At 44.1% G+C, this 144,179-nt stretch overlaps 2 protein-coding genes across 7 annotated transcripts; one reads left to right on the top strand and one right to left on the bottom strand.

Moving 5' to 3' along the window:
* Positions 1-35,942: 35,942 nt before the first annotated feature.
* On the top strand, positions 35,943-48,374 carry ODC1 (ornithine decarboxylase 1). 5 transcript variants are annotated; one of them, XM_053973804.1, is made up of 13 exons: positions 36,044-36,132; positions 38,212-38,306; positions 39,043-39,188; positions 39,355-39,528; positions 39,697-39,869; positions 40,149-40,283; positions 40,438-40,519; positions 40,850-40,933; positions 42,211-42,373; positions 42,462-42,574; positions 42,849-43,063; positions 45,322-45,463; positions 48,270-48,374. In XM_053973804.1, exons 3-12 carry the CDS (start codon positions 39,087-39,089, stop codon positions 45,461-45,463), a joined length of 1,383 nt encoding a protein of 460 aa, XP_053829779.1. In that variant the 5' UTR covers positions 36,044-36,132; positions 38,212-38,306; positions 39,043-39,086; the 3' UTR covers positions 48,270-48,374. The 5 variants fall into 5 exon arrangements, with proteins under 5 accessions (XP_053829781.1, XP_053829779.1, XP_053829780.1 ...); XM_053973805.1 differs by lacking the exon at positions 48,270-48,374 and adding an exon at positions 45,571-45,799; XM_053973803.1 differs by lacking the exon at positions 48,270-48,374 and having other exon boundaries at positions 39,040-39,188; positions 45,322-45,799.
* Positions 48,375-63,717: 15,343 nt separating this feature from the next.
* Positions 63,718-128,519, bottom strand: HPCAL1 (hippocalcin like 1). Of its 2 annotated transcripts, XM_053974253.1 has the most exons (5): positions 128,234-128,518; positions 112,429-112,475; positions 69,109-69,511; positions 67,859-67,964; positions 63,718-64,918 (listed from the first exon to the last, which is right to left on the bottom strand). In XM_053974253.1, the coding sequence occupies exons 3-5, from the start codon at positions 69,484-69,486 to the stop codon at positions 64,821-64,823; spliced, it is 582 nt and encodes a 193-aa protein (XP_053830228.1). In that variant the 5' UTR covers positions 69,487-69,511; positions 112,429-112,475; positions 128,234-128,518; the 3' UTR covers positions 63,718-64,820. The 2 variants fall into 2 exon arrangements, with proteins under 2 accessions (XP_053830228.1, XP_053830229.1); XM_053974254.1 differs by lacking the exon at positions 112,429-112,475 and having other exon boundaries at positions 128,234-128,519.
* Between the last annotated feature and the right edge of the window lie 15,660 nt (positions 128,520-144,179).

Raw genomic sequence — 144,179 nt, 5'->3', positions numbered from 1 at the left:
CTCAGAACAACCTGTGCTTCCCGAATAAGTTAAGAGGAGAGTCTGTGCTACTTCTGATTCTCTCCTCTGAGAGAATCAATTGAATTTGGCCCAAAATTATGGTAGTCTGCAATTTGTGGAAGAGGCAGATCTTCAGATTTCTTTTTCTAAAGAAATCTATGGGACTGTCATTCAGATAGCAAAACCATCCACAGGCAAGGGGGCGTCTGTACAAAAGGCTGTGTCTTAACCTTATGCAGAAAACCAAGGGAGTCCTGAACAAGAGGAGGCAGCCATTTCACTGTCTTCACTGAAATCCTTCCAGAAGAGAGACAAACTTTGTCCGTGTCCTGGAGGAAGACCTTACTTTTGTTCTTTCTTGTTGTGTTTCTTCATATAAACATATCCAAGACTGAAAGTATTTGGCTGTTCTTCCTGTCTGGAAACATAAGGGGAGTCATGATGATTAGATAAGTTAGCTGTGGGGTGATGCATCTCACTGCCTTAACCACCTGGAAATTAGGTGTCTTGGCTCCATGAATTCTTCTGGCTCTATGAGCCAAGGAGGAAAAAACTGCACCTTTGCTGAGCAGTTCAGCAACTGCCTTAAGCACCTGTCTTGGGACAGGATGACTTAACCTCCTGAGGTGTTTGCCTCTCTGCCTTACCTACAGAGGGAATGTATACAACCAGTTCAGACTGAATGTATGATTTTTAGAAGGGTGGAGTTAGCTGTCCCTGTATGTCTGATTTCATAGTCTGTGTTCCCACAGTCCTGTTGCTGTGAATGTGCTGCTATCACAACTGAATTCAGCTGCCACTGTTATCATCTCTGTGTCCAGAAAACTGCTGAAATGAAATGTTCCATCTAACAAGGATACACTTTGCAGGCAGATTTTCCATCCCTCTTATTTTGCACAGACTAGTACATCTCATTTTTCGGCATGAGTACTTTATGCAAGGAGACTAAAAACCTGTCAAACAGGGCTAAGGATTCACTGAGTTGTATCCTAGCTGCTCTGTGTCAAAACATCCCCATATATAGTTTTATCAGCTGTTTTAGTGCTGTTGGTTTATATCTAACATTGTTATGCTTTGGGACAAAAATACAGTGGCGCCTCCTGGACAAGTATTTTTATGCTATTAAAAACATAACTACTTCTTCCTTCCCTAAAAAACAGCTCCAGTAGAAGTCACTTTAAAAAGTAGATAATATGCTGTCTACTTGTGGTTAATGCTTGATTTACATTGTTGTTACTGGGCCTCGTAAAAAAGGGCTGCTCCTATCACAACATTTCTAGATACAAAAGCAGTCAAAACCAGCCATTTGAAAGTCCTCTGCTCTGTAACCCAATATTATTTAGCTATGGCTTTGATCTTGCGCCTGGAAAAAATCTTTTCCTTGAAACACTGAAAGTTTTCACGATTCTAATAATGCATCAAAGGTGATACAGTATGTATTTCAGCCCATCTCCATGTTAATTCACTTCATGAACCCAAATAAATATATTTTTCCCCTTATTACAGCTTTCATTTTGTGTTTTCTTTGCAGTGATTCTGGGGAGTAGAGTGTTGCTGATGCTTGGGGAAGTGGGAGGGTAAGAGCGCTGGGTAACTCCAGGCACAGCACAGCCAGATGCTTCCTCCCACAGGACTGCCAATGCCCTGAGCACCTCTAGACGTCTCGTGAGCACAGACTGCTGCTCCTGCCAAATTGCATGATGGTTTTGGGGATGGAGGCAAATATCCATTGAGTATTTACTTGATGCTATCAAACTCATTTGTCTCCTAACCAAAGTCAGAGTCCCTAGAGGTGAAATTCAGTGCATCAATCCACTGCTCCATCTTTTGAAAGGAACATCATTAACATGCCTTACACATGAACAAATGTGGCTTTGTTCCATGTTACTTCATTAATGCATTATTTAGGGTGATAGATTTGAAAGCCAGAAGGCACCTTCATGATGACCTAGTCTGATCTCATGAGTACCACAAACTAGTAATCTAGGCAGTAACCTGTGGTTGATCTGTATCATGTATTTTAGAAAAATGGCCAGTTTCCCATGGCAGTTTGGACTGATCTCCCTAGATGTGCTGATTTCCAGCAAGTGGTTTGCCAAAGGGAGAGCAGAAAACACAATAGCAAAGCTGATGTTTGCTGTGCAAATCTGGAACAGGAGTTTCACCCTAGGAAGCCAGACAAGCCCAAATACAAACAAAGATGGAAACAGCACCATTCTGTAGATCTGAATTTAGATCTAACCTTTGGCTGAGGGCCTATTTCCCCTCTTAAATCGAAGTGGAAAGCAGTCTGCTCAAGAAAAAGCATTCACTTGTTGAATACCATGGGTGAATTCTGAAAAAATTCAGCATTTTGGACTCCTGTGGAGAGAAGGATTTGTTATTCTGGAGGAAAATAAATATCCTGAGAAATGTTTGTAATTTTATATTTTCCTTTTCAATTGAGAAATCTGTTCTTGGGTTTGAGTGTGCAGTCAAAAAAGGCTGAACTATGGAAATTCATTGTTTCTGTGAGCTGAAGTCCATGAACCTGTCTATACTTTCTTTGCTAGCTTGCAAAGATCTGGCTGGAAATACAAGAATTTTTTGAAGTAGACTAGAAGGAGCCATTGTCCATCCCTAGAACCATCTTCCAGGAGGTGGCTGCTCCTGCAAGGCTCTGTTCTCCCCACAGGATGTAACAGAAGATCCGATAACTGGCATGTCACCCGTGGAGCTGGACAGAAGAGCACCCAGTCCATCTGGTCCCAGGCCTGACTTTGCAAGCCTGCCTGGGGGAAGACTGCAACACAAGTGGGTTTTGTCAAGTTAAATGGCTGGGTTAGGGACTGGGTAGAAGCACCCCATGAAGGGATACTCTGTTTGGTCTATTTGAAAGCAATGTCATAATCATATAATTCAACAAAATTCCAGGCAAGCTGTTGCTGAAGTGCTGCAGAAAAGTAAGTGCTGGAACAAGAGGCAGGGGAAGTCAGGGGAGCCTGTGGTGAAGTTCTGGGAAGATTATTGATTTATTGAATGGACGTCAAAACTACTCAGCAAAAAGGCAGGAAATCTTAGCACAAATATGCTCAATGCGGAAAAAAGGAACTTAAACATTGAACAGGAAAAAACAGTGCACACAAGTGTAAATGAACCATTTAGAATAGTTAAATAAGGAAGGTCAAGGCTTTCCATGACACACATTAATTGGTACAGTGCAGCAATAAGCAAACACCTCTCAACAGGCGTGACTGGCACTGTTGGCCCTTGCATGATGGAGGAGAGGCAAAAATGGAGTGACGCGTGATGAATTAGCTCAAGTGCCAAAGGAGTCCAGAGTTCCTGGGCTAAATCTACTCAAAGAACAACTTATTTGGGCAAGCTCTGACCTCTACCCCTGGATCTGGCTGGCAAGACCATACCACAGGCTCCCTGCTAAGTTCTCTTATCTTCCTAACCACAGTGGCCACATCCACTTGTGAGGAATGATCTCTTCCCCACGCAAACTCCCAGCCTGTGCCTAAGAAACTCTTGGGCAAGCAGTAGCTGACCTGGATCAAAATCCTGCCAGGGATCATGTTAATGATTCTGTCTAGTTATTAGTGTGGGCATAAGGGACAAAGAAATCCAGTATAAGCCCTCTGCCTGCAGCATGCTCATTTGAGGTGTCGACAAAGTTGCTTCCCTTCTGTGTGATTCATGGTGTTTTCTGATTGCCCAGTGACTGTGTCACCTGGAAATCAGGGTGAATCCATGCATCCACTCAAAATCCAGCCAGGAGAACACCAGTACGTTCCCCCAGTGCTTCAAAATGGCAGAGGTTTCCCTCAGTGCTTCAAAATGGCAAAATCCTCTCATAGTGTCTTTTCTGCCACTTCATGGCTCTCAGTTTTTCAAGCTGTGACTTTCCCAAAGTGAAGGTGTGGGACAAGCTGGCTCAAGATGGTGTGGAGGGCAGCACCATCAGGCTGGGGTTATGCTGGAGCAAACAGACTGTTGCAGTGTTTTGGCACGTGACTCCTCACTCACATCTTCCCTGTTCTCCTAAACAGAGACAGTATTAAAACCTCTGTGGCTGCCCCCCACAGCAGTTCTTGAGACAGGAGCTCAAGGCTCCTGCAGTGTGCAGGTTCTGCTCCACCCTACCCTAACTTCCTCTCAGCTGTCTGGTTATGAGTGCAGCTTTTCTGGCCACAGACCTGTCTGTGTATATGCAGTCATTCATTTGTTTATGTGCTTTCATGAAAAGACAACACAGAAATCAGCACTGGTACATGTGGCTCGTGCTGGCTTTGGAGAAAAGTTGTCTGCATTTGTTTGCTTGTGCTTTTCATTATGTAGCCAAATTTGTACTGGCAAGGCTGAGATGAGCATGTAGCAGTTTGCCTGAAGATTCTTGGTGCAAGACAAGAAGGAGCAAAGCTCTAGAGAAAAATGTCTTTGCAGTGCTTTTTACTAGAGTTAGTAAAGCATTTGTTAAAGTGCTGCTTTGTTGATCACAAAGTGACTCACAGGAGTGTAAGAACCACCTTTGGCCATCAAAGCTGAGAGCTGCCTAATCACAAGTGAATGCTCAGGTGAAGAGTTTACATGGATACATACATGAAACATGTCATTACAAGCACCCAGTGCTTTCCAAAACTCTCTCTTGTGGAGCTTTAGACAACTGACCCATTGGGATGGGTGTATCCATCCCCCATGAAGTTGTCTCTCAGTTACTTAGAAACTACCGATTTTAAAACCTTGCATTGGGTTTTAAACCCTGCATCTACTACAAATTTTAAAACCTTGCATTGGGTTTTAAACCCTGCATCTGAGCTCTACAGAAGCATGTAATAATGAATTCCACAATGCAATTAGTCAATGGCTAATAACATGGTTTTGTTTGGTCCAGACCTGTTGCACAATGATTTCTCCAGCTGGCCCTTAGTTCTCACCTTATGACAATACTTGCTTCATATTTTCTCTTAATCCATTCACAGGATCATCCTTTTAGAAATTTCACTCCATTTTCCAGTACCATTACCCTTTCCTTACGGCAAAGCTGTTCCATAGTTGTGTTCATGCTAGTAATCTTCCTGGAAAAGTTTCACGGACCTGCACAAACTCTTTACCCCTGGTGACAATAATTGTGCGCATATCACACACCAAGGTCATATTTCAGAGAGCCATGACTCCAAGTTATGTTTTCTCCATGGTAAAGCAAAGCCTCTTGCTGCTTGCATATACTTAGAGCTGATCTTCCTATGTGTGCCACTTTCCATGAGTTGACACTGAATGTTGCTGGCCTGCATCTTGACACTGCAGAGTTCTTTGGTTTTTCATCAGGAGCTTTAGGTTGACTGGCCTCAGTTCTTCTCTCTCAAAATGTTATCACTGCACTGTCCAAAATACTGCATTCAAATTATCGTGTGTTTGATGACTTTTCATAAATCTCAGCCTAGTGCCTGAGGAGAAACTGCCTGGGACCTCTTAGTGTTGGTCCAAGGCTTGGGCAGGAGGGAACGCCAGGGTCCCTGGTGGCAGTGGGAGCCTGTTCACTAGTAAAAGATGCTGCAGCATCCCCAGAGAAGCTGTTCTTATTGGTGCCAGTCCAGACCTAATGAGTTCCACATGGTGGAGGTGGTGGTCCTCGTGAAGCTCTTTGGAGAATGAGGTGAGGCACCCCCTTCATTTATAGTTCTGAGCATCAGCCTCTGGTCTTCCTGCAGCAGCCACACACCTGACATGGCTGTGCAGCAGGACACAGACAAAGCCAGTGACATGCATCTCATGGGTGAGGGCACAAAGAGAAAGGTACCATGACTGTGCTCTGCCAAAGAGTGAAATACGAGTCTGGGTAAGCAGGGGATGGGGCCAGGACTCAAGTGTGGGATTGTCACCCTCAGCATGGTGATCATTCTGTTTGCTCCTCGAGCTCTGAGTAGTTGTCCATAGCTGGGCATGCCTTCTAATTTGTAAGGTTTTTCTAATGTTCCTATGTGGATAGCAGTGCTGGAAAAGTATAGAAAAGACCACAGGGCTGATCAAAGGTAAGGAATGACTCCTGTCCAGGTGGTGGAATAGACTGGGAAGAGACATGGCTGGAGGATGATGAGATACAAACCCACAAAGTCATGGCTGCTAGGAAGAAAGCACCTAGGGGATCACTGTATCTTCCAGTAACAGAATCGGGGGATGCCAAATGAAACTCCCAGATGGCAAGGTCAGTGCAAAGGAAAGGAGGCAGTTGTGCTCCCAGGGAGGAGGTGAAGGTGTGGGACCCAGTGCTGCCAGAGGTGGTAGGTGCTCAATGTTTACACAAGCTCAAATTAATGGAAGAATTATCCATTGATAGTTATTAAATATGAAACCGCAACCTCTGCTCCAGGATATCCATAAAGGGTGGAAGAACATCCTAGAGCAGCAGTTTTATAAGCCTGTCCTTTTATACTCTTCCCTGGCATCTCTTTTTTGCCAGGAAGGGAAAAGATCCTGAGATAGATGGATCCTTGATCTGGCACACATGGGCATTCTTAGGAATGCAGGTGTTTTCTTCACATGAAGACAAAAGAGGGTTTTTCCGGCATTTGGACAATTTTGATCCCACTAATGGTATGAACTCAATGAAACAAGGTTATGGTTAAGACAGCTCCATAGGACACCAGTGCCCAAATCCTTTTGCTCTTCTTGGCCCAAAATGGCTGCTGACTTGCCCATGTATAAGTCAGATCCAGAAAAGAGGAGCAACATTTTGATGAAGGAAAGACAGTGCAGACAGAAAAGCTAATTGAGTTTGTCTAATGTAGCCAGATGTGTTGGGTGGCCTCGGTGTTGGTGTCCCCTGTGCAAGGTTCAGGATGATCCAGCTTTATTAAGTCATTCATCTTGGCAAATCATGGAGTGCTGAGCTGGGTCTGTAGTCAAATTATAGCCTTGTACTCCAAAAATGTGTGTATGTGAGGTACAGCAATAGAGCTGGGTGCTCAGTGATGTCAGGTGAAGCAGCACTTTTTTCATAGTGGAGTTTTGTTTGGAAAGAAGTGCTGGATGAGATGACATAGTTTTTGGGACTGCTGAGGTACTTAATGTGTTTGAAACCAAGTGGATGCAGCATATGAAAGAATCAAGGTCACCCTTGAGATGTGGGCCACCCAGCCTGAAAGCTTGGCTCAGCCACACAAGAATCATTTCCTCAGCCTGCCAAAGCATGAACCAGGGGTTAGCCTGTGCTCGTGTATGTCATGGTGTTCATCTGATAACACTGCCTGATGATTAATCTTTGCAATTAATTGCACATTAATATAGTTCACTGCAGCATATTGAAACGGCAACAGAGATTCTCTCCTCAGCAAAACAAAGGAGTTTTATGGCTTGTAATAGAACAGGTAGAAAAAAGAACCTTATTTCAAACTTGTGTGATGCAGAGTTGTTGTCTTTAATCCATGTGTCGCTTGTGTTGTGATATCCTGCCATCCCTCTCTCCCTCTCTTTTGACACTCCACATGCAACATTGGTTGTTACTACCCTGGCAACCATGGACATGGAGAGATTGTGGTTATCTTGGGTGGTCTCCTGCTGAAAGAAGGAGACTGAATATCTGAACCAAGCCTCCTCTGGAACCCTGGACTGTGTTTCTGTTGGGAGAGCAGTATCTTGGAGCTGCCGTGGGGTAGGATGCTGTCCTGGTTGCAGGCAGATAAGGGAGCGCGCTGAGCTCTCCAATGGCTGTGAGGCTGCTCTGAGGGTGCATGCTTCACCCCTCCCATGACTGTCAAAGAGCTTCTCCAGGAATCTAAAGCCGCTATTCAGTCATTTCTTCCTCTTGAGCTCTCACAGCAGCAGGCAATTCTTCACTTTGGGTGTGAAGATAGGATGGCCTCTGGTCTAGGGGGAAGGAAAAATCTTCCTAGGCTTCATCCATTTCACCTACAAATGACACAGTGAAACAATGAAACAATGAAAGTGCAGTTCCTTCCTACAGGTGACCAACTTGTGTCGTGGGTGCATCATGACAGCACTCTCGCACCAACATATCATTCATAAAAAGCAATGGACCCAGAATGGACTAGGTCTGTGAAGAAACCAGCCATGGCACTGTGGTCTTCAAATGGAGAATCACAGCAGGGTAACACAAAAAGACAAGAGCATGCAAATGTCAACAAAAAGGAATCACCTCAGACCATGTGCAGAAATGCATAGGTTAAGCTGACCAATTAACAAGTCTTGCACAACTTCTTTGTTGTAAGTTCTGTAAAAGCCCATAAACTGTCCAAAATAGCAGCTTTGCAAGTTATCACCTAGAACCCTTTTCTGCTCAGTATGGCATCAAAGGTTTAGATGGCATCTCAGCTTCATGTGCTCATGGGTCTGGCTCTCTGGGCAAGGACCTAAACACCAACTGAGGGACAACAGTGCAGTGTCTGGATGGCAATCATTCCAGCTGAGGGAAAAAAATACAACAAGGCAAAGTTAAAGTTTGTAGGGACAGCCCAGTGGAACTGAGCAGATTCTGCTCTGCTTCTTAGCCTTCTGAACCCATTTGGCACAAAATATTGTAAATTCTGCACACTCCTTGGCTCTGAGTTATTTGTGGAAGGAAAAGAGGAAACCAGATGGAAAAATAGGAAATCTAAAGCACATGTCTAGAAGCAGAGAGAAGTTAACCCATACTTGTTTGCATATAGTTAAGCAATGGGTGCCAGGAGGGAAGCAGGGAAAACCCACTCACTTTTCTGTCAGTAAATATGTCTGCAGCGCTGCACTGTGGCTGTCATTCTATCGGGTGGGGAATGCTCTCAGGGGTTCTCATCTGACTAATCTAACCTAATCTCAGAGCACTAATCTGAGAGATGCTGAGTGCCACATGAAAATAGAACTCATGAGTGATAGGGTGCTAAACTGAGCAAGAAGAGGACACCTGAGAATTTGCAGTTGACCTGAGGCCATAACTTTTAATCTGGCTGGCCACCACCACACTGTCCTTGTCCCCATGGAGTTGCCTGGTGTGTGGGGCTTAGGTTGACACAGTTACTTGCTTCCAGCTGGGGGTGAGATGGGTCCTGGCTACCAAGTCCTGCCCTGACAGATCTCCATAGGGAGTCCCCACAGTCCCAGCACAAGGTAGCCACCAGCCCACATGCTGCTCTGACACTGGAATGGGCAGAGGAATTGAATCTCCCTAAAACTAATGTGACAGGAGTGAGATGGACAATGTCTCCTTCTGGGACTCCCCACATTTTCCTCTAATGAAATAACTGAATTTTACTGAGCAGAAGTCACCACAACATCCAGATGAGAATGTGGACTGCCTTCTGGAAGGTGAGACCCCAAATGCTGCAAAGCAATGCAATTCATGCTGGTAACGCAGCAGATCTACTATGAATTTAAGGAGAGGTTCTCAAGGCTAGGTGACATTTTATTGACTGCACTGAGATGGATATTTCTTAAGTTGTTTTGAAAGACTTATAAAAAACATGTGTGAAAGTCATATGAGAAGAGGAAAGGCCTCAGGTGGTTTATCCTAACCCTAAAAGAAGGGCAAATGGAAGTGTTGAGAGAAGCTCCCATTGTTAAAAGCATAGGTCTGTTGAATGACAGGGCTCATGTTAGAAGATGGAGTCTCTGTAAGAAGGTGTTATTAGAAACTTTTGTCCTTCAATTAACGTCATGCACTTAGTCAGGGGATCCTGCATATCAAATCTATTTTTGCTGTGGTATCTGCTGTTCAAGCATATTGCTGTCAAGTATGGGCTTTGGCATGAAACTATCCAATACAATTATCCTCAGTCCAACAAACTGGTAAAAAACCTACCAAACTCAAAGGAAACAGCTGTGGCAAGACAAAGAGAAGTGATCAGAAGGCAGACAAATGGAGAATAAATATGGGAATGCACAGGAGTTAAGAAGTGGAAGGAAGGAAACACAAGTATGTCATATATTAGCTAAACTATCTGTAATAGCCTTCATCACATGGTAAAAGAGCTGAAGAACTTACAGGAATATAGAAATTCAGTTGTGTAGAAATAGGGGATATGTTTTAGAGAGATGTATATTGGGGAGTCCTATGTAGGTCTGGGAATTCCAGTCAGGGATAGCTTCATTCAGAGGAACAAGTGTAGGAAGCTGCTCTCCGAACACTTATCTCTCATTTGTGAGCACTTGCTATTAGTATTGAGTGGTTTACCTTCATGGTAAAAAAAACCAAACTGTTCCTACCAGTGAAGGACCTTCTTGTTCTTACCTACTGATGCTTTGCACAACTAAAGCTGGGAGCAGCAGTGCGTGGCCTGTCAGAAACCAAGAGTAAGGTCACTGCACAGGGAGCCAAGACAAAAGACACCCCAGGAGAGCTGGGATCCATGGGACTGCCACTTCTATATGGGGAGGAAGCTGCCTTTTCAGATGGTACAAAACAATTGCCACAAGCAGCTGTGGGGAGCCTTGGCTGAGTGAGGTTATCTCAGAGTACACATGGGAAATAGGCAGCATCTCCTCCAGAGCCAGACCAGAGAGCACTGAGCTGGCTCCTCTGCCCAAAAAAGCCTCAGATGAGCCCCAGCCACAGTGGGCTGAGACAGCTGAGCCTCAGGGCATGGCACACCCAGAGCAAGGGGCCTTCTGGTGCTTTGTAACAGTGTGCTGATGTCTGGCTGGAGACACCCTCCATTAGAGCCCAGCATATGAACAAATTACACATGCACACACTCTCTGCTCTCTCTTGCTGGAGGAGATCTGCGTGTTACATCAACCTCTAACAGAGCACACCCCTTATATAAACTGCTGGGAAATAAACTCAAGAAAAATTGCTTCAAAAGATCATATTCTTCATAGAAGACACTGGAGTAGGTGGGGATTTCTTTCAGAATTCAGTTGCCAAAAGAAAGGAAGAAGTGCTCAGCTCTTCTGGTTTAGATGCTGAGTTTCTCTAGAGTATGGCATAATTAATTTAACTGTTCTACCCCTTCTTCCCTACTGTGAAAAACAGACAGTGAAATCTCAATGCCATGTGACTTTATTTAGAGTGTAGATTATTTATACAGATCATAAATGCAATGTCAGTACAAACCATGACTGTGAAATGGCCTTTCTCACAGTGGGAGCACCAGATCTAAATAATTAATGCTTCTGAGACTTCTCTAAGCCTCCAAATTCACATGGGACCAGGGAAACAGGAATGCTAATTGTAGAATCATCGGCAGCTTTGCTGGACAAAGCACTGAACTCTTCTTCAGCTCCTCCATCTCTAAAATTCGATGTCTGTCGGTTTTACAGTCACGTAGTGAAGACTGATTTATTGTTTAATTTGTGTAAAGAATTAAATAAGTGCTAAGTATTATTATTATCAAGCCAGAAGGGTGAGTCAATGACCTGTTTCCTATCTGAGCTTGCCTTCAAGGTTTGATGTTTCTGGCAGATTACAGGAATTGAATATCTGCCATAGGTTGTATCCATATAGGGATGCAAATAAAGCACTTTTTGTGGGCATTGTGTTGCTTCATGCCTTGTGATTACAGAATAAAGGTGCATAGATTAAAATTACTTTGTGATGCACAGCATCTCCACGGGCTTTGCCATTCTGGGAATCACAGCAGTAAGTTCCTACAAGCACATGAAGAGACGGGTGCATGGGGCAGACACATAGAGAGGAGAGGATGTTTGGTTCTGCTCTGCTGCAGATTTCCTGTATGTCTTTTGCAGGTCAGCTGGGAAAATCCTCACAGACCACTTTGGAAAAGCTCAAATGTCACCCATCTGCTATGGCTGTTCAGATAAATCCATGTGTCATTTGGGCTATGCAGAGCCAGTGACATTCCTTGACCATGACATCAAGCAGGGAGCTCACCTATCTTTGCCATGCAGTCACCAAGTACAGTGTCAAGACCGTTTATATTAATTATTCACTGAGAAGCATCATCATTCTGATATCTATCATTAATTTTGCTGAAACTTAGGGGATGTATGCCAACCCCCATGCTCTCCTGAATTGATCCCAGAGAGTAAAGTCAAAATTTGTAGTAATTACTCAACATTCCTTGGCCTTTCCCTGTTTTCCCTTGTCCCCTGCAGCCATGTTCATTCCAGTGAAAGTGCTTACAATGGCCCAATCTTGTCCCCATTAAAAACAATGGGATCTCTGCTGCTGCCTTAGAAATGAATATCTGAAAAGTCATGCTGAAGAGGGAGTTTATATGGATTAAGGTAGATTGTGACATTCAAAGCAAAATAGCATCTTTCCAGAAGGAAAATGCCCTGTCTGAGCCCTTTTATCCAGAGACAACTGGGAAAGAATGTTTAGTTTAGTTTTACTGTTTTGGAGTATGACCTCACAAAAGGTTCTCAGATACTGTTGGGATATTATTTCACAACCCAAAAAAACTCATTTGTTGGTGAAATAAATCTTAAGGAATTTTGTTGGTATTTCTTTTTTCAGTTGTGAGTGTCTAAAATGAAGTCCTGAAGCCATTTCCTAGTTATTTATGTAACTCAAAAAATAGATTGCTGAATACTGACCTTTTGTAGCATTCTACTGAGGTTGGGCTGCTGGTTTTGAAACTATGATTAATTATCCACTGCACCTTTTGGCACTAAAGTGCAAATCTGGTCAACAATTCCCAAGGACAAGAGGTAAGTGGAAAGACCACCTGCAGCTTCTGTAAGACCTCTTCATGTGTCCTCGCTGCTGTGAGCTCTTCACTACATCAACATAACCACATTCTGTTTGGAAAAGTATGAAATCAGGTGTTTCAAAACGAAACTTTTATTCAATTTCATTTCAAGTTTGAATGTAAGGAGTCAGTCAAGCACTAAATTCTGAGTCAACTATCAGTCTTTGTCAAGGGGATCAGCACTGGCACACGATCTTGCCTGATCCTGTTTCCACACACTCACCTGTTCCTTGTGTTTGCTTTAACCGCTCCCTTGGCTTTGTGTCTCACTGCTGACTTGGCACCATGCTTCATATCTCCTTTTTCCCTAGAACAGCCTTCCACTCATGCTTTTCAAGTGCCCACCATCCCCCATCAAAAATACCTTTATCCCAAAGGAAGCTCCTTTTCAATCTTCCCTCAGTGTCTCAGAATAAGATGGTATCTGCCTCAATAAACTGGTGTGTGTCTGTGCATTGAAGTCAGCAGAAGGTCAGCAGGGCTGATTCCTGCTAACTTTTGTTGTAAGTGGGTCTGTAATGGTTCTGCAGTCCCATAAGCCTGGTGCTGACGGCCTAATTAAAAGCAACAATTTGCCATAGTGTTCTGGAATTGCCACAGATGTCACTGCTCCATTATTCGTGTTTGAAAATCTGCTGAATTCTGGTGTTGTCTCTTTCCTTCTAGGAATCACCCTAAGCCAGGATCTGTCCACCATTATGTAGAAGACTCATTTATGTCCCACTAATGCTTTTGGCATAGTATATGGAGCTTTACATACATTTTTCTTGTATTGAATATGTTATCATAACCATTGGGATGAGTAATGCAAAAAATAAGGGGGACAACCATCTCATTTGGTAAAAATTGATGGTAACTATTGAGGTAGTCTCAGAAAGGACCCTAGAAAGACACAAAACAATGAAGTTGGCTAGATATGGAACCTGCTATCTGCATGTTACGCTTAGACAAGCAAAACTGTCTAGCTACTGCTTGATAAAGCCAGTGGAGGAGAAGACCTTTCGGATACGTGGACACTTGCAGACAAGGACAGAAGTGGGACAAGAATCTGAAGATGAGATTTTCATCTTTATCACCTTGCTTCCTATCATCTTTATTTTCATCTTTATCACCTTGCTTCCTTGGTCCATTTCTAAATCTACCTCAATAGCTGTCTTTCATCCTAAGAAATCTTTTACACAAGATAGATTTTTCCATATGTGGTAGTGTTGCATATATCCTCCTTGTCCAGGTCCATCTCTTTGGCAGGAGCATGCAGATAAAAAAGGCAGGGAAGATAATGACACCAAGCAGTAAAAGAAGAAAAAGAGATGAAAAAAATGTAGCTAACACCAGCATAACAGAGAAAGAAATTATGGAGACAGAGAGTGACCTGTAGATTGAAGGAAGAAAAAACAGGTATCAAAAACCTAGGACTTATGTGGGCAGGCAAAAGGAAGGTCTATACAAATAGGCACTACTGACCATGAAGAATTTCTGTTGTGGTTGTCCTCATGCAGGGAACAGCAAACTATCCTGGCTTGCCACATCAATTGTTCTGGGAGTCAATTTGACAACAAGTTTTAACAGGTGGCCAGAGTAAATCACAGACCTGTCAAGCGTAATGCCAGACTAGATGAGATACATGGTGTTAGGAGTTAGCAGTAAGCCTGCAAAGCGTGGAAGAAAGCATGGATCAGCAAGGAAAATGGTGTCTGGACAACTGCCAAAACCCAACCAATTTCAGCCTTGTAAAATGGATTGTAACAAATGGCAGACTTCTTTGCTCTATAAATAAAAGGAGAACAAGGAAGAGGAAGTGGTTCTGCTCTGCAGTGAAAAGCAGCAGAGATGAAAGATAATATAGGTTTGGCTCCAAAACTAAATGAGTACTTCACTTAAGTTTGTCATTGGGACACCAGGGTAAAACTTGTATACAAAGACACCTTGTCTAATGAGAGAGTATGTAAATGACAACTACATAGAGCAGTGGTGGAAGCAAAAGCCAAGGGTTCACTGTGTACATGCTAAAGGGAGCCAATTGTATTTTTCTGGCAATATTAAAAAGCTTCTAGGTGAAATTGCAGTTACAGTGAAGAGTCAGGGTACCAAATCCAGTTTGGTACATTCTGGCTGTAAAGTTGCAGTCATGGTGTTTTGAAAGGTGGATGAAAAGCCATCTGGGAACCTTGAGCCATTAGTCTCACACAGAAGTAAATATATTTTTTAAAAGTGTGACTGAAAAGCTAATTGAAGTCATGTAGGTAAATGGAAATGGAAAAATGCTTCATCTAAAGGTGAAGACTGTAGAATTAATGCTTTTCTAAACAAATGATACCTTAAGAAACTGCAACAGATCTAGTCTACTTGGACTTCAATAAAGTCTTTGCAATTGCACCAAATGAGATAACTACAATAGATTGAAAAAAAATTGGTTAAAAAGAGGATGGCAGACAGATGTGTACAGTGGGAAGCTGATGGGCCTGAAGGAGAAGCTGCTCTACAAAGGATAAGAATTCAGATGGGAAATGCTTTATATCCTTATCAGTGACTGCAGCAGGAATGGCAAAAACCCAGAGTGTATTAGTAAAGCACGATGATGGCCATCATAGGTGCGGCAAAGGACACTCACAAGACCAAGTTTAATTTGCAGATGCAAAAAAAGAAGCACTTTTCCCTTTAGCCATTTTGCAAGCTGGTTAGATAACTCTCCTATTTCTGAATGGTCTCTCATTGTTTCCAGTGACAAAGAAATAAGTGATTCTGCAGGAGGTAAATCCACTTACTCTGTCTTGGCTATGTTGGCTTTGCCACATTACTCAGAAAAAAAGTGATGTAAATATTTATTTTGGCCTGAGTATGGCACTAGTGGAGCAGATCTGATGAACAAGATGATGTCAGTTTTCATTTTCTGATCTCAGCTTGGGTGTAAAGATAAGACAGATAAACAGCTCTTGGGCAGAACTGTCACTCTTTGCAGTGAGATGATAAAAACCAAGAAAAGTGGAAAGAAACAGGGAAGAAAATTGCAGACCAAACACCCCTGAGATGACTCGACCATGGGAATGGTCACTGTGGGGTGGGTGGAAGAGGAGTTTAAGACAAAGTTGCCCTAAGGCTAGCCTGGGAAGTAGCAGCAGAGGGGGAGTAGATTTCAGAGAAGTTGCATACATATGGCTGTGGTCCTCCTTGGCTTGCATCAAGGTACTCAGAAACTGAGCCAGCAGGAAGGGACAGGTGAGCCCCGTGGCTCTCTTTGGTTGGGACAATCACTGTGCCTTCCTGTGCCATGGCCAGAGCAGCCAAACCCTGACACTTCATCCACAGGGACACAGTTCAATTTTGCCTTGACTGATGGGAAATCTCAGATTAGCTCCAGTCCAGAGAAGTCTGTACTGAATGTATCATTATTATGATTAATGTTCCAATCAGGACCATCTGTAATCTCAGACCTATTTAACACCACTGCCAATGCCAAGCAGACTTCTTTAAGGACAGGTCAAAGGAGCACAGTACAGAATCACACTGTATCAATGACAGGCACAACCTGAAGCATGGCAGTGCCTGGGCAGAGCTCAGCCAGAAACTGAGGAAGGTGGCAAAACACAGTTGGTGCAAAGTGCTCAGAGTTCAGAGGTGGACAAGACGACCTTGCAGAGAGGGAGGCAGAGCCTCTTGGGCCACAGACCTTGGAGGATTCAGCACTCACCATCTTCCTCTCTGCTGTGCTCAAGGAGAGGACGGTTTATGAACATTTTAGGAATCCATTAGAACTGCACCAAGTACTATTCAAGTCCTTGTCCCACTGTGCTCTCTACTTATATCATCACAAGAGCAATTTGCTCTGTTTCTTGAAGTGATCCTGAAGCAATCAGGCGTTGCATTTTTCAACCTCTGCTGGCACTGTGCAGCAGGTAGACTGAGCAGCACCAGGGAGGCTGGCAAGCTGTGCACTTAGCAGCTCTATAAAGGCATGTCAAAGAATGAGTCATTGTCGAGCCTGCAAGAGACAAAAAGATTGATTACAGAAGAGCTGAGAAATAGATTTGATGATGACTCACAATATTCCACCCTTTTTGCATTCACAGACCTGCCAGCTGATTCATAACTGCATTCTGCCTTGCTTCTCCTCCTTGTCAAGATGATCCATCAAATAGTATCCATCAATTAAAATTTCCACCCAAAAGAGGAAGGTGTGTGAGGGAGCACCCATCCCTTTCTTCACTCATACCTGGTAAGCCCCGTGTTCTGCCCTTTAGCCTGCTGCAAAGCCCATAATTTTTGGGAAAGGAGGTAGTGTAGAGCCCTCACATAAGATACCATGAACACTCAGTGATGGAGGTAGGGACAATTCCTTACTGAATGTTTAGTTTTATGAAGGGAGAATTCCTGTGTTCCCTAACTTCATCACTATTCTGAGGTCTGGAGAATTTTGGAGGAGTTTATCTATGGTGGGTCACTGTCTGTTTGCTTCTAAAATCAGGTGAGACATAAGGAATCACAAGCAGAAGGCAAAAAAACTCAAGCAGATGTCATCAGTTGCAACTTGACAACCAGTTCATAACACTTCTGAGAACCCCACTCTCTGTTTTTAGTATTTTCCAAGGCACCTAGAACTCAGGATAGAAATCTTTTAAGAAAAAAGAAAAAAGAAAAAAAAGAAAGAAAAAAAAAGTAAGTCAGATTATTTTATTTTGCAAGGCGTAGCCATTTTGGTCTTTTGCCTACTTGCCTGAAGAGTGTCAAAAAAAAAACAAGTGAAATAGAATTATCTTAGGGAAGGGTAAATACATGTCTATAGCAAGAACCAGTCAAACACATACAGCTCTTATCTAGGGTACAGCTCTAAAAAGCTGGAGGGTTGCAGGAGTGTTCACTCAAGAGGTCTCAATGACTTCACCAGTTTGCTTGTTTACAAGTGGCGTCATCTGCTAACACCTTTCCAGCACACCTGACTTAGCTTCCCATAGCTCAGCTGGGTTTTCACTGCCAAATACATCATCACCAGTAACATGACTGGGGGTGTCTGTCTATGTGAGTCTGCTTTTCTTGGACACTACAACTGTACAATCACCTTTCCTGCACTCTGATCCCCTGAAGAGGCACCATGGACTGCACCCTGGCAGAAAATGGTGCTCTGGCCAATTATTCACCAGAGACCTGCTCATGTTGTTGCAAACAGAATTTTTAGCAGAGTTGGTGCTGTGTCAAAACTCAGTGACAAGAGAATGGTCATTGCTGTCCAAGGGACACTTGGAGTATGAAGTCCTCCAACCAGGTAAAAAACTCCTCCTGGTGTATTTGCCAATGTATTTTGTGTGGAGCAAAAGGGCTCTCACTGACCCTGCACACAGGAAAAATTTCATCCTGTATTCCAACCTTTATTACTTAATACCTCAATTGTAATTAATGATGTGTTTTATTTTATAAGCCATTTTAGTTTATGACTGTTCTCTTGGGTGGATTAATCTCTTATTAGTGCATCATGTTTGAAAGGCTTGTTTTCCCCCGTTAAACAATTTAATGGGCTCAGCAAGACACTGCTGGGTGTGTGCTGTGCAGTCTGCCTGCGCACGGCGCACCCTGGGTGCCCCAGGGGACAGCTGGGGCTCATTTCCTGCTAGCAAATGGACCCCGTGCCACTGCATAACCTGCACTGTGTAGGACCCAGTAGCAAGGCTACAGACCTGTAGGAGAGGTTGCAGGAGCTGGAGTCATTTAGTTTGGAGGAAAGAAGGCTCAGGGGGTCCTTATCACTCTCTAGAATTACCCAAAAATAGGTTGTAGCCAGGTGAGGGTCAGTCTTCTTTCACAGGTAGCAAGTGTAAGGTAAGAGGAAGTGGTCTAAAGTTGCACAAGGGGAGGTTAAATTGGATATTAAGAAACATTTTGTCATGGAAAGGGTGCCCAGCTTTAGAACTGGCTACCCAGGTAAGAGGTAGAATCACCATCCCTTCAGGTATTATTCAGGAGTTGCACAGATGTGGTTCTTGGGGATGTGGTTTATTGGTGGACCTGGCAGTGTGAGATTAATGGTTGGACTTGATGATCTTAGAGGTCTTTTCCAACCATAATGATTCTATCATTATGTGCACTTGTTCCTACTACTTTTTGTCACTGCCAGAGTGTCCTGCCCCTGTGAATCCTGTCCATTCACAGGCAGGGGTGCCCTAGGGTGGGGTAGCATGTTCTGCAAGTAGGGAAAAAGCTTAGTTCTCCCATAGCCCTGAGAGGAGTTGGGCACAAAGGGGGAGCATGCTCAGGTAGCATAAAGTCAGCTACAGCCAAAGTGGGAGGCAAATCCAGGCTCCAGAAGTGATCCCACCTTATACATACAAATAAATATATAAATAAATATTAAAAATGTATTTATAGCCTGTGGTAAGTAAAACAAATGAATTATCCTTGCTCAAGTCATACACAGAAGCAGAATTAAGAAATGGTAGATTTCAACTTAATGATTGTGTTTGCCTTTACCTACAGGCATCTGTGTACAAAGACAGATCATATTTGTGGGTTTTTTTACATGGAATATGAAAAATAAGTATTAAGAGATGTCTAATTTACACAATTAGGAGTCAATATAATAGAAACACTGTGATTACTTAACCTACCATGAGGTCAGCTTTGTCCTTGGTCTTTTCAGACAATTATAAGGCTGGAGGAACCCCAGAAGATCACTAATCCCTTTTCATTGATCCTGCCCAGCAGAATGATTTGTTGGCATTGACAACATGCATACATAGAAACCTCTTTTCTTATCCACCTAAATAAGAAGACTATGAATGAAAAGCTTACAGTGAATATGATTTTATATTCACTTTAAGCACATGTGTGAATAGAAGAGGGTGAAACCAGCCATCTGCCAAGGGATAATTCATATATCTGCAAGCATGAGAGTCCACAAAAGTGCTGACAAGCACAGAACACAGTGGAGCAGCATGAGCTCATATCAAGACAGGCATTTCCCTTTGGTGAGTGCATAGCTCACAACGGTAGGTGCAATTTGAGTTGGGCACAGCCCTCTAAGCAATACCACACAGAACCAGATCCTAATCTCCTCTGTACTTTAAGGGCCCTGATCCTGCAGATGTTTGGGTGGGGAACAGAACTCCCCAATGACAAGGTCCCTGCACCATGGGGAGTGCAATGTATAGTCCAAATTTGGTACCTGGCTTTATGCATGTGTATAGTCATGCTCTAGGGAGATCCTCTGGCAGTGTGAAGGGACTTGCACAGATGCAGGACCTTCCCAGCAGTTCTGGCCACCAGACCAAGGGGGATTTAGATCTCCTGTCGGATTGCAGGCAGGAGGAGGTGGAAAAAAGGTACCACTGATGTCCATCCAGAGATACAGCTTGAACTGCCCCACATGCTGGTGCATGCTTACTCTGGCTCCTCTGAAGAATCTGCTTTGATTAATTTGACTCTGTCAGCAGACTGGGCAGCAAGGAAGGTTTCAAAGATTGATGAAGCCATCTTGATAACATTCTCCAGTGTCTTTTAGGCTCAGATCTCAGGCCCCAGTTCAAACCAGCAGTCACAAATGTGCTAAGGAACAATAGCTTGCAGGACTTGAACTCAAGGTTAAATTTGAACATGTGAGGAAGTCCTTTTCTGCACCAAGACTATGGCTTTATGGCTGGTGTCCATATATCAGGGCAGGATGCATCTCAGTGAAAGCCTTCAGGTCCAAAGAAGGGCAATGAAGCTGGTGAAGGGTCTAGAAAACAAGTCCTATGGGGAGCAGCTGAGAGAACTGGGGTTGTTTATTCTGGAGGAGACTTGGGGTGGAACTTACTGCTCTCTACAGCTGCCTGAAAGGAGGTTGGTGAGGTGGGAGTTGGTCTCTTCTGCCACATCTCAACTAAAAGAATGAGAGGAAATGGCCATAAATCATGCCTGGAGAGGTTCAGATTAGATATTAGGATTTTTTTTTTTTTCATTGAAATAGGGATCAGGCATTGGAATAAGTTGCCCAGGGCAGTGGCGGAGTCACCATCTCTGGAAGTGTTCAAGTAGTGTCTGGATTTGCCACCTGGGGATATGATTTAAGAGAGCTTATGGTGGTGCTGGGTTTGCAGTACTAGATGATCTAGAAAGTTTCCTCCAACTGTGGTGATTCTGTGATTCTGAGGTGAAAATCATGGGCAGGTGTCAGAATGCTACTACTTCTATAGTCACTGACTCCAGTAGTGCTCACATTAGCTGCACTGAAATGAGTTACCAGCTACTGATAACATACCAAAAGCTCTTGGGGACATAATAAGACTTAAAGATGAAATTATATATTAGATAATTTCTAGAAATGGAGGATTAATTTGTTCACAGCAGATATTGCACTGTGATCTTCAAACAGGTAGAAGAAATGAAAGATTGCTTCAACCAGCTACCTCGTTTTTTCCAAAGAAAGGTTGCTTTTTTATTCTTTTTTCTTTCAATCCCTGTGGATCACCTTTGAGACATTTATGGTGGCTCATCTAAAAAGGCAGAAAGCAACAGTGCTGGTGCACAATGGAGCCATGACTTTAACTAGGACAGCATTTCCCAGAGTGGCTTTGCAGCCAGAAATGCTGTAACATGTAGCAGCACCTGCAGACCCAAACCTCCCTCTAGGAGCCTCATGGTGGCTCACACTCGTGCCCAGGCTTCCTGCAGCTCTGGAGATGAGCGACTGCAAAGGCATTTTTATCAGCTGAGTGGCTAGCCCAGCAGGAAGAAGACTTTAGGAAGAAGCAAAACTGCCAGTATCCTTTTGTTTCTCCTTTCCCGCAAACCCTCTCACAAGCATCTGAGCACTTGAGAGGTGAGCTATGGGAGGGTCAAATGTTTTATCTGAGTCACACCTAAGATTTGCAGTTGCCTTCTTGTAGCCCCATTGTAGCTCATCTAGATAGCAGGCTATCCCTTGAGGCAGAAATATTCCCAAAAGGTGGGAAAGTTGCCACAATTAACTCAGAAAGGGAACAGGAGCAGGGCATAGGTCTGTCTTTGGCCTATTATTGCCCATGCAGTTGGCACAGTCCCTGGAGTGGTTTCGGTAGAGACTCCAGTAATGTCCCAAACAGTGGCCAGGGCCAGCCCAGGGGATAGTATGGATCAAGGGCCACCAAAAGCAGATCTCTCACTGTCAACCTGACTCTGTCTTTCAGAGACTTGAGTTGTTTTGCCTTCTGTTGGCCTCAGGACCAAAAAACCCACAGCCCAATTTGTTTGCTAGTGCAGGTGCTGCTGATGCTTCTGCAGAGGAAAGGTTCATTCCTTTGTGCTCCCCTACCCTCATTCTTGACTGTCTGGTTCCATGAGTGGAGAAGTTTTAGTATGGTTTTCAGAATGGCTGGTGGTGAAGTGATTGTTTGCCAAACCTTTGGAATGTTTCTTTCCAAACAGCAGTGGACTGTCTCTTTCCAAGTCTTGCTGTGGCTGGAGGTGGGCCAGATATATAAATCCAAACATAGATTAGGTTAAGGCTAGGACTCAGTGTTTAAGCCAGGGGATAAATCAAAGTTTTTTTCTTAGATTTGAGGACAATGATTTTCATGAGAGCTTTTCTTGCAAAATTTAACCTCAATTTTTTTTTCTGATATGTTCTGACAGTGAAATACCAAAGATCAGTATTACTGAGATTGTTATATGAATATTAAAGTTCATATTTAGTTCATCCAGTGGTGTCCCTGTGTCTTCTATTTCCTGGAAACTTTTGCCAAATAGTCTTGGGGAAAGAAAATTTTTATTCCATTTTATTACTAAATGGGGATGTGTCAAATCCACATTTTGTAGTGCCTTCTTTCCAGCCACAGAATCAGTGGCCATGTGCAACATTCAGCCTCATTAATGGAGTCAGTTGCAACGGATCTCAGGATCTGGTTACATCATTGTTCACTTTACCACTTAAATCAACCTGGCTAAGCTTGCTCTGAAAAATGAGGCAGTGAAGATAGCCAATAAAAACTCTTACAAAAGGAATGAAAAGTGAAACCATATCATTACTAGCCATGAACCAATAATGGAATCATAGAATCGTTTGGGTTGGAAGAGACCTTTAAAGGTCATCTAATCCAATCCCTTTGCAATGAGTGGGGAGATTAACTAGATCAAATTGCTCAGAAACCCATCCAACCTGACCTTGAATGATTCCAGGGATGGGACACCTACCACCTCATTGGGAAACCTGTGCCAGGGTTTTACCATGTTTAATCCACAGACTCACTTCTTGTGCCATCATAGAGAGCTATAGGGGTACTGGCCACAGGGTCCAAAAGGGCTTTGATGAACTCATGGTGAGAGATCCATAGATGGATACTAAAATGGCTGGATGGCATTGCAGGCCTGAATGTGGCAGTTGACCAGGAAGATGACCATGCTCATATGCTCTCCTTAAATAGCATCTCCTGCTGCTGTCCTCAGACCCTGGCTACTGTCTGTGTGGACACTGGTCTGACTCTTCAGGTCCTTTCTGATGTCAGTGTCAGCTTGGTGTGCACACGGGAAGGAGACTCCAGGCAAAGCAGAGCCCAGGCTAACTGTGCCTGAGAGACCTCTGCAGTGCCCAACCCACTCAAAGGCAGATGGCAAAATGTCACACCTGGAGTTAAGAATGAGGATCATGCAGCTGAGCACAGTACTCATGCCCAGCTCCTGCAGGAGGGTCAGCTTCAGGAAGGTCAGCATTCTTACCAGTGTAATAACAGTGCCATCCGCAGAGATCAACAATTCCATTTTCAAATACATGTTTCTAAAATAGCTTACGTATTTTCTCTAAAGCCTGAAAAAGTTCTGTATGCATTCAATTCAGCAGAGTTTTGATTTTAGCAGGATTTGCAAGAGGTGTCCGCTAACATTTTTTCTTCTTTTACTTCTGCATAAAATACATAGGAAAAGAAATAAAGCCAAATTATCACTGCCAAATACCACAACTAAGCATACTTTGTCCATCATACATGTCATTATCTTTATTATGGCAGCATTTCATGTGGATTATAAAATGTCATAGAAACGTCATTGCTTCCTCTGTTCAAAGATATGTAACAACAATAATAGTCCCTTACAAGTTTTATTTTTTTATCTGTGGATGTCAGAAGCTCTTTAAAAAGGTCATCATCATTATCCTCTCTTTATGGCAGGGAAAAAAAGACAAAGGCCAAGCTGTTCCTTCTAGCTTTAGGCGTCTAGGATCCTTCTGCCGTCAGTGAAGGACGACAGCAAAATAGACATATGCAATGAGAGCTGAGTCTCTTTTTGGAAGGGATAAGTCCACTCTGTGACTCCCTACTACCCATAAGTCCCCTGGTGCCTTGCTGTCAGAAATCTAGAGTCTGGGGGAAGAACTAGAGCCTGATCATTTGTGCCTGGTTTCTACTCGTTCAACAACAGAGAACGAAACAGAGCCCAGCTCCTGATTCCCACCCTTGTTCTGTGTGCCCTCTGTTTCTTTCTGAAATAATGAAGTGTGCCTCCAGCATTACCCTGGCTGCCAGGCTAGCACGATGTGCTGCTTTTGGCTGGGGTTGAGTTAATTTTCTTTGCAGTGGCTGGTATGGGGCTATGTTTTGGATTTGTGCTGAACACAGGGTTGATAACATAGAGATGTTTTTGTTTTTGCTGAGCAAGGCTTACACAGAGGTAAGGGGTTTTCTGCTTTTCATACTGCCACGCTGGCAAGAGGAGCAGAGTGCATGAGAAGTTAGTCAGAAAGACAGCCAGAACAAGTGACCCAAAACTGACCAAAGGGATATTCCATACCATAGGACATCAGGCTCAGTATAATAAAGCAGGGGGAAGAAGGATGAAAGAGGAGATCTTCGAAGTGATGGTGTTTTTCTTCCCAAGCCACTGTTATGTGTGATGGGGCCCTGCCCTGGAGATGGCTGAACACCTGCCTGACCTTGGAAAGTGGTGATTTAATTCCTTGTTGCTTTGCTTTCGTATATAGCTTTTGCTTTCCCTACTTAATTGCCTTTATCTCAACCCAGGAGTTTTCCAGATTTTACCTTTCTGATTCCCTCCCCAGTCCTGCTGACTGGGGAGGGAATAAGAAGCTGTGTGAGGCTTGGCTGCTTTTGTGGGTCAAACCTTGACACACAGGTCCTTGTGTAGACAAAATTTAATTCCAGGTTTGTGGTAGATCAATTTTTGTCTGCCCATGCCTGATGGTTACAGATATAGATACAGTTATAGATAAATTACTGAAAGAAACATGCAGTCAACGTACTCTGAAGCCATGCTTTTCTAAACATCCTGTGTGAAGTATTTTATCTGAGAAACCTGATCTCCCCACTGCTGTGTTACCTCTGGCAATGGCTCTGTGGGGGAAGTAAGGTGGAAGCAGAGCTGACCAGCATGCTCCTGTTGCAGGTCCACAGCAGCCAGAGTCATGACAAGAAATTCACCCAGCCTGCTGGTCATGAATCATCACAAAGTGTTACTGTCTTTGGCTGTGGAAATGTCCTTAAATTAATGTCTTCCATTGTGAAAGTAATCCTAACATCATCACAGTTTCCCTAATTGCCTTTTTTCTTTCACAGTGGAGGGTATCACCATTATTACCATTGATTTCACCCACAGCACAGGCTGGTCTGGTGGTTTTCCCTGTGTGTTTCTGATATAGTTTTCCTTCCTGGACCTTCATTATACTGTAATTCTCCTGATAAAATCTATCAGAAGGATCTTTTAAATACTGCAACTTCCACACAGGAAATGTTTAAGAAACATGATACTTGTAATAGAAAAAATAGTGGAGTTATTAATATAATTCTGCACACACATACTAGCATTACTGTCAATGTATTAATACAAATGTTAATGTAGGCAAATGTAAAATGCACAAAGGATTCTTACACCCACCTGCAGAGGGGTGCTGTGCATTGAAGTTCCTGTGCATTTATGCATACTGAAAGACATCCAACCTAATAAGATGCCCCCAAAGTTGGGACCTGGGTTGTGCAACCCACGTGCCTTGTAGCCAGCAGTCCTGTCTGCCTGGTTTCTGGACTGGGTAACCCTACATGCAGGTAAATCCACTGGGCATATTCATGCTTGGTCTGACAGCTGTCTGGATGTCCATATCCAGTTTGGAGATCTTTCACTTTTCAATAGTGCTGAGTCCATCTGTGCAGGGGACTTGAAGCCAAGATGAGTTAATTTTGGAGACTTCTCAGAAGTCAGATGGGTAGTGACAGCACAGCGTTCTCCCCCTGCACACCAGCCAAGTGGAGCAGAAGCTGTGAAGGAGAACTTTGATACTGTCCCATGAGAGATCTCTGCCATTGCTATCTCACCTGGGAACACCCAGGTGCTGAATGAGGCTGAGTCACTGTGCAACCAAACGTGAGAGCAGGGAAAGCAGGAAGGAGAAAGCCTGACTGGCCTTGTGATCAGGCCATTCATCTGATGGTTTGGGGACAGGGAAAACTAAACCTCTAATAAAATACTCTAACACCATAGGACAGCCTACTTGGAGCAGGAGGTTTGATTGGGAAGAAAACTCTCAAAATGCTCTCAGGTTAAAGAAAAACTTGATGGTAAATCCAAGGCTTTACTATATCACAGTAATCAGTTTAATTTGTTGTCACCCATGGAAAGACTCAAGAAAATAACAGCAACTAGATAACTGCAGTATGATTTACCTGTGCAGAACAAGTTGCTTATACAAATCAATTCTCTCATACTTCTTGCTTCAGTATGTTAGTATTCATGGATTAAAATTCAAAGCATTTCTCCTCCTGTGCCACTCTGTGTCTGAGGCTGTATTCACAGCACTTGTTAACAACAACATGCAGTGAAGGCCACTGCCCCAGGCCAGATGTGTACAGCTTCACAGGGGACTGCAATACTGACGAGAAGGATTACTAGAGAATAACCCACATATTTCATTTTTATTCTGGTTTTTATTCTCCATGCCTTTTTGTATGAGATAGCACATGCATATGAAAAATTAAGCAACCATTGAAGGATATTTCAAAGTCATTAGAGTGAATATTTAGATTATCTTCTCATCCTGTTGAAACCCAAAAGGTTGTCTGAAGAGCAAGCTACAATTTGACATGGGTAAGAGCAGAGTACTCAAGGTCTGCATTCCTCAGAATACAAAATACTTTGATCTCATAGTGAAGTGCAGTTCTGCTCTCTCTTGGTAACAGCATTGTAATAAGGTTGATAACAACAGGCCACGTGCTGTATCTGTTGCACAGCTACAAATGCAATGAAAACAAAGGCCAAATGTTACCTGCCTTCGCAAGGGCAAGGTCATTTGATCACAGTAGAAGAAAACATGCCCAGAATTTGGCTAAATGTGTGGCCTGATAACAGCCAAGTCCTGGCATTGGACTGTGAACTGCTGTGAAACAAACACCATTGGTCTATTTTGTTTAGTCATAAATAATTCTTATCTCTGCACCTCTGGAGCTCTTTTCAATATCAATGAGTTGATCTGTGTAATCTTCCAGTGGTGAAAGGGAGGCAGTGCTGATCTAGGGCACCCCAGGCTGACCCTGGCCAGGGGCCTGGGCTCTGCTCTGGCAGCAGGCACTGCTGCTGGCTTTGCTGAGGGCTGCTTGCATGGCCCCTGCAGTGTTCCAGGTCTGCTTGGGCCACTGGACCCACCTGCCTGCAAAAGGCAAACTGTACTTTCTTTTCTAGCTCTATTCTCCCTTCTTTGATGGATTTTGCAAAGAGGATTCTTCCTCTTGTCTATATCCAAAGGACTGTACTAGGAGCAGAGTCTGTCTCACTCCCCATTTTGAGTAAAATCCCATTTTTTTAGTAAAAAAATGACCACTGGATCTCCCTGATGTCTCTATATCAAAAGTTTTGAACATTACAGGTACTACCTGCTGTACATTCCAACCACATACTCTTGGAAAATGCTCCAACAACCAGCTCATCACAGATTCTACACAACCTTTCTGAGTTATTTTCAGACTTTGCTTTATTTTTCCCAAGCGCAACTTAAGAAGAGTCACCAAAACACAGCACCTGCTGAGCCAGGCAGTTGCGCACCGCGGGCCAAGGCGCGGGATGGCAGCCGAGGGCTGCACGCGTGGGTACAAATGAGCGACACGGGCACGGAGCGTCTGAGTCACCCTGCACGCCCCAGGGGAGGGCAAAGGTGTAGCTGGGAAGCAGCACAAGGCACAGTGCTGCACCGATTGCCTCCGTGGGGATGAGGTGCTCATTGGGGCTTCAGAACAAGCCTAGGGCACCCGGCTGAGGAAGCATCCCTGAAGGCTGTACCACCCTACAAACACCTGAGTCATAATCCCCTGTCCTCCTCCTTCCTCCTGGGAGTGGCAGCAATTTGCTATCCATGTAAGCCTGCCAGAGCAAACCTCAATCAGAGGCCAAGGGACAAGCCTCCACCTTACTGTCCACCTACACCTCACACTCCTGTTTTGGAAGGAAGGGAATAGGAAAGACTTTGTCTCTCTCCTCCACACCTGGGCCCCAGGTCTGAGCAGCTCTGAGTTGTCAGAGGTGGCTTTTCCCAGGATGATTTTCTTCCTTCTGTTTAGGTTGCTTGGGATTTTTTTTTTTTTTTTTTTTTTGCATGCAGAGGAAGAATTTGTTCTTGCTCTCCATCCATGTGTGGGCGTGCTGCCAGACACTGGCTCTCAAGCTGGATTTGGCATCTTCTCCCTAATGGTAATATTCCATCTACAACACCAGACCATGGCTGGGTCTGCTCATCCAGACTTTTCCCAAAGGTTTTACAGAATAACTCTCCAAAGGAGGTAATATGTGGCTCCCGGTGATTTCCTCTTCACAGCTGGGGATGAGTGAAGGTCCTGGTAAAGGATTCTTCCATTTAAAAAAGCAGGTCACCTCCTGAACTCATCTAGTTGACCAGTTTTGTAAATAATAGAGTGGATAAAGAATATTCATTTATCACCTTGGAATCTCTATTCCAGCATGTTATGGAAAAGCATGTGTCTGTCCCAAATTCTGCATTTCCCTCCCCTCTGGACTAATGGACTATGTGCATTAGTTCATTCAGAGATGTCTTTCTGGTTTCCCCATTTAACCTACTTATATTAAACTATCTTATCCTATTTGCTCCACAATTTCTAAAAAGATCCTACCCCAGGACAAGATCATTCTTGTGAAATTTTTGTGTGTATTGGTTTAGTTTTGGCAAAGTTAGGAGGTAGTTAAAATGAGACTTATAATGGAAAGCTAGCTGCTAGCGACTCTCCATAATACATGTCTACCTTGCAGGAGAGTTGTGAGGATTAATTAATTTGTGTTTGTTAAGCACTTTGAGATCCTAAGATTAAAGGTTCTATAGAAATGCAAATTGTTATTATAATGATAAATTCTTTATGTGAGCTCATATATTTTGCCTTAGAGGCACAGTCTCACCCTGAGTTGCGTAGTTATACACGTAAATCTTCAAACATTATGATGAAAATGTACCTCTGAAGGCCTGATCCTTTCTACTGCTCTACCACTTCATGCATAGAGCTGCCCTTGATTTCAGGCAGGTCCCATCAATGGCACAATTGTAGGATTCACTTTGTTTAGGAAAACAAAAGTCCGTTGTATGCCTCCAGGCTTCACATTGAGACACACAACTTTCTGTCTCACTCCATAAAACCACTACTTGCTGTCAGTAGTTATTCCATCTTATTAATGAAATGACTGAACAGATGACAAAATCTGGATCTGAATTCTGACCCTTCCAAAACTCAGTTTTTCAGAGGTTTATCTAACCTGTTAGAGAACAAGGGAGGTAAAAGCCCCCTAATGGATATAGGATTGAATGTCATTCCTGACACATTAGATGTGACTCTTTGGCCTTTCCCCCTGTGTGATTTGGCAAGCAAAAGTTTTCAGGCACAAGTTGCCAAAGGACTACCCCTTGCAGGGAGCAAGGCCACAGCTGCACAAGCTTGGCAGACCCATGACCCTTTCCCAAAGAAAGCTCTCTGCTTTTCCTTCCCCCTTGCACAGGCTTGGAGCACCACACTGCCCATCCCCTGCCTGCAAAGGTATTTGACCATCCTGGTCAATATCCTTGTCTGAAGCACTGGTCCAACACAGGGGCTGTGCAACAGACAGGAAGCAGGGTCCTGGGAGAAGTGGTCACCATCTTCCATCCCAACATGCCTCTGTGCCTTCCTTGCCACATCTCTGGCACGCAGACGCCTCAACTCACACCATTAGAGAACCGAGTCAAAAAAATATCATGAGGTTTTTTTGCATCACCCATGGGCTTATCTGAGTGCAGAATACAGTGCCAGAAATACCAGCTGTAAAAGAAGTCTCCTGCCCAACCTCACACCCAAAGTAGGACTATCAGCAGGCACCAGAGCAGGTCAGCCATGGCTTTTTCTTGCTTAAACTTAAAAACCTCCAAGAATGGCCACCCCACCTCTGTCTCAAGGTTCCACTACTCTCCTGGAGAAAAAGTTTCTCCAATATCCAACCAGAACTGCCAGTGGCACAACTTATGGCCATTGCTCTTCCCTATAATGTCCGACAATGCTGAGAGTTTTGCACCATCTTTGTAGCTACCATTGAGATAATCATCTCTTAAACTACTCTTCACTAGATTAAACTAATCCCAAATTAAACTCCAGTCATAATCCAAAATGTGAAGTTTTCAATATGAGGTGTTGCTTCTCGGATGTTTGCAGTTGGTAGTGTGCAGGTAAGATTACAACTCATTAATTCCCTGAATATGAGCTAAAAGTAAGGAACCTACTACCACTTCAAAGTCTTGCACTATTTGTTGTGTAGTGTCAAAAGACTTATGTCGAAAGTTTTTCCAGGAGTAGAATGTATGATACAGAAATGTATTATTCCCTTCCCCTGACATGAAAACCTTCAGAAGTTCTCAGTCTGAGAAGCTGTCTGCTACATGATATATACCTAGAATTATCATGGAAGGAAATGAATACTTGCTATGTTTAACATATCCAGAACTTATAACCTCCTAAATTTTACACTTTTTTTTTTTCCTCCCCAGATATCCTGAGCCATGTCACAAGTTTGATTCACTATTCAATATATTCACTTCTACCATTCACATCATCAATTCCTGCTATCAAAGGTGATAACAGAAGACTAATATTATCACAAACCCCAGGAAACCATGCTGACTTCTGATGGGCTTCTTAAATTTTCCACTGTCCTAAGAGAAAAAGATGTCCTACATGTTATTAATGCTCATCTATCTGAAGACAGCAAAAGTTGAAGGAAGGCTGTGGGGAAAACCAAGACACTGAACTTTCCAGCTATCCTTACTTTTACTGCAAATCTTAAGTGTGTACTCAGAGCTCTCCACTGGGACACACATTTTGCAGACGACAAACCTTTGTGAGGAAATGTCAGTATGAGCAACTTGCACACATGAAATCCAGCAGGGCTGGGCTGTGCTCGATATATGCCATGGGCCACCATTGCTCCCTGTCTATTCACACCATGCAGTGAATTCCCCACCAGCAACTGTGAATTTGCTGGAGCAGTCTGTAATCTCACTGTGTTTGCACAATACCTTAAGATCTGATCCACACGGGAGTCTTAGGATTTAAATCTGCAAGATGTTAATTTCTGCAAACTGTGGCATACTCAGATGCTGCTGCTGCTCTCATCAGAGAGCATTCTCCTTTCTGAGTAGCCACTGCAGTATGTGCAGGAGAAGACACATCGAGGGGTCAGATCCAGCATTGACACAACCAGTGGTCGTCATTTGATTGTGATACTCAATGAGCATACAAGCACTGAGTGCTTCCTCACTCAAAACTGCTCAAACTTTCAGGCTGTTTCTGGACTATATCAAGGTCTTTACCAGGGTGGGCTCAGAAGCTGGCTGTGAATTATGTGTGACAGCAATGCCCTGTGGCCCCAGCAATGGCTTCACCATGGCAGATGACAGTCTTTTACATGAGAGAGAGATGCAGTGTATGGGCTGAGCACCACAGTGCTGTGCCAACAGGACTCACCATTGCCTCCCTGCTTGTTGGCTGCACACACAGGATCTATCTGTCACTTCCATGGCTCCCTTTCCATTAATTCCACAGAACAGGCTTACCTCTGCTTTTCAAGCTAATGTTCAACAGCTTGCAAGAGCAGTTTTCTTTCTTTCCGACTCTCAGAGAATTTTGGCATTGTCTTTGTTGAGAGCAAGATGAGGAGTCTATTAAAATACAAAGTGTTTAAACTCTGCTATACCATCGTATATTGCCTACAGAATCTGTGAATTAACTATAACAATGCTAGAGTCAAATCTCATTTTTTGGCTCACTTCTGGTTGGTGCTGAGCTCTTACTGAGGATGATGGTACTCAAACATCTTGATATATCAAGTATATTTAACAACATGCATATGAGAACACTGAGTTTTAAAATTTATTTTTCATATATATCTGTCTCAATTCTGTAACTGTGAAGGATTAGACAAGGCTCAGGCACAAAAATGGTGCTGTAATGTCAGAGTTATGTGCTTCACCTCATGGCATGTGAGGTTTTGAACTAATTTTTAACTGGGCTACTAAGCCCAAAAAAGGCAAATCAGAAAACAGATCCATAAGCATTTCTGGGGCTGAGCTGCAAAGCAAAGCTTTCCAGTCACCTCACAGGAATTTTGGTTACTCTGTCTCCTTTAATTTAGCCACTTCAAGGAGTTATTTTAGTTTGTTGCTCTGACTCGAAAGGATGCAACATCACATTTGTAGCACTGAGTTGCAAGAAACTGTATTCAAATGCCTAGAAAATGTGTAATAAAAGACATGAAAAACGTATCCTGGAAACATTGTTTTCTCTAACAGTCTTTGTTGCCCGACAGGGACAATTTGTAGGTTTTCTTTTCTCTGTGTCAATGAACTGAAAGGTAATGAAGAGCAGCTGCCCCAAGAGAACTGGAGGTAGCCCCATGAGATTCCCCCATGCACATATCCTGCATCCCACAGCCCACATAATACCTCCACATCACATGGGCCCACATCTCAGCACACCCCTATAAGGAATTTACTCTCTGCAATCCTTGGTAAGTCACTGAATCTTTCTCTGAGTCACTTTTTCATCCACAAAGTGGAGGTACTATTTACCAGACTCCATGAGCTGTCAGAGGGCTTAATTTCTTGGGAAGCACAAAGACCCTGGATAGACTCAGAGGGAAGGAGAGCAGTTGAGAAATGCCAGGCATTACCTTGAGGTTTTCTCCAGCTGCTGTGGTGGTGCTGGCCACTTCGTCTCTCTCTCACTGGGCAGCTCTCCCCACCTGGCCAAAGCTCAAGGAACCTGGGGCTTGGCTCCAGCTCCTCCCAAATATAGGGGTCTGTAAGATCTAGGACGCCCATCAATCAGCAGGGTGAGGGCCCACCAGGCTGCTGCTGCTGTACTGCAAGATGTAGGAGACATTGACAGCTATAGGGAAGTCAGTCCCTATCCTCTGTCTCTCCAGAGCAGCAAGGACCCTGCGTGGAGAGAAAGTGAGGAGGAGAAACATAGGAAGATATGGCCACAGTCTCCTACCAACAAATGCTTTTCCAGTGCCCTCTTCTGGAAAACGTTTTTGGCCCAAGCAACTGCTTCATATAAGGTAGTCTGAGACTGGTGGTGACTTGCCAAGAGCTGCAGGAGCATCCCCCAGTTCTTCACACCCAGGATCTGTTCTGCCCCTGTGACTGGTGGAGTTGGGCAGCTGCTCATACCCTTCAGAGCAGCTTGGCCAGACCCTCAGGGCACTAGCCAGGAAACAGGAAGCAAAGGACATGCCTCCTTTTTTATATCTGAATATGCCTGAAAGCTGCCCTTGACTGTCCTCTGGCACAGGGAGCCAGGGATCCTGAACTGGAGCCCCTCCTGCAAACATGCTCCTCAAAGCCAGCCCTTGTCACCACCAGCTCTCAGGGATCCTCCAGAGACAAGAACTAGGAGGAGGATGTAATATTTGGCAATCCCATCCTGTTGAGGAGCCGATAAAACCTTTCTATTAACTATCTGCAAAATGCATCAGTTCCTCGGGTAATTGTATCCTGCGGTTGTTTTTGTCACCTCTTTCCCTTGGAGCAGTCCAGCCTTTGCTCTCCAGCCTCGGGTACAGCTCCATTTCGTCTCACACCAGGGCAGTGCTACCTGGCCCCTGACCCCCTGCCCCAGCCAAGGTCAGTCAACCAGGACACAGCCGGGGACAGCCACAGGCTCTTCTCAGCCCCGGCCAGAGGGAAGAAGGTGGAGAGTACCAGAGCTGTGTTGGAGTGCTGGGGCTAAGTGATGGCCATTGTCATTATCCGGACCACAGCGCCTGCTTTTGAGCCAGCTCAGTGAGCAGCTGGCTCCTGTGGTGGTGGCACAGCCCTTCCCTTCCCTCTCTGTCTGCATTTCCAATGCTTAATTCCAACTCAGACTACTCTGTGATTCTGCAATCCCCGTTTATTCACAGTCAGCAGAAGAAAAATGAAATTAAATTATATGTGTTGCCCACAAAGCCAAATCTAGAGGCATATGAGCCCCATTATTTGCCCTGTTAACTGGCAGGGGAGGTGGTGTGAAATTCGTCAGAGATTTTGATGAGTTATGTCAGCAAAGACAATGCTTGTGCAGTGGCCCCGCTGCACCAGAATTGTTGTTGAGGGCAGGTAGTATCCTTAGGACCAGCTGATGTAGGTGCTACACACTGAGATGGTTTTCCCCACTTCTTGCTCTTATTTAGAAAACCTTCAGTAATTCATGCCTGGATGTGTGATGACATGCACACACATTAAGTATATATACATATATATATATGTGTGTGTGTGTGTGTGTGTGTGTGTGTGTGTTTAAAATACTTGAGGATATTTTGTTCCTTCTTTCATTAAATTATTTTAACCAAAGCCAGCAACTCTGTCCCCTGACATTTCTTTTGGCTGTGTCCCAGTCCACCTTTTGTTCATTATCTGCTGATCTTCCTTTATTTCAGTCCTTTAAGGGATTGTTTTGCAGCCCCAGCCTGGTGCCCTCCACCCTCAACCCAGCTCCAGAAGGCAGAATATGGGGTGGACAAGGACATCCCATTGATCTGCTTCTGTCTGAAATACAGAGGGTTTTCCAGCTGAGCTTCGTGGGAGTGGTGGAGGAGGGAACCTCTGAGGCCAGTGAGCACAATCTTTTGCTTTGGATACCTCCACGAGAGCATCCCACACCCCACAGCAGCCAGCATTTCCCACCACTTTTCCCCATGTAGGATGGGGGGGTTTTCTCCACCTTGCAGTGCTCACTCACCAGCTCTGCAGGCGGGTAGGGGCTGCCCAGATACCTACTTTCAGAAAGCCATTAACATATCCTTCAGTGACTTGGAGATGGAGAGCAGGAGTACCCTGAACTCTGTCCTGCAGCATGTGCTGCAGAAAGGTTTCTTGCCTCTCTTGTAAATGCTCCAGAGGTGGCTGGGTGTAAAAAACACTTTTTCAGCATGGCAAGGGCAGCTCCATCCTCCCACAAACATTGACAGGGCAGGAACTCAGTCCATAGGGCAAGGACTTAGTCCATCTACCATGGGGTGAGGCTTGAACTTTTCAAGGAGAGGGGGAGAGGGGCAGAAATTGTCTGTCCTGACAAGGGCAGAAAGCACAGTCGTTCAGGGCTAAACCAAAAAATGGATTGAAAGGATCAATTGATACTTTACACCTTCCATGGACGCCCATTCCTAAAACAAACTAGTAATACAAAATAACCTTACAGTGGAAACAGCTACCAGTGTCAGAACAAGAGCAAATGGAAAAACTGGTCAGTGTTACGGGAAGTGTTTTGTAGAACACGCTCGGTGGTCAGAGATGCAGGCAGGGGCAGCATCGCTGCGGACAGCAGTCACTGCCGAGCACAGGGGCTGCGAGAGCCGCACAAACTGGATGGCTCTGCCGCCCCACCGACACGCCGAGTGTGACACACTCCGAGTCCCCTGGCTCAGCAGTGCTTTCCTCCACCATCTGCCAAAGGCATCGCTTGAAGCCGCAACCCTCCGGCCTCCTGCAGCCGCTTTTTCACGTTAAGGCTGCGGTACCGACCCGGGAGTACCGAACCGGCGGCGGGGATGGCGCGGGCCATGCACCTGCTGGCAGCCGGCAGGGCTGGGGTCGCGCACATCACCCCGCAGGTGGATCCCGTCCCGGGTGGCCCCACGGGGGAAGGGGCCCCGGGAGGGACATAGCCCGCGCAGAGGCTCGGCACGCCCGGCGCACGGCAGGGGCCGAGCAGGGGCCGGGCGGGGCGGGCGGGGGGCGCACGGCGCCGTGCGCATGTTCGGCCGTACGTCACAATAGCGGCGGTGGGAGCGCGCCCGGTCCCAGCCGATCGCGGCTGGTTTGAGCTGGTGCGTTGCCACAGCGACGCCGCGGCGCTATAAATAGGAGCGCGGCGGCCGTGGCGAAGCTTTGTCAGCCGCGGCGCCCCGCTCGCCCCGCCAGCCCCGCTCCTTCCTCCTCAGCCGGTCCGGCGCTCCCGCCCGGCTCCGCGCACAGCGCCCGGCTCGCAGGAGGAGGGGGAGGCGGCTCGGAGCGAGGGGATCGGCTGCCGCGGAGGCTTGACAGCAGCTCCGCCACCGCTGCGAGGTGAGGCGGGCGGCGGGATGTGCCGGGAGCGGAGCGGGCGGGCGGCGGAAGCGGCCGGCGCGGAGCCACGTGTCTGCGGGGCCGCTGGCAAGCGGCGCGGCCCGGGCTGGGCGCCGGTGCTGCCGCCGGGCACGAGGAATCCCCGGTCCCGGCGGGGAGGCGGGAGGCTCCGGGCGGCTGTAAGCGGGCCAGATCGGCTCCCCGGCTCGCCTGGGGAGCATTGGCGGCGCTTTCCGGCAGCGGGGGAAGGGACGGCCCCGCCGTGGCCGCCGGGCTGTTTCCGGGGTGGGGAAAGGCAGGTGCGTGGCAGGAACGGGGCTTGAGGCGGCCGGGCTCGCCCTTGGGCCGAGGGGCGCCGGGGCGCTGCCCCCCTGCACACCCGGCGGGCACTGGCCTGGGCCGGGAGCGGATCGGAGAATCACAGAGTAGTTTGGGTTGGAAGGGACCTTAATGACCATCTAGTTCTAACTCTGCCTACAGCAGGGACAACTTCCACTAGACCCGGCTGCTCAGAGCCCCATCCGACCGGGCCTTGACTACCCCGAGGGAAGGGGACGGAGCCCTTCTCCCGCGGAGCGCTGCTCCCCCGGCCGTCTCGGGGTGGGGGCCCAGCCGCAGGGTGATGTGAGCTGTAATGAAGGTGCGCCCCGGGGCTGACAGGCGCCTCCTCGGAAAGCCGCAGCGTCAGGCTGGGCGGGCAGTGCCCCCGCTGCCGAGCCGGGCAGCGCAGCCCCAGCTCGGCCGCGTCAGGCTGTGCTGCGGGACCGGGTGGCTTTGCAGGGAGAAGGGTGTCGGTGAGCGCGGGGCAGCCGGCCCCGTCCGTGCACACCGCAGCCTCTGCAGGCTCCGGAGTCAGGGGCGCCTCGGGCACCTTTTCTAGACGCAGCTTGGCTGTTTGAGTACGGAGCCTGCAGGCATGACTCAGCTCGAAGTACAGCTGCTAAATAGGGTTATATTCTGGAGAACAAATTCTAAATGAGCATAAATTGCCTTTCTTCTGGGGAGCTGCAGACACTTTGCACACAGTCCAAATAGAAACATCCTTCGGGAGGCTACAGTTTGCACCTACATGCTGTGTAATTACACTGTAGTTGAAATTGTGCAATGAGGTGGAGATGGAAAGCTTGCAAGAACTTTTTAACAAAATCTGTTGTGGCCAGTAATAGTAATTTCCCTTTTACATGTTAAAAGGAAAAGTGCTGTTCATGCACTTCTCTGCAGAGGTGAGGTTAAACTAAATTCTTCCTGATAGTGTTCACATCTCTTAACTGCAGCTGAAGTCCCTGAACTGCTTTCTGCAAAGCTGCAAGCAACTTCTCCTTAGTAACAAGCACCTTCCTGAGACGTTTTTAATTTGCTATTTCTCATGGTCCTTTCAAAGAGGCTTTAAAGAGAAGACTTTAATCCAGCTTGTGGCAGAATTATCACTGCACGTGAATGCGAGCAGAAGGAGAATGAGGTTCAATGGATTGTTGGATTTATTAGAATCAAATCTTAATCTAGTACGAATCTCAAATTTGATTTGTGTCTGATAAGTGAGAAATGATCAAAAGATACGAAGTAGTTCTTGTTGCCATATGTTTCTGAAGGTTGAAATGAAGTATAATTACTGATATTTCAAAGTTACTCAATAAAATTCAATGAATGTTGTTATACACATGTGTGGAATTAACAATTCTGTTGGTTTTAGAAACTTGTTAATCTGTAGCAGCTATAAAACATCCTTTTTCAATTGGTTTATAGCCTGACTTTTTGAAAATAAAGGAAACACTAACATTAATATTAGTGAATAAGTCAGAGTTTGCATAATTTTCATCCTAGTCTGCATGACTAGTTTGAGTGTAAAAATTGCTGAGAGAAGGAAGAGGGCTGGACCCTGTTACATGAAACCGTATCTTCCCTATGAGTGACTTGCAATGCTGAGGTCTTTGAAAGGTAGCATGCACTCTGCTTAACAGCTTGATGAAGAATGCTGTTGTTATGTATTTGGACTATCCAGTGAAAGGGCCGGTCATGGATGGCAGAGGAGTATGCTTTTGCTCTTTAGTTCTAGTTCTCAAGGGACTTTCTACTTGGCAGGTAGATTTCTGTTAGCAATGAAGATTTGTGATGGACTGCTGTAAAACCTTGTTCTAAAGTACTAATTGGGATCCCTGTTAAGACTTTGTCTGCAGGTGAGAGTTATGAACCAGTCTCAAAATGTGTGTCTGCCACTCATGACAGCTGAGGTTCTCTTGTAGCTTGGAGGTCATGAGTAGAACAGAGAAACTCTAACTACCAGCAGAACAACTTCAAGGAAAGCCCTGTTCTCACGTCTGCTTTATGCATAGTATGAACTGTATTGAGAATCCAGATATTTGCCTGGCTTGGATATAATGAGAGTTGGCACTACTCAGAAGTCATTGAAGTCTTGGATTCTCTTGGCAATAACAAGTAAACCCTTTCTTCTGAAACTGGTGGGCTAAAATAGTGCTTAGGAGTTGTTAAAAAAAAAAAAAATCGTAAGTAGATACTAGCCATAATATTAATAGCTCTGATGTGGAGGTGAAGGAAAAGAGAGCAGAAACTTCCAGGGAGCCAGACTGATAATAACTGACAGTACTTATTTGATTGTTTTTTTTTAATTTGAGCAGATTCAGAACATCATAGAATTGTTGAACAGAGGAGAATTTGCCTTCCAGCTAGAAAGATTATTTTGGTCCGCCTCCTTGGTTCTGATTACATCTGTTCTGTCATTATGCAAGTGTCTAATCTATGCAGCTATTAGTGATCACTGTAGGAGCTGTATAATTGTAGAATATATGAGCACAAAGTAGTGGTCATATAATGACTATATGAATCTAAGTGAAGTACTGAATGTAAACTATGTGAATTCAAATTAAGTAATTAACTTTTTTTTTTCCCCAGCAGTTCATAACCAAGTCCTTTCACATAAACCTGAAATCTTAGAAGTCATGAGTAACTTCAGCAAAGAAGAATTTGAGTTGACCTTCCTTGATGAAGGCTTTACTGCCAAGGATATCCTTGACCAAAAAATAAATGAAGTGTCATCTTCTGTAAGTATGAGGGGAAAACCACTACATTTCATGATGCTACAAACTTATAAACTAATAGAACAAGTTGTCCTTGCAAATGATCCACAAGACAGCCCCCTCAAATGCTGACCTCTAGGCTTATCCTGTTATCTGTTGTTTGAAATGTTAAGATGTGTGTTTGCTTTAGGACGATAAAGATGCCTTCTATGTTGCTGACCTCGGGGACATTGTGAAGAAGCACATGCGGTGGCATAAGGCCCTTCCTCGGGTGACCCCCTTCTATGCTGTAAAATGCAACGACAGCAAAGCCGTTGTGAAGACACTTGCTGTTCTTGGGGCAGGATTTGATTGTGCCAGTAAGGTGAGATCTCGACTATCTTCTGATCTGTGATGTTGGTATCTGTTCAGCCTTATAAGACATGTTTGTATAAAATTAAGCATAACTGAGTGGTGTTGCTTTTATTGTTCTGATGACATTAATCATCCACCTAGAAATATCTTCTGCAAGTGTAATCTGTTCTTTCTTCAGACTGAAATACAGCTGGTACAGAGCATTGGTGTGCCTCCCGAGCGAATAATATATGCAAATCCCTGCAAACAAGTATCTCAAATCAAACATGCTGCCAGCAGTGGTGTGCAGATGATGACATTTGATAGTGAAGTAGAACTAATGAAAGTTGCAAGGGCCCATCCAAAAGCCAAGTAAGTAATGCTAATTGTTCTGTAATTCTTCCGTGGGTTCCCAAGATACAGAAATACCTGCTTTATCTGAAACTTGTTGTTCATTAGTTTAAGGTAGTCTGCAAAACTGTGAAATAATAAACATACTTTTAACCAATGAAATCTAATCTTGTAGAGTTTCCTGGCACTTTAGGAAGAGATACACAGAGCTTTAAGCTCAGTCTCATTCTGAGATCATACCTACCTGGTGATGATGTCTGTTATACTGAAACTTAACTCCTCATTTTTTCCTGTTTCTAGGTTAGTCTTGCGCATTACCACCGATGACTCCAAAGCAGTCTGTCGTCTGAGTGTTAAATTTGGAGCTACACTTAAGACTAGCAGGCTTCTTCTGGAGCGTGCAAAAGAGCTTGACCTTGCCATTGTTGGAGTTAGGTGAGCTGACAGTATCAAAATGTAGTACTAAATAAGTTTCCTTTAAATGGTCTACCTGACAATAGAGATGCCTTTGCATGTGATGACAGGAGTTTATGCAAAACTTCTTGACTAATGTGCCAAATAGCAACTGATATTTTGTATCTTTTTGTAGTTTCCATGTTGGAAGTGGATGTACAGACCCAGAGACCTTTGTTCAAGCCATTTCTGATGCCCGTTGTGTGTTTGATATGGGAGTAAGTCTAGTTCTACTTTCTCTGGGACTACGGCTCAACTGTTGTGGCAAAACTGAATGAAGTGTACAACTGTTAACAGGGTTAAAAGCTAGCCAAGTCACTGACTTGATGTTGTAGGAATTTTTTACGTCCGGGTAGCTTACTTATACCAGCTTGGCAAAACTAAAATTGGCAGCTCAAACTCAAATTACTGTTACTTGAACATGTGTTTGCTCTGTTTCAAGTGTTAATGAAATGACTTCACATTGCTTTTTAAGTTAATAAGATAAATTATAAACTGACATAAATGATAAACTTTTCTTGACAGTGTTGCTGTTCGTCTCATTTTAGGCTGAACTTGGCTTCAATATGTATCTGCTTGATATTGGTGGTGGCTTCCCTGGCTCTGAAGATGTCAAGCTTAAATTTGAAGAGGTATAGCTTTGCTGAGTTCTCAGGTTCTGGAGTCTGCTTTGAGTGTTGATCTGGATTAAATAAAATCTTGCTTTTTCTGTTTGTATGCAGACACATTTGCAAAAATGCGTGTGCTTGGTCAGAAATGTAATTAAGAGGGAGAGAGGAATTAATCTGAAAACTAGAAATTAGGTGAGCTCATTAGATACATAGCTAAATGACTGCACAAACATGCAGAAGTCTCAAAAAAGAAAAACTGGTTTTAACTACAGGCTTGATTCTTACTGGCAGACTTCTTCCAGTTGGTGCTGTACTTTAGACTGAATAGATGGGTACTGCTCCCAAACAGGGTGAAAGGGTAGTCCTGAACCCATACTGTCCTTAGGGGTGGCAGCATATGAGGTCAGCATTGCATCTGATTTAGGACTAGCTTTTGGATAATTTTTAAGTTGTTCAGTGTTTTCCAGTCTGCTTTACCTCAGCAATATCTCTGCTTTCGGAAGAGACAAGGGGGCTGCATATTGATGGAACTTCCACTTAAAGCAGTGTTATCAGACCGCCTTGCCTTCTAACCCAAGGAGGTGTTAAATGTTACATATTTACACAAGGATACAGTGGGTTACATAAAAAGTCTCTTATAATAGTGTGAGCTAACATTGTAGCCCTTTTGGTACCTCCTGATGAAGTCTGGCTTCTCATAGTATAGTATGGGCATATGTGAGGCATCAAAAGCAAATTATGTCATTGGGCTCCACAGCATGATAGTCATGTTATGGTTGGAGGCATCTTCAGAACCTGGAAATAACTGATCATGAAGGCAACTGAATTTCAACTATGATTGTAAAGCCCTCAGTATGCTTATGATCCCATGAGATGACACCTTAGGATTTAGTAAGCTGTAGAATAGTGCATAAGTAGCAACACTACAGGTGGACTACAAATCAAATTTGGAGTGTGGGGACTTGCAGGGCATTAATGGTGGTTTAATGAGCCTAGGAGGGGTGATTTCCTTCAGCCTCAAACATGACCTGTTTTGTTACTTAAGCTTTAAGTTGCAAGTGGTGTCTGCTTTTGTTGCTTTGTATTTAGTATATAGTAAATTTAATTGCAAACAAGGTCTTGAATGAGAAAAAGCAAAGGCAGTCAATAGAAGTTACAATAGATGTTAATAGATGTTACATGTTTCACTAGTATATAATTTTGAATTTGAGGGTCTTACTTCATCTCAGACTTCTAAGGTAGCACCTGAGTAGCTGCTGAAATATTCATACTGGCATCTGATTTTTTTTTTTCCCTAGATCACAAGTGTAATCAACCCAGCACTGGATAAATACTTCCCTTCAGATTCTGGAATAAATATTATTGCAGAGCCCGGAAGATACTATGTTGCATCAGCATTCACACTGGCAGTCAACATCATTGCAAAGAAAATTGTGTTAAAGGAGCAAGCAGGTTCTGATGGTATGTAAATCAAGACCTAGACTTAGATCTAGCCAATTGTGTGTGTCTTTTCAAGACTTTTTCTCACTGGTGTCTCAACTTCTTCCAGATGAAGATGATGCAAATGACAAAACTCTTATGTACTATGTGAATGATGGGGTCTATGGATCATTCAACTGCATCTTGTATGATCATGCGCATGTTAAGCCAGTCCTGCAAAAGGTATGCCCGTTCAAAAAAATCACATAATAGTCACATATCATGGGTGTAGGAGAATCCTTGTCACAGCAGTCACTTCTCAGTTCACCGCTCCCTTCATGTTGCCAGACTCTGGCGTTTAACTTAAGAAGCACGCAGTGGAATTAACTCAAAGCCATAGGTGAAGTACCTGCAAGCAGCTCTTCCTTTTCTTCAGAGGGGGAATGTTACACTATGATACTACTTCTGGAAGCTCTGTTTTGATAGTCAAATAATTAAACTCCACTCTCTTCTTTAGCGGCCGAAGCCAGATGACAGCTGCTACTCCTGCAGCATTTGGGGACCAACCTGCGATGGCTTAGATCGGATTGTTGAGCGGTTTAATATGCCAGAGCTGCAAGTTGGTGACTGGATCCTATTTGAAAACATGGGTGCCTATACTGTTGCAGCAGCTTCTACTTTCAATGGATTCCAGAGGCCAACAATACACTACGTGATGTCAAGACCAGCATGGTTAGTAACTAAGTATCTTGAGCCATCAGTACTTCTGAGATCACTGTAATAAATAGGTCATATCAGTTGGCTACCCCATATAGGCAAGGGTAGTTTTGGTGCCACAGCTCTTGTAAAACCTCCTGGTGTGGAAGAAGGCAATGCCTCTGAAGGTTTTTGTTGTGTGGTTAGAAAAATGCTGATGCTACTAATTACTTTTCTCTGTTGTACACATGTATAGCAGAGATGCTTTTTAAGGAGTAATGTTAGACTTCATTAATCTGGATTCTAGCTAGTGTTTTCACTATTGTACAACATACAGAATCATTATGAATCCCTTACATTTAGCTTCTGTGACTTGTAATCAGAGACCAGTCAATTACAGTTATAATATGTTGTCTTCTAAATTAGTAGCTTACTAAATCCTGACTGCAGGGATATTCAACAGTGTTGCTTCACAGTATGATCTCTATGGTTGTTTGAGAGCTATTCCTTGGTTTAGGTTGAGCTCTGGCTCAGTGCTCAGTGCAGAGTGCTAGATCTCCAATGGAAGTTATTAAGCAGGTAAGTAAAGAAAGCAGGACTACCTTTTAAGTGCAAGGATACTATGAAAGTGTAACTTAAACAGCAGTTTAAAGTAACCTGTGTGCTCTGCAGTGTAACACAGGTTAATGGATTTCTCCTTCTGTAAAAGTGGGGTTCCCTATAAGAGGAAGCCCTTACCTCTCTACTGGTATCTGCCTGCTGAGCCTGCAGAGGATTTTTGGGCAGAAGTGTTAGCCTAAAGCATGATTTGCTCTGCAATCAGGTTCTTTTTGAACATATTGAAAATCTTTAAGTTCAAGGGAATTCCTGATGTAAAAGTAAGAGGAAGCTTCTTCTATTCTTCTACTAACTCTGCTGGTATAAGCAGGGTTTGTATTTCTTCTTTCTCTTAGTGAAACCTTCAGTTGATTGAAGCATTTTTCAAAACACATGAAGCTTTTAGACTTCCCTTAACACTCCAAAACTGTTTAATTGAACTAAAAATGGCTCTGTGGGAGAATAATTTGCTTTTTCACTGTGTCACTAGGTTGCTGTTAAAATTTAATACTTGGTCTGAGGCATGCTGAGCTTAATTATGCAAACATAACTGTAATCCAAGGCCACAGCACAGCCCTCTTTCAAGACTATGTGTGTTTTCTGTTTTGGCAAGAGAATTCTGTGATAAAGGCTGGCCCTTAACTGAGAGGCATGCACCAATGAGATTATGCAGATCTTTCTAGGACAGGCAAAAGTCTTTTGGAATGTCATCTACAAATTCTGAAGGTGAACAACTAAATTTGTGACTAGGAACTGTGAAAGATAAAGGACAAGATGATTACATGTGTGTAAACTGTAAAACCAGTAATACATGAGGAGCCATGCAGTGGCACAACTTTTAGCCTTGCATACCTAAGACAACTAGAACTATAAGATGACATCAAGCTGAGTGTTGCTGTTGACACACCTGAGGGATGGGATGCCACCTGAGGGACCAGGACAGGCTTGAGAAGTGGGACCATGGGAATCTCATGAGATTTAACAAGACCAAGTGCAAAGTGCTGCACCTGGATGGGGGCAACCCCTGGTATGAATCCAGGCTGGGGGATGAGCAGATCCAGAGGAACCCTGCTGAGAAGGACTTGGGGGTTGCTGTGGGTGAGAGGCTAGGCTTGACCCAGCCATGTGCCCTTGCAGCCCAGAAAGCCAAACATGTCCTGGGCTGCATCCAAACCTTTCTATGAATCTGTGAACTAAGTCCAAAAACTCAGTCAACTGAAGTTCTTATAAGGTTGTGTTTTAGTACAACTCTTGGCTGAGTATGGAAGGAATTGCTTGGTTCTTACTGGTCAGCTCCTTTATATTCCCTAATCTGTTATCCATATTTTTCCTCGATTCAAATTACCCAGTAATGTGAGGGTGTGGGATAAGTGGCAGTCAAGTTGTCAGGAATTTTCACATCTGAAACTCTAAACTATTGAGCACTAAGTTATATAGCATGAGCTATACAGATGTAGCTGTATTAGGTGCATCTTTGCAAATCTTAATCCTATATAGAAATGGTAAAATTGGCTTGGTATTGGCACTTACCCTAAAACCTAGCCAGCCACAAGTGACCTGCATGGATTCTGCTTTTATTGCATAAAGAATTAATTTCATATTCACTGGCATTTAAAAAGAAAAATGTACCATACATTTTTAGGTAGATTGCAGTGAAACAGTTTTTGACTCACTTTTTTTTTTTTTTTTTTTTCTAGGCAACTAATGCAGCAGATCAAGGAGCAAGGGTTCCTAGCTGAGGTGGAGGAGCAGGATGTTGCTAGTCTGCCAGTCTCTTGTGCCTGGGAAAGTGGAATTGAATATCCAGCAGCTTGTGCTTCAGCTAGTATTAATGTATAGGTAATATTTAGTAACTAAGTGCAAGATTAGGCATTGAATTTAGGGCATTTGGGGGACTGTTAACTTAATTGTTGGTAGACTTTTTAAGTGTTTTTTTTTAAATTTAGGTTTGGCATAAATGCAAGAAAAATGACTAGGAGATGGGTCACAATTATCTGTGTTCCTATGGAAACTATTTGAATATTGTTTTATATGGATTTTTATTCACTTTTCATGTATGCTACTAAAGACTGACCCTCAACTGTCAAACAAGTATTTGTAGCTTGTGTATGGCAGAACGGGCTAAGCTTAGTGCTTTGTGACCTACCTGTTTTAAAATAAAGTATATTGAAATAACTGGTCCTGTGTTTCATTCATCTGTAGAAAATTAATGTGTCATGGATGGCTCTTACAGCATATATGAGGGCAGACCAGATGCTGCAAGCCCAGAACTTACTAATAAATGGATCTCCCCTACCCTTGCCCTCCCAGCTGAAGTGAAGGAAACCCCCTCAATGGATAGGGAAACTGAATTGTCTTTTTTCATATGTGGTTAGAAGAAGGTTGACTGTCAAAAAAGTGAATACTGCGTGAATTCACATTTGTTTTTCACTACTGAACATGTGGGTACCAAGTTGTATATTGCAGGTTCAGCGCAATGCTGGCTTTCTGTGAGTTAGTCTGCAAGTGCTGTGGCCAGCACTGCTGGCTGTTTATAAACATACTAGTCATTAATGAGAGAATACAGCACAGGCTCCATAAGTGGCACACTGCTTGTTATGTGTGTGAGAACTAAAATATATTACAGGAAAACCCAGGAAGCTGAAACTGGCTGACAGGCTCTCTGGCCTGTGTTGCCTAGGGATTTAGTATAATAGAGATAAGAAACGGGACTTGACATCTTTTGTATGTGCAATACAATTAAATGCTCTTATTTAATCTTACGAAAAGATGTGCTACCCTTCTGCCTTTGGATTAAATGTGATAGCTCCTAGTATTTACTACTTAGTGTCATCTAATACAGGGGCTGTTGGTGATAAAATAGTCTGCTTATTGAAGCAGAGCATTCTGACTTATGTTTAACCTATGCTAGTTTTCTGCCACTTTTTGCACTAAAGTTAGAAGATGTTTCTGATAAACTACTTGGTCCTAGAGCTGGATTTGATGTATTTGCAAGAAGGCCCTGGACTGCAGGCATACCATAGCAAATGCCTGATGTGTAAAGAGAAAGATCTTAATGTATCAAGTAAATACTTGAAGCTTAAACTAGCTTGGAATAAGTGTTAAAATTTGAAAGGTTGTCCAAAGGTTGGCATTGCTGATAGAGTGACTAGCAAGAAGAGAAATAAAGCTGGTTTTCAGCTGCATACAAGCAGCTCTGAAAGGCAATGTTTAACCTCCATTCTGTGCTTTTGCAGAAACTCTCCATTAGCTGAATTAGTAGGGTAAACAAGAGTGGTACCTCATTCCTGAGTCTCTTGAAGCATCCCAAGTGACTTTCTTTATTTGCTTTATTCCCAGCTTCAAACTTGTAATTAAAATAGCACTTGCCTTTATTCTTATGCATATGGCAAACTTCAGTACATACACATAGTGGAGCCATAGCCTTAATCTTACAGAAACTCACTGCATCCAAACCAGGGTTTCCTTTAGCTTCTCCAAATTCAACTGGAAATGTAATGATTCTTACGTGTAAACAGAGGTAGTAACTGGTAATCAAATGTTAATACTGTAACAATTCCACATCTTGCTCTGCAAGAGCTAAGTGCATTTGAACAGGTATACAGACAATACACTCTGAGGAGCTGCAGTTGTCTAAAGGAGATGCAGCTACTTTTTCAAAGTGCCTATTTGAAGGCTGGGGCTGTTTTGAGTCAGAAAGGAGTTGAGTTGTAGTGGGACCTTATGTGATATGTGCAGTAGCACCTACTGTCTTGCTGGGCAAGTGGCACAGTCTGCCTCCCTCTACTTACAGCCCATGGAGACCATCTCCAGCAGGTAGTTTGAAGGCAATCACTTATGGAAACTAATTAGTGAGTTCTTCTCAGCTTCACTGAGAAGTTGGCAGGCTGCCAATTAATTTCTTCATCTGTATTTAACTTGATTGGTTATTTTAGCCATTTTACTGGGTTTTGTCTCAAAAATCCAAAATGTACATCTCTGCTGGAGGCCAGGACTGTAGAAACATGCTAACCAGCATTTTGATCAATCTGATGCTCCCCAAAGGAGATGTAGCTGACTGTAGTTCTTTACCTTTCTCTCCTATGGCAGATATGTCGTAGACCTGGCTGATGCTCTCTAAGCCATGTCTAACAAGTGTGTCAAGTATTTAAAAATGGCTAATCTGAAGCATCTTCTGTATTAAAAAACCCCAATGGATTTTGCCAAGGGACTTTTAGTACTTTTTGGAAGTAGTAAGTATTTACAGTAATGCAGGTGTGTCTTTAAGCAAGACTTAACTTTCTCAGGTTATGCTGAACATATGTTCTGGGCTTTGGGATACTTCATCTCACGGCTGCCTGGCTCCTGGCTTCCATGGAATCTTAGTTGCCCATTTGTTAATTGACTTTAAAATACCCCAAGTGATAGTAGTTGGTGACCATGGGCATTCCCTACAATCCACTGCAGGTAAATTTGTTTATTGCTGGAGCGAGGACCATGTAGGACAGCAAAGACATAACAAAGTAAGAAGTGAGCTCATATGGTTTAGTTTGACCTCCTCTTGATGGCCTTTTGGGACATTAAAGCCTTTGCTCTCTTTTGCTGTGTTTATTAATCAAATCCAGTTGTTCTAACTGCACATCTTAATTCTTCCTCCCTGGGGCAGGCTTGTCTGATACAGGAAGAAGGGAGGAGCTGCATGCCAGAAAAATTGAGATCAGCTTGCATCTGTCCGATGTAATTACCTCAACAAATATTAAAGCTGGAGCAAAGAATAGATTATGCCTTTCAGCTTGCTCCTTGCTAGCCTTGCTCTGTATGGAGCTCTGTGTCTCACTGTGGGCTTTGCTGGCACATTAGCAGGGGCTGTGGCCTTCCTGCTCTAATTGTCCCTGGTGCTCACTCCACTCACTGGCACCAGTGATGGTGATGTCAATTCTCTTGGGATCACGTGTAAAACAAAAGTAATATCTGAGGAAAATACCAAGACATCTGCCTGGGATGGCTTCTCATCATCCCATTTCTCTTTTCTGTATAGTGAAGATACTTGAGATCTTACTTGAGGTCTAGCTGAGACCTCATATTTAGTTCCCATGTAGCCATACATGTCCTCCATACATGGAGTTCAGCTGACATTCTTGGATGCAGAGGTAGTTTCATATACCAAAAAAAGCTGAGAAACACTCATCCTCTGGAATTACATCAGATAGAAAATCAAAGGTGGAGATGTTTTAGGAGAGATTGGAGAATACTGACACAGAGTGAGAGGAGGTAAGGGACAAGGGGAATTTGCTGATGGCAGCGTACCATGTGGCAGATATCCCTTGTCTTACTGCATGACCATTTAACTCATGTTTTACTTTTTAAGCTGCTGTCTTCTAGGCTACCACATAGGCCTTGCAGACAAAGTGTCAGTGCACGACTTGCCATGGCAGAGTCAATTCTGCTGCCTCACTTTCACCAGCAGAGAAACCCAGAGCTGGGAGCAGCACTGAGCAGGGACCTTATGACTCCACCTGCAGGAGCAGAAACAGAGCTGGTGGTGGAGGGAGTTCTGCCACAGACCTCATCCCCAGAAACTGCTATCCTTTAAATAGGTGTTTTATAGCTAAACACATCAATTTGCAGCAAGATTTCCAGATCAAAACCAACCCTCTCCTACAAAAAAAAAAAAAAAAAAAAAAAAAAAAAAAGTAAGAAGATCATTATCCACAAGTATTGCAAGAAGAGCTTGCAATAATTATTATTTTTCATTTTCTCTTGAAAGAAGCACTGATCAGTACCAAAAGAAGTGAGAAAGACTTGCTTTGGAGAGTGTCCCTGGTTTTGATTGCATCACCTGATTTTATTTACAATTTGAAGGCACTTGATACCTCCATGGCCATGGTCTGGTTTCAGTATCCATGTCACAAATGCCTGCAATTCAAATTTGTCTTAAGCTCATTAAAGCACTGTATTTGACCACCCTAAAAATACATTGAGAGTAGAGAGCATACATTGGGGCTGGGATTTAGATTTTGGCAAGCTTTGCTCTTGCTCTTCAGTTGGTTTTGTAGTTCTCAGTACAGGAGGTGTTTAGAGTAACTCAACCATGGTGGTGCCACTTTTTGAAAGCTGATGATGAGCACCCAGAGGATCACAGCCACCAAGATGATGTTGCACTTTGCAGGATCAGTCTGAGGGTGAAGGTGAGCACTTTGGGCATGAACAACACTGGCTCCTTGAGTCCCCTCCATTTCAGCATGGAGAAGCCACAAGCGTTGCAGGGAAATCACTGGCAAACGAAGGGAACTCCGTCAAGGGAGCACACTGCAGTCTTGTGTCCATGTAGTCTAGCAAGTATTGCTACAGTCCAGTAAATATTAGACCCTTATTTGAATGTGTTTCTTGATGCTTATACTGCAGCAACAGTTTTTTCTCTATGTGCTAGTCTTTGCCTGAAGACAAAAGCATTAGCATGCTGAATCCAACCCTTCTTTTTCTCACTCATTTTAGGAAGTTGATCCCTGTCTTACCCACAGTATTCCCACAAAAAAAGAAGTACCTTCCAGTCATAGTCTCTTCAGTTCATGCTCTCTAAGTGCTTTGCAAAGGACTAATTGGTTCACCCTGCTTTTGTGGTATGGAACCAACTGCCATGTTCCAGTCCAGAGAGCAGCCAGCAGACAGCAAGGCTGTGCAGCAGTCCAGGAAGGGAGAGAAAGGCAGAGGCACTTTCAGAACAGTGATGCAGAGACCAGTGCTCCCAGCTGGGTTGCTACCAACACCTTATCATTGCTAGGGATGAGGAGGCTCAGAGTACCTTGAGAACTCAGCAAGCACTGAGTTTCTCAGCAAGGAGTTAATAAAGGGCAACTGTAGCAACTCAGTACAAAGAATTGCCAAAATATTTTACAGGTATTATTTAAGCTACCTTGAGACAGCAGTTCCCTACCATGTGAGAACAGGATTTGGACATTCAGTTGGCTTAAGCATCATCCTTTATATTTGGCTACTAAGCTCACTAGCTGGAAAAAAAGAAGATACTGGCAATCTTGCAAAGCACAGGATTGCAATGCTTGGAACAATGTAATATGGATGCAGTTTTCAGTAGGAAGTACTGCTGCCCGTACTGTGAGAATAAGAAGAAAATAATCTATTGCATTGTTAGATTTTTTTAAAAGCCTGCTTAAGAACTCCATTTACTTGCTGTTAACTATAGTTCATCAGTAGCAACAGCATTTCACAATAACAGCTCAATAAATATTTCTCAGCAATGGTTGTCCCACTTTTCTGCAGTCAAAGCATGCATTAAACAATTAAAACATCTGACTGAAGTGAAAAGCAAAAGAAAATCCAACTTACCAGAGACTGCTCACCTTCTTCTGCCATCTGGGTTTCATTCCCCTGTGGGTTATTTGGGCAGTCTGGTCTAGTGGACAGGTGTCCCTTCCAGGGGCAGGGTGTTGGAACTAGTTGCTCTTAAAGAGCCCCTTCCAACCCAAGCCATTCTCTAACTCTGTGGTTGAGTCTATGATTATACCTGGCCACAAGCAAAGCAAAAAGTTGTTCCTCTGTGGCTGGAGCCAAGGGAGATCCTCCCAGAGATATGGACGTGGTGACATTAGCCACACAAAAGCCCACAAGATGGAGCTCAGCTCAAAAAAAAATTCATCCAAGAAACTTTGTCGATCAGAGCCAGGGAAGGTGGAGGAAAGGACTGAAACAGAAAGCTTTCAAATGAATCCCACACTCCCGATGTTACAGCACAGCATGAGTGAGATGTTACTAGAGAGAACAAATGGAAATAAGAAAGTACATGAAAAAAAATATGTACAAAGTAATAATTAAGATATTGCATGTCTCAAAAAACAAAACAAAACAAAAAACCAAAAAAAACCACCAAAGCTCTCATTCCATCTATTCACAGAGATGGGAAAATGGATGTGAGGGTTTTAATACATAGAAAACTTCAAAAAGAGATGGGGTCTCTTTATTTATTAAGGCTGTTACCTCCAATGTTCTGTCAGCTTCCAGTTTCCTGCTTGGAGCCCAGTCTGAGGCTTGGTTCTTTCAGCAGCTATTTCTGTGATGATTTTTATTCTTCTCTCTTGCTGGAGTCAATTTAGGTTTGCTGTTGTCAGAGTTTTGGTGTTTTTTTTGGGTTTTTTTTTTTTTTTTTTTCCGAGTAAGTGTATGGAACTGATTTATGCCACCTTCTGTAGAGCGGCTTTGCAGGATTGCAGGTGTCAAGTGCCAGTGGACACAAGCTGGAAACCTGGAAGTCTGGCTGGATGCAAGGAGAAACTTGCTTCATGGGGACAGACAGGACTAATGGGGTTGGCCAGGCTCCAACTCTGGAGGCTTTTGAGACCTGACAGATCAAGGTCTTGAGCAGCCCTGAGCTGATCTTGCAATTGATCCTGCTTGGAGCAGGAGCCTGGGCTAGAGACCTCCTGAAGTCCCTTCCAACCCTAGTGTGCTTGTCATTACCCTGCTCCCCAGTGGGTCTGGCAGTGCCACGGGGCTGAGCCCTGCAGCACAGTTCCCTCAATTCAGCAATGGGGTTTGCCAGCACTACCAGCCTTGCCTGCCCACCCCTCTATGGGGCTCTGCTTGCTGAGGGTTTGTGCTCCAGTGCTAAAATGGATCTAAACTGGGCAGCAGCTTCTGAAGAGCTGCTGAAGGGAGGGGACCCACTCCTGCCTCAAAAAAAAAAAAAAAAAAAAAAAAAAAAGTAGTGAGGAAAAACTGTTAACGGATGCTAAACCAAAGAGACAATGTTGCTGTTGGAACAAAGGGAATAGTCTCATCCTGGCTCCATGGTGTGAAGAAGATTCCTCACCCAGGAGCCCTGACCCTTATAAGGTGGCCTCTCACCTTCCTAAAGAAGTGTTCCTGTGTCCCCAGCCGAATGTGCTGATCACTGTTTGCTTCTCCTCCTGGGAGAGCTGCAGACATTGGAGGGAGCAAAAGGCTTCAAAAGCTGAGGAGCCTTCCCAGCCTCAGGTGTAGGACACTGGTGGTGTCCTTAGGACAGGGACCTGGGAGAGCCGCTGGATCAATAACCATGCCAATAACCAGCAGGGCACGGCGGGTGTCCTCCCCCAGGAGAGGTGACTCTCAGGGAGGAAGGATGCGATGCACAGAGCCTGTGGGGAGCAGGGCAGAGCGACCCGCACGGCTGTGGCCGCTGAGCTGCCGCACGGCCCGGCCCTGCAGCCGCTACGGCTGCACACCTGGAAAGGGTGGGCTAAACGAAGAGACCTTAAAAGATACTTCTCTTGGTGGCTCAGAAGAGGAAAGCAGCAAAGCAATAACGTGGGCAGAACGCGGCCGAAGAAGGCGGCGTGGGTGAGGGCTGAGCGGCGCCATGGCTAGATGGCAGCAGCAGCCCGCGCTAGGGCCTCGCTCCTCCCGCACCCTGCTGCATCCATCCCCAAACTGCGAGTCGGGCTGCTGCCACCTGCTCCTCAGCAGCACAAGGCCGTCAGCTCCGGGACCTTCCCAAGGCTGTGCTTAATGCCCCCCCCCACCACATTTTTGGGAGAAGAGAGGAAATTTCTTTATTACCAGCAAATAAGTTGACTGGCACTGAGGCAAGCAGAGCAGGAAACAGAGCTTGCAGGGAAAACATAACTCCTTAAACCTTTGGCTTTTGAGCTCAAGGAAAGATGGGGAGGGAGGAGGTCAGAGCAGAGAGGCCCAGTACACCCTGCCCAGGGTGTATCCCTCCAGGTGGCTTGCCAGCAGCTCCCAGCGTTCTTCTGCCCAGTGCCACCAAGTCCAGGGGTTTGTGGGACACAATGGAGACTCCCTGAAGTGTCTGCAGCTGATGAGAGGTAAGGGCAGGTTGGAAAAGTGAGGGTTCCCTAAAAACCTCTGCAGCAGATGAGTCCAGCCGTGTCCAGCTCCCTGCACTCCCGACCAAACAAGTATCCCATGGCTCAAGGAAGGTTGGAGACAGATATCTTTCAGTGCCTATTGCATGTGGGAGGTGGAGGTCACCCCTTACCCAGGGCTGGACAGCTTAATCTGGGTGTGCCCTTGGATGCACCCCAAGACATACCCTGGGAGAGGCCCTGAGTTTCTCCCACTGCTGTTGTCTCCTGCAGAAAACCACCCTGCTTGGGCAGAGGATACCAGTGGGACTGCAGCAAGGCAGAGCACATCTCTGCTGCCCTGGCCTATTGATACTGTCCCCAGTAATTCATAGGGACCCTCTGCAACCACCCTCTGCCATCCCGCCAGCTCCTCTATTCTTCCTGAGAGTCTGTGCACTGGCAGAAAGGAAGATAGGAAAGAAAAAGTGAAAAGGGGGATAAAAAACATAGCGTGGTCATTATTTATTACTATGAGTGTAAAGTGCTGAATTGCAGGTATCAAATGAGTTTTTTCTGTCCTGAGCAATACCACGCAATAAAGTACAATTTGTCTTTGGGAGAGACGGATGCAGCTGAGCTGATACCAGACTTAGGACAAAAGAGTATTGACGTCACCCTCAGGAGTCCAGCAGCAGATGTTTGACATTGTCTCCAGCCTCAGGCCAAAGGTACAACCTGGTACACAAATTACCAAGGCAGATTCTCTGGCCTGCATTAGCTATGGGGGTCAAGAGGGGTCGATCAAAATGTTCCCTGCCTTCATTAGGCAGCTGGGAAACCTCCTGCCACTGCTCTGCATAGGTATGGCTGATGCTGTATGTGATTTAGCCAGGTACCAGCTGCCATGTAGAGAGTTTAAACTGTCAAGCAAACAGCTAAAGGCACAGAAACATGGACATGCAGGCTGCACAGGGGGACATGCTCGAGCAGGGGTGGCAGGTCCTAGAGGCCAGCATAACCCCATATGATGAGTGTGATGCCCAGAGAACCATTTTACCCAGGTCAATAACATCCTAAACTGTAAGGCTCTCCAAAAGCTTCTTTGTCTTGTAAGGTGAGCACTGAGTTGATATTTTCAGACCTCTACCCAAAGTGATCCAAATACCATTTAAATTTTGACCTCAAAGTGTATGAATGGTTAGAACTACTGTTTTTTAGAGTTTTTTTTTTTTTCATTTTTGTTAATATTAAGTAACTTAACTAAGCTTTAGTTAATGGGTAGTAGCTTTGCTGCCTCAAAATCAATATGTACAAAAACTTCTGCAATGTTTTGCCTAACCTCTAATGATCCTAAACAATCTTGTATCACCAGTAAACTTCTTTATTTTTATCTATCTATCCATCCATCCTTCTCTTTTCAGACCATTTAAGAATGTGTTACCTCTTCATTCCTGCCGAGGTCACAGATTTATCAGGCACAACTTCCATTTGTAAGAGATCATTTTATCTCTTCCCTTTATACATCACATTTATCTAGCATCTGCAATGTCTGTAATTTGCTATAGTTTCTACTGATTTTTTCTGGTCCAGATATGAGGCTTACTGATTTGGAGCTCCTTAGTGATTCCCTGGAGTGATTAAAAGAAACCCCAGCTAATAATTTGGTATCATGTTTGCTGGAGGCTGATTTTAGAAAGAGGTTGCACTCTCATCCTTCTGTTCTTTGGGTGCACTCAGGTGGCTACCACCTGATCCAAGCAATTTCTTTCTGTTCATTTAAGCAGGCTGTTGGAAAGCCTTTCCTGTGGCATTTTAGGTGGCAGCAACTCCTCAGCTTGGGTCACTGTCACCCATAGCAGTGGTTGCAACTTTGGTTAAGGAAAAGAAATTAAATAGCTTAGCTTCTCACCACCATGCTGGTGGCATGAAGAGTAACATATCACTAGTCTGCAATGAAAAAAAAGAAGCTTGCTACTTTAAGATACATGGATAAAGTTAAAAGCCTTGCCTGGGTCAAATACTTTCACTTCAACTCTTCTCATCTGTATGAAACCCCAGCTTATTCAAGTACTCACTGTGCAACTCCATCCTCTCTTCCAGGATACAACAGAACATGTCTATGGGCTCCAACTCCTTGTAAATCACTAATTAGTCATCCAAGGTGGCCAGTCTTGGTAAGGCTGTGGTCAATTCTCTGAAGTACCAATAATCCTCTCAATCCCATGGGCAGAGCAAGTGAACTTTGAGCTTTGTTTCCAGACGCAACCCCACCATGTCAACTCGAGCAGCTGGGTCTTAACACTTCCCCAGCATAACTCTTTTTCATATTGAAAATAATTTCCCCCTATTTTTAAGGAAAAGACATGACATGGAGACAAGCTGGAGAGTAAATCTCATTGCTATTCAGTGATGCAAGTGGCTTCATACCATCAGTGGGACAGATTCCTGCACCTTTCAGGGCTTGATTAAGCACTGAAATCTGTGACTTTCAGACTGTGCTGAACTGCTCAGAAAAATCTATCCACTGTGGCAATGAGCTTCTGGTGCAGGTGGAGAGAGGATGCAGGCAGGGATGACTACAGTGCTCCAGTAGCACCCCCCTACAGCACTCAGAAACCCTTTCCTTCTGCATCATTTTCATGCACAACATGAGAATGTGCCATTTTTCCTGTTTATGCCCTTTTCCTTCATACACCACAGCAGAGAAACCAACTGATCCAAGCTTGGCAGCCACTTCTCAAAAACCCACTCTAAATTGAACCCATTTCCTAGAAGCAGGTTTCTCTTATTTAAGCTGCTAATTTGTCCTTATTGCCACAAGGTGAGGAAATGACTAGTGATTGAAGGGTGATTTAAATCACATTACTGAGGAAGGAATCAACTTCAGCAGTCTATCTTCAGAAAAAGCCTTTAAGACAGAGCTATGCTGCTGATGGAGGTGAAAATTATGAAGTGACTCGGACTTCAGGACAGAGGTGGGAATTGGTCATTCTAGGGAAGAACAAGGCAACCCCAGGGGCAGGTCATTTAGCCTTATCCTTAAGAAAGTGCTTGTGATTATAAAGCAGTGCAGTAAGGAAACCACGCTGTCAGTGCCATCAGCTTCGTGCACTGCTGGTGGCATCAGCTGATGAACATTTTCAACAAAGTCCCCTTGCCACCAGTGCCTGCTGCCTGCCCACAAGTTCAGCTGCGAGGCAGCTTGCTGGGATTTGTGGGACACCCAAAGCAAGCAAGCATGGGCTGCTGGGGGAGTTACCATCAATTTGTGCTGGCTCAAGCATGAAAAGGAAGTTTAAAAACACATGCCACATAAGAGCACTGACACTTGTAGCTGGGTGGAAGAAGCCTAACAAAGGCAGCTGGCACCAAAGAAAATAAAATTAGAAAAATTATGGCATAAATGCAAGGAACAGCACAAACCTTGCTGGTTGATGGTAGAATCACAGAATATCCTGCATTGGAATGGACCCACAAGGATCCTTGAGTCCAGCTCCCAACCTTGCACAGGACCATTCCCAAGACTCACACCATGTGTTCGACAGCATTGTCCAAACACTTCTTGAACTCTCTCAGGCTTGGTGCTGTGAGCTTTGTTTTCAGAATCAGCTACCAGAATATGGGAATTCATCATAATTGTCCTTCACAGTCCTCTTTGTCCCTTTCCTTGTATTCTAGGTGATGCCAAAGTCCACAAAAAAATGCAGGGGAGTGCAAAGCACAAGTGCCTTGAGAGGAACTTTGCCAGACAATTGATAGAACAGGGAAGAGAAAGAGAAGACATGGGGCCCTTCCACTGCCTTGGTTGCCAGACCATCTCATATTCTCATGCTGCTGGGCAGGGATGTTTTAGTCCTTTCAAGCATCCTGCCCAGTGTGGATGCTGTGAACTGTGCAGAGAAGGTGAACATGGGGAGTTGCAAAGTCACCCAAAATAGAAAGTGGGCTTTCAAGAAAGTTGCTTTGCTTTGAAATAAACTTCTGTCTCCTTTTTTGTGTTGCCATAGCAACTGAGGTGTCCCTGACCTCTGCTGTGTAGAGAGCATCTGGATACCATGTAGTGGGCACAGGAGGGGCCACATGGAGGTGCAGCCAGGGTAGCCAGCATCTCCCTCACAGGCACCCCAGGAAAGCATTACACTCAAAGGAAAAAAGGGAAAAGACCTTTTTTCTCAGGTTTTTTTTTTTTTTTTTGGTTTGTGTTTTTTTCACAGTTTCTAGCAGCAATGCTGGCAGTTATTAAAGGTCTAAGCAGGCTTGGAGTTGTTGAGTTTCATCAAGAGAGCAATCCTGAAGGTTTCACCAATGTGGCCCATGATGCCTTGGTCTCAAAAGACATTGGGATCCTCATGGGACAGCTGGAGTCCCACAGGGGGCTGCTTGAGGAGCCCTGCTATATGCTGCAGCTGTCAGCAGGTCCCACAGGGGACTTGTGGTGACATGCCTGAAGCACCAGCAGCTCAATGAAAAGTGGGTGTGGAATTCCCTGCCAAGTAATTCAGAAGGGTTCAACCCCTGCTTTTAAAGCTGACTTAAGCCACTCCTGCTTAAAAGTGAAGTCCTTCTTTTACACACGGTTATCTTTAGCCCCCAGGGCTACCCAGGTGGGGCACAGCAAGGCTATGAAAGCCAGTTTCCCCAAAGATCACATTTCTCCAAAGTGGTCAGGGTGTCTGCCAGCAGCAGCTCCCTCAGGCCTCACTGCACACAATGCTGGTGAGATGGAGGATGGCGCAGTGTGGGGTAAACCCTGGCACCAGAAATCCATCTCTAGCACCAGCACTGTCCGCAGTGTGCAGGCAGCCCTGCTCTTCGGTGTCACCACACATGCAATGGCACTGCCTGTGTCCTTCAGCGGGCATCAAACCTGCTTGCCGTGAGCTTCACATGTATTAATATTTCGTAAGGAAAGCAGCAAAGGAATAACCATGGTTGTGCAATTAGCTGAGTTTATTGTATTTTCTCCAAGGAAAGTGTCTGTAATGTTTGTGTTTTGTTCCTGATCATTAATGGCATATTAAGGCACAGTTGGTGCAACCACCTTGTCCCTGAGGAACCAGCTACCAGCACTGTGCCTGCTGCCCATGCATCCACTCAGCAGTGGAATTTGCCCTGAAAAGGGTCCAGGAAAATATTAAAGAAAAATATTAAAGAAAAGAATAAAGAGGAAAAGCACATGTGTTCAGTCATTGCTACAGCCCCAGGAACTGTGTTTGTTCACACCAGCTGGGTCTGCTGGGACGAGGGGACTCTTCTCCCACCCCCGTTTTGTGACTGAACCTTTGCACTAGAGCGGGGAGGCCGAAGCTCCCACACAGCAACCCAGAGACAGCTGGAGATGGGAAACCTGCTGCTCTTACAAGCTGCAGCAAATGAGGGTTCAGTGTCCCCAAGAGGATGATGCTCCCAGCTCCATGCTGTGATGCTCAGCACATGGCATTTCCCCAGATTGCTCCCAAAACACTTTAAAAACCATTCACAAAGACATTTTGCTCCCGAACAACCCAAATGAAAGACAAATTCCAGCTTCAGGCAGAGGATTATCTGTACCAGCTCTATTTTTCCCTAACTCAGTTCTGTTCCTCCATAAGAGGAGATGGGCCAATATCCTAGTGAGTTAGCTGGCACTCTCCTCTGAGCCTGGGCATCTCAGTGTTTCTTCAAACAAGCCTGATTTCTCTTACTGCTCATTATTCATGTTTTTTTTTAAGACCTGGCAAGGAACACTTTAGCCCTGCTCCACAGATCTCCAGCACAGAGTTTCATGGCTATGTGTAGAAGGTGTGGGATGGGCTGTCCCTGCAGCCACTGCTATGGCGAAGATGCAGTAAGAAAATTCAAAGATGCAGTAGAGCAGTTCTTAGAAGCAGGAACAAGGGTCCTATAGAGGTGAAAAGGACAGGCTGCCTGCCAGATACCTCCTTTGGAGTTTACAACTGCTGGTGCAGGCTCAGCACAGTACTGACATGGGTTGGGTTACAACCCAAACCCCACATGGGAGGAACAAGGTATTTCTTCTTGCATGTACCCACAATGGAGGCACCAGGGGTCAATAGCAGTTTGCATCTTCTTGTGCAAACAAGTCGAGGAAGGATTAGAGGTGTTTTAATACATAGAACAAATACATGGCTGCTCTTGTGAGTGAGGAAGGACTGGAGCAGAACCACCTACAGTCACAGCACAGAATTATGCAATCGTTTAGGTTGGAAAAGACCTGTAAAGTCATAGAGTCCACCACTAAACCACAGCCACATCGACACATCTTTTGCATACCTCCAGGGATGATGACTCAATCTCTTCCCTAGGCAGCCTGTTCCAATGCTTGATTACCTTTTTAGTGAAGAAATTTTTTCTTATATTCCTAAGCCTCCCCTGGTGCAACTTGAGGCAATTTCCTCTCATCCTGTTACTTGTTAGTCATCCCCACCTGGCTACAACCTCCTCTCAGGTAGTTGTAGAAAGCAATAAGGTCTCCTCTCAGGCTACTTTTCTCCACATGTTGCTGATGAAAATCTAGATTCAATCCTGTTTCTATGTATATATACCCACATTAGGCTTTAAGGATAGTACTTGGAAACTAAAAAGCAAAATGTAAATAGTGACTGGAAAGTTGTCTGTGTCCTGACCTGGGAAAATCAATGAAAGTTTATGTTGTAGGTGACTTTGACATAATGGGACCCTTAGGCAGGACTTGTCCCTGCTCCTGTTCTCTGCTGCAGAGAACCCATCCTCAGTGCTGAGAAAGAGAAGGCACAACCAAGTGCCAGGGAAAAATGGGCTCCCTTGCTTACACCTCATTTCCTGCAGAATGGCCTGGGTGACACTGGAGAGGCAGCTGATCATGACCCACACAGACCCCAGCAACACCAAACACCAAGGTGTGGGAATGTGTGTAGAGAGGAGCAAGGAGGGGATCCTGCTTCTCACCTTCATGTGAGAGATAATTCCCTCCAGTGACAGCCCAATCAATACAGATTTTGTTTGTGATAAATTGTTCCTCCATCTGGGAAGAGCCAGCCAGCTCTTAAAATAACCCACCCAACTGATGGTCATGACCTTGCCTGTCTGTCCCCAAAGGCACCAGGCTGCTGCCATGACAGTTCCTTGTTTCCTTCTGGCAGTGGTTTCTGACTCGTGTGACATGGCTGAAAGCCTGGGATTAACCTGACCCTCTGGTGATGCACTGGTTGCCCTTTAGCCACAGTGAACATGAAAGTGTTCAGAAGTGTGCCTGCATCCAAACCACCACACTGCATACGTGTAGGCAACAGGTAAGGTCTGCTTGCAGGCACACTGCTCCCAGCGATGCAGGCATGTCTCCAAAGCTCCTACACAGAAATGCTCTGCTCTCCTTTCCCACCCTTTTCGGTCTTTTCAATAAAGCATGTCTCCTCCCAAAAGAGATAACAGGAATTATCAGGTTCATCAGCACTGTATCTGCCATGGTGCAGCATAGGGAGCTCAAAATGCCAGTCTGCCCACTGGACCAGTAAAGTCAATGGCTGTTCCTAACCTTTAAATATGAATAGAGCCCTGCATAATGGATCGAGGACTATCCATGGAGACCATCTGCCCCGTGCTTGCAGAAATGTTCATGTTGTTCTTCACAGGAGTTGATTACTCAGAGGCTAACACTAAAAATACATTGCAAAGGGCCTGATTTAAAAACAAAGGGCCAATTCAAACTTGGCAAGGGAGACACTCAAGACTGTACCCAAGCACCTCTGCCAACCACGCTGGAGTTAGGCTGCAACCAGACAGACTTATCTGAAAGGCAATGACATAATTCTGAATTAGCTTAACAAGGCCTGCAATTCATACAGAAAAGCCTGAATTAATGTAGTAATTAGCCAGAGCTTTCAGAGTGTTAAATATCTCCATGGCGAGAAAATAATCACATAGGTTATTAAAGTGAGGTAAAAATGGACACAGTGATGAAATTGTTTTGTATTAAACTACTTTTGCTAAGTTTGACTCCATTTTTGACTAAAAATACAATTCACAAAAACACTTAAACCACTTTACAAGTTGAAGTTTCCTATTAATCACCTGGACCTAATTTCCCAAATGATTAACCACTCTACACAATAGTCCCTCTATGAAAGACATTTCTGGGAGCAAAACAAGCAGTAAAGCTCTCTTATCTTTTCATTGATTTCTCAGTTGGTTTTGAACTCTGCCGGTATCAACATGCAAGTGACATCTTGGAGAAGGAGCCTGGAAATTGTTCTCCCCTCTGAGTCCTTGTTACCAACCAGGAAAGCAGAGACATCCTCCCAGAAGCTGCTCAAGCACAGCCAAGATGATCAAAGTTACGCAGTGACTGTGGATGCACAACCTCAGCCTCTGAAGCAGGTCTGGTTTTAAGAGAGCTGCTTGGCAGCAGCAGATAAAACCCTTTCCAGTACTTAGCTGGCCTTTTAATTAAAAGGTTCCCCATATCAGAAGCCACTTTTAGAAAGCTCAGCCTGGTTGGGCTTCAGAGCATCTCACATTTTCCCTGGGATGCCATGCATGACCACCTTTCCTGGGTATCTTCCTTCACTTCTTCCCAAAAAGCAAGCTGGGAGCATCTTACATAATTTGTGACAGTCCCAGTCAGAAATGAAATCATCTTGCCCTGAAAAGAAGAAACTACTTAAAAGCTATGAAAACAGTGAGGGATAACTGGAAAACCCCTCAAATACAGGACTGGAAAGTTTAAAGAGGCAAAGGGAAAGACAGGAGAAACTGAGTCCAATGAAGCAGGACACAACCCCAGTGTCTGCACAGGGCTGTGCAGGGGCTTGTCAGACTGTGGTGGGCAGCAAACTCCATCATGGATACCTTGGCCCATTTCAGAGAAAAAATTGTAACATCAAAGAAATGGGAACTTTCTAACCTCTAAAATTTAGATTCTTTCACTTTCTTTCTGCAAAAACAAGGTAAACTTATTTATCAAAATAAGCTTCTGTAAGGAGATTTTTCTTTCTCCAAATGAGAAGAGTTTGGGCTTTATTAAACAGCTACTTAAACTTGCTATTCACTACAGTCAGCAAAGGAAATCAGAAGAAGTGAGATGCCAGAAAAAGGCAGTAATATTTCCATTTAGAGGAGCAAATGAAAAAGAGCTGCTGCATTTACGAATGCTACAGCAAAACAGTTTTTACATCTTTGGTACCCAAGATATGCCTGACTAGTTTTAAAAATGCACAAACAAGAGGCAAATGTTGTGGTCCCCCTCAGAGGTACCATCCCAGGACAAGGTCAAAGACATTTTTTCACACTCTAAGAATGACAGAAAAATGATAAAGCCCATGGTGGCCAGTTCACATCTAAACAGCTGCTTTTGGACCTAACCCATGCAAGAAGAGTCATTAGTGTAAGAACATCTGCAGCATATCTAACAATCCAGCATCTTCTGGCAGACAGACTGACAGCATGAACACAAGCAGGATGGAAACAGACTATCAGCTACTGTGGAATTACATTTTTTTCAATAGTTGGGCTTTTTTGCTGGGCTCCCCCTGGGAAAGCAGGCAGGCTTCTGATTAACATCACTTTCAGGGTTGCCTCATCAGCAGGGTGTTGTGGTTGAAAGGACTGTTGGTTTAATTTCTCAAATTTGAATTTCCAGGGGAAAAAATGAACACACTCTTTTGCTGGCAGCACTGACACAAGTTTGTATTGTAGACCAAGTCTGATTAAATGTATTTCCACTTGGATATTGCAAACATTTCCCTCTCTTTCTTTTAATATTAAAGTATTATCACATACTAGAACATTCTAATTCACCACTACTAGAACATTCTACACAGCAAAAATCCCTTCAATTACATGCTCAACATTAACTTCAGGCCAAATAATTTTTTGATACTTTATTTTGCAGAGACGGCAGGCTTATGCAGCTACTTGCAGACCTGATGAATGTAGAGAAAACTGCTTCCCATGCTACAAATGTCAAATGTTAATGCAGCAAGTACCTGGTACCTGACAGGAACTTTATTTTAAAAAGCTGTGGTCATGGTAGCCCAGCCAGCAGGGCCAGCAGCTTTTCCTTCATTGCCTTGAGTTGCTCTGCATCCAGCAGAAATTGAGTTGTCACCTTCCTGCAATCTTTACCCTGGATTCAGCTGGCATGGAGCTGGATCCTACAGGCACCAACACCACTGTGTTAACCCAGCCACAAAAGCCAGCTCCCAAAACCCTTATGTATTTAAAGGCAATGTGTCTCAGGCAAGACTGGGAGATGCTGTGCAGGGAGCCATCCTTGCCCTTCCTCAAATACCTGACACTAGGAACTCGGTGCATGGCTTAGATCAAGACAGGCAGTGACAAGAAAAGTAGTCTTTTATTTCAATTAATATTTCTTGGCATTAGGCAGATATTAAATAACACTGGAATGCACAAGACTATTAACATATCGACAGCAAAAGGGAGGAGGTGTAGCCAAGTTGAGAACAGCAGTGCCAGTCACGTCACCTCAGGGCACTCAAAAGCCATTTAACGCAGCAACCACCAGAAAGTAGGACTCCACTGAGAAATACAAAATGAGGATGAACTCCTTTCAGGTCTTTTGTTAATACAGTAATGCTGGAATGACTGACAGTAAAAATGAACAAATATTTGCATTCAGGAATTAAACAGAGTGAAATATCCACAAACTGCTAGTCATGCATTTCTTTTGGAACAGCAATTTGCTAATGCATAAATATCACAAAAAACAATCTCCAAGATTTGAATAAATCACAGACGACTAGAAGAAACAAAGCTTGAATTCTATTTTATGCCTTAAATAGATGACCTAAATATTTAAAATTTTACTTCACCATATATATATAATTTATATATATATTAAAAGAAAGTAAAGACCATTAGATAAGTGCAAGCAATTTTCCTCAAAAAGAAAATTGGAACCATGCCCAGGAAAGCTGCTTTTTTTTTTTCCTTTTTTTTTTTTTTTTTTTTAACTTTCTACTCCATTCAGTCCACTTTTTTTTTCTTTTTTTTCCCCAACATAGTAGTTTCTGAAGCAAAATAAATTATCTACCATCTGCTATTTTGGGTAAAAGTCCTACCTAACATCTTCTCGGGAACTACGGGAACATCACCTTTTTCACGGACTAAGTGAAGTGGTATCTCACCAGCCATTGAACTCTCTCATAGCTGCATGTAAACATACCTTTCAATTAATGTTTAAAATGTGCAGAGTGAATGATAACATTACGGGGAAGCAGAAACGGAGCTGCCGCAGGAGAGCTGCACTGGTGTTAGTGGGGGGAGCGAGGGCTGGTTCGCTCGGACACACACACACACACAATCTGGCAACGGGGTCTTATCCGCGAAGTGTGGAGGGATGGTTGAGAAGGCATCCGTTTGCGAGCAAAGCTTGAAGGACACAAGCCGAGGTTCTCTGAGCACACTGTCCGCTCTCATCAGAATTGACTCGCGCTACTGGGGTCGCACTGTAACAACCGCACGATGGAGGGATCGCTCTTGGCACCTTTGATGAACTCTTCCAGCGACAGTTTACCTGACAGGGAGGACAACCAGAATGGAAATCATTTTTTAAAAGTCTGTTGTTCGTGACACCATTGCTGTAGCAAAGAACCCCTCCTCATCGAGGCAATGTAACGTCTATTTAATCTATCGCAAAGGCATCGAGGGGAATTTAGCGCAATGCACAGCAGCTAAATCCTACTCAAGCCTTTAAGCCCAAATGCATTTTTCTTCTTCAGAACAATCCAGCATAATAATTGCTATTTTTTATTTTAAAAGACAGTCCTAAATCTAAAAACAATTGTTCCAATACCATTTGGCAGCTTTTTACTCAGAACCAGACTATATGAATAACATGACACATGAACACAAGGTATGGTACCTGAACACATGTATGCTTTGAAATGATGCTTGTATTACTACAACACTTAAAACCTAAATATTCCAAATATCCCCACTTTGTCCTCTTGTTTCTTGTGACACATGGGGCTGAGCAGTCATGGCTTCTCTGGCACCTACAAGGTTGGACCGGGGTTTGAGCAACCTGATCTAGTTCAAGATGTCCCTGCTCATTGCAGGGGTGTTGGGCTATATAACTTTCAAAGGCCCCTTCCAACCCAAATTATTCCATGATTCCATGACTTTGCAAGTCACTTGCTGTGCCCTGCTGGGTGTACAGGAACAGGATGGGTTTTGTTCTTTCTTTTTTTACAAGCAAAGCCAGCCCTGGGGGACACCTACTGCTTTGTGTTGCTCCTGAGCACTTCTGGTTTACACATCTTTAATTTAGGCCAGAGAAACTGATTTGGATGGACCTTGTAACAGTGTGAGGGTCTGAAAACTGATCTCTGAAGGAGCAACCACCCTCACGTCCCCTGGCTCCAACAGTCCCATGGAATGGCATGGGACAGCAAGGAGAAAATATTCCATCTGGTCCTTCAGACCTCATGGTGGGGTGACCCAGGCCCCTGTCAGGTAGCTAGCACCAATAGTCCCCTGCTCCCGCATTCAGAACAATGGCAGAAATAGGATGTGACAATATTAATAAAAAATTAAAGTTTTCCCTATGGAAAGGAAGAGATAAGCATTTGCTGCATCCCAGACAGCATGTCTAGTGACCTCCTATTTAGCTTGTGCATTTACCTACCCTACCCTCACACAACACCCCAGGGCTATCCTTACCCACCCCAAACTGCTATGCTTGAGACAGGACCAGACACAAACCTCTTGCACTTGGGAGCTGCCTGCAGCCACTTATGGCCTCAGGCATCCAAAGGGAGAGAGGCACCAGCTCACTGTGCCAGTTTGCACCAGCCCCAGGATGCTACCAGCCTGTTGTGGGGATTGCAGAGGAATGACCCTAGTGGCCAGCACCCAAAAGAGATTGAACAGGGAGGAACTCCTCTCCCAAGTAACAAACAATAGGGCAAGAGGAAATGGCCTCAAGTTGCACCAAAGAACATTTAGATTAGATATTAGGAAAAATTTTTTCCCCAAAAGGGTTGTCAAGCATTGGAACAGACTGCCCTGAACATTTAAAAGATGCGTAGATGTGGCGCTTATGACGTAGCTCTATGATTCCATGAATGAGCAATCCTTTCTCTTGTAGAAATTACAGAAGCTCAAAAACCCGTGGCACACTAATTTCTGGCTTTTAAGCTAATGCTCCCAAACCAAGTGTTTTTAACAAAAGCAGAGGTCTCCTAATTATCAGGTTATTTATTAGCTTGCCCTTTGTGTTGTATTACTTAAAAGCAAAGCCCAAATCAAAATCCATTTGCAATGCCCAGCAGTCAGATGGCTGATATTTTACTGGGAATAGGATGATTTTATTTCAGCAACAAAGTGCAACAGATGGAGGATGCATATATATATAGCAGATTTTGGGACCACTACTCTGTTACACATCTGCACACACTGCTACTTTCTGCAGACCAAAAATAATTGAATCATGTTATTTTAGGGCCCTCCACATGTCAAGCCAGGGGATGAAGTGCTAGTTTGGATGAAGTCAAAGGTAAAAATCTTGAGGACTTCAGCAAGGCCAGGAATTTGCCCTGGGGACTACAGCAGCAGACACCAAAATGCAGCCATAAAATCCTCTTAAATAAAACCCTTTATGTACATAAGATGGTATTTTTTCAGGTCTCCATATCTCAGTGCTAGAAGCAATTCTTTGCTCTTACTGAGCACATCAGTCGGACACAGCTCCTGACTAATGTGGGCAGTTGCCACCTCAGCCTCTGACAGGGTAATTCCCAGGGAAAAGCTCCACCTCAGCTGGGAATAGAGGAAATATGTCATCAGACGGATGAGAAGAGGAAATTGATAATTTTTTGCCTGTATTTTTCAAGCCCAAGGAAATGAGCCAGCACAGGTGGAGGGGTTGTGATGAGTACACTGTCAGATAATTTATCAAGAAGCTCCACAACCTGGCTTGGGAGCTGCTACATCCCCCTGATGCTCATAGTGCAACAGAGGTGTGTGACCATGTATGTATACATGCCATAAACATGCACAGAAAATGTGTTATGGACCCGGGGAATTTTTTCTTTCAGGTGCCCAACCACATTCAGGACTCATGTTATTGATGACAAACCCAGGAATGCAACCCTATCAAGGGCAGTGGGAGCAAAACCTATGCCAAGTCTGTGTTATGCCCAGAGAAAATAACCTGAAGACATGGGAATTTCAGAGGAGCCTTTGCTGAAGGGGATTCATCCATGAAATGTCAGGGAAAGACTGCTCCCCTACCAGTCCCCCAGCAGGAGAATTCACTCTCTGTTCACTGCTCACTTATTCACCCTATTTATCATGGACCAGAGATGCTCAATGAGGCCAGGCAGAGACCAGAGGCACCAGTGGGGACATTCCCACCCTTTCTCCCCTCTCCCAAAATTCTGCCATCTATCAAGGCTGGGCTACAAAACCTCTATTTCTAGAGCTTAGGAAGGGGTACCAGTGGCAATCCTACCATCATTGTTTGTGTCCATCTGTCTGAAGATCTTGTCTGTTCGCTTCTCAGGAGTGGATTCATCCTCTGGCATTTTCATTACTGATGAAACCATTTTGTAAATTGCCTGAGTATTAAAAAAAGTTTAAAAAAAGAGATAAATGAAAAACACAACCCAAATGATAAAGCACAGGACAGAGAAAAAGAATTTAAGCCTGTAGCAACAAAAAAACACAGCTGACACTGGCAGGCAGCTGCAGGACTTCATAAACCAAAATGAATGTGAATTTCTGACTGCAGCTTTTTTTATTTTTCTTTCCTGTACTCATTTGTGCTTCAAAAGAAGAGCTGGGTCAGTTTAATTGAAAGTCAGACTCTAGATTAATGTATGAGCAGGACCGAGCTAAAATAGAGGAGACAGTGGTATGCAACCCTCTCTTCTGCAGCAGGGCTAAGCCATCGCCTCTTTGTCTGGCTCTCACCCTCCAGCCAGTTACATGTATGCATGTGGGCGCTACATGGATTATGGTGAATATGAATATACAGCAATAGGGGTTGTTTGCCTTTGTGGATGGGTAGGGAAATGCATCTTCTGACTTACAAGAACATGAATAATGGTAAGACCTCTTTAGAGTGTCTGCAGTCCACCACTTCCACCTAAATCATCCCACCTCAGCCATGTGGACCAGTGTCAGGGCACTGGCTGATGCATGACTCCCTTGCACTGCAAGGGACACACATCTCAGCTGCACAGTGGGTGACAAGCAGCCACTGCCGAGGCCAAACCCCCACCAGCATGTGGGCTAGGGGCACAGGGGACTGCGCTGCCTGCCCCCACTACAGCCTGGGGTCTACGTGTCCTCTGCCTTTGGGAGACAAAGGCAGAGACAAATGCTACAGCCTTTCATTCAGAGTTCACATTGACTCAGATTTGAAGATTCAAAGCATTAATTCTGAGATTAATCAGGTCAATAGAATTTGCATTTAGGGTTTTTTGATCCTGTGAACATCACACTAAGAAACCCCCAGAGAGAGCTGCAGAATTTTGGCTGCAGGCCAGCTGCACAAGTGCCTAGCTAATATCTCAGGCCCCTTCCTCATCTGCATCTTGTAGGTCTGATCTTGGGTCCCTCTGGGGACCATGGGCTCAGGAAGCTCCCTGGGGCAGGAGCGACCCAGCTCAGCACATCCCTCATCTCCAGCTCCAGCTGTCTCATGGTGAAGAGGTTACAGCAGCACAAATAAGATGTCCAATAGAGATAATGCCTCACCTGCACTATTTCTAGCATTTCCCCACGGCTGATGTACCCGTTGCCATCCAGGTCGTACATACTAAACGCCCACTTCAGCTTCTGTTCCAGCTTGCCCCGGGAGGTGACGCTCAGGGCGATGATGAATTCCCTAAAGTCAATCGTCCCGTCGCCGTTAGTGTCAAAGGTGCGGAAGACGTGCTCTGCAAACTTCGACGCGTCACCATAGGGAAAAAAATTTGCATATATTTTTTTAAACTCTTCTACAGTCAAATGGCCCGTGGGGCAATCTTTTAGGAAGCCCTTGTACCACTCCTGCAGCTCGTGGTCTGTGAACTCAGTGTTCTCACGCAGGTCCTGGAGCACCTCGGGGCGCAGCTTGCTGTTCTGCTTCCCCATCCTCTTCTGGGTCTGGGTTCAGCAGCTGCAAAGCAAGAGAAAATCTGCCTGAGCTCCAGCCATGCTATGCAGAGGGGGGCTGGGGAGAGGGAAAACCCTGCTAGAAACAGAGGGTCCCCCTGGAGCAAGGGGGAAAGAGGAGAAAAAGGATGCTATAAATCACCAGGAAAAGACCTCATTTAATTTGGCTTCCTTTCCTCTAGGCTCTCCCAGCGACTAATATGCTGTGGAGGGGAACGTAGTCTGGGAGGAAGTATTTGGGAAATATTAATTCTTCTTATTAATCCTCATTATATGGTAAGTAATAAAGCTCAGTATTTTAGTTCTGTGCTGCAATCCGACTCCTCCATCATATGGCTTGCAATGCCCAGCTCTGGGTTCCTACACAGGCTGATCTGCTGTGATGACTGAGCGGGAGCAGGCAGGGACAGCAGCAGTGATGAAAAAAAAAATTCATCTATTCAAAAGTGAAAGTAAATGTAGCTGAACAAGAAGCAAGGAGGTGGCTCCGTGCCAGTCATGTTTGCATTGTCCAGATGCTCTTTGAAACCCTTTGGCTTATACAGCTTCTCCTCCCTCCCTGCATCCCTTGCCCCACAGCAGTGGGAGCTTGGTCCTGCATGGTGGGGCTTGGTTGGTGCTCCTTGTGGCACCTGAGGGTCACAGGAGGGTGCAGCAAGGGTAAGCTCAGCACAGCCCATGCTCAACAGCAGCACCTCAAAAGACTTCTCCCTCTTTTTTCAGCCATGGAGGCAGCATGAGCAGATGGAACACTGTGACAGCAGCACCAGCACAAGGGATTTCATCCTTTACAGCCCTCCCAGAGAATCAGAGAATAAGGCTTTTTAAAGCAAAATGTTTGGCAAAGCAAATCTTATCAGGTTTACTTGGGTTTATACTTTTAGAGAAGCTTATTCAGTAGGTTCAATATTCCCTCACCAGGGCCAAAGCACATTTAAGTCGTCCAGGATTTCATCAGGGTATCAGGAAAGGGCTGAGTCTGTCCTCTCTCTTGACAATGCCCATGTTGTGCTACACAAGGTGAGACTGCCCAGCAATAGGAGAGCTCCTCAGCAAAATGAAAGATGGTCAATTTGCACTTAGGCAGCAAGAGGAAAAAAACAAAACCTTGATAATTTCTGGCTTTTATCCCTTGCAGTCTTTCATGGCTATCTAGCAATATCAAACTGTGCTGCCGAGCTAGAGGTTGAGCTGCATGTCCTTCCTCATATTCAAGAAGTTTATTCACAAGTGTGCACAAACCCCTGTGACTGGTTTGCATAAATGATGTTTCTCTGCACTGACTGTTGTGCCTGTTGGGTTTGCTCAGAGCCAATGCAGAAGACAGGTTAGTAATAGGCCAATACTGGAGACTACCTGGAAACTGCAAGAGCTGAGCTGCAAAGCATGCAGAAACTAGGATAAGCACTTCCCAGAGAGTAAAAATTCCAAGCGTGCATAAGAACCCAAAAAAATTTAAAATGCTAAAGGTCAGCAAAAAATAAGTTGCTCTACAGTAGAATGTAAGCTTGTTTTATTTGTATTCCACTTAGTCTGTGCACTGCCTCAGCAATGTAAAAAATCCACATCCTGCTCTGTGGCTTAATGCTCAGAGACAAACAGCTGCTCGTTAGTTCCGTGCATTGGGCTTAACGGACAACTGTGTAATCATTAGCACTTCTGTTTTCCAGAAAAGCTGCCAATACTTAACTCCAAAGCTTTATTTTTGTCCATTATATTGTGGTTTTCTTCACATACCTGACATGCCTCTGCTTGCTCCCAACGTGCAGGGATGCTGCAGCTCCTGGTTCCTGCCAGCATCACCCCTAGGAGAGCATCAGGCTGCCCTCCAGTTAAACCACTAACTCAGCTACTGCCACTGTCTTTCCATCTTTGAATCTCCTCTGCTCCAGATAGTCATCCTTGCAGTGCCGAGGGCAGAAAACACAGTATTCTAGTCTGCTGAAGTCAAATTGCAGAAAAGAGCAGCTTGGAGCAAATAATGGGTCAGATGTGGTCCTTTTTTTTAAAGAGCAGAAATTGTAACAGTATGCTCTTCTCCTGCCTGCAGTTTCCAGCCTTCAGTGAGCCCCTTCACTTCATGATTCCCAGGTGTTTGTAAGAACTGGGTTGAAAAGCAGTCCCTGCCTCACCAACCACTGCCTCAGAATTCCCTGGGAGAGGGGCAGGAGGAACAGTAGAGCCCGCTTAATGCAGGAGCTGGGCTTTAAGCAGAAATTACCTCAGCTTTATTGACTCGCATGGTTAAGGACTGCAAACCTTTCAACTGGTAGTTAAAAGAGATTTGAAAAGGCTTAATATCACTTCTCCCTCTTCCTATAATACCTTTATTATTCCTGTTCCCTTAAAAATAGAGACCCCTAGACAACAGAGAGGTAAAGTAAGAATTCTAGATTAATAGAATAAATAAATCTAGAACTAGATTTCACTACTTCTCCTAGTGGTAGATACATCCTGTTATTTGAAGAGAAGCTCATTGAATATCAGCTTCAAAAGCTTTACATTAAACAATCTTTGCATTCAAAAGATTACAGGACTTTTCAACCCTTCCTCCTCTTTCACATCACTTTATATCAGAAGATGTGCAATGCTCTGAACACAACCTTTTTTTGCATATGAGCTTTCTGAAAGGCTTCATAACGTGCTCAGCCCAAATGCAATCCTGCAGTTGTAACCAATTTGATGTGAATAATTAAATAACCAACATTAACATTGATTTATTAAAGCCCATCTGAAAAAAAAGAGCTTTGATATAAATTGTGTTGCAGGTAGCTCCTTCAAAATGAAATGCCTAAATATCTCATTAATCATGACAGCAACCCCTGCTGCTGGCACCCAACTGACATTTCATTCGATTGCTATAAAATGCTTTCATCAAATCACTTTCCAGAGGCTCAGCAGCTGATTTAGCCACAAGACCACTCAGAGGATGGCTTCTAATGGAAATCACAGGGAGCAGGGCTGGGATGCTCTAGTCAGTCCTGTGATTAGGGCTGTGTTTTGTTGCTTTTTTAAACGAGCCTTTACCAGCTAAATCACTTGTTGCAGTGGGTGTAGAAAGCAAAGCAGAAGAGACATCCTTGTACCCAACATTGCCCTGGGCAGTTAGCAGAGACCTAACTCCAGCACAACCTGCCTTTCCCTCATTTCCCATCACACCAGGGTGAAATCCAGGGAAGTGATGCCACATACACTGCAGCAAGGTCTGTCCCTGCTTTCTTTGATGAGCAAAGGCCCTCAGAGCATCTGGCACTATCACAGCAGTAAGAAAAACAATCGAAGGAATGCCCCTGAGGTGGTCAGACAAGGAACATCTTGGTAGTCTAAATGCAGAGCTAAGGCCTTAGCAAGTCAGTCACTGCTCGTGAAAGAGACCCTGGGCCATGTAAGGCTTAAACAGGGGGAAATGCAGATGCACTTTTGGTCCAGTTTCACACCAAAATTTTTGTTAAAATTATGTGGTGCCTCTTCTAATTCTAATTAATTCCAGCTAGGCTCAAAACCAAGCTGCCAGAGAACTACCACCTGAATGTAACCTCTGTCCTTCTATGCTTACAAAAAATCAGCAATAATCTCATAGCAAAAGCCTAGCAATGAACAAAAAGGTATTTTACTGAGGCCAAGACACACACTGGTGTCCTGGTTTCAGCCGGGGCAGTGTTCCTTTTCTTCCTAGTAGCTGGCACAGGGCTGTGTTTTGGATTTGAGAATGAAAATAATGTTGATAGCACACTGAAGTTTTAGTTCTTGCTGAACTATGCTCACCCCAAGTCAAAGACTTTTGTAGTTTCCCATGCTCTACCAGTGAGAAGCTGCACAAGAAATTTGGAGGGAGCAGAGCCAGGACAGGTGACCTGAACTGAACAAAGGGATACTCCATACTATCATGGTCAGAATGTAACTTGGGGGGGGGGGGGGATTGTCAGGGCAGGGGGCTGATCACTGCTCAGGGATGCACTGGGCACTGGTCAGCAGGTGATGAGCAATTGTACTGTGCATCTCTTGTTTCTCTTGGATGTTACCTCTCTTTTATCTCCCTTTTCATTGCAATTGTTATCATCGTTATTATAATAATATTTTCTTTTATTTCAGTTATTAAACTGTTCTTATCTCAACCCATGGATTTATCTTCTTCCTCCCCCCCTCCCCCCCCCCCCCCCCCGCAATTCTCTTCCTCATCCCACTGGGGGCTGGGGTTAAACTACAAGATTGGGTTGTGCAGCACTGGGTGAGTAAGTGTAGCAAAGTCTGAAACAGCTAAAGTAGCAATTCTGTGGTTTTACCAACAGATGGACTGGCTGTCAGCTTCCACATGCTAAAGTACTTGAAATACTTGTAACAAAGCTTAGTGCATCCCACTTTCACAAGAAGTCTCTGCCATCCACCAGTCACAGCTGGTAGAAGTGTGCTTTGACCATGTAACCCAGAAAGCAGCGACCAAAACAACTTTTTACTGCAAAGCTTGTGAAAGCAAAACTGACTTGAAACGAGCTCATGATGGGATCCTCTCAGCAAATCAGTTACGGCTGCAAAAGGAGGAATAACTCCTTAGAGATGTATTTCCTTGTGCAAACCCCCTTGGATACTAATTTAGTGCTAATAAAAAGAGGAAAATTGATGAAATGCCTGTCTATAGGACAGAGGTGCTTTCCAGCTGAGAAAGGCAGTGCACAGAGAAACAGAACAAATACTCTTCATATTATCTGAGCTATCTGCTTTGCAGGGGGGAAGTGTAGCACCATTTCTCTTGCAGTGCTCATTTATAAAGCAGAATAAGTGTGTCAAATCTGTTACAGTTGTGAAGCTGTAGCACAGTGCCTCCATGACTGCAGGGGCCCAAAGAAAATTAACAGTATAAACCAGGCAGCAAATATTGCACTGGGTTGGTCTGAAATGCAAGAACCATTTCAACAGGGGTGGAAGATTTTTTTACTAAAACACCTAAAGCATCAGATCTCACTGAGGCTCCATATTTAAAAGTTTGATCCTTGTATTAAAAAAACCTAAAACAACAAAACCACAAAAAAGCCAACAACAACAACCAAAAAAACACCCAAACAAATAAGCAAGCAAAACTTCAAACAAAACCCCCACAAACAAACAACAAAACAAACCAACCAAACAAAGCACCACAAAAAACTCCCCACAGGTAGTCCAAACGCAAGCCTCAGCCACTGAAGATCTGCGTCGCCACAGTTCAGGAACACACCCTTGAGAATACACTTTGTGCACCGGTAGCACCAGCTCACACCAGCTCAGCCACACACAGATGTGCTTAGGAAGCCTCCAGCTCCCGTGGGCCGAGCTGTAAGAGGGAGATGTGCTCCCAGACACCCCAGCTAGTGACAAATGTTTGGGTAAAAAAGGATTACGCAGCAACGGGCTGCAAAACAGGATTATAACAACATCCTCTGGACCATGCTTTGCCGAGGGCTGGTCAGTGGTTCTGATCTGAGCTGGGGATAATGTGCAGTTACATGGGCTGGGACACATAATGAACTCCAGAGTGAAGAGCAGATTTTGTTACATGTTTTAATGTCAGTATCCTAAGCAACGAGCGTTGCAACAGACAAGGCACAGGATATACAAACACGTTGCTATAGATATCTGGTCCTGCCTGGTAAACTCACATGAACTTCTTTCCTGCCCTGCGGCAAAAGCCGACACCCACATACCAGCCACTGCAGCACCTGCCGCATTTTCCCAGGCTGCAGACACGGGCCCAAAAGTAACACCTTTTGATAAAGTCTGAATTGCAAAAAGGAGTATCTTCACCTCTTGAAAAGCTAATAATAGAAGTAGTGAGGTAGAAGAAATACCTTAATCAATAATGCCACAAAAAATTCAAACCCTGCAGGGCTTGAGATGCAAAAGGCTCCTGTCAAGAGGGGCAGAAGCTGTTTCTGCTGCTGCCTTTGGGGAAACAGAAAGAAAAACGAAACGTGACAAGTGAAGAAAAGACCAGTCTAAATAAATAAATGGTCTTTTTAAATTTTTCACTTTCAGTGACTAATTCTTCTTTTATTTATACAAGAAATGTTGCTTATTTGCAACTTTCAAGTTCAATCCTTTTCAGAAGTTTATTAAAAACAGCAGGTGAAGGGGAAGGACCAGTCCATGTACCACCCACATTTCAGTTTCAGAAAACTCAGTAACAATTCACATATGTTCATTGAATGTCCTTCGAAAGGTAGAGTGAATTGGTAACGAAACCTCGAGCCACCTCACTGTGTAAGTTTAAACACATACCCAGGAACTGTGTGGTCTTGAAAACCTGATTCCATGTCTGGGGTGAAAATCCATTTTAAATAACCACCTACCCCTCACCTTGCCAAAGAATGATATAATTACAAATACTCCAACCCTGCAAATGGCTGTATGAGACAAAGGCTGGCATGTTCATTTCATGGAGTCAGCTGCAAGGGCTGAAACAGAATAAATTTGCTTACGGGTGTCTGGGTTGCTCCCACCTATCGAAGGCACTTTATTCAGGATTATATTCCTAATTTACAGGAAAAAAATCATTTAGTCACTGACATCGAGCATCAGTACATTAACCTGAGAACTATTTTATACTTGGATCACAAGTGTGTGGTGAAGAGGTGCTTGCAGATCCCAGGGGCAGGATCTTTCCAGGTGCTGGAGTCACAGCGAAGCGCATGGGGATGCTGACACCTGCCGCACCCATTGCTGCCCACAGAGCCCACCAATACTGAGCCCCACCAGCAGAGGAGACTTTGCTATGGATGGTATGGTTACAAGCTACTGAAAAGAAGCCAAAGAATCACAAACTACCCCCAAACTTCCACAAATTGTTGTTAATGAGTAATAAATGAGACCCATGTCGGGACCAGAAATGTTGCAGTTTTTTGGGGAGCTCTCCATGATGTTCTCCATCTCAGAGAGGAGAGTTTATTACTGTAAAAGGCAAATATTCCCAATGCAGTAAGAAAAACACAGAAATATTTCAAGTAATTTAGGAAATTGGGTTAATTTGGGTGGGAGCAGTTTGGGCAGTAACGCAGCCTGTGATTGCAGACAGGAAAAGAAAATCATGAGTGGATTTTCCTCATCTCCTCCCTTTGTCCTTTCTTTTTAAACAAAACCAAGGAAGAAGCAGCCAGTCCTATTTTTTTTCAGATGCTGTGCAAAGTTGGCAAGGCTTAAAAAAATTACAGTTTGTTTACACAATATTGCAGATCAAGGAAAACACGTCTGTACAATGTCTTAGTGCACAAGGTCTTTTTCTGAGAAGGTTGGGTTGCATGAGGAAAAACCCACGTCATGTTCACTGAATATAGTATTGTAATACATAATTTTTATTAAAACTCATTGAGTGCTGGCCTGCAGGATAGGGGAAGGTTCCTGATGGGAACTGAGAAATCAGAGAGAACACTTTTAGAAAAAGGGAAGAAAAGTGAAAAAATTAGCACAAGGCACTGTGTTGTTAATATAATTAAAACCACAGAAGTAGCACAGTTTGGCTGTTTCATCATTAGATTTTAGAAGTTTCCTATGATGCATTTATTTAATTGATGAAGGTAAATCACAGAAAAATTCTCTACAGAATAATCTCAGCCCTGGGAGAAAGGAATCCAGATTAAATTTCAGAAGAATTAGTCAAACCCTGGCAGTAACAAGAGCCAGCCAATGGCACCTGAGCAAATTCTCAGCATCAGAGCCACTCCTGTGGAGAAGATGGAGAGTTTGGGGACAAGGACACTGGCTAACTAGACAATGACAGATGATATCAAGCCCTCAGGCATGGTCTGCAAAACCATCCTCACTGCTAATGATGCCTAAATAAAAATAAAAAAAAAAAAAAAAAGGAAAAGACCTGACATCCTTTCCTTCCCCAGCTGCAGGTACTGTGCTGAGATATGGGGCTTGGACGAATCAAGGGGATTTCAGGGTAGCTACTTTGAAACAGAGCAGGGAAGAGAGTTGGGTTTGCTTTCAAAGAGTGAAAAGAAACCTTTTTATTTAACTAAAAAGCTTTCTTTAGCAGGTATATCCTTAGTGAAAATGATGCCTTAGAGGCTACTTAGAAGAGAGGCTAGACAGTATTAAAGGAATGAAGTAGGTATTTATATAAAAGGCCTTTGAATGATACACCCTGGGCAGTACAAGAGCCCAGCCAAGGCTCCACCCAATATGGACTCAGACTCACAGGTTTTCACACTTTTATAAGTTTTGGTCCATTTACATATTGGGGTTAATTGTCCAATTACAGCTTCAGGTTATGAAGTCCCATCCTCCAAGTTTGCTCTCCTCAATTTGCTGCTGTTTACACTTTTTGGGCCCGAAGCTGCAACGGTGTCCTTGGTTCTCGGGCTGGAAAAGGATTGTTTTGTCTGACTAAACTGTGAGGAGAGCTTGCTAACACTTTATATGAAGTTCAGAGTTACACACTAATGCAGTACAGAACCTGGAAAATATGAAAGCAAAAACTTAAGGCATCAAAAAGATGCTACAAAATGTGGCTTTGGAGATATGCCAACCAGCTACCTCTAACAAAAATTCAACATTAACTAAAAGTATTAAGAAGTACTGGGGGTAAAAAAAATCAACCAAAAGAGAAAGATTCTTTGTTACTATCATGTTCAACCTCCAAATACTATGGCTAACAATTTCTACTACTAATACACAGGTTGTTTTTGTTGCAAAAATATGACATCTAATATATCTGCACCCATTTATTTTATTAATCTAGGTTTCTAAAGTACCCTTTTTTTTCAAAAATTGATCATCACTTCAAAATAGCACAAAAGCCACTAGTTAAATTCCTTGTAAAAATATACTCCACTAAACCAAAAATTTTCTCAAAACAGTGTTTTATTTCCTCTTCAGTGGTAAATAATAGTAATCAAATTGTTTCACTGCTTTATTTTCCTGCTTGTTGAATGAAAAAAACACAGAAGTTTCAAATCCAATAGCAAACCTAGAGCCTAACTTTCCTGGATTTTTTTCCTTACGGAGATGTGAATTAAAAACTGAGAGTGAAATAACTACTGAGAACAGCATCCCACTCATAAGGAAGGAACCTGGCTCTGCTGGATGCAGCAATTCAAGGAGCAGAAGACCAAATCTGCCAGTAGGAACCAGCCCAAGCTCTAGAATAGCTAAGGATATTACTCAAGTTGGTGCATGTGACTGGACCAGTCTCACTGGGTTTTTTTATAAAATTCATTTTTAGAATCAGGGAGCCAAAATTACAGTGACTACTATCCTGTGCAGGAAAGCCATGGACCCAGGACACAACCTGGACAAAGTGTCACACCAGGAACATGATGCAAGCTTTGTGTTCAGGTTATTATCAGGGCAGCCTTCATGCCTTGAGAACACAATGGCAAGCATCTTGTGTTGGAGTATAGCAACATTTATGCTGGGATGTGGACACCCAGATGTCCTGCAATGTCCTGCTGTCCTCCCCGCGTGGCAAGGACTGCCCATGCCAAGGCACACCCAGGCCAGTGGCTCCCCACAGGCTGGTACCACCTGCAAGGGCACTCGTGGGCATTTGCCCAAGGCAGTGCCTTGGTGGTGTGAACTCCAGACCAAATGATCACAGGGATGAGCACTGGTGCTCCTGTGAGGTGGATCCTGAACACAGTGGGCGCTTTCGACCAGCAGTGATATGACAGACCATCTCTCTGGCCATACATGGTGCTCAGGGATCTAATAATACCTTCTCTCACCTCTCACTTCAGCTTCCATCATTAAAAATGGGAGAGTTATCTCCAGAAAACAGCAAACCCTATGATTTTGTGACTAGTTCCTCTAAAATCCCTACAAAAATGGGCACCATCCCTTCAGTGGGCTGTTGGGAGACAGCACTGACTGGACTCTCCAAGCTGTCAAGACCAAGACAAGAGGAGGCTGGTGCAGCAGCACCAGCAGCTGGGACACCTCCAGTCCCAGCCCACACATTTAGTAGTTGCAACTTCCATTAATCTTGAACACTCAAGAGTTTGATTAGCTCTTAAATGCATTCACTCTAAATTATGCAGAAGAACAATATGATTGTCTGTCTCCAAGAAAGGGAGTGCTCCATATCAGAGGAGAAAGAAGAGACTGTGGTAATTTTAGGGGCACCAAGAACAATCTTATGAAAATCCTTTCTCTCTTCTGGCATTTCTGTGTAGCGTTTAACACTTTAATGCAAATCATCTTGGAAGCAAATCATGCAATCCGCACTCAAGACATCACTTTTCTCATTAACCTCCACCACAAGGCTCCATCCCTGGCAATACCCACACCAAATGTATTTTTCTGAGCACTGTGGGTTAGGACTGCCTGGAGCTGAGCCTCTGTTAGCAGGCTGGGTAAGAAGCAAATGGAAAATCAAGTCACGCTGAATTTTATATTTGTATCTAATTGATGCCAGCAGTGGCCAAATGGGTGTATTTTCTTCGCTTACTGGGTATAGTAACAGGAAGGAGATGTGATAGTTTTGAAGCAGGAAGCATCCCAACTGGCGTGGGATGAGAAGAGCTGACCTGCACCTGAGACCACATATGGGGCACATCCTGTCCCACCGCCTTGGTGCCGCATCGGTGAAGGTCTCAATTGCAAAAACAGGAAATGTGTCTTCTCTCAACAGTGATGCTGAAGATGGACTTTCATGTTCACATTAGGAGAAGGGAATGAGGGAGAAAATCTACTACTGATATCTCCTTAAAATTGCTCTCTTAGGCGGAAGGATCTTCATGAACTTCATTTTAGCAAATGCAAAAAAAAGCACCTAATCCATCAGGTTTTAACATATCAGGCCGTGGACAGATAAACTTTCCTGGGTATGGCCACAGCAGGTGGTCAGGATACTGATCTCAGCCATTTTGCAGCTTTCTAATTTATCACTCTGGTCTCTAAAAAGACCCTAAGCTACACCTGGTATCAACTACTAGTCTGCTCCACTTCTAACAGGATTAAAAAATCCTACTAAACCAAATTCTGCATCTTTTGCAAACCAAGATCCATGCTAGATCCACAGCAGGCTGGCTTTTTTGGTTTGTTTTTTTTTTTTTTTTTCTAATTTCCCTTCACCAAGGATAACATTATCTATTTCCCTGGAAGCTTTCAGCAACTTTTCTGCAGGAGGAGAAGGTGTCCTGTGTGAGAAACCATGTCAACAAGATCTTTCCATAAATGCAACATTTGCGTAAGATCAACACAATAATTTATCTTTTTTTTTTTCCTCTTGAAAGAAACAGGAAAAAAGTGTTTAAAGGCTGTGGCAGTGGTTAAAAGGAGGGCTCTGATGGTGGAGAATGGTGCAGGAATCGAAAGTTCCTGAAGCGATGCCTTCTCCTGGGGTGTGCACACATCATCTTTCAGCACACAACAACAAGGCCGCTTCCCTTTGCCTTTAAGCCTGCTAACAGCTCTTTGTTGGCACTACATATGTTAAAAAAAGGGAAGGCCAGCAAATGTACCACCCTCAGGGTCAGAGGAGTCAGTTCTACAACTGATCTAGATGTTTGGAGTCACACTGGCACTGGGGGAGAGGTTCCTGCCAGAGGAAGATGAAGTTTTATTTGCTCAGTTGAAGCGAGTCTGGACCATGGAAGAACCAGGTAAATCCTCCAACTGACACTCTCCCCTGACTGAGCCTGTCATTCAGACTCTTCTTACCCCCCTTCAAACACAGGCATGATCCTGCTGCTGGATTTCTCTGAGATAAGTATAGCATAACAGAAATAATCCCACATTTCCCCACCTCTACTCTGAAGAGAGTAAACAGTAGTACCTTAAAAGCATTTCAGGTTCTCGCATTCTTGTGGTTAACACTAATTTTTTAGCTTCTTGACCCTCTATTGCAGAGATCATGACTTGTCAGACCTATTTTGAGACCTCCTTTAAGTTTCACAACTAAAAGTCAGGGGCAAGAATCAAATAGCCTCCCAAAGGAAGGTTGACCCTCGTATTTCCTCTGCAACTGACATTTCCAACTGCAGGAGGATGGTGGGGCAGAGTAGACATGTAAAGCCCAGGACAGAGCTCTTCAGCATTTGGTGCCCAAACTGTGTTTTAGAAAAGGAGAGGAGCTGCAGCTAAGGATGACCCTGCTGAACAATAGCACACAGCTCTGGCTGCGTGCTGGGTTTTGGAGCGACTCCAAGCAGGGTGGGACTGTAAGAAAGTGGACAAAAGCTTTGGATAGAGATCTACGGGGAGGAAGCGCTTCCTACTTCCTCCACAGAAAGGACCAGGGCTTTAAATAAACCTCCTCCTGAGCTCTGCTGAAGACCAAAAAGATTGCTGCTGGAAGAAAGTCCTGTCTGACTGGGAATGAGCTGAAGGCTGATGGAGCTCTCCTAGGGAACTCTGCTGCTCTGCTGCAGCTTCCAACATGCTGGTGGGAAGTTGGGGGAGGGCTGTCCACAGTCCCGTTGTGACTGGCATCAACTAGACAAAAAAGCCGGTAAAGATCTTGACAGGGCTCTCAGTTTTGCCACCAAAGGTGCAGAGCCAGACTTGCCCATCAAGCACATCTTTTGATGAAAAAGGTAAATCAAAGTGTACATTTACACTTTGTAAAACCATTTCAACATCATGCCATTTCTCAGACCCATTTACCTTTTAGCCCTTTCTTGTATGGCCTATGAAGCTGCAGCAGCACATTTATTCTGATGGACAGAGACATTCAATCTGCTCCATTCCCCTCAGCTCCTTTCCATCCTCCCACCTCTGCAATTACACGGCATCTTCCAGCCTTGCCTCCCTCTTTCCTCTCACATGGTCCCACACACAGACCATAAACACAGGAGCCAGGACTGGGCAACAATACTGATGAGAAAATGACTGGCACTGACAAAAAAAATCCCCTTCCTAACAAATACCAATGGAATATTTACTTTGCTTGGATGTAACAGAATCAGACCCTAAATACAGTAATACATACTTGCAAACAATCCAGGTCTTTCCTCTGTACAGTACCACATCAATTATCTTACCCATCCATTTTAGGGTACATATTCAGTTGTAATAACTCCCATCTTCCCTGTTCTCCATCCTGAGCATTAGCCCACAGCACGAAGCCTTTTTATTGTTTTTCAACCTGTCCTTAGTCTGCTAGAGCATCCATTGATTATAACCCAAAAGAAGAGTTGTACTGTGCCAAAATTTCTAAAATTTACATCTTAGACATTTTCAGTGGTCTGGAAGACTTAATAAGAGAAAATGAGAGAGAAAAGGAAGGAAACCACGGGTTTGAAAAATATCAGGCTAGACTGATTAAGAAGTAATGTGGAAAAAATATACTCCAAATGATATTATTAGAACAAAAACAAAGCTACAGGCAGGTCAGAAAGAACTGAGTTGTGCATACATTTCTGCTGCAGTAAGAAATGGCTTTGCACTGCAATGGGATTGAATAAGCAGATTTCACATTCCTGGAGGAAAAAAAATATTTTATTAATGGCTTTGCACAAAGCAATTACCCACCAGTTTGGAACAGATATCTGTGATTGACCTGCTGAGACAGCCATTGAAACTGCACTTGGTCCAAATCTAGGAGAGAAAGTTCTCAACTCCTGTCCTGCTTTACAAAGGAGTGAAAGAGTCAAAACTTCTTGTATTAACGATCTGCTAGGCTCTGGCTTCACTGGACAGCAAACTGCTCTCAATAAATGTACTGTTCTTATAAAATTCCCAGATTTTCCCTACTAATTCACATCCCATGGCAATCTGGCTAGCACTCTGCTGGGAGTGTGACTCTTTTGGGCTCAAATAAAGCAAAGTGCAGTAAGAAGCAGCCCATGCCAACACCAAATTTGCAGCCAAGAGTGAGAGAGGCAGACCTGCTCAAGTGCCAGCCCTGGAAAGGCATATCCACCACTGGCATGCACTGAAGCAAAGATGCTGATTGCCACTGTTCCTGCAAATTCAACACGGCTATTATAGGTTATTTCTCTATTTCTTGTTGTTTCCAAGCTGTCTTAATGTCCTACTAGCTTTTGTTACTCAGCTTTGTCTTAATGGTTTCTGTACGGAGCTATGTCAGAGTGGATGTATCTTAACATATTTGACTTTAATGCAGTCAATACTCATTATTTTCAATATTTCTGAAGACAAGCTGCTTCTCTTGGTAAAACTATGTTCAGGCCCTGATATGGCAGATAGAGCATCAGTCACTGACTTTCTTCTTGAGCTTTATCCCAAAAGCCAGCCAGGCTTTGCTCCCACCACCCCAGTCAAGGCCTCATTCCTCTACTGGCTCAAAAATAATCTTCTAACTTGACCTCAAATGTATTCAGTAGTGGTAACCACATTTGCTCTGGTCCCAACACTGTCTTCTCTGGAACTTCCCCTCTGCTACACACAGGGATAGAGAGCCATCACTCCCACATCAGCCTTGGCTTTCCTGGTTTAACTGACCAGGTTCTTCTTGCCTCCCCTGAGACTCAGTGTCCTTTCCCTGTGTCACAGAAATCCTGCCCTGCACTTAGCGCAGTGACAGCCTCCTGACCCCTGGCACCGCACGCACCATCTCAACACCAAGTTTCCTTATCTGCACTGGGAACTCTTCCAAGAAGGGGATTTGCCTTTTGACCTTAGTGCCTTGGGTCAATCTGTGTTCAGCTCTGCCTAGGCTCTCCTCCACACTTCCAGTGAGCAGCTTCTCCCCTGTTCAGGGTCAGACTACCCCTGTGTTCCATGCCTTTTCTGTTCCTGCCATCCAAAGGGGTACCCTGCTCTCTCAGAATAACATCTGATCTTTTTCCAAGCTGATGGCAAATGGCAGTGTCATGGCACCAGATACATGACTTGTGCACCCCTGAGTGTGGAGCTTCAAAACCCTTTCTGCCAAGAAGGTCTAATGCATGAGATGTAAAGCTCAGAGGAAAAACAATGCCAAGATGTAAGTGATCCAGCATATTACTGGAACATCTCCACACATAAAACATAGCAGTGCAAGTCATACACGGATTTTTCCAGTTTCTTCTTTAGCTCTCAGTGTCAGGTGAATGAGGAGGACCACTTTTATCACTCATCCAGTGCATGAACAGGGAATAATAGCTTATTTGTTTTAAAAACAAAACAGTAGGGCTGTACAAAGCCAACCAACAACCCAAATGTAACCACACCCTCAACTAGGAGAGACCACAATCCCTCTCTATTTGCTATTCAGTAGGATCTGTGTACTACACATATATATATTTCTATTTTATTCAAAGTAAAGGTTTTGGTTTTTTTTGTTTTTTTTTTTTTTTCATCATAAAGGGTGAGATTCAGATCTGGCACATCCAAGGAATAGCTGAAACAAGCAGAAAGTCCATTAGGCAGTTTGCTCTAAAAATACAGTAAAAAAAATCCCTTCTTACTAAGCAGTGAAAAGATTACTGAAAATACCCCTGAATGTTACAAGCAGGCTGTAGCCCCCTTGGCATGTGAGGAGTTTCAGGATTCACTGTAGGAGCAGCAGAAGCAGCTCAGCAAATATTCATGCACACTTACAGGTCCATGGTGCTTGTAGACAATGAGAGGTTTGGTGCTGAGAAAAGCACTTTTTTTCATTTTTAAAGAAATTTTACATTGAAAGAAGTGTGTCTTTGCTGCTCTAACCCGTGGCTGGGCCAACAGGGATCTAGCACAACTCTTCCCCCTAGCTCCAAGCAGCATTTGCACCAGAGCAACACAACACAACCTTCTGCAAACCAGACATTCCCTCTGGACTGGATCACTGTGCAAGCCAATAGATGGGGAGAAACTGTGCAAAAATACCCCAAGTTTGCCAGAGCTTCAGGTTATGCCATAATGGCATTTGGAAGTACACTGGGGCATGCAGGCATCTTTGGCCAGGCACAGCTGTGCTCAGCTGGGCACTCACTCTGATGGCTCATCACTGCTGACATGTGACTCATTCAAAATGTCTCAGCATGCCACTGAATAAAATTTGTGTGTGCATAAAACCCCCCATATTGACTTTTCCTATGGAAAGTGACTGTTTCTCCACCGTGTGCTCTTTTCAGCAGGGAGGAGGAAGCTGCAGCAGCACGCTCCTCGAGGCTGCACCACAAACTCACAGGGGCTGCTGGGAGCACCTCAGGAAAAGCTCACAGAGCTCCTCAAAAACAGCACCAGTCTCTGCCCACAAATAACCCCACTAAAACACATGCAATTTCTTGATGATGCTGTTAATGCCAGGATTTCCAAGCCTGGAGCTTTTCAGGAGAAATCCATGGAAATGCATGCACACACTCCAGACCTCGCTACATTTGATATGAGTAGCCTGTTTTCAAGCACCCATGCAAGCAGTGGGAGCTCCCATTTTTTCACTAAAAGCACATCTTAGGCTAGTACAAGTTAAAGTTAACTAGTGGCAAAGCCTACTGCTCCAGCTCTGCAAGGGAGAATACCTGCCAGTGGCTGCCCCAAAACAAAAGCAAGATGCTGAAGGGCTCCTGCTGCGATGCAGAGAAGTGGCAGCTGAGATCTTGCTTCTGCTGTGCCAGACACTATGTACTGGGCCAAAAAGAGCCTGTTGTTGTGCCAAAAAGTGGGTGATTCAAGCTGAAAGGCAGCTGATAGGGCTTCCCTTCTTTGCCAGGCAGCTGGCTGCAGAAACACATTTTGCAGCAGCAAACATCACCCTGCACTGATGAGGTGGAGAGTCCTTTCAAATCAGTCCTTATCAGGTCTAAAGATAGGCTAAAGATAGAGGAGATGCCTGATAAAAGGTTATGGTCCTTTTTCCCACTTCTGCCTCCCAGTCCATTAAACATCATTAAATTTACCCTGACTGAAAATATTAGAGGCCTTATGTCTTAAACTTGAAGAACATTTTTTCCACTGAGACAGAGGAATTTTGCTTACCTTCATCAAGCAGTAGTGCCAACAGTTGTTAAAGTACAGTATAAATATTAGTCCTTGCCAGTAAACAGATGCAAATTTTGGCACCACATCAGATTGAAATAATCACATAATCACAAAATGGTTTGAGTCAGAAGGGACCTTTAAAGATCATCCAGTTCAACCCCCTGCCATGGTCAGGGACAGCTTACACCAGACAAGGTTGCTCAAAGCTCCACCCAACCTGGCCTTGAGCACTTCAAGACATGGGGCATCCACAACTCTGGGCAACCTGTTCCATGTTCTCACTACCTTCACAGTAAATTTGTTCCTTATGTCCACTCTAAACTTACCCTATTACAGTCTAAAACCATTGCTCCTTGTCCTGTCACTGCAGACCCCTGAAAATACCCCACCTTTCTCCATGTTTTTTTATAAGCCCCTTCATATTAAAAGACTGCAATGAGGTCTCCTTGGAGCCTTCTCCAGGCTGAACAACTCCAACTCTCTCTGCCTTTCCTCATAGGAGAGGAGCTCCATCCCCCTGACAATCTTCATGACCCTCCTCTGGACCCACTGCAACAAGTCCATGCCCCTGACTGTGCTGAAGGTTCCTGAGCTGGACACGGTGCTCCAGGTGAGGTCCCACCAGAGTAGAGGGTCAGGAATACCTCCTTCATACCTCACACGGAAAACACCTCACACGGAAAAGCCCAGCTGGGGAATACCAACACAGATTGAGCAAACCTGCCCAACAGACTGAAGAATATATGAACAGCTACACTGGGCCACAATAGTTAGAAACTCCATTTCCATGCTTTATTTATTTGTATTTAACAAACTAAAACCCTAAGTGCCAAACTGAAAGTTCAGTGACAACTCATATTAAACAAATTAGCCACTCAGGTCATTAAAGCACTCGAGAGATGCTTTATTTCCTTCTGTGTATGCTCTACTAATCTCCACACTTCCCTCAGTCTGATAAAGCAATTAAAAAAATCCATTTCACTTTCAGTTTCTGACCAGAGAAAGCAACATGGGTTCACAAGCTACCAGGATTTTTTTTTAATGTGAAATGTTATTCTCCATATACTTTCAGTAAATAGTCCCAGTGAATTTAGGTATGAAACAGATCTGCAAAACAAAATAGGCAAGAATGTAAACTTGGTGCCTCTGCCTCAAAACACTTCCAGTCTCACCTAAGGAGTGACTTGGCTGGAAAGCTATTTATTGGAACAAAGAGGCTGAGTGATGCAGGAGTGCTGAAGGCAGGCAAGGAGGTTAGGGAGTGTAATACCTAAGCCAGTTATGTAAGCAGGGAAGCACGGGGTGAAAGGACAGCAGGACTCTGCGGGACGCGTGGCAGCCAGCCTCGGAAAGCTCATAAGGAGCTTTGGCAGGGCCCGGCTGCCCCGCCACTGGGGCAGGTGACAGAAGCCAGGCTCCAGCACCCTGGCAGCAGGACCCAAGCCAGCACCCCGAGCCACAGGCACAGGTGCTTTGCTGCTGGGCTTTGCACTCATGGCCCACGAAAGCAAAGCCAGTGGGATGCTGGGGAAAACAACAAAAGGGCTTTGGTCCTTTCTCTGCAATGTATTTCAGGTTTTAATGGTGGTTTTGCTATCCCCACCCCCCCGGATTCGCTGCTGAAGTGCCCATGGACAATGAGACTATTGAGAATTTACTACACATGAGATTAGTTTGGGTTTCAGTTTCTGCTGAGCCAGCTCATTTCCTTCCACATTCTTACAGGAACAGATGCTAAAATATAAAAGGGCAGTAAGCATCATAAAGGCAGAAAAAGGAAAACCCTTCGTGCAACAGCATGAAGTTAAAAATACTTTTTCACAGCTTTAGCCAGAGCCATTCAGTAGTTTGTTCTGCTGTTTAATTACATTACATAAAAGAGGCAAGACATTATTATTTTTTCTTAAGAACAAAAAAACCACAAACACATACACACCTCAAAATAACAAAAACCCAGCCAAACACCTAACAACTAGACTAGCCAAACTAGCTGGATTAAAATAAGTGTTCAAAGAAGCTAAACAGAAAAATTAATTTTGTCCCCTCCCATCATGCATGACTACAGTGCTGCCTTCAGACACCAAATTCAATTGCTGCAGCAATTAGTCACAAAATTCAAGGCGAGCTGAAACTGTCAGATACTCCAAGAGCATCCCTGTGCTAGAATCAATTCTTCCCCCACAGAGGCAAACCAAGCAGATGGATGACCTGCAGCTCATAAAAAGCCACAAGCCATCCCCGGGCTTCAACAGCAGCAAGGATGAGCAAACAAACTCCTGGCCCTTGTGCCACCGCTCCAGTCAATGCAGGAGCACCTCTTCCCTTGGAGCATCTCTTCCCTGGGTCCTTCAGTGCTCAGTGGCCATAGCCCAGAGCATCCCCACAGGGCCATGCAACAGAGATGGAGCCACCAGGGTTGGGACTTGCTTTAGGGAAAAAATAAGTGGAAAGAAACCCAGATTGCCCAATTGCACCACACCAGCCACATTTCTCTTTCCACAAAGTTACATTCATCGATTTTATTCTTTTTCAGAAAAGTCCCAAGTATGGCAAGATGCTTCTCTGTGCAGCTCTGACATTCAGATGCTTTGCCAGCTAGATGGGCAACCTGCAACCCCTCCAGACACTGTCTAAAGTACCTTTTACATACAGACATAATATCCATTATCCTCTGATGCTTTTAAAATGCTTCTCATTAGCCACCCCAGATGTGCAACCCACTGCTCAACAAGCCCACACCTTCCTGGTGCCACTCCACCAGCCCACAGCTGAACCTGCCAGCACCATCTCCTCCAAGCTGTGGGAAAAACACATTAAAATAGACTAGAAAACTGAGATCACAAAAGACCAAAGTCACTGATTACCCCATCATGTTGCTTCACTGCTTGATACAATTTTTTTCCAGGAGGTTTCTAAACCTCTGAGAACTACCAAACTGTGAAGTATAAATACAGAGTGTAAATACAGAGTCGCTGGTAGGACTAATGACATGAAATCACTGATAAAATTTAGGAGGCTTTTCAGACAAATCTTTCCAAATCATTAGCTTCTGGATTTAAGACAAGTGAGGCAGCTTCATGGAGGTTCAAACCAGGTGGAGTAAAACAAATTTAGCTCACATGGATAACATAAATGTCTCTGCTGGCAGTTTGGGCCAGAACCAGGCCCCACAACACCTTACTGATGAAAACCTTGGGGAATTTCAAACCTGCTTGTACAGAGCAGAGAACACGAAACAACTTCCTATTGCTTTTGTGAACCATTTATAAACATCTTCATCTTATGAACATTTTAATCACCTGTGCATTGCCTACACAGTGTCATTAAGTTTTCTTTCAAAACAAACAAACAAACAAACAAAATGTTGTTCCTTCATGGAAAAATAAACTCCCAGGGCAACTCTTGACAAGCACAGCTGCACCATTCCTTCAGCCAGGAGATGCCTTTCTCCCTTCCCTGCAGCTCTCCCAGAACCAGCTCAGCAAACCAGCCCTGCACCCACTGCTCCTCCCTGGCTGGAGAGCAAAGCCCTCTGCAGCTGGCACGGCTGGTGTCACACAGTGCCCAGTGGCTCAGTTCTGGCACCACTTACACCACCCTATCACCACACTGCTGTGTCAGTACAAGGGGCTGCCATTACATTACACATTTTTGATGGCTTCACAATTTCTCTGCTTGCTCACCTATTTCACCTACACCTCTAAGCCATTCCAGACCTCTAAACTAATCTCTGGAATTTAGGGTTTAAAGCCAACCCCTTCCCCCACTGCCAAAACATACACTTGGGACTGATGGAGGACCTAAACATTCGCCGCACAACAAATATTTATGGGTGTAGAGGAACTTTGCACAGCCATCCCAAGTGGGACAGACTGAATGCAGTGTCACCTCCCAGCACTCCAAGAAAGAACAGTCCCACATCACCAGCCCCACTCTTCACTGGCTGCCCAAGAGAGTGCTGGCTGCCCTGTACTCACCCCCTCACCTCACCCCTCCAGACACACTGGGCTCAGGCAGGAGAGTCTCCAGGCTGGACTGGCCACCCCATCCCTTTGGCTGCTCCTTCACAGCCCTGTGTGAACCAGGAAATGGAGGCGAGCCAGCAGTTTATTTTTAGCTTTTTTTTTTTTTCCCTTAAATAAAAAGCAAAACCACATGCATAAACCACATGTTTGCACTCACTCCACCCAGTGACAGGTTTTACATTTTGCATTCTCTCAATGCTCAAAAATTCCTGGGCAATGATGCAGAGCAGACATCACCTCACAGATTTCCATTATGCCCCTCAGTATCCCTGTTCTTACACTGGCAAAATAAGAATCTCTCAAACACTGAATTAAGTCTCTCCACGAAGCAGGCAAAGCCAGAAGAGAGAGGTCAGTGAAGGTGACTCTGCTCTCAGCTTGTCTCCTCCTTTCCCTCCTTCCCAAAAACCATCCAGACATCCAGGAACACTGGCAGAAGTTGCAGTTCACACTTCCAAAGGTTCACTGCAGACTCTTTGAAGAAAGAAGAGCTAGTGTGGGATTATGAATCCCTTTCCCATGAGTTCAACCACAGCTTTGAATTCCTACTAACTAGAAGCTGGCTCTTGCTTCTCTTCTGCAGCTCCTCAGACATCATTCCTTGTAACTTCTTTGAGTGTTTCAGATAAGTTACAGGATCTCAAGTGACTCCTCAAAATTTAGTTTCAGAGGTGCAGCAGGTGGAAAAGAGTTAAAGGGTTTCCTAGCAGCCGATCGTTTTATAGTCAACAGGTTGAACTTTTGGAGCTAGGAGGAAACCATCCATTCACCTTAAGAACTTTTGGTACAGAACTTAGCTTCCCTCAAAGTTAAAATAAAAAGTTGAAAGATCCCCTCTTTTTTCAAAATGTCTATTGAAACTTCACCTTCTTTAAAAGGAAGGGGGGCACTAAGTCAGTACACACGTATCTACACCTTGAGCAGCAAGACTTCTGAATCTAAGCAACAAAAACTTTCAAGGAGCAAATACATTTAACAGAAGACCCAGTTTGTGCCCACAGTTTGATGTGGCTACATTCAGGCTCTAATGGCAAAATTACCTGTTTTCAACTTCTGTTCAAAGAGAAACTCCATACCAGCAGAGTGCCACTTAGACATGAACATTATTAATGCAGAAATGCCTGCTTCAGAGCTCTGAAAACACTAATTAATCACAGCACTGGCTTTATGAGTGATCATTTGCAAACGCCACACTAGCTCTGCACCACCCTGAGACTGCTGGCAATGCCTCATCCCAAGCAGAAAAATGTCCTCACTACTTGCTGAATACCATACTGCTTGGACAGCAAGTGTAAGCCATCAGTTTTGATGTAAACAAACTTGAGAGATAAAACAAGGCACTTGAAATCACAAGAAGGCATCTGCCTCAATTTTAATACTTCCCTACTGACTTTTACCTCCAAGACAAGAAGAATTTGGTGAGTTTGCACAGCAGCTCAAGGATGGACTGGACAGCTTCAAATATTACAAGACTTGAAGACATAAACTTTGCTTCACAACCTCAACAATAATAATATGTTTGTGAATATAAAAAGGTGGAAGCTAAGACAGTTGGGTCACTCCAACCACTGTGCTCCTCTATACTATTATAAAAAGTAGATCCAATGCAGCCTTGCTGATACCTTAATTAATTCAAAAATCTGTTGGAAAAGCTGGCAACCATTATTGTATATTTTAGGAAGCAGAGCTGAAATGGAACATCTTCTCCCAGTCCAACCTAACAAACACGTGGTAAGCTGTTGGCTGTAGGACAGCAGATTATGTTAGCTAGTAACTATCCCTTGCTTCACTCTTGCTCAGGCCTCTTGGCCCATCTTAACTAGCCAAACTGGGTTTTCAAAACAGCTCATTGTTGGTTGTCGTGCGCGTCATTAGGCACTTTGTCCATGCTTTACCCAATTATTTACTGTGCCCAACCAGCACCCTCTGAAAATGCACCAAGGTGCCTGGTGCCAAGTTTAATTATCCCCTCGCTTAAGAGCTGCAGGTTATTTTGTGTGGAGTGATGGAGAGGTGTATTTGCTGGGTGAAGGAAAAGCCTTATACTGTGCCCCACTTCCTGAAGGAGCTCTGAATTTAAACCCACTTAACTAAGTAACCACACTGTGCAAGAAGCAGTGTGCTTATTGTTAGGAAGCATTGCAGAAACGCCAGAGTCAGCTACAATTTCCTTGCTCTGCAGAAGCAGCATATTCCCTTTCCCACTGCCTGAGGCTCTGCCTCACCTCTCTGCCAATGGGATAGATTTGAAACAGCCTCCAGCTACCCCTCCCATAACAAGGCAGCTCCCTCTTGTCTCACCACTGAGGTGGACACACACACCCCACAGAGCAGCACCAGAGGGCTGAAACATGCTGCCAGCCCCCTCAAGGGATGCTGGCACAGAACCCTCAGGCCAAACATCATCAAGTTCATAAAGGAAAAGCATGCAAGTGTCTCCTTCCCAGCCTCCAAAGAATCCTACAGATTCCCCCAGCAGCCCAGCTGACTGTGTTTATTGCTGCATCCTTCACGTTATAGGTCAACATATACCAGAGAGCCAGCAATTCTCAGCTAATCAGATTTCTGTGCAGACTGACAAATGGCTCCCAATAAGAACATGAAAACCCAGGAAAATCAAGAGTCTCTCTAATCAGCCCACTTATTGCAATGCAGTAAGCCTGTAGAAAGCTCACACACTTTGTTAACACACTGGATTGCACTTTGTGGCAGGATCTCAGGGGGCTGGCAGCAGTGGGGGGACCCCAGCCCAGACCAGCTGCTGGAAGGAACGTGTTCCTCTTCGTTCTTTGTGCTCCATGCAATGCTATGTTATTTTGAAACTAATTCATGGTAATTCCTTGACATACTATTAGCATGCTTGCCAAATGCCAAAGCTTAAAACTGGAGTGTGAACACACACTCATAAAGGACGTTCTTGCTCCACCACTGGATTATCCCAGCCTGGAAACTTCTTATAGGTGAGTCCTTCCTACCTCCCCAGGCAGACCCAAAAAACCAGTGACATTGCCGGTGGGATGTGAAAATCATCATTCCCGTGAAGGCCAAGCACCTTGCCTTGTTACCAACCCTGCAGCTCTGCCACATTCTGTCCCTCCAACCTCCTGATCCTACACATTTTACCCCACAAAGCTCACTCATGACTGAGAAGAGCTTCAGAAACGTAATGACATCACGGACATATATATGGCACCCCTCCTCGTCCCACAGCAAGGCTCATGGTGACAGCAGGGCACTGCATGCCCCAGGAGCCAAACAGCTGAGCCCATGAGTCAGGAGAGGAGGAGTTGATGTGCAGAGAGGCAGGTGGAAAATCACAGCCTCCTCCTCCACAATGGCCCTCAGCTGCTCTTAGAAGATGATGAGGCTTTCCAGCTAAAACACTGGTGCTCTCAGAGGTCTGGCACCCGAGCTGCTGAGCAGGTAAAAGGGATGGAGAATCTGTCAAGGTCCCTGATTAGGTGTGAAAGAAAAGCCCTGTGCACACAATACTCTTACTGAAGCTATAAATAGTCCCCTCTGCACCAAAGTTGTGCATACTGTATTGACACTTCTGACTTAATAGGATTTCCTAGGTAGCCTGAACCAGCTCGGGCTGCTGCAGGGCAGCCTTGCTGAGCCATTTTCACAACACATGCATACCACTGTGACTGGGGGGAGCACAGAGGATTATCTTGTGTTTTCAGTGTACAGATCACAATAAGGCAGGAAAAGACTCTGAGAAACTCCTAGAGGGTCGTAATGAGTTTGCATGCACAGCATAATTGGGAGAAAACTTCCAGGATGGCCTTTTTGATGCAGTAAGCTTATCTCCCAGCTACACATCAGAACTTACTACAACTGCAATTTTTTTTCTGCATATTCATCCTTTTTTACAGTGGTAAAGAGAGATAAGAAACAATGTTCTAATAAAATATATAAGTTTTATATCAAATAATGTAAAAAAATATTATCCTGTTCAAATATATCCTGTCATTTCAGTTCCTGTAAATAAATTAAACCAGTTCTCCCACTAATGGCTCATTATTGTCTTCAAATATGTGAAACAAGAATTTAAACATCTCTTATACGACTTTATTCCTTCTAAAGAAATCCCACCCTGTTTGAGTTACTGTCTGTTAACCTGGAAGGCTGACCTGAGAACTGTTAATAAAATAATCTTTTACTTTAATATTTCCACGACATCACCTTTGCCTTTGTGGTGCTTAACAGCCTGCCAGTGGTGCTGGGAATCATGTCCAAGTTTTGCCCTGACCCTTTGAGCATGTACCAGATGTATCCCCTGCCCTCGGTGCTGAGGATGAGCCACGCTGCTGAGCCTGTGCCCGCCTTCCAGGGTACAGCCATGGTATTGCCTCACCTGCCCTGCCTCATCTCTTCCATCACCTGATAAAGCACTCCAAAACCTGTCTGCTTATGTGCTGTGGAGAAAGCCAGTGTTGACCCTTTCATGCCCAAAAGGTACAAGCACCAAGGGCCTGGCTATGAGCACCTGACTGCACAGCCAGCTACCCCACTTTGCACTGTAGTTGCAAAGGTTGGGCACCACCTGGCTGAAAACATCACCCCAGCATCTTGGGGCCTGAGTCCCAGACCAGGAGGCAGCAAGACTTTATGTTGTACAGATGAAGAATAAAAGGATGTTTTCTGGTACCTCATGTCATTCTCATCATCTGCCTCACAGACAACTTACCTCAGCAAGGAAAGATGTAGGACAGCTGCCTATTGCATATTCCCTGCCAGCCCCAGCTTCCTTCAGCTGCTCCATCACCACAAGGAACACAGAAACCACGCAGAGCAATTGTACACATCCATCCACATGCTCAGTACTGCACAGTGTGGACCCAACCTGCTCAAGACAAGCTCTCAGTCGAGCCTGTCGCCCTGGGCATGCTGTGTCTCCAGGGCTTAGTGATGCAAACTCTCCATGCAGCACTTCTGTGTTTTTTTGGAATGACATGTGGCTATTTGGAGCACTGGGAATTTGTAATACAAGAAGAAGAAATAGTAAAGTTAACCTCAAGCTGGTTCCATACACTCATTCTGAAACTAAAGTAGCTAGAACATGGTGCATAATTTTTTCCTACCACAGTCTTAGCTGTTATGGAAAATGCAGCAATGAAGAAAAGAGCTGGCTCGTGAGAAAACATTACCTGTCTGCACCTCATCTGCTCCTTCAGGATGCTCTGTATGTCACAGCAATGATACACATAGTGCTTGCATGGCTATCTAAGAACCCCAGGCAAAAGTGATTGCAAGAGAGTCATGTAGTTCAAAATTTCATTAAAGAAATGGTTATAATACAATCACAAGCCATTCAATGCACTGGAGGCTGAATGTTGCTAAGGAAAATTATGAACCTCCTCCTGCAAATATCCTTATCTACCCAGAACATAAAAAGAGCCAATAGTGTAGCAACATCTATATTCAGCACAAGGACTAAACCAGAATAAGGTGATCATTAAATAGTTTAGAACAAAGAAGATAGCAAAATGTAGTGAGTCTCAACAAACCAAGTGAAATAGGGCTAAGAGGCTGTACCAGCTATGCTTTGCACTTAGGCACTCTTAGGAAACCTTTTGTAGGAGATGGAAGGACAGTCAGCTCCCCAAGAGCGTCCACACTGGATGGATGATGGACAGGTGGCTCCTTTTGCAAAACCCATTTTCTTTATTCTGCACAGTGGATAATTCAGCTCAAGGATAAGGGAGAAAAAAAAAAAAAAAAGCAGAGGGGGAGGTAGGGAAAATGCTTGAATGTTAAAATAGGCAAATTACCGAGATAGAAAATCTAGATTAAATCAAGCATTCCTGCAAATGTGTAATAGAGAAACAAATGGCTCCCATCTGGAAGCTCAGCAAATTAACTTGGATCCTGGTTAAGACAACAGCACCAGAGTCTGCTTCCAGAAATGTAAATATCCAGTGTGCATTTGCAATCCAATCACAGGCTAAAAATATAAGACAACTTGGAGTGGAAATCTGATTTTGTGTCTACACTCCTAATGGGAAATAAAACAAAAATTCTTTAGACACAGCAATCTGGACTCATTTTTCCTGCATGGAGAGATGATGCAAGATGTCTTTGCACCAGAAAAGTCTTTCAGCTGCTTCTGATTGCAAGGCCACAGCTCACATGTTGGAGGCCTGACTCTTATCCATCATATTCCATTTCCCCATCTCCTTTTCCATTCTGTGACCCCTGGCTGCTCCACTGTACTGTCCTCAGCTCTGTTTATTTATACCACTTCACTTGATTCTTCTTACTAAGAGTATTCTAGTTCCTTTTCCCCCCAGAGGTTTATCTCTGCCCTTCCAGTAAGAAAAGGGCTCTTGGTCTCAGGGTGCAGATGGAGAACTCAGCCACAGGCATGAACCAGGCTCAGGACTAAATTTAGCCCAGGAGAGGATAGTCTTTCTGCCGGTAGACCAGAAAGGCAATTTGGAGCAGGAGCATATTTTAGATGCTCTCTGATGGTGTCTGCCTCCCTCTAGGCTATAGTGAGTCTGGGGAGACCAGCCTTAGATTCTGAGCATCATCCCTGAGGACCTTCAGATGCTACAAAAGCAAGGAAAAGCTATTACAAGTTAATGTCATCCATATGGTTCAAGAGCTGACACTGGAAGGGAAGTTTTAGGGTGTTCCACCAGCAGAAGGCATTCATGGAAAAAAAGGACGGTTCTCTGTGTATGAGATATGTCCTTCTGTGATCACAGCAGGAACAGACAGGAGTTTTAAACTACAAAAAAAAAAAAAAAAAAAAACAAAACCAAAAAAAAAACCAAACCTCTAGAGACAAGATAATCAGGAAAATCAGTTAATTCCCACATTTGGTTTTAATAAACAGATGGGGGGATTGGTAAATGTGGACAAAAAAGCACATAATATCCAAACTTAGGAGAGCAAAGAGCATATGAACATTAATAGCAGCAGTCAGATAGGATGTTAGATAATTAGCCAGAATTCACAGATGATGAGTAAGAAACAAGAGCATAGATTAACATGCTGATACCAAGAGGAAGGGCACTGCAAGAGAAAACTCAGGTAGCACAATAAGAAACTCCAAAGGATTGCAGTGGTATGGAGTCAACACTACTTGGAAGAAGGAGGGGCCACATCACTGGTTATCCTACACCCTACACAGCCTGCATGGCAGCACAGTGCAGATTCCAAGGTTCACAGCAAGACAGAAGTGCCAACAGGGCTTATCTTACTGTGGGACTGCAACTTCCCAAAATACTCAACTGAAGAACCCACTATTAACGTAAAGAGCTGACCACAGATATTCCTGGAAGCAGAAGACAATTGTAATCTTCCAGCTGCTGAACTAGAAAAGGGCAGTTCTAATTTAGACACTGTAAGTAGCTGAAAGTCCTCAATGAAAGCAACTCTGGAGGCAATTGTAATCATGGAGAGGTGATTTAGGGAAACACAAAAATTTCAATTTCCCATAAGCTTTGAGGAATCTAAGGAACTCAGCATGGAAGTCAGCTGGATGGAAGTGCTCAAGAACACTCTTGTAAGAACTTAGAATATCTGTATGGCAAAGATGAAAAAAATGGTACTGAGCAACCCCAAACAAAGTAGGGGAGATATCCAGGGAATGAGTCCCAATCTAAATGGAGAAAAAAAATATCACCAAAAAGGGGATTTTTAGGGCTAAGCAGAGTGTATGTGAGGAATGGAAAAGAATGGCTACTCATCAAAGACAGCTGTGTCAAAGGTCAGGAAACAAAGGGGGAAAGAGAAATTGCCAAAGTCAAGCTGAATTAGGTCATGCAAATAAAAACAAAGAACAAAGATCAAAGCGTTCTTCAATTATACATAAAAAAAAAGTACAGAAAGTGGAAACTAGCAGCACTTGGCTGATGTATCTTAAAACAAAAGCAGGAGGAGCTTTTGTTGTTGCTGCATCAGGATGGGGAACAGCAGATGGAAAACAATAAACCCACGGTGCTGACAAAAACCTCTTCAAACTATTAAACAGCCCATGATCAAGTTGAAACTGAAAGTGCTTCTAGTCAGGGTGGAGGTGAACAGCCTATCCCCAGGGCAAGCATCCAAGAGGGGAGCAATTTGTTTGGGCTGGAGTCGACTCCCTGCAACTACAGGAGATTGGGCTCTGCAATTAACACAGCCTCATGAAATCTGCTATTTTGAAACATGCTGACCACAACCACCTCACAGAGAAACCTAAACAAGAGGATGATGAGAATGTACAAAAATATCTTAAAAATAAGGTTAAATGGGATCAATTTCCCCTTGTAGCCTCATCCCACAGCACCCAGAGGCAAGAATGCTCTTGATGCTCCCTTTGCAACCCTTTTGTGACTTCAGTACTGGTTTCCCACACTTGGAGATTGAGAGGAAGGGAGACTGCTTAATTATAAGCACTGGTCATTTGAGTCATTTCTGAAGAGACACCAAAGCTGCCCCACAAAACAATAATAATCTGTTGCTGGGTTGGAGCAGTCTGTCTCACCTTTACCTACTAAAATTTGGTAGCAAAGGCATTAAGACCAAAACCAAGCTTTGTTCTGAATAACTTTAACATAGCACAGATATCTCCGTGAAGCTCACTCCTGAACTTCAGCATACTGAGCAAATGCAAAGTTCAGAATTTATGAGCACTTCAGGACTGTTTCTTCCACTGTATGGAATTAAGAAAGCTGAGAAAGCTGGGACTGTAAAGGGGGGCAGTAGGAGCCAGTGTCAAAATTTTCTCATTCTCCAATGAAATTGTCACTCTCAGACCACAGAGTTGCCTTTAAGGGACAAGAAAATATTTCCAAGTGCAGACAAAATGTGCTACAGCTTCACCAAGTCGTGGTCAACCATGCACACAGCAACTGGCTTGGTGCCTGATGTTTATTGAGAGCTAAACGCAAAACCTCCACAACAGAATTGGCATCGCACAAGCCAGAGAAGCAAACCTATTATTGTCCAGAATTATTATTACATTGTATTATTAACCAAAACAACTTAAGGAAAATATTAAGAAGCTGTGAGTAACTCCATCACTTATGCCCAGTTCCACTGCTGCTCATTGGCTCCAAGCCAGCTCAACAGGGCATACAACCAAATGTATCATTGCTATTCGGAGTAATGAGGAACAGCTTAGCCTCTAACCTCAGCTCACATTTGAGGACATCTCTTTAAAAAGGAAGACAATTAAAACCAGACCTAGCCCAGAGGCAGGTTCACAGCATCAACAGGTGATGAGAGGGCTCCTCTGAGTCAGTTGTCTCAATGCAGCACAGTACACAGTGTAAAGACTTGTAGCTGTAAACATGTTAAAATGTACAAGATTGTAGAATGCATGAAGAATGAAACTGGAATCTTTTTTGTGGTCTTGCCTTTTCTCTCACAAATTTTTGGATTTTACAGTGTGTAGTCACCTCCCTAAATTCAGCTGCAGATTCAGCTCTTAACTAAGCATGAAAAGTTTTCCCTCCACACTTTGTAGCCAAAAGCAGAGACCTTCTGAGAAGAAACCCAGAATATAAGGAGCTGTTCTCATTACAAGGACTACTCCAAACAAAGAGATGACCAATTAATATTTTCACATGCTCTGCACCTACGCCACTAACACAAAGCAAAACACTTGTGACCTCCCATCAACAAAATCTTTCAAGTATCATTATTCACCTGGATTAAGCTTGCACTTGAGTGCACAAACAAATCCAGCCAACCCCAAGATAATTTAAGCATGTGCCTCAAATGAAATACAAGACTGAATGTTCTGGCTCAGGGCAGTCTTCAGAGCCTTTCATTACACACTTTTCAATGCAAGACAGAAGCACAATGCTGAAGCAAAGGAGAAGACTGAAAAAGAAGCAGGCGACACATCACAATTTATTTAATGGTCAGTGTTTTATCTTTAAATCAGACTGGGAGGGAAAGAACAGTAGGAAAGAGGCTCAAAAATTGTTTCAAAGACACTACTGCACTGGCTGTCTAGTAGTAGATTAATCATTTAGTTGTCAACCTTGCAATAACTCTAATTGTTTTGGAAGACATTCATATTGCAAAATTGTAAGTGCATATAGTAATAGTGAGTCAAGTTGAATCTAACTCTTCTTCATTTCACACTTGCTTTAGACATATTTTCTCCAGTACAGAAAGAACCAACTTAAAGGGAAAAAAACCCATCACATAGATTAGAGTTTATTGATTATGCAGACTCTAATTCCAGCCCAGCTCTTTGAGATCTCTCCAAGGGAAAAGAGAGAGATGGTATTTACAGAAACTGCTTCTAATGAGAAAACCTTAAGGCAAGGAAGGTGAACCTGAGAGCAATGAGTACCAATTTTATAGAATATAAACAACTGTTTGCTCTTGTAATTGCATTTGCCTTTCTAACTACAGTCCCTATTCTCTACCTTCCTTCAGAAACTCACTGCTAGGCAAGGATGGCCAAAGCTGGATTACATCACTGTTAACTATGGGGAAAACATGTTATAATTTACTTAAGTTCACTTTTTTCAGGGAAAGCCTTAAGTTTACCAGTTTAAAAAACTAGCTATAAAATCAGTGTCACAGAGGGACTATCCCTTTTCCCCTACTGATTTGAACAGCACAGTATTGAATAGAGCTCTATGATGAAGGACTATTTTATTTCTAAAACAAAACCCAGTATCCCAAGCAGCTGAGTTCACTTCAGAGAGGGCACCAAGACCAGGGAAATTACTTTCCGAAAAAGAAAATGAAAAAGAGCTACTTCTTCCAAGTCTTCTCCTGAAAAGACAATTTTGTTGAGGGTAATGATGAAGTATCCTTTGTTGGCTACAGACCTAAGCCAGCAGGACCTTCACACGTTTTTCTGAGTGAGAAGACACTCACTCCTGCAAATTTAATCCCTGTTAAACTCCTGTGTTATAGCTAGGGGATGTCAGGGGTGCTGAAGCTCCAACACCTGGGGTGAGCAAGGAACCCTGACTATGTGAGTGTCACACCTCCTCTAACAGCCCTTGGCTCTACAGGTACTGGCTTTGCCTCCATCAGATGTGAAGTACCTGCACTTCCTCTATCGCCAAAGGAAGTGAGCTAAAAAAACCCAAATGAGCACAAAGCAACTACATTTTAAAGAATACTCTGACCTGAGCTACAACCGAGCTTGGATGCAAAGAGATTTGGGTTTCATGGACAAGCAGCAATGACAAGAGAGGAATTAAGTAAACAGATATTTGCCAAATACAACTTTCAAACACGATTTGTCAGAAAATTTAAACTTTGGTGGAGTGTAGGAATAGAATGGAATGGACATTCTCACAGCATCACATTTTATTTAGAGAAGACAACCAACGAAAAAATAAATAAATTTTGCAGATGGTCTGCCTCCAAATGGCCCTGATAAAAGCTGCTGTGCCCTGACTCTGGGCCAGCCACATTCCATTTCCAACTGCACAACCTTCAGAAGCATTAGCAGTAATTAAGAAGAGCCAAGCATAGTGATAAGCCAGATGTCTATAAAAGAAATGCATGCTGCACTGATACAGATTTATTTTTTCTTTCACTTTTCAGTGGACTAATATGGTACACTCCTTATAAAAAAAAATTTCAAGTCCTTCAGTTATTCTTCCAGTGTTGACTCACTGAATCCCAGATGGGACTCTTGGCATCACTCATCCCAGCAGGTCTACAGGACAGCACCAAAGACTTTATGTGTGGTCACCAAGAAGATACTGCTCTTTCAAATTGCCACAAAAGTGCCTGAAGCACAGTTCTTGGGAATTCACTGTGATCTCACAAAAAGCATTGAGAACCAGTGATCTAGTCCAATACCTTTTCAATTCAAATAGTTTCTCCAAGAATTTGGCACCCAGTCACCACCCATTTGGCCTATACCACCTGTTTTCAAAAGATATGCAACCTTGACCTAAAAGCCTCCAGAGGACAAGAATCACCCATAGCCAGAAACAATTTTCTTCAAACAGTGATATTCTTCTCCTATTAAGCAAACAAAGGATGCACAGGTTTTGCTGTGGTAGAGGTAGGATAGGGGAATTTGGTCATTTTGCGTCATCTCCCTCTTTGTACCATATATAACTCAGTGCTCACTTGCGCAGCTCACCGAAAGATTAGTTGGCTCTTTCAGACAGGCAAGGGTAGACTCCTAAGGCGTTTAAGTGATTTGGGGCAGGATGATCATCTGTCTCCTCCCTGCCCACAATTAACTGCTCCATGGCCCCTGTCTGTGCTAGGGCTGAGCATGTTGGGGAAGTGAGAAAAACAGGGCTGAGCTCCTTCCACCATGACAGGGAGCGTCTCCTCTCCCTCAGCCTTCAGTGGTTTAAAGGAAGTTGTCACAAAGGGAACCAATCCCATTGATGATCCAGGATCTTGCTTATTCAGTCTAAAGCTCATCGTTTCAAACAGCAGGGAAATTAAACAACAAAGCTTTGCAGTAAGCTAATAAATCGTGTATCTATGCTCAGATGGTTGTAAGGAGCATGACAAACTTGAAACAGCCTGCAAATTTCTAAAATTAAACAGTTCTTGGTGTTACAGAGGTCAGCCATGTGTTCAAATGTTCATGTCTTAGTTAATATAACTCTTCTTCTTCCACTCTTCTCTCCTGACTCAAGCATACTCTCTAGGACGATGAGAGTACAAATCCCTAGGAGAGAATATAGCTGAAGTCACCACAACTAGACAGCCCTCCTCTTCCCTGGAGAACTGTCCTCAGAAAGCACATTTGTGCTTAGGACAGACTGTACAGAGGCAAACAAGAAAAATGGTGGAAAGAACAATGTATTATCCAGGTCTCCCAGGAGCACCAAAGCTTGCAGAGAGCCAGGATTTCTGGTGATGTTTGCAAGAGAATTTGTCAGGTTCTGAAAGCTGCACACAACATCCCTGGCTTGTCAGGAGACCCCTGGACCTCTGGCCAGAGGAGCACTCCAACATTCAGCTTTAAACTGCTATCTCATGACAGGAGGAAAGTGAAATATGACTGCTCTCAACAGACTTCATATACATTTGTAGTGGAACGGCTTGCTTTATAGAAAATTTGGAATTATTTAGAGTTATTCAGCAAGCAAGGCCCAGGCTGAAGCTGGGTTTATAGAGTAAGAAGTGGGTTCTAAGTCGTGTATGGTATGAAGAGATGTGAATCAAAACAACCAAATTCTGCTGTTTGACATCCTTTCACAGTCTGGTTTATTCTGTCCTCTCCTCTATTCCTGGTAATAAAAGGAGGAACAAAAAACCCATGAGTTCTGATAAAGGTGAAGAATGAGGGGGACAGGAAGACAGAAGCCAAACAAGCATTTTCAGGAAGAAACCAAAGTTGGGCAGGGGAAAAGCCAAAGTTAAAAATATGTGGAAGTGGTTGACTGAGAATAGGTTGCTCTTCTGCAACCATCAACCTGCTTAAAATGTGTCTTCAAGGAAACTGGCCAATGCATTTCAGATACGGGTAGCCGTGGTCCATCAGGACATCTGGCATGAAGGAAAAGACAAAATATACAGCTTCAAACCTTTGGCTTTAGGCTGAGAATGATGTCCTCAAAGGAGACAAAGCAACATGCTGCTTTATTGTGTATAATTTTAAACCAGCAGGAGTCGGAAGAGGTTTTGATAAAGACATTTGGATAAAATTCTGTACAACAGATATTGTGCAGAACTACCTACTGGGTTAAACACTAAGCTGAATTTAGATGGAGAAAGGTATACTTAATTCTAAGTAAGTATACTTAGAAGTATACCATCTTGGTACAGATGTGAATCCCTGGTATTGCACGTGGCTTAATTCAGGGGAATAACAGTGAATGAATTACTGAAAATATTGCCATTCATTATTTTCTAACACCTCCAGTTTAAAGCTTAGCAAATGCTTCACAGCTTGACCTTTGGGATGAATGTAAAAGCAGTACTACAGCATGAAAACAAAATATTTTCCTGCTTCTTTTTTTAAGTCAATAGGACCTGTATTATTTGAAGAATGGTAGCCTCAGGGAATCTGTTTCACTGCAAAGCCATTTAGGCAGCTGTCATTAGTTTAAAAGCCCATTTTTGTTTAATGACTGCTGTTTCACATACTCCCAGTGCCATGTATCATAACTGTCATCCCTAAACCTTAGATTTACGAAAGCATGCAGCAGCAGCATTATACTTAGGGGTCTGCTGATATTCCCATTATTAAACCACTTCTTAAAAGTTTTGACTTGTATTTAGGTATAACAAATCCTGTGTTCTGCGTGGGTGCTGTCATGGAGGTGGATGCTGCTCAGTTCCCCCAGGATGCCTGGCTGTCCAGGCAGAGACATCATCATCCCTAGCTGGAGCATCTTGCAGAGCTTGGGAGAAGGATGCTTGAGATGCAATGAGAAATAAAAGAAAACAAAACTTTTACATTTGTTTAGATATTCTTTATTATCATGGGAAGGATTCAGAAGGGGTGGAAAGTGCAATAAGGCACACTCTTCCACTAAGTCACATTTTATCCAGGGTGCAGAGAAAATGTGGTTGGAGGGGAACGTGAAGTTGTTAAACATCTGGAAACAGTTGAAGAACCAGATAACCTGCAAAACCAAACCCTTTATTTCCTAGAGTCCCAGGCTATGATCTTTAAAACATACTGATTCAGGAGGACACTGAAGTAATTTCCCAGGTACCACACAAAATGCATAATCTAGTACCTGTCTGCTATGAAATTCCTTTTGCACCTGATATCTTCTATCAGTTCTCCACTCAGCTACCACTTTGCAGGTAAATTCACCTCCCACTATTTTAATAGTGGAGAACAGGGACCATTCCATCCTCTTACCTCACTCTGTGACTGAAGAGCTGTGTCTATGAACTCTACTTGATCAAACTTAAAACAAATAACCAACCAAAATGAAAGAAAAAAGCTCTTTTCTTCAGATTCAAAACAGTTTGAAAACACATGAAAACTCAGGGAAGGTATTCCTGGCATATTCTGAAACCAGTGAGCATAGATTTTACATTCTCAACTTTATATTTTCAGACACTTGTATTAACATATCTATCTATTGTGCTCCTTGTTGCAGTGTTAAAATATTTCATTATCATTCAGAGAGAAGGTATTTTCACCTAGAAATAAAAGGATTTAAAAACAAGCTGCCTTAGTGATTCCAATACAAATTATCAGAACCAGACAATTAACTATTCCAACAAATAGGTAGTAATGGTAAATAACTACTAATGAGACATGATTTATACCCATAAGGATATGTCTTAATACCGATGTGCCACAAAATAATTTCTGGATGGTAAATACCTAAAATGAAATTTCCTCCCCAAATTACAAAAAGTAACATACTTCCTAAATTGTTTTGCCTGTGGCATTTCATTGAATAACATGACAAATTATGTTCCCTTTGAAATTCAATGAAGGCCAAATATGATTTTTTTTGGTGGAATGAAAAATTCTGTCATTTAATCCACTTCATTTTTACTGTAACAGATTTACTACACTCAATTTACTGATAAATTCAATATTGAGACAATGAAATTTCAGGCTTTAGGGTGTAAGATAGTCAGCCAGCAAGTACCAAGCAAAGAAAATCTCTACCACCACTCCTGCATTAAATCAGGAACACAGCTACAGCTGAGACCTACAGCCCAGTCTTCTTCCAGCTCTCCAATCCTGTCTGCACTTGAATAGAACAAAGTAGCTTAGTTGGGAAAAGACCCAGAGTGATCATCTAGTCCAACTGCAGACCCCAATGCTTCTTTCCAGACAACAACAAAATCTAGACAAGGGACTGATGGCCATGTCTGCTTTTCCTGGGAATTCATGTAAGCTCTCTGGAAAGGAACAACTGGGATTTTGACTGCAAAGAGGCCATATTTTATGGTAGCCCAAGGGTGATATTTATAAATACCAAATGCATAGGGAGAAGGAAACACAACTGCCTGGCTTAGCTGAGACTCTCTTTGTTCACACAAAAAAGTTTGCACCCCAGCAACCTCACTGATGGTCTGCTGGAACTTCACCAGAACACCACGCAGGAGGAGGACAATGTCTGGACACGACAGCAGATGTACAAGCAACACTTGGTGGTGTTAGGGGAACTCCCCTCTCCCAAAAAAATCCCAAACAAAGCCTGCCAAACAAAATCATTAACAAAGCAATGTGCATCCTATGTCAAAATTATCCATATATTTTGTTATGGTAAAATTGGCACATTATGTTCCTCTACTGTAAATGGTGTAACAGAGACCAGCGTTCACCAGCTGATTTCCATACCTGCTGCAACAGCTCGTGGTCAGCAGGGAACAGGACTCTGCAAGAACCTGGCTGGGGACCTGCACTGGCAAACCCACAGCCTCTGCTCCCCCAGTCACTGGACACGCTGTGCTGCCCACACCGAACCGTGGAGCACCCAACCTTCACCACGGGTTTCTTTCTATTTAAGGTAGTAGTCAAGCAGTTATTGAATGTTATTCCGCATTCCTGCTGATTAAGGAGAAGGCTGTAAACCCCCCCCCTATTAAATGCCTCCTTCATTTCAAATGAAGGCCTGATGGGGATGGAAATGCTCCTTCTGTCTCTCTGTATGTTCATACTCACACAACTGCAGACCACACTCAACACAACCATGGCTGCCTCCTGATGCCTTTGGGTGCCATGAGCCAGTTACAGCAATTAAGCTGCTCACCAGCCAGGCTGTCCCAGGATACAGAGCCCAGGAGGATGCCCAAATTCAGCCTCTCTCTCCATCACTCCTCCTTCCAAATGCTGATGAAGGCCAGAAAGGCTCCTAGAAACCCCTGCTCAGGAAATAGTACTACATTCCCAGCCCTGGAGCAGCCCCCATCCCAGTGAATCCTGGAGCTGAGAAGTCTAGGAGTGGCAATGTCCATTCTACTGAGTTCCCCAGAAAGGGAGCTGCATCCAAGCAGCTTACAGGAAATATTCCCTGGGCTACTGTCACTCTGCTATGCAATTCCTAGATCACCAAAGCAATGTAGTGAAGCAGTTTTTGCACCCACCATCTTTGCAAACCATGCTGACTTTTAGTGGTAACACCATTCAGACCCATTGCAAAAGAAGTTTTTATGATCATCTTCTTATTTGTCCCAGTTGAGGAAAATCATGCCTCATCCCATTACATTCCCTTTTCAAGAAAGGCCATGACTTTTTTTTCTTCCCCTCTGGAAACACAATGGTTGGCAGTCTATCCAACCTGCAGGCATGCAGCTGGACAGACATACTGTCTGTAGATATTTCTGACTGCATCCCTTAGCTAAGCTTAACCCTAGGATGCATGTTTATCTTTGCATTACCAGGATACCAAGCTGCTGCAGGGCAATGAGAAGGAGCTGAGCAAGGTAAGGATCCACTCCAAATTACCATTTTTTAAAATTAAGACTGGTGAGGCCTGATACAAAAGCCAGCAAGGAGGATGGACAGAACTGCTGGTCAGGCCAGGTCTCATTTGCCTGAATTAGAAGGGTCTCAAGGCTTCAGGTGGGTGAAACCCACTGCACTCCCTTGATGACTGCCCAGGTAACTCCACTGAGCATTCCCAAACTTTTCTCTCTCTTACACCAAAGTCCCCCACTTACACCAAAGCTTCTCCCAGCAAGTACCAAGTCCCTGCCACCATAAGCCCAGGCACCACCTTACTTTATTCCGAGTCTAGCTAACACAATAGAGGTCTCAGGAAAATTAAAAGTGTAATAACTCACTGTAGAGGAGAAGGGGGGAAATAAAGTGTTGAGTTCATGACTAATCTTTGCAGCTCTTGCCATAGACAGGATTTGTACAGACATGTTGATTTTTTATAAAAATAGTAAATCGTATTACACCCATGCTGCAAGACCAAAGATTCACAACGATACCTTAATACAGCTTAAATAAAAATAGTACTACCTGAGTCAATCTGAGCATGATAATGCTTTGTAATCCCACACTCTTAGGGGATGAACAGTTGTATAGCAGTGAATCAACACGAGATACTTGCATTAGGAGCCACTCCTTTTTCATGCCATGTAGCAATATCTCTACAAAATGGAGAAGGCAGGTGGTGTTTGGGGGAGCACAGCACACAGTGGGGAAAACAGGCAATTACAGAGCCCTACTATCTTCCAGGTTGGAAATCTTGGCTAAGAGTTTACTTTTTTAAAAGGAAAGTCTGCTTTAGTTTTCCTCATCACAGTAAAGAATAAAGGAAAAAGTTTGAATTTTAAAAGTTTTTGAAAAGTGAGCAATCCCAAAGCCTGTGAGCACTCGCGCAGGAGATTCATTCATAAAAACAAACACAGCTGAACAGCAGTGCTGCACAGTCATTCTAGGTTTTTTTTCTTAACAGCCTTGAATGAGCAAACAGTGAATATGGAAAGTAAACATGCAGTACAACATGGAAAGGTCTAAACAGAGGGAGACATCAGTAAAACCTATTTATAATAAGAATGTAAAAGCTGAAGACTCAAATAGCAATTTTTAAAGGTGGTTAAGGAAAAAATTGGAAGCTTTGATTAAAGACACATTAAACTATAATTAATTATTTTCAATTACTTTGTTACATAAGCTACTCACAAAAGGTACTTCATTTGCTATTGTGCTCTTCATTTGTTCTTTTTTAAGACACATTTTCCAGTTAATTGCACTTCCATCTCCCTTCCCTGTACCCACAGTATAGATTTATGTATGGCAGACATGTGGCACTCACAGCTCCCTCCAGAGAGTAGGGAAGGGTAACAGGAAAAGTTAACAGAACTGACAGGTCTTCCTTTCCCCAAGAGGACTTGAGTTTTGAGTTCTGAAACAAGGCAGATTTTCAAGGCTGTAGTGCAGATGATGCCCAGGGGAAGGAGAACACAGCCTCAAATTCCCACTTATCTTGCCTGCTCTCTTCTCCTTCTCTGCCCTGGTCCTCAACCTGGCACTGCTGCTGGGATTTTTTCTTCCTGCAGAGCCTGAATGCTCACAGGAAGGGTGATCCCATGGGACCCTGGATATGGGGATACAGGTAGGCTATAGAGAAGGCAGAGAAATGTTGACAAGGGAGTAGAGACAGAGTCTAGCTGAAAGGCACCAGGACTCAAGGATGAGGAGATCTTGGTGAGGGGGGACATCCTAGTGATGACCAGAGCCAGGTCATGGGGACATGCCCATGGCCTTGGTCTGTGCACAGAACATACAGCATATTTCCAACAAATTTCCCAACACCAGTGGCAAGAACATTCCCTGATTTCCATGTCTTGCCACAGGTGATACTGAGATATGTTCAGAAGCTCAGCCCTCCAGTACTTCTTGCAACCTCCCATTCAAGGGGATTCCCCCTCCCACAAACACAAAGGCTGCAGAGGTTTTAACTCAGCTTTCAGTTTAAAAATATAATGTTTCTCAAAGCCAGTTTGGTAGGACAGATCTGTCAGTCTGGCTGCAAAAAGTTTCACTTTCATGCAGCAAACACTCCAGCTTTGGTCCAGAGAAGCAGGGAGCCCTATTCCAGACTCAGAGCCCCATGTCCATGCAAGCAGCAGGCAGTTTCTGAAATGATGTTCACACCATCTCATGTCCCATCCTCTGGCTTCCCCGGCCATGGGTCACAGCTGCTGATGTGCTCCTCCATAACAGCACAGAGGTTACAGCAGTGTCACTGTCATGGCCCCCCTGCAGTGCACTTGGGACAGAGACAGCCCTCCTGACCACATTCCAGCTCCAACCTCCCAGCACAGTCACCCCAGCAATGAAACCCTGAAACATGCCAAGGCATGTTGACCCAGCTGTCCATTCCGGTGTCCTGCGCAGGGTGGCCTCGATGGGTGAATGTCCCATCATGTGTCTGGCTCCCTGGTCTTCCCTGCCCAGAGCTACTTATGTGCTTACAGCCAGAAACACAGGTAAGCAGCTTGCTGCATCAGACCCTGTGGCATCCCGGCAGGAAAGCATCCAAAAGTCAATTCCCCCTTCCATGGCCAACACCCTCACTTCCAGATGTGTGTAGCTGGGGTAAAATTCAAGCTACCTTCAGGCATGCTCATACACATTTTAGTTTCATACTTTGTTCTGAAGCCATCCATGTGCCACTGGCCACACATTACATTTTGGAACATGCCCATCAGGCTCAGCACTGGTCTGCCTTCAAGTCAGTCTCTTACTACATGTTAAAGATGAACTGATGTAGCTTGAGCACTGTAGCTCCATACAGGAGCTGTAATGCTCTGGAGATGTACCTTCTTCTGGTATGGATCATATGAATTCCCAAACTGAAATCATAGACACACTGGAACTTGAAAACATGAGGAATATAGACCATTGAAACATCAAAAAATGTGATGTACAGCCATCCAACAACTCTAATCTCTGTTATCAAAAGTGCATCAGGAGCCCAAGCTCCAAGGAAAGACCACAGGAACTTTTCAAAGTACTACCTAAAGAGACTACCCAAGAAAAAGACATATTAAAAAACCAGTCTGGAGTATCAACAAGTGGTTTTTTACTCATATCCTGTTCAGGTCTTACCTGAAACAAGAAAACAAGAAAATCCAATTTTAAGTACAATTTAAAGAGACAGTTTAAAATTACCTGGATTTTGCACACATGGTATTACTGTCATCCATTTCATACTCCTCTCTGTCCTCAGAAGAAGAATTTTGTTTCATTTTTCAACCTCTCAAAAAAGATCCACTGACTATACAGGTCCCAATACAGAAATTAGCAATACAAACCACGCAGGTTTACAATACAGATCCCATCCTAGCTGCAGGGCTGGGGAAGAGGAGGGATTCATAAGCTACTGCTCACAAGAGCATTCGGGTGAAAGGCACATGGGATTCATGATTTGGGCTTGTAAAACTCAAGTTTTAGGAACATAAGCCTCAATACAGAAAATAAGGATAAGACAGCTTACTAAGTAAGGGATGTTTTTGCTGCTGAAAGAGGGAGTTGGTAAGATATACATTTAAGGAGTGTTAAGTAAGCCCCTTATAAATACAAAGTAACCGTTTTCTAGCACAGTGAACTCATATTTAGATTGACAGACACACCAAACTCCATCATCCTCCCCTGCCCTGAGAAATTACCAGCGCAGATGGCTACATTTCACCTGTATGGACACTTCAAATCAACCTGGGACCATGTGTATCAAAAGGCATCTGATCTATGGGAAATACACTGATTTGGAAGACAGAGAAGTCTATTAGAGGTTTGGGGCATTCCGCCATGGTTCATTAGTCAGTCTGTACACACAAGAGCTCTAATAGCTTGTATCCTGTGCACTAGGGAAATGCAACGAAGGAATGGACTTCCTGAGGAATTAATGGGTAATTATATAATTTGGTTAATCTCATGGGAAAGAAATCTGGAATTGAAAAATGAAACAGAGTATTTATTTCTCTAGAAACAATGAAAACAAACAGCAAAGGGTGTTACAGAGCAGAGTCTCAGCTGGCAACATTGGAGAGACCAGCTCCAGCAGAGGAAAAGAAATTGCACTGATTGACATCAGCATTTTGCACCTGCAATGGCACCAGTTGGTAGTTCTTAGCAATCTCATCCTCCGGCAGCTCTTGAATGATTTAATGTTTCACTTACTCACAAATAAGAACCTAATGAAGTACATAAAAATGAAATACATGGGAGCCTTGGGTGCAGGCAGAACAAAATCAGTCACATGTGGCAGAGATTACCATGGGTTATGCAGCTCATATAACTCTCAGGAAGTTGCATTCCTTTAGATTAACACCTTGGACAGAACAGAAGGGAAAAAAATCCTAAGGTTGCTTTCTGACACAGAAAACACAGCCCCAGTGGGATGTGTAGGCTTTTAGTAAAAAATGCAACGTAATTTGTATAGATTATCCCCAAAGTCAAGTATTTTTTAAAATGTAACAGTTCATTTACCCAATCTCAGGATATCATTTTTAGTGAAAGGTTATTATTAAGTGCAAATCTTAACATTTTGACAACAAACCCCTGCTTAAAGATTAGCCCTGCCAGCTTTAAAATTAAAGCACGTCATTAACTCAGCAAATTCAAACTTCTGCACTCAATGCAGAACAAAAAACAAAGCTCACATTTTCTATTTCTCATTTAGTTTTACTATTACTAAATTAAAGAGTGCCTTGAAAGGAGCAGGGTCTGCAAAGTACTCACCACCTATTTTGGAATCTCTTCAGAGAAAGTCCACAGTGCTCAATTACCTGGAAGGGAAGACACAAACCAAACACGCTTTACATTACAGCTTTTCTCTAAGTGACTATCTTCACACTCTTGGCCTCTCCTGTAAAAGCTACCATTCCCAGTTAAAAAAAAAAAAAAAACCAAAAAAAAAAACCAAAAAAAAAAAAAAAACCACCCAAAAAAACCAACAAAACCCACAGAAATAGTCTAAACATGCAAAAACCCCCGCTCCAGTTCTTACCCTACAATGGGGAACAGCTTTGTTGTGTATTTGCACTTTATTATTTGTCCTGAAATATGAAATATTTCCATATTGAAAAATGCACAGATTTGTCTTGAATTCAGACAGCAAATTCTTCTGATGTTCAATAATCTGTTGAAATCACCCTTCTTATTTTAAATATTTTTTTGTAAAAAGTCATCTTTCAAAATAAGTAAGTATCAAGTTCAGATTCAGAAGGTTTGCTTGGCTTATACCACAGAATATTACTACACCAAGATGTAAAAACTGGAACAAAATAAACAAAAAATATGAGAGCCAGTTCCAAGTTTACTGCAGCCACTAAGTGTTGTTCTGAAAGGTTAGAAATCACTTTTTTTTTCACTGAGCATATTTCTTCAGGAAAAAGAATATAATAATTTGCATCCCATCAGCATCTGCGAGCTCTGAATGCTGAGGGTTCATCAGCCTTTAAGGAGTCAGAGATAAGAGCACCAGGAGCAAGGTCCACCTTCTCCCTTGATTCCTAATCTCTCAAAATCTGTGGATTAGAAAATTGAAAGCAAGTGACTTGCTCTGATTGCCTCTCACAGAGCTGACCAGCTGGGAAGAATTCATCTTCTCCAGCCCAATACACCAACCTCTTTCCTGCCAGATCCCTGTCTGACCCAGTAACTCTGTAACTTCTGCAAACAAAATCCCACTGTGTTTAGGTGCCTCCAGCCCACACCTAGCACACACATGTGGGTCTGCCTAATGCCAAACCCCAGCCCCAGACATCCCAGACAAAGCCTCCCAACAGTCTCCTTTGTCACTTCACCATCCTTACAAGCAGGAGTTCAAGCTTTTCATGATACCACTCACAATCACTTCCACTGGTCCTAACCCCTACAGACATAGGGTTTCATATTTCTCCCCTTGCAGCAAGCTGCTGCTGTTTGCTGACACTGTAAACTCCTCGATCCAATCCTATACCTTCTCTCCAGACCAAACACCTCATTCCTTCCCATCTTTCCTCTTGAGTCCTGTTATTCACATCTTTGCTGGCCTTTTTAATTTTTTTTACATCTTCCCCAGGTGCAGTGCCCCATGCAGGCTTTACTACTCCAGCAATGCCAAAGCACCAGGAGATCCCAACACTGGACACAAAGTCCATCCCCCTATCTATGATAGCATGTGTCTGCTGCTGTTGGGGCAGGATGATGCTGGAAAAGCAATGTATGACCCACCATGACCCCACACTTTTCAGTGGAGGCCCTCCAACAACCCCCCTGAGTATTCTGTACAGCCAACCCACTCACCAGAGATAAATGCAAGCCCACACTAAAGCCTTTTGGTGGGAATGATGGACCCTCCAAGGTCATCTTCTGATTCTGTCCAAAGCTACTTGAAAATCAAATAACTTTCTTCCCCCAAGTACTTGTAATATCCCCTAGTTTGGTGCTACTTGTTGAGTCTGAACCAGCATTTTATCAAATGCATCAGTAACAATGATCCATGCCATAGGGTCCACTTCTGGAAATTCTCACCCAATGCTACTTCTGAGCTTGATCACACACAGAAGCTAAGTCTGGATCATGGTCAGCACACCTACCTTGCACTATCCATAAGTTTCAACCAAATTTCTTTTCCTTATTTTTTTTCTATGAATATCAAAACATCACCAAAAACTTAACTAGAATTGGAGTAAATCATATAATCTGCTCTTTTTCTATCTACAGGACCTGAGAGTAATTAGGATTACTCCAGAGAGTAATTAGGATGTCTGACATTATTTGTTCCAAACTAACCCATGATGACTGTTACTCAGCACCCACAAGATGACTAGTTGGGAAATAATTTATTAACTTCCAGAAAAACACTGTAATAAATGTAAGAGTGACTGCACTGCAATTCCATCTCCTCCTTTTAAAAAATTAGTAGTATATATTTTGATTTTTGATTGTTATGGTAACCTCACAAATTCTCCACAGGTTTTCAGAAGTAAACTCCAAGAAGAAAAGAAGTCAAGCAGCCAGCTGAAATACAGCTCCTTCTACAAATCACAAGAACAAAGCAAGTGTCACAGAGGTGAGGTTAAGGTATCCTGCCCTGACATGGGGTCACCAGTCATCCCCTGAAGGTGTCCTCTCCCCTGATGACTGGTGAGTGATGCTGCTTGAATGGCTTGTACTGAAGACTAACCTTCCCACATGCATCTTCCCATCATCTGGGGAGCAGCTTCAAACAAACTTCCCTAAGGGCCAAAGAGCCTAGAAGGAAAAATAAAGGCAAAGAGAAAACCCCTTAAGTGTGTGCCCCCTAAATGACTGTGTTCTTATTTTATCCTGGTAGCTTCCCTCATCAGTGCAGGTTTTAATTGCACCAGTCTTCTGCTCCCAGGAAGTAAATTCCAATATATTTTCTACTACCATGAAATTTTCTGTTACTCTTGAGATCCCTGGGCAGGCACTCATAAATGTTGCAACCTGGCAGCAACAAAAACCTTTAAGCAAATCATTTTAGATTCAACATCTTTTTATGATAAAAACTTAGTATCCTTATCTTAAAGAGTGATGGATGTTATTTCTCCAAGTTGCAAAACAAATGAACCCCAATGGAAAAACAAGATAAGGACTGAATTTGGTCAATGGCAAAATAGGAAACACAATCCACAATCCAAAATAGGAAACTCTTAATTTCTCTTCTGTGCTGCTGCTACAAAATTGTTGTACTTTCCCCATCCAACAAGCCAAATAGCACAATATTATTTGGCCATATTTATATGCTCAAAGTGAATGGAATTTCACAGTCCAGATGCTGGATTTTGGCATTCTAAAAGACTTTCAGGGATGTCTGAAATCATATAAAACCTTTGTTCCAACTTGCAGGAGTAGAGGGTAATTGGATAGCCACATTAATTTCTAGGTTTACAGTCCACACAGTATTCAAATTCACTGACAATTAAAAGTATGCTATAAATGAATTCGCAGAAGAAACTCATGGCAGAAATTCAATTACAAAGCAGAATTAAAGGAAGAGATGTCAGAAACTTTTGGAGGCTGGGCAGGAAGAGGTGAGTGCATCAGTCTACTATTTTCAGAGCTGCTAGCAAAAAGCTTAAGAAGAAAACTGCTCCAAAGAATCATGTGAAAAGATCTTCCTTACAAAAAGAGCTTAATTGAGAGACCTGAAAAACCAAGGTGACAAATTATTTTTTCAGAACACATTTTGATCTGACAGGTGCAAAACTCCCTCTGAGGGGTCAGATATCACCCACCCCTGCCTGCCCCACAGGCATTGCAGCTCTGCCATGTCCTGCAGAATCCTTGGACAGGCCTTGGCTTGTACCAAAGGCACTGCAGACAGACACCTTTACTTTTCTTTTGTCTTGTTTTTTCAAAATGATTTTAACTCCATTCCTTTACTTTGAGTCATAGGTATTACATTTTAAGCAGATTTCTTTCTACTCAACGGAGAAGCCTCAAGTGCCGTGGTCACTTTTCTTCCTGTATTGGTCATATTTCACCCTGCCCTGTTCTAGCCTCCATTTGTTCCCCTTTGGGTGATACTATCTTTCATCAATCTTGATGCCAATTACCAATAAAGCCCTCCCACACCTCCGAGGTTCAGCTTTCATAACTGCATTAAGACAAATCAATACTGTTATTAACATTGCCACGTTTGTGGATGGCGTGACCTGCCTGCAAACGCCGCATACAGCAGTGAAGATGCTCCCAGGACTACATTAAGTCTCTGCACTCCCTTATTTGCAATTTCTTTTTCAAGTAGACTCTGCTATTTTATAAATATGGGGTGAGGTTTTTTTATCTTTTTCTTACAAATGCAAACTGATGAAGGTTTGTAGGACACACAATTTTGCTGTTCCCTTCACATGTGGGTAGCAATACTCCATGGACATTCAAGAACTCATTGTCCTGTCACTTTGCAGTTGGGCTCAATGATCATTGTAGGATCTTTACAACTGAACTGTTCTATTCTACTCTAACTTTCCTCCAGTTCCCCCCCAGCTAGATCACTCATCATCCACCACTGCACCTCAGCTTTGCTTGTTCACTTCTGCACATGCTTGTGGATGCATCCAGACAGCACATGCAGCCATGCCAGCACTTGTGCTGGCTGACCAGCTGCTCTGCCCTTCCTGTAGCGCACAGTGTCTTCCCACTCACATCTCACCCCCTTCTCCTCCCCATCTTTCACACCAGGCCCGTAAGCCACCATGCCTGGAGCCCACCTCAGCATATGATTCGATCCACAATGCCAGGAAATGAACTACCTGGCAGAAGCAGAGGCCTCTAGGCCCCTACATTCCAGCAGAGCTGTTGATCAGTTCACTCTGGCCACCAAAGGACAGTCACTACCCAAGAGCACTGCCAACCTGACTCAAGAGAGCCCAGATGCCATCGCAGCCCAGCGCAGGCTCCTGGGCAGGTTTTCCAGCCCTTCCTGACCTCCAGGGTGCTACAGTTAGGGAATTAGACACTGGCTAATGTAAAAGCTAATTCAAGTGTTCTTCTCAATACCCCGCTGTGGCTGCAGTGCAGAAACACCTCGGACTGTGCATCACCTGAGAGGCTGGTGCTGCTGAGAGAGATTGGTGCTGTGTCCACAGCATAAACTGCTGCCCTTCTTTTTCTGCCTCAGATTCCTGTAGTGACACCTCTCCCATTACAATTTCACCTAAGCAATGTGCTTGCAACACCCTCAGTAACTACAATAATAGTAATAATGCCAGAGCATGGAGGAAACACCAAGCACTGACAGTATCAGGAAACAGCAACAGGGAGACATTCAAAACATTCTTCAAGGCCATGTATTGCTTATTTGGAACACCTTCTACACCTATTGACTGAACAGCTTCAACAGGCTCCCAGGCTGCTTTGATTTCACCTGCTGTAAAGCAGCCTGCATTTTTAGCAGGTGTCCAACTCCTGCCAGCTCTCTGCCTCCAGGGTTTCCCTTCTGCAGTTTACTTAGACAACCTTCTAATATGAATTTTTGCAACCTGAAGCCTGTTGCTGTATCACTGGTACTTTTATCTGTTCAGAAAGTCACCCTGACACTGCTTGGTGAATATAACCTACAACAGTGAATTGAAATGCAAAGCCAGGTCCACCCCTCAGCAGGGAAAAAAAACCTGAAGAATTGTAGAGGTAGAATCATAGAATAGTTTGGCTTGGAATGCTCCTTTAAAAGTGATACCGCCCAACACCCCTGCAACAAGCAGGGACATCTTCAACTAGATCAGGTTGCTCAGAACGCCTTCCAATGTCACGTTGAATGTTCCCAGGGATAGGGCATCAATCAACTCTCTGAGCAACCTGTGTCTGTGATTCACCACTCCCACAGTAAAAGACGTGTTCCTTACATCTAGTCTAAGGCAACCTTCTTTTGGTTTAAAACCATTACCCCATACTGTACCATCAAAAAACCAAACAAAAATAAAAACAATTTAATTCCAAATCCCAAACAAACAAACAAACACCAAAACAAACAAACAAAAACCCAGCTTAAAAGAAAGGAGAGTGGGTCTGCTGGGTGTTGCAGGAATGGTGGTATAATCTCTGCCCTGTTTTCCTTCAGTTTCCCTTGGCCATCAGTCTATCAGGTAAATCAACAAGTCCTTGAGAGCATAAGATATTTAAACTGGGAGCTTAAATTAAACTCTCCAAGTGAGTAAAAGACCAACATCTTTCTCTGGAAGGCTGTGACTTACGCTCCTGCCCAAGCAGGAACATCACACCTTAGCTGTGAGACATTGGAGTTGGGCTCACAGAAGTCACAGATATCCTACCAAATGAACACATCTATTGCCTTAGATTTTTCCTGTGGGATTTTAGAAAATGCTTCATGCTGCCCTATATATGTTCATTGCATATCTGCTCTGCTGGAGCTCTCCTTATAGCACAGAAACACTTGGAGCAGACTCCAGAATGGTAGGACCTACACTAGTAGCTTAGGTCTGCCGTGACTAACTGTTGTTCCACACCTCCAAAACCTCCATTCTGAGAATTCCCAAAGGTTTATTTATTGAACACAGTTGCAACTGGTAGTTAAACCATTGACAGCCTGAAGCCTTCTGTACAAGAGTCTTATCTCTGACTGATGTTATCATAACAAGCAGTGATCCCTGCCAGATTCAGGGAAACAGCAGGGAAATCAACAGAAGCCAGAAGAAGCTTGTGCAAAGGAGAAACCTGAATGCCAACCAGGCCTTTCAGGAAACACATCATGGGCTGCTCTGCCACAGATTCATCTCAATGGAGGCAGAAGAAATTCCCCCAACCCCCAGTTTCCAGATTGCATTTCTGCATTATATGTCAGTTTTGGCTCTCGTCCCTCCTGACTTCCCTTACTGAATCAAAGAGTTGTTTAGATCTTGGGGGGTTTTTTCCCAAGAAGACTATTGACAAATGCCACATACTGCCTGGTCTGACTTGCACACTAGCAATCAGCCTTCAGCTAAACACGGTACAGGCAGCTGGGGACAGAGCAGTGCCAGTTATTTATCCTATTTCCTCTTAAACTTTTTTCCAATACAATTAACTAAATTGTGCAATTACACATTCATTGGCCAGGAAGTTTCTCTCTTCCCCTTTTTAGCCTCCTTTTGAGTTGCAGTTCCCTGCTTCACAGGATGCTCTAAACTAAACATTACATTCAAGTTACACAATAAAGATTTGGGAGTGATAGAATGAATGAGGAAGGTCACGGGAAGGGAGGTATCTGCTAAAATAAGATTTGCTAAGCAGCTACACAGGACCTAGTGTCAAATGCCTTTTATTACAGCAGACTGTAATTTATATTAGCTAAGATACCAGATGGAGGGACATAAGAGATCAATAGTTGAAATAGCTCAAAAATTTTCCAAGGACTGAATGAAACCTGAATTAATTCAAAACCCAAATTATAGTGATATAAGCTGTTATGCCAGAGCCAAGGTGCCTCACATAACCTTAATCCTTTCTGCATATTGCGGCTCTTTTATGCTACATAAAACCACACTCCAGCTACAGAATATGCAGCTGCATTTAAATTAAGTTTATCATAAACCAGTGCTCCTGGGCAGATCATTTATTAATTTAAAAAAATCTACATACTTTCATCTTTATAAGGGGAAAACCACCTTGGAAGCGAAGCAAAAACCAGATGCACCAGTGTCTTGTTAACCTCCAGAGAGCTGGAAAAGCAATGTTAAGTGCAAAACTTCCAGCACACATCAATCCCAGTTTCAGAGGCTGTAAAATACCAACCTCAGGTGACAAAGATTTTTCTAAGCTGAGGGGTCTTCCCTGTTCTGCCAGGACAGGCTGCCACTTCCTCACAGGCATCCCTCCTGCAGCCCATAATTTACCTTGGCACAGTCTGTCCCAGCACACCAGGGTGCGTGCAGATGGGTTCAGCCAGCAGCAGGGCTGTCTGGAGCATAGCTGGGCAAATGCCTCCTCAGGAGCCACAGGGACACCTGTGTAACAATGCTGGAAGTCCCCTCATTGTTTTACTCGGTGGGAGCCATGACCTGTGAGAACCCAAGCTCCTGGAGAAGTCTGACAGTGATCATCTTGATGGCTTTGAGACCTGTCACCGTTGCTACTCCAGTCAGGGAATTTTCCCTCTCCTTTCACCCACTTCTGACTACCAGTTAAGAAATGGCTTTAAATGGAGGCTGATATCATGAGCAGAAGCCTGGTATCTCCATGGCTAGATGTGGGCAGTGGGGTGAGATGGGGGAGCAGAGGAGACAAGCAGTGACAAACTGGCACCCTGCAAGCACACCACAAGCAGCCACAGGCTGAGGCCAGAGACACAGAACCTGGCACAGGGATGTCATGGTCACAGAAAGAGAAGGCAGTGGTGGCTGGCACTGAGTAGCTCAGCCTATGGCACTGCTCTGCCCCAGCACCTGCACATCTTCCTCAGACCCCGCTGCATTCGAACACCAGGCATGACACAGGAGTGTGCTGGTGTGGAGAGCCGCAGGCACAGCATTAAACCCCTCGTGGTACTCACATGCCACAGTCTTGTCTTTCCGTCTAAGACTGCTCCACCTCAAGGCACGCTTCTCACAAGCCCCTGAGGAGCCATTAATATTCAATAGTCAGCCTGGACTTTTGCATGCATACACCTTAAGGATACCAAAACTTCCACCAAAATGTTTTTGCAATGCTTTCCTGGAACTGAGCAAGCAGTGCAGAGAATTTTTGTTAGAAACATGTCTCCCCACTAAGCATTAAAAGCCATCAAACCCATTAGTGATACATAGAAGACCCCAGCATCAGCAGTGGGCATCAAACATCTGAAAACAAAGTTCAGCACAGCTAATTCAAAATGTCCCAACACAAATGGGACTAACCAACACCTGGCTGTGAAGCCCCTGGTGCTCAGAAGGGGATGGCTCAGCCACATCTGAGGAAGATCATCCTTGAATGTGTCCTGCAACAAATCAGAGCTCTGAAAATGGCCAGCATATGTGCACCTTCATTTCCAAACTGTGCCTTCTGAATTACACCCATAAAAGCAAGCATTCAGTAAATTCAGCTGTTTCTGGTGCTATCAGTTCAGAACAGTGTGCCTTACTTAAGGGACAGGACTTTGGGAAGCTACAGCACACACCATATGAACAGCCTGCCAACAGCCCCCAGCAGGGGCCACAAAAGACACAGTCAAACACCAGAAAGACCTGAGAGAAGAGAAATCACAGTTGGTGTGACGGAACAGACCAGATCTGGCAAACCCTGTGTATACCAAGACATTTTGTCAGAAGAGAGACAGGGAGATCCCCCCCTGTGACAGGCTCAGCAATTGCATTCATCCTCCACTCTGGACAGTCCAGTGGTGCCTCGGCAGGTGTCAGCAATGGAATTTTCCCCTGCAAAGATTCCTGTCTTCTTTGTGACTGGTAAACAAGCATTGCTGGAGTCACAGATTATTCAGCCTGAAACTGCAAGCTGCTTTGGAGGGCTGTTCCATCCGAACAGGGCAAGACGGATTCTTTGCTCCCTTGCAAATCCCACCAGGTCAGGAGACTTCCCATGGGGACAAACCTGGCTGGGAAATTCAGCCTGCAGGTTCAGGGAATCCTTAAGAAGATGGGAGACGAGGGCTAGAGAATGAATTAAAGTGTGATCTTTTCCTATCTCCTGAGACAAACACAGCTCTTTGTAACAGAGCTTTAGGGCCAGATTTAGGAATGAATGCCATTTTAAGAAGCGTGACACCAGCAGAACAGAAAGTTGAGGCTGCAGTCTACAGAGCTGAATCTCATTTACTTTCAGACCATTACCACTGCTTCAATTACCCTCAGCTGGAATGAAATCTAATTTCCATTTTAAAAAATTATCTTTTGATGCATCTTCTGACAACCCTAGAAGAAACCCTGACTGGTCCTGGCAGAGGTGCTGCTCCTGGGATGAGCCTGGCATGGAGGATCACAGCACCTCAGGCTCACATTGTGTTCCCTGGGGTGACAGGCATGTGTAGTGACCAAACTCTTGACATCCAGAGAAGGGGCTTCAGCCATCACTGAGGGTGCAGCACCCAGTGAACCATCCCCAGGCAACGAGCAGGGGAACCACCTGAAATGAAAAGGTCTCCCACAACTGATTTCAGCCAGTTTGTTTCACATCAAGCCTAAGCCAAGGGAAATCATTTGCCATGGGATTTGGGGAAATCTGGCTTCTTACATCGGGGTGGTCTCGGACTCCATCCTCCACCTGGATGCAACCATCCAGGGTTCACTGCACAAAGCCACTAGAGAGGCTGGACACAAGCAGCCTCTTAAATGCTTCTGACTTTCGGAAACACATGTGATTCTGCAACTGTCAAATATCTGTGTTTTCAACCCACGTTTTATTTGGCATAAGTGCCTCCTTTAATAAACTTTTACACACAGGAGCACCCATTTTCTGGAAAGCCTTCCAGAACCCCTCTGAAGCAAAGCTGACATACATGAGCTCAAGAGCAATAAAACCCAGCCCAGCAAAAATTGTGGTGACTAACCATGGAGGGCTTTATACTGATCCCACTTTCTTTCCCCCTGCCGCTGTACAGTGACTCCAGCTCTCTCAGAACAAGAGCTTTAGGAAGGTGGACACCACAGAGGTGAGATCAGAGAGGGTCACACAGGGGTATTGACTGTTAAAAAAGAGCCTTGAATTGGATAGAAACTAGAAGGAAAAGCAGAAACCCCAGCTTGTTCCAGGACAGTGCTTTGATCACTCTGCAGATGATGAAAGGCAGCTGCCTGTGACATCCACTGGCCAGGCAGCTCCTGCCAGGCCCTTGCTCCCAAGCCTAGGTTTCAAGCTGCTGCCTTCCCTTCAGCTCTGGCAAGGGAGATACTGGGTTTTCAAGCATCTTCTAACATACTGAACAGATATTGCTTGTAGGCCCTTTCCTAAGCACTGTGAAGTTTGGCTGCTTTTATTTTTTTGAACACACATTTCATAACCAAAGTTGGTGCTAATGGTTATGCATCTGCAACATCTTTCCATGGAACTCACACTCTCCTCTCACACATTAGCAGCTTTCATCCAGCAACCCCAAACTGCCCTACAAAGACATTTTCCCCAGATAAGTTCTAAGAAGGAGAAAGTGATTGTATTTGGAGAAACAAAATTTGCCTGCTAAAAAAAAAAAAAAAAAAAAGAAAAGAAAGAAAGAAAAAAAAAAGAAAAAAAAAAAAAGCTTTATTTAAGAGAAAAAGGAAAGGATCCCTGCATATGCTAACTGGCTTTGACAGTGGCTATCTGCATTGTGACCAAACCAGTGAGCTTTCTCCCCTCACACAGTGGGCGAGCTGCCAAGAACAGAGCATCCTGTGCATAATGCCCTTTTGAAAGAAAAAAAGAAACCTGAAAAAAATTCCTGCTACCTCCGAGCGCGGAAAAGCGCCTTTCTGCACAGCGAGGCCAGGCTGTGCGGAGCAGAGGTGAGTGAGAAGCGCGGAAGGCTGGCGAGGACGGCTTGCAGCACGCCCACGCGCTGGCTCCCAGCCCCCCAAAGGCATTTCTTTTCCTCCCTCCTCCCACCGCCGCCCCCGACTATTCTAAAATGACTTTGCATGAGCCACACGCCAACTTCTAAGCACAAGGCACCATGTATTTCCTTATTCCATACCCAAGCTATACCATCCATCACACTTTTATTTTCAAAAGAATACAAGAATCTGGAGTTTACACACAAGGGACACACAAGTGTACACGCTCCCAACTCCCAGACAATTCGTGTGAAATACTTCTTGCACCTCCATTGCTGGGAAGTACATGCCCGAAGCAGGTATGCTGCATGGTTGGGGAATCAAAAACAAACCCCTTTGCCACTCTGACTTGTCCACCGGCTAATTCATTACGATAAACCCATTGTCCAAAACAAAAACATTATTTAATTGCTAAACCAGCTGCCCAAGTTTAGCTGTTGCTCTTGGCAAACATATCAGGATCTCAGTACGCCTGTTTTTCAATAAGTATCTCTGTAGGTGCAAGCCATGCCTTCCACCCTTGAAGTCTCTGTCACCAATCCAGTGTTTTCCAACCCAAGTGGATATTTAAAGGGATACCATCAGCTTAAACACCTCTCTGAATGCATTAAGATTACAGCAACTGAAATACTAGCAAGCATTCTTTCCCCCCCCCCAGCTGTTAAACATGCAATTATGCAGCTGCACTCTTCCCCATCAGGCAGCCCGATTTCCTTTAAAAACAGAGGGCAGAAAAAGCAAAAACGGTTAGAACATATTTGAAGGAGTCACCAAAAAAACTGGCAGAAGATCTCAAAGGCTGATGCCTGAAGTGTATGCAACTACAGCTATGTCTAAGTTTTCTCGGTGCTTTTTCAAGAGGACTGTGCCCCTTCAGACAGGCAGCTCAATCACTGGGAAATACATCACATGCATGGGAAGAAAAAGGCTGGCCAGGCTGTAGCTGGCATTTTTGAACAGAATGCTGCTTGGCATGGGTTTCCAAGTATCTCAACTAACATTGATCACCAGGGAGAATTCCTTAAACCACTTGCTACTCTTTTTGATTTTAAAAAGGTAACACACCTGCAGGACAAGAAACACTGAAACAACCCAAGTAGCATTGCCATTTTTTTCACACTGGTTGCTCACAGGTATCTACAAAACTACTATGCAAATGATAAGCAGCATTTCTTAATAATAATAATAATGGCATCTTTCATGCAGCGCAATCCAGAAGAAGTGCAATATTTCTTAGATTACAAGACTGATCTGCCCTCCCCCCCTCCAGCTCCTGCCTTCTAATTCCAGCACAATCAGAGCAGGAGAACGCATAATACATCCTGCAGTGGACCCTGTGGGTCTCCCAGTCATTAAGCAACACCAGACATTCAGAAAGGTCACATTTCCAGGAGAGTCAGATGAAAATTCTCTCCTATCCACTGAAAGACTGAGAGGTAAAGTAAGGAACTCCTCATGGAGTATTTGCCCCCACTGTTCAAGGATTCACTATTATTCTGCCAGCAGAGCATGACAACAGGCAGAGGATACCTATCTGGGTAAGTTGAGAAATGCAGACATCAATGGGTTAATTAGCAGGTTAGCAAAACAAAACCGACTTGTGGAACCTTTTATGCAGCAAAAGACTGATGTAGCGAAGATAACTGTTTGCATTTCTTATACTCTCCGTCTGGTAGAGGATTATTGGAACAATGGAAATTTTAGGCACTGATTGAAAACAAGTTCTGTTCATTAAAGCTAAACTTCAACAATTTTGCAAAAGCAAATCTTTTCATTATCCATGGGTAGGATCACACACAATACAGTAACACAGTCAACACAATGTAAGATAAACCTCTTGCCAAAAGAAATTTAACTTGTATCCAAGTTAAGCTCAATGAAGATGCAGATGCTGGACACAAACAATTTTGTAACACAGATAATGAACAAAGAAACTGATCCCACATATAAAAAAAGCATCCTAGGAACATGACAGAATACATATTTAAAAAGAAAAGTCTGTATTTCTTCCATTAACTGGAAGACACATTGCATTTTTTCCTGAATCTGACCTAAAAGTCATGCTTGAAGGAAATTCCAGCAGTTCTCTGGAAAAGTGTGAGATCCTTTTCCATGAGTATCAGTGCATCTTGCACACGCAAACAGTGCAACATCATTGCTTACAGTTTCACATCACTAAAAGGAAGTAGAAAACCCAATGATATAGAATTTTAATCCACACTGCTGCCTTGGTTTACCAGCATTCTTGTCTCCCCCATGTCAAAGTAATCAACACTCAGAAGAATGTTACCTCGCTTGTAAAAGAAAAAAAAAAACAAAAAAAACCAAACACGTTGCATGTGGATTTTTAATTGCAACATTTCTAAACCCAGATTACATGATTTCTTTTTTCTTTTTTTTTTTTTTTCTTTTTTTTTTTTCCCTGGGGAGTCATAATCCAAGTTTAATGTTGCTTAGGCTACAAATTAATCTCTATCCCCATCTCCCAACAACTGGCCCATGTTACTTCCATGCCCATGAGCTTGGGTGGTAGAATGGGGGCACTGCAGTGCCAGCTGCAACATGCAGTGAGCAAAGCATTGCCTGCACTGAGTGGCAGCCGCATCTGAGAGCTAGAAAGGTTTGCCTACACAAGTTCCTGCCGGTGCAAGCAGCCAGCTGCAAGAGCAAACCCCACTCCAGCACTGTAGCAATTCCCTGAACAGACTAAGCTATGCCAACAAAAGCAGTTTTTTTGCCAGCAGAGCTGACTCCTCAGCAGAGCTCCTGACAGTGTTGCAACAGACACTCTATAGTGGCACCCATTTTTTCCCCTCAGTTTCCTACACTTCCACCTCTACACAGAGAAAGGCAAGAAACAAAGAAATGCAGAGAATAGGTGTGAGGACAATTTGATGCGTGTCCTGCTGGCTGGCCAGCGGCTCCTCACCGAACCTAAGGAAAATGTGAGATGATCTGCCTTCTTCCCCAAGCCCCACCACACTACATGAAGGCAAACACACTCAGCTCTAAGATCCATTCACCTGAATCAAAGGGTTCCCAACCCAAGCACCTGAGAAGAGTTGAGGCATCAGGAGCGAGGTAGATACTCAGCCCTAGAACAAGTGCTGAGGCTCCTTCAGGCTCTGCTCCCTGGCCAAAAGTACCCAACAACGCTGGTGCACCCCAGCATTTACAGCATTATATCAGGCTGCTGAAATATTCCCCCAGTCTTTGCTCAAATTTCATCTCAGGCAAGAAGAGCTTTTGAACCTGAAATTATGACAAATGGCTCCCATTAGGAAAAACAGAAAATATTTTGGGGAGGGAGTGATTGTTTCCTCCTTTCTTCTTCCCACAGAGAAAATTTGATCTTTCTACCAGATTTTTACTTGCGAATGGGATCACAGGACAATGCTCAGCTACAGTGCTTGACTACAAGTATTCCTGTGAAAAAGCTCTGGATTTTGTTACATAGGTATAAATCAGCCAGCTATGAGCAGGAGACACAGACCTACTGAGCAACCAGCTGTTTTTCTCAGCAAACCTTTCGTTCCTGACGATGCATTAGATGACCTTTTCCCAAACCAAGCAGGAACTTATTTACATAGAAACTTTCTTGTAAACACACTTGCCTTGTTTTATTTCTTATTTCTTGCAATTCTCTCTACTTTGGCAGCTAGTGTGTGCTGGAGCCATGTGCTCCAGCAGGTCCCCCAGCAGCTTGATGCAAACCACGTCTGGCAGATGTCTTTGCTGCCACAACCTCACAGGAGCAGGGTGTTCCCCCTTGCCCGGCTTCCAGGGAACTGGGGTGACCTTGGCCGCAGCCATCCGGCCTCCAGCACAGCCCCAGACATCTCTCAGGCGAGGAGACAGACAAAAAAGCCAACTCACCAGAGGCAAACACAAGCATTTTTAAAGGCCGATTGGGAGGGCAGGTTGGCAATAGGAAGTCCGGGTCTGTAGGAGTTGACTCAAAGGGCCCTGCAACATCCATGCGTCGGGAACTTCTCCGGGTAAACCATTAACCACCATAAAGCAGAGCTGCGAAACGCCCCTCACCATCGGGGAGGCTCACACACAGCCGAACACACACGCGGGCTGCACGGGGATATGCACACACACATGTACAGATATCCATACACCCACAGACATACAAGGACACAGATAGATGCACGCGGCTTGGGGTTTTTTGAGGGCAGGGGAAACGCTGGCAATTCCCTCCGCTCGGGGCGAGGCGAGCGCTGGCACCGCAGCCCCGCGGCGGTAGAGGGGGGATCCGCTCGCATCCCCCGGTCGCGAAGAGGGCGCCCGGATCCGCTCCGCATCTCCTGGCGGCGAAGGGAGCAGCCGCCCCGCTCCGCGCCCCACGGGGATGTAAGAGATGCGCGGAGCGCCCCGCGCCCACGGTCCAGACAGGACGTTTTGATCCCTCTCTCCCCGAAAATACCCCCGCCAAAAGCCAAGAACTCCCCCTTCCCTCCAGCTTCGCTCTCCGACAGTCGCCGCGGCAGGAGAGAGCGCGCAGACCTCCCGCCGCCCTACCGAATTTTCCGCGCCGCTCCGCGGGTAGCGGCGAAGCAGCCCCGGTTTCTTACCCGGCTGGCGGAGCGGGGTCCCGGGGCGGCCTGGAAGCAGCGGCGGCGGCTGCGCGGGGGCGCGGCGGCTTCCTGGGAGCTACAACTCCGCGGCGGCGCCCGGGCGAGCCGCGCGCCTGCGGAGCGGCGGCGAGCGGGGAGGAAAAGAGGAAATGAGCGGGAGGCGCATTGGAGGGAGGGAGGGGGAGGAAGGAGCCGTCGCCGAGGGACCAGGGAGAGCGAGGGACAGAGCGCAACTTCCCCGGCGGGGCAGCGGGCGCGCCGGGGGGGCGGAGCGCACCGTACCGCCGCTCCGCGGCCGCCCCGCGGCGTGCGCAGCGCCGAGCCCCGCGCAGGGGCCGCCCGCCGCCGCCGCTCCCGCCGCGCCGGACACTTGGTATCGCCCTGCCCGGCCCCGCCAGGGCCGCCGCCGCGGGCAGGAAGTGCGGGGCCGGGGGGACAGCGCGGAGAGGTGGCTCCGCGGGGCTGCGCGCCCGCGGGGAGCTGCGCCCGCCCCGCTGGCGCTCGCTGCCGGCTCCTCCGGCACCGCGGGCAGGGGAGCGGGGCGGGAAAAGTTCTGATATTTTTATGTTGGAAGTGTTGGAAGGTTTTTACCCCCTCCCCCTTTTTTTGGGTTTTGTTTTTTTTTTTGATTTTTTTTTTTTTTTTTTTTTTTTGTTTTTACCCCCAAAACAAATAAGGGAACGCCGGACAGAGACCTCTCCCGCGGCCCCAGCTCGCTCCCGGCCCTGCACGTATCCCGTAGAGCGGCTGAAGTTGTCCAGCTCTGGGTGCACGGGGAGGGAGGGAGGACGGCGGCAGCAGTAGCCGCCTGGAGTGGCTGCTGGAAGCGAGCGCAGCCGCCTCCCAGCACATGGACCCCACGCTTCCGTCTGAACAGGGCAATGGGACGAGTTCCCTGCCACAAAAGTGCCCCCATCCCGTTTCGGCAGTGGCCCCCAGCAGCATGGAGAGCGGCACAGGTGAACTTGGTGCCGTCGGCTGAGTCTGGACGGGTGCCATCCCTCTCGCTGGAGACAGGCGCCCACCCTTCGCTCAGTGTTCTGTGCAAGACATGAAGTTGCAGAGCCTCTCCCCGTACCCCATCACAAAATGGAGGGGATTTAGGGATTGATGCTAATCTGCTTCCTGAGGGAGGTGATTGGAAGCATTGCTCAGAAATACAGCATGTAGCACAAAGTGAATCTTCCTGTTAGAATATTCCTCCCCACCTGCCCTCTCCCAGCTCCTGCCCAGCACATTTCCCAGTCAAAAACATATGGAGAATTTAATGTAGTTGTCACTGTGCCTTATCGGTAGCTTTCACTCTGCCTCCCCTTATAGGATTCTCCATGAGCACCTTCAGTGCTGTCTTGAGATAAGAACTAATAGAGCTGAAATCAAGGCCACACCAGGAAAAAGATAGTAAAAGATCTAAGCGACAAAACAGGGGGGGGGGGGAACAAACAGAAACATTTCAAAACCATCAAAGCAGTTTTTCAAAGCTTATCTTTGCATTAAGTCCAACAGATTTTCATAGGGACAAGGGAAAATAAAAAAACCAACCAACCAACCAAAAATACACAAAGAAACCAAACGTTTCACATGTACTCCAAAGCTGCAATACCTTGAAACTGGATACATAGATACAAAGAGAAGAAAATGTTACAGAGATTAAAATGTTACTTAACAATAACTATTTTCTCCAAGGCCCTTCAAAGATAGTTGAACCATCCTGCCAGTTTAAAAAGAAAATAATAAAAATGTCAGCCAAGGAAAAGAACAAACTTGGAAACTAAAGCATCTGAACAGTTTAAACTAGAAGCAACTCAATCAGGAACATATAATGGAAAACTATCTAACCACCAGCACTGCCAACTTCACCTGCTTGAAGCTGGATTCTCCTCACAGGAGATATGTGACTAATCCCCTTGATTTCCCAGCAAACCCTTCCCCGTGCCAGCCTTGCCGACGTAAGCACGGCTGGACTCGAGGATGGGGCTGTGGCTCTGGCCGTGCCTCTCCAGCTGCTCTGCCAGCGAGGGCGGTGGCACAGGTGACGACACCACTCCGCCCAGGAATAGGTGGCAACAGCACAAGTACCTACTTGAGGCCTTCTCCAAGATTTATAGCCCTCAGGGTTCAAGTCTGGGGAGAGAAAACAGCTTATGGTGCTCAACCCCACTTTCATTATTAACGTGGTTGTCACCACAGCAGGTTTCCCTCTGTGTGGCACTGCCCTGTGACCTGTGGTGGACAGGTTTTGAAATGAGACCTGCAGCCATTTCTGAGCCTGACTCTTCTCCAGGCTGCCCAGGTTCAGCGGGAATTGGCAGCAGTGAGCACTGTGTTCTGTATGGGGTGATCCTCAGATGGGTCTCTGTGCTACTCTGCACCCGGCTCAGCACAGCTCTGGACGTGTCTGTCAAGAACTGTCTGTGTTGGGAGGCTCAGGGACATTCCACGGTCAGTGGGTACTTACTTAAGAAGTGCCTGTGACTGTTGCTCTCTTCAAACCCTCTAATGTTCTGTGTACTATCCCACAAGAAATTGCACAAACACTGAAAATAATTCTGTATTCAACAGCTATTGAGGAACACACAACAAGATCCAAATGAGATGTTGCTATCATTTATGCCCAACTTCTTTCTTCAAGAATCACAGCTTTCCAGTATGCAACATGGTTTAACCCAGACAGACAGCCAACCAAAGAAATACCACCAAGATATCAGATGATTTAGAGTCCTAATACTTGCTAAAGATCAATTCCTGAGTTACAGAAATCCCTGGGGAAATGAAGAAAAATGGCCATAGAAAGCTGACAACTGCTCACAAACAATCTGAGATGCAAAGAGGCTGCAGATCCATTCCTGCAACAATTTGTGAGGGCTGCTTCTCTCCTCCCAGACGAGCAATAGAACTGGTGAAGGATCCAGAAAACATGTCCTACAAGGAGCAGCTGAGGGAGTTGGAGTGTTTAGACTGGAGAAAAGGATGTTCATGGGGGACCTTATCACTTCCTGCAATTACCTGAAAGGAGGTTGTAGCTAGGTGGATGTCAATCTCTTCTTCAGGATAATAAGTGGTAGAGTAAGAGGAAATAGCCTCTAGGAAAGGTTTAGATTGGATGTTAGGAAAAATTTATTTATAGAAAGCATTGTCAATATTGGAATGGGCTGCCCTGGGTGGAGTGGTATAGTCATCATTCCTGGAGGTTTTAAAAGACACGTAGATGTAGCACTTAGGGACATGGTTTAATGGTGGACCTGGCACTGTTTAGGTTAGTTGTTGGACCTGATGATCTTAGAGGTCTTTTCCAACCTAAATGATTCTCTGATTCTGTGAAAACATTTGCAAAATTGGTTCCACTGGGTATATTTGGCTTATTCAAAGTTCTTCTTTTGTGGGATATGTTTGTTGAGCCCATCTGTAATAATCCCATGATGACCCAGCATGGACCTTCACAAACTTAAATCTACAACTGCTTTGGCATCTCACCTTTTGTTTGATTTTTCTTTCTGCTTTTCATTCTGTTTCCACAGTCAGGAGTGAGAAACAAAGAGGGATTAAATTTGACTCATTTGCATCATTCCAACTATGTGGAATTTGAAGATAATGTGTGAATTTATTTTTTTTTTCTGTCTGGTGTTTAATTATCAAAGGATTAGATGAAAACTAAGGTATTTGAGGTGTGTGGCTTTTAAAATTTCTTCGGTTATAATGTGAGCTTCGTAAGGCTATTGCTAATCTTGAATTACTATCTGCCTTCCTGTGGTTTGCCATGATTAACTGGAGGAAGAGATTAAAGTGGTATTTACCTTTTTTGAGCAGTTTATCGACTTGACCTGGCCAGCCCAGCACCAAAAAGCAAAGGAAGAAAATGCTGGCAAGGATTAAGGATTGAGATCCTCTTTTCCCATTGGTCTTCTGATATCTGTCATAATTGTTGGGATGGAAAGCACTGGTGGTGTCCTTGAAGGTGACAAATTGCTCCAGACATGGTCAGGCATCTGGCAAGGGAGATTGTTGTGGGTCAGGCTGGCTCTGATCCACCTCTCCCAGAAGAACCAGGACTTGCCTCCTCTGCAAAGAGTGACAGCCAAAAGCATGTCTTCTGACTTTGAGCTGGGACATGGTCATCCTGGTCATCCCCACACTGCGATCCTGGAAGCACATGGCACTTCTCCAAGGGAAACTTCTGGCCAGCAACTTGGCCTGGGAAGGAGCTCCTGCCTGGCTGGGCCATTTGCAGAACAATCTTGCAGGAGAGGTTGGAGGAGCAGGCCTGAGACCCCCTACATCACTGAGCTTCCTCACAATGTACATTTGATGAAGAAGAAAGCAACATTTCAGAAGATAATTTTTTTTAATCCTCTTTTAATCTTGTTTTTGGAAATCCCTTAATGAGGGATCACTTTAAAGGAATTCAAATGAGAACAGTAATGGAGACATGAGCCAGTGCTATTTACCTGTGATAAAACCAAGCTTGTTGGCAGGTGCTTGGGGAAATAAGATGGAATTTTTTTATCAGAACTATTTTCTTTGATAAATTTTGAATTCCAATGATAAATCTATGGATGCTCATCTCTAAAACCTCTTATTTTTGTTACCAGATGCTGGGACTTGAACCTTTGCCCTCTCTTTGTTTAAGAGCTTTAACCCCTGTTTGTGCTCCTTGCATTTCCAAGTCAGACTAACCAAGCAAACATAACTTGGGAAATGCCAGCTGCATCCATGGTTCTTATCTTCTGTACAGGCAAGCAGCATCACCTGAACAGGCAGACCTAGTATTTAATGTACTACCAAAACAAATACGGGGTCTTGCCAGTCATCTGGATCACAGAAACTAGAAGTGAAAAAGAGCAGGTAGACTTTTACAATGCATTTTTCTGCCAAAGCAAGATTGTTCCCTGCAGTATTTTCTAGTGTACTTCCTTGGCCTATTTTAGATGACCTTGTAGGGCGGGGAGAGGCAGGAGAAGGAAATCTGCTAGTTACCTCTGAAGGCTCTTTGTCTAGTTTGAATAATATAACATAAAGCAAGGGAAAATGAGTGTTCAGAGAATGTAGCTTCAACACAATATTTAATGTAATTTTTGCATGCTTTTTCATCTCCAACCTACTTACTATGCCTACCACTATGCCAGTAACATCAGATAGATGAAAAAAGAAAGTAACAAAAATAGTGTCAATAGTCCACCTTTGCATGATTGCTCTTCTTTCTCTCAGTATGATTGTCTTGGGTGCTTTCTTCCCTTGCGAGGAAAAATAAATTGTAAGAGCTGCAATGATTGGCAGCAAGCCTGAGAACAGCAGATGTGAGCCTGCACAGCTGGACAAATAAAAAAATGCACTTTCTACCTACATTTGTATTAAGGTTGCCCCAGGGATATCCCAGTACCTACAGGGGAGCCTCAGTTTGAACAACCAAAGCCATCAGGCACATTTACATATATGAGAACACTTGGTATCCTTTTCAAAGTCAAAAAGAGCAACAATTAAACCAACATAAAGGAAAATTGGCTGCGTGGTTTTTCTCTCCCATAATAGAAAGACTGAGGGTGGAGATATTAAAAAAAAATTAGGCTTGACAGAGGTGAAGAATTTATGAATTAAACTGACACGTTTTCATTTAATTTACTGTTGTCTACCCAGTTATTACATGGAAACCTAAAAAGGACCTGATTTTGCCTCCCAGGCTGCAGTTGCTATGTCAGACACTAAAGTTAGGTGTTTTAGACAAGATTTTAATATTAAAGTTTCTTACGCAAAAAGAGAAAGACTTTGCTACATAAGGAAAATGTAAAAGCTTCATTTCTTGCTATGATGCTTTTGAGCTAGAGATATGCTCTATATGCTAAAGCTCTATATGCTAGAGCTTTTTACTGTGGGGTTTGCTACAGTATTTGCTGGGATTCATCATCAAACAAAATTTGGGGTCAGGGGCATTTTAGCTGCATCTATTAGCAAAAAAAATGGAATTTCTTACACTCAATAGCCCGCTCATGATTATTTTCAGTTGCATCTACCAACAACCCTGCTGTCCCACAGGGTCCCTGCATAAGCATATCCACCATCAGGGCAGAGCCGCAGGGCCTTGGGTGTCTGCCCGTGATACCCTGGCATTCCCACCTGGGCTTGGCATTCCCACCCAGGCTACTTCCTCATGCTGGCAGCAGCAGCAATTTCTAAACACAAAATGACATGTCTAATTTGTCTGAGCAGAAAATAACAGAGAGCCCTTGAAATGGATGAGTTCCCACAGAGAGAAGTAGCCATTGAAAAACTCATTTCTGTGAGATGTAACAGAGTGAACTCTGGTTTTGTCATTCAACGTGGTAAATTTATGCTGAGAAAGGGGGAATAGAGTAAGAAGACTCAAGAGTTTCACTGCAGCAGAAAGTATCAATACTGTTACTTTTTTCTATTCTGAAACACAACAGGAGAATGCAAAAGTCAGAAAATAAGTATGAAAGAATACTAGTGTGTCTAAATGAAATTTAGTTTTTGCCTTGCAAAGCTTTTGTAAAGCCATGTATTTTTGTTCAATCAGGGCAATGAAAAATAATATTCTAAGCCTGGTGTTTCCCCACAGCAACTTTCAGGTTTGCTGAGACCACTTTTTTTCATATGGCTGATCAAAAGAGAAAGATAAAGAAATCTGACAGCGCTTCCTGGGATGCTGGAGCCAACAAGATGGTACTGTAGTGCTCTTCCAGCCTGCATGCCCTGGGACATTTTCCAGAGCCCTGCAAAAGCCAGGGCATTCCACTGGCATCAGGATTGCTGCTTCCCCAGCACCCTGTGGTTAAGGGACTTTGCACCATGTTTGCACTTCTCATCCAGGGCTCAAACCTTACTGCTGCAACACCCATGTCCTCATGCTGCTCCCATCTGCATGAAACTACCCTGAAATACTTATTATTGAAATTAATTTCCATACTTAAGGTGGGCTTATAGAAAGACATGGGCAGACTTTTTAGTAGGGCCTGTTGCAGCAGGACTTGGGATAATGGGTTTAAACTAAAAGAGAGCATGTTCAGACTACATAGAAGGAATAATGTTTTACAGTGAGGATGGCGATACACTGGCACATCCACCAGAGACGTGGTGGATACCCCATCCCTGTAAACTTTTAAGGGCAGGTTGAATGGGGCTCTGAGTAACCTGATCTAGTTGAAGATGTCCCTGCTTATTTCAGGTTGTTTGACTAGATGACTTTTAAAGGTCTCTTCCAACCCAAATCAATCTGTGGTTCTGTGAAAACAGAGTGCCTCATAAAGCAGCACTTCCCATGGGATTGAGGTCTCCTGCTTAGTACCTGAAGGCACAGCCATGTGGATCAGTCAGTGCAATTTGGAGAAAGTCAATTTAATTTTGGCACTGGCAGTGGAGCACTCTTGTATTGCTCCTGTTGGTAATTAAGAGAAAGCAAATCACAGGGGAGGACAATAAAAGTATTAATTAACAATATTTTCAATGAGAAAAAAGTTAGTAATTTTGGAAAGGTTGCTTTATGCCTGAAGAAAATATTTAAATAGGTTAATCACACTGTTGGGCATTTGACAAATGCACACTAGTAAGTAAATGGGGGTATTGATTATGCATTTAGATAACCACCAGATCCTCCATGCTCTTGCAGGCATGTCCCGATTCTCCTGCCTCAAGCTTTGACTTCAAGTAGTGAAAAACACACTTAATTCCAAGCATGCAGACAGCCACGTTCACTCAATGGCCTGAAAAATTCATGTGTGTTTCCCATGAATTGAAGACAGCCACATTTACACATGGGCCTGAGAAATTTGTGTTTCCCATGAACAGAAGCATCCAACATGCAACCCCACAAAGCCCCAGTGGCCAGTTTGGGGCAGGCACACAGGGGAGCAGATCCTTCAGCTGGGGCTGCTCACCCAGAGCAATATGACAGCCAAGGGTAGGGGACTCCTGCTGGAATGGCAGGACTTCTCCCCAGGGCAGGCTGCTTTCCAGCCTTGCCAAGCATCCTGCACTACCTTTGCCACAGCACTACCAAAACATGCACTTTTTTAATAAAACCAACAGAGAGAGAGGCAGCAACTTTGCAACTAAAAAGGCTCACAGTTTCCATGGATGTTTGATCACCTTTTATCACAACACAAACCACGAGGCAATCTGCTTCAAGCAGAGGATATTTTCCCCTCTCCAAACAGACAATAATCCAATAAAGGAGCCCACTAGTAGGATCCTGGACAATGTGTGACACTGTGTTATTATCAGCATCCCACTGGTGCTCTGGCGAGGTACAGCCATGCTCAGCTGATCCTCCTGACAGCATTCAAAGGCACAGCTTACTGGAGCCACAGCAGCTCCTCTGAGCTCCAATTGCCATGCAAATACCACCAGATTTTTTAATATTAGCATTATACCAGGTTTTTCATATCAAATTATATCCAGGCAAGTAAGAGAAATTCAGTTTTTTACTCCATGTTGGTGGTATCTGAGCAAAATTTATTCTGACAGAGGTTTTAAAGGCATGCTTTTATGCTGACAGAAACTGAGAAATAATTAAAAGCATCCAATAAGTTCCTAAACTAGATGTATTCCTAAAAGTTTTGGACTGGGTCACCTTTCCTGTAAGAGTTTCAGCACTGGTTAAGTAATATACAGTTTGGCTTCAACTAGGCAAAGAACATGTTTCTGGCCTTCCACACATGAACTCTCAAAAATGACACAACTGCTGTTTTTCTTTGGTATCCTGTCAGAAATAACCAGCCTTTACTGGCACATAAAATTTAATTTTTGGTGACAAAAAGATAGGTAAACAAATTATACTGGCAGGGGCAGAAAGCAAAAGTAGGGACTCTGGAGCTTTTGGGGTCTTCCAGTGTCTTCCCTTTCTGGCCTCTGCTAATTATGTTTTTCTTTCACACTGACAATGCATTTTTCCACTGGAAAAAAGGCTGCTTGTTTTGAGTCATCACTGCAGGAAATCTCCTGTTGTAGTGGGGTTCTCTGTGCCTGGCATCAGTGGCCGCTGGCAGCCACCCCTTCTTCAGGGCAGGTCCTATCTCCCAGTGGTGGCATTGAAATAAAAGCACAGACATCCTATTAATAGCTAAACTGTAGACAGTTCCAGATGTGGAATTTGGTTTCTGAAATTACAGATCCAACCAAGCCAATCTTGAGCCAGTAAAATCCAGTTGTGTTTCTTCTGACTCATAACTGTTTTTTCAGAGAGGTTTTTAGCAAAAATTTCTTCAGCAATTCTTCTGTTGTTGCCTGACTCGTACTGAAACACCAAAATCATTATTAAAGTGAAATCATAGCAAAGGGGGTGTGAATACTTGCTGTTTATCAGTTCAAAATGCTTTAAAAAACGTATTTTGCTATGAAATGTGCTTTGTCCAATAATTAAATACCGTATTACTTACAAAAGCAAACAAAAATCTGTCATATAAGGCACAGAGCAAGTTTAGCGCTTCCAAAAAAAAAATTTAATGTAAGGTTAACTTATTCTTCAATAAGCTTTCATTTATCCTTCTGGCCCCTGTGTAATATTTATGTTCAGTGTCCCACCCAGTTTCAGTCTGAAGGCCTGTCCGTGACAGCGGGAAAGAGGATGCTAAGTGTGAAGTATGAGCTGTTCAGATGTCCCAGGATGAGCAGTGGTACAAAGTACACAGCTGTGAGCAGTGATTCCTGATCATGGGAGCAGAAATACATGCAGAGGTGTCCTCATAGTCCCCCTGACATAGCAAAGGTATGGGAGAGAGGTGTCAGGCTAGTTAGCAGTCACTGAAGCCTCTGCTCCTGAGGAAAAGCTCCAAACCTGCTGTGGTTTGCCTCTGTGAAAGGGTGAGCTGCTGCAGGAGGGTTGGTGGTATCATGCAGGTGTCAGTCCACCACCCTCACTGTGGGTTTGCAGCATGGAAGCAACAACCCTTTGCCTGATGCAATGCTGTGCCTGGCCCCCCGCTGCAGTGGGAGCCCCACCAACCCACCCTGGGCTTTGCAGTGCCATAAAGCTCAGATGCCTGTGAAGGTGGACCTCAAAGGTGTGTTTTGGTAGAAAAAATGTTGCAACAACGATTTGTTTGCTTTTTGAATTAAAACTGTTGCGGCAAAAGAAGGGACTAAAGAAAATCCCCCAAGTCTAGGAGCTCATATTTACCTTCTTACCAGCTCTGCAGATACTTAATTTGAATGTTGCTTCATCTCCTGTCTCCCTCATGTATCATCACTAATTAAAGTACACACTCTGCATTTACCCAAAGGAGGATGTGGGAGGCAGAAGAGGCTCAATCTCATTTGCTGGTGCTGCTGTGTTGCCTCTGCAGAGACAAATGCAGGGAAACCAGGGTCCTGCTCAGAGCCTGGCAGCTGCAGCACAGACATTTCCCTTCACTGCTCTGAGTGATGGAAACCCCCAGTGTGTGAGTGGCCTTTCCAGGGGAAAGGGTCCAGTGAAAGAAGGGGCTGTAACTCCCTGGGAAGATGGGGTGAGCCTGAGGGCAGGAGGGCACATCTCCCCACACACCTACTTTGGGGATTGCTCAGCTGAGCAAGCCAGAAGAGCTGTGCCAGTAGCAGCCCAATAGGTCTGTGATTTGATGCCTCCACAACCTTCAAATATTCCTACTAACTTCCTGCTCAAGTGAAATTCAAACAAAGCTTTATGCTTTATTTGGACACATCTTCCCCAGCCTGCATCCCAAAGACTCCTCTCACATGTCCCCAAGAACCTGGCCATCCCCAAACACACATCCACTCTCAGCAGCAAAATGAGATTGCTGACTTCTCCCCAGCTTCTGGTTCCAGGCTAGAACTCTGTGTCCTCCAGTGTCCACTGCACCCCAGCTGCACCTCACCCCCATCCCAGCTAAAATGTGGGTGTATTTTTGGCAGTGCTCAGCTGTGCAGCCATACTGGTCCTCATGATCACAGCAGCCCCACCTGCCCCACAGTGCTACAGGTGGCATCAACCTGTAACAGGAAAAGGGAGACTTTAAAGCCTAAAAAAGCCAGGGAGGAAATACAGACACTTTCAACCTCTGAGATTATCTATGCCTCAGATTCAAGAAGGTGGTGTCAGAGGAGAACGTGCTGAACTCAGCATGTTTAACATTTGGACAAAGTCTTTCCCTTGTCCCCATCTGAAGTTCTAGTGTATGCTCTGCTCTACATGAGTGAAATGCATCCATGTCCATAAAAGCTATGGAAAAGCACTGCCGAGAACTTCTACAGCTCTGAATAATTAATTCACAGAACTATAAAAAGCTACAAGGGAATGAAATTTAGAAAAATCTAGTTTTAGGATAATTATAGTTCAAACCAGGAGAGCACTTGGACCCAAGACAGATGCATTAGTAGGACAACTGAGCATAGTGGATCAAATTCAGACTTGGTAGAATTGCATAGTCTTGCAGACAGCTCCTCCTGGGGTGGATTCAGCCCGGGGAGACAAAGCAGCCCCTACCAGATAACTTGGTGAAGTGAGTGGAAATCTAAGGTAGGGAAGGCATAAAAGAAAGGAGTACAATTGTTTCAGGTTAACATTCATGCCCCAGGTGTAAATAAGTAGTGATATTTTCTGAAATATTTTGTTATATGCTAGTTTAACCTGTTTCCCTTCTACACTGCTTCCACTGCCATGTCTGCTGTGTTACCACTAGTTCATAAAATCCCAGTTTTTTTGCAGACCATATCACATGTAGGCTCTTTTCAAAGCCCCAGATGCTGGAATTAATGTGTTGCTTGCAGACACAGACCTTCAATTTCCTAACCAGTTATATTTCAAATCCATATTTTTCATGGCAAGTTTGAAAATATTAACCCTGAGCCCTGAGTCATCAGCAAGCAAACACAGACATTTTCTTTCATTTTCCTAAGTTTAAAGCCAGTCATTACTGTGCCCAGTTAGATGTTGAATCTTTGGGACTGCCCATTTAACTCACCCCTCTCAGGTAGGGAGACATAGGATTTTTATAGTTTATGTGCTAACATATGCAGCCAGGCTGTGTGCTGGACATGCTTTAATTGAGTGCTGGAGAAGCCAATATTGGGTGACTGGTTTATGGCAGACATGCAATCCCAGAGCCCTCAGCATCTCAGAGAGCGCCACAAGACTCTGCACAGGATCCCCCAGACCAACACTGCCTTTACTTGTTGTTTTTTGGTAAAAGAGCATACCCACAGAGAGGCAGGAGTTTATTGCTTTTTCTTAGTAGCAGCAGCAGATGACCTGAGAATTGAGTTTTATACAAGCCAGAAGTGGCAGGCTACTCACAGACCAACAAGGAGATTATCAGTACTTCAGAGGAGCTGTTTTATTGTCCAATGTCCTGTTTGGCACAGGTGCAGGCACTTCCAGTCATACCTCCTGACTGAAGACATACATTAATTGGCAGAGGGGTCTGTCCTGTGTCAGCTCCTGTTTCCACAAGCTCCTTGTTATGGCATTATTCATTACCAGTACAAAGTTACTGGGCACTGCCATAGCACATTATCAAACAAGGGCTCTTTTCATAGTGGTGAACTATGATTTTCCAGAGACTTCATTTATGAAGAGCGTTGGTGTCTTCTAAAGCAAAAGGCTCTCCTATATGCCATTGCCATTCAATGTGTACAAGAGGGGTATGTACACATTGTGCACAAGAGGGATATCCTCTCCTTTGTTTGCAAGTGCAGGAGTTATTTGACACAACATGAAGCAAATGGAGAGAGGAAGCAAGAATTACTGTATCAGCCAAAAATGCACCCAGCTCTGCTGTGGGGTTCCTGCTCCAAAGGGAACAAAATCCATTTTTCTGAAACTTAGCTTTTTAGGGCTCTAAAGTGGATGGCAGGTAAAGCATCAAATATTTTTCCCTTGTGTCTGAAAACATTAGGGTCAATTAAAGGGAAGAGCATCTGCTGAGGGTTCAGATGATGGAGAAATGGAAAGTATGCCTGTAAGCTTATGGATAAAGCAAAGCAAGTGGGAGCTATGGGCAGGAAAAGGGCAGAATGACAATTCAAAACATAGATGTTCTAGTGTGGATATAGTAGGAGAAGAGCCCACACAATGGGAAATTACCCTTCCACACCAGACAGAGTGATGTGCTGTGTCTTGAGGACTGGAGCTTGCAGAGAGCCCAGCTGCTAAGCAGGGGCAGAAAATGCCACAGGAGCAGAGGCTGACTGAATAGGGGTTTACCATAAATATGTGAAGCCTGAAGGGAAACATAATCCTCCATCTACATAAAATGTTGTCATAAATGGATGTCTACCATGAGCAGGAGCAATGAGCTTGAATTAAAGCCAGAAAAAATTCAGAGCATGCATGGGGAAAAAAAAAATCCTGCAGGTAAGGACAGCAGTTAGGGATATTGAAATTTCCATCATCCTACATACAGGTCAGACAGGGGGAGGTTAGAAATGATGAAGTGGTACAACATGCCTTGAGGCTGCAGAAAAAATTAAATGAGCCCTTGTGACTCTTTCTAGCCCTGTTTTTCTGTGATTTATCAGAGGATTCACAGCTGCAGTTTTCCACATTTTCACAGTTTAAAATTGTAGTTCAACACCGCAGTGGAGATGCTGGGAGAAAGTGGAAGCCCTCTTGTCTAAGCCCAGTGACACCTCACCACTTTTCGAGCAAAGTCCCCATGAAGTCACCAGCAGGCTTTGCTCTGGTCTCCTCTGGAGCTGAGAAAGTAATGCTCATAGCTTTTCTCTCCATTTGTGTGGAGCTGAATTACAAACAACAAATTACAGATGGGTCAAAATAAGAGCAGTGTTTCTGTTCAGCCTCCAGGCTGTTTAACCCTTCTTTCTTCAATCATTCCTTGTCAATCTCTAAGTCTCTTCAAAGTCAAGATTAAAGAAAACCCCCTCAAATTCCTGTTCTGGAAGTGCCAATGCCAAGCTGTTCACTTTCATGAATTTGTTCTGCTTTTGCAGCAGAAATGATTCACAAATTGAGATTCATGTGGCCTTTCAGTCTCCCAGAAACTATTATGTATATATTGGCTCAGGCCTCATTTCTTCATTTGCTTTTTTGGAGGCAAGCAGCCTCCTGCTGCTTGACAGCATGGTAGGTTACAGAAAAGGACAAAGCATCTCAAAAGGTGCTTCACCTCTTCACAGATACACACCTCAAAAGGACAAGGGAGAGGAGTCAGAGATGCAGCAGGGAAATCAAGCAAGACATTTTCATAATGAGGGTGATTAGTCCAGCACTGGTCATGTTACCCAGGGAAGCAATGTTTTCTCCACCCTAGAGTTTCAAAATTCAGTGGAATGAGGGTGTGGACAATATCACCTAACTTTTAAGTTGGTCATACTGTGATCAGAGGTGGGACTAAGAGCTGGAGGACTGTTCTACGATGCCAACAGAGTTAAAGCAGAAACTTCCTAAGTGCCAGCAGAATTTCCCATACTTTTTCATACCTAGAATATACTTTCCCACTGTATTTACATTTACATTCCCATTATATTTACATTTACTTTCCCATTGTATTTACTGATTAGGGTGTGTCTCCAGGCTGCCCCAGCCGTACACAGTGCCACCAAGCAACTGGCCCAGGGCTTGCTGCTGAATCCGTTCCACACCACATCCCATCCCTCATCTCTCCTTGTCTCACTTCTCCTGCTGGATTCTGTCTGGAGGCTTGTTAATAAGGACAAACATCTCATTTCCTTACTTTGTTTCATGATAACAGAATAGATACATATATCAATATGGTCTTTAAATTAAAATTCAAAGAAAAGAAAAATGAACAACCTTTCTTTCATTGCTATGCCACTGCAGCATGGGAGAGAACAATTTATGCCAACTCCTCTCACTTTGTTATAGCATTTGTTGGGGTTTTAGGGCCAAATGTCAGCCAGAGAAGACACACCATAGCAGTAATGGCTGTAGTCAGAACAATCTAAAAATGCACTTTGCAAATACTGAAAAACATTCTCCCTATCTGAAAGAAGAAAAAAAAAAAGTGAAAATCACTATTATTCAGATCAAAATGAGCATGTATTTTTATGTAGGCTTTGCTTACAACTGCACCAAACAGTTTTTGCTTTCACTGGATCTGTTGGATGTCTACCCATGATTTCAGGTCACCAGGAAGGGCAGAAGCCATTTTGACTTTCAGAGACTGGGTGATTTGGCAAAATAGGGCTATTAGGAGATGACTGTTTTATAACCAAGCCAATTTTAGTGCAGCTCTGGAAGCTCTACACTGATGCAACCATGACATGGACCTAAGGAAACCACCCTGTCTTCTTGCAACATTTTTCTGCCTGTTAGCTAGACAGTAAATTTTTAGAAGTATTCTATTTCTTTGCTTAGAGGTCAGATATCTAAAGCCAAGATGATGCTTAAAAGCAGAACAGAGACTTCTTGGTTAAAGCACTAAAAATGTGAGCAAAATGAACATACCTTTACATCCACCATTGTAAAGGAATATGCAGGACTGCCAGGGCTTCCATCACCTCCATGGTGTGGCTCTCCTGAAAAGAGGGGTGCTTAGTTGTAGGTGGTGCTAAAAGAGCCTGTCTGGATGCTTGCATAGGCAAAGGATGGACGAGACAATCGATCTGCTTGGATTTAAAAAGACAGATTTATGAAGAATAATTGCCTTCTAACTTGGCAGACAAGTGTACTGCCTTGAAGGGACTCACAGCTGTGTCCTGTACTCATGGAGTTAACTGAGCTTAGAAAAAACCATTTGATCTATTCTTCCTGCCTTAATTCAACATAGCTGAGAACCTCCCAGGATATTTCTATTTGAATTGCAGCAGTCTTTCCATTTTGATATGTTGGCAGTGAATATCTGTCACACTGATGGCATTTTCTATATGGAAAGTATCACCAACACTTACAGTAGACAGTAGCATATACATCACCCAAATGGCTGACTGTGTGCTGTAGGAAAAGCAAGATGGGCTACCTTAGACTATTAATGCAGGTTGCCTTGAGCAACATGAGTTCTACAGCCAGAATCCCAGA

This window comes from Vidua macroura, chromosome 3, assembly GCF_024509145.1.
Source record: "Vidua macroura isolate BioBank_ID:100142 chromosome 3, ASM2450914v1, whole genome shotgun sequence".
Lineage (NCBI taxonomy): Eukaryota > Metazoa > Chordata > Aves > Passeriformes > Viduidae > Vidua > Vidua macroura.
This window is presented reverse-complemented; position numbering and strand designations above follow the sequence as displayed.

Coding starts and splice junctions, on each gene's coding strand:
- ODC1 (XM_053973804.1), top strand. CDS start 39,087: ATGAGTAACTTCAGCAAAGAAGAATTTGAGTTGACCTTCCTTGATGAA. Junction 39,529..39,696: donor GATTTGATTGTGCCAGTAAG/GTGAGATCTCGA, acceptor TTCTTTCTTCAG/ACTGAAATACAGCTGGTACA. Junction 40,284..40,437: donor CTTGCCATTGTTGGAGTTAG/GTGAGCTGACAG, acceptor ATCTTTTTGTAG/TTTCCATGTTGGAAGTGGAT.
- HPCAL1 (XM_053974254.1), bottom strand. CDS start 69,486: ATGGGGAAGCAGAACAGCAAGCTGCGCCCCGAGGTGCTCCAGGACCTG. Junction 67,965..69,108: donor AAATGCTAGAAATAGTGCAG/GTGAGGCATTAT, acceptor TTTAATACTCAG/GCAATTTACAAAATGGTTTC. Junction 64,919..67,858: donor GATGGACACAAACAATGATG/GTAGGATTGCCA, acceptor CCTCCCTGTCAG/GTAAACTGTCGCTGGAAGAG.